At 53.3% G+C, this 101,485-nt stretch overlaps 5 protein-coding genes across 16 annotated transcripts in view; 1 reads left to right on the top strand and 4 right to left on the bottom strand.

The window, feature by feature from the left end:
• Nucleotides 1-4,314, bottom strand: part of LOC123589616 (uroplakin-3b-like protein 1) — an 11,311-nt gene extending 6,997 nt beyond the window's left edge. Inside the window, exons 1-4 of one of the 6 annotated variants that reach the window (XM_045461974.1) lie at nt 4,089-4,314; nt 2,421-2,602; nt 883-1,054; nt 129-262 (exon numbers count right to left, since the gene is read on the bottom strand). The gene's annotated coding sequence lies outside the window, so the exon portion shown is untranslated. Of the gene's footprint in view, nt 263-882; nt 1,498-1,747; nt 2,060-2,420; nt 2,603-4,088 lie in introns of those variants that run through there. The other 5 variants (XM_045461971.1, XM_045461973.1, XM_045461976.1 and 2 more) reach the window with 5 other exon arrangements.
• A 2,601-nt stretch (nt 4,315-6,915) lies between these two features.
• Nucleotides 6,916-15,855, bottom strand: UPK3B (uroplakin 3B). Of its 3 annotated transcripts, none has more exons than XM_045461984.1 (7): nt 15,582-15,855; nt 14,356-14,505; nt 13,899-14,136; nt 12,534-12,613; nt 11,551-11,680; nt 8,750-11,096; nt 6,916-7,858 (listed from the first exon to the last, which is right to left on the bottom strand). In XM_045461984.1, the coding sequence occupies exons 1-6, from the start codon at nt 15,592-15,594 to the stop codon at nt 10,937-10,939; spliced, it is 771 nt and encodes a 256-aa protein (XP_045317940.1). In that variant the 5' UTR covers nt 15,595-15,855; the 3' UTR covers nt 6,916-7,858; nt 8,750-10,936. The 3 variants fall into 3 exon arrangements, with proteins under 3 accessions (XP_045317940.1, XP_045317938.1, XP_045317939.1); XM_045461982.1 differs by lacking the exon at nt 15,582-15,855 and adding an exon at nt 14,623-14,850; XM_045461983.1 differs by lacking the exon at nt 15,582-15,855 and adding an exon at nt 14,623-14,850 and having other exon boundaries at nt 8,746-11,096.
• Nucleotides 15,856-16,750: 895 nt separating this feature from the next.
• On the bottom strand, nt 16,751-52,348 carry DTX2 (deltex E3 ubiquitin ligase 2). Of its 4 annotated transcripts, none has more exons than XM_045461978.1 (11): nt 52,202-52,348; nt 50,845-51,008; nt 39,366-39,722; nt 36,127-36,763; nt 30,187-30,287; nt 25,404-25,544; nt 22,330-22,403; nt 20,828-20,986; nt 19,996-20,157; nt 18,665-18,754; nt 16,751-17,398 (listed from the first exon to the last, which is right to left on the bottom strand). In XM_045461978.1, the coding sequence occupies exons 3-11, from the start codon at nt 39,631-39,633 to the stop codon at nt 17,171-17,173; spliced, it is 1,860 nt and encodes a 619-aa protein (XP_045317934.1). In that variant the 5' UTR covers nt 39,634-39,722; nt 50,845-51,008; nt 52,202-52,348; the 3' UTR covers nt 16,751-17,170. The 4 variants fall into 4 exon arrangements, with proteins under 4 accessions (XP_045317934.1, XP_045317935.1, XP_045317936.1 ...); XM_045461979.1 differs by lacking the exon at nt 52,202-52,348 and adding an exon at nt 51,879-52,000; XM_045461980.1 differs by lacking the exon at nt 25,404-25,544 and having other exon boundaries at nt 52,202-52,347.
• Nucleotides 52,349-61,125: 8,777 nt separating this feature from the next.
• ZP3 (zona pellucida glycoprotein 3) lies at nt 61,126-68,361 on the bottom strand. The gene is made up of 8 exons (XM_045461987.1): nt 67,926-68,361; nt 65,945-66,063; nt 64,107-64,210; nt 63,853-64,030; nt 63,644-63,761; nt 61,945-62,036; nt 61,681-61,817; nt 61,126-61,360 (listed from the first exon to the last, which is right to left on the bottom strand). Exons 1-8 carry the CDS (start codon nt 68,229-68,231, stop codon nt 61,140-61,142), a joined length of 1,275 nt encoding a protein of 424 aa, XP_045317943.1. The 5' UTR covers nt 68,232-68,361; the 3' UTR covers nt 61,126-61,139.
• Nucleotides 68,362-82,149: 13,788 nt separating this feature from the next.
• Nucleotides 82,150-95,620, top strand: SSC4D (scavenger receptor cysteine rich family member with 4 domains). Of its 2 annotated transcripts, none has more exons than XR_006708421.1 (11): nt 82,150-82,461; nt 85,963-86,161; nt 87,715-87,750; nt 88,021-88,326; nt 89,028-89,105; nt 90,489-90,803; nt 91,900-91,977; nt 92,547-92,621; nt 92,737-93,048; nt 93,892-94,077; nt 94,592-94,701. XR_006708421.1 is itself a non-coding variant. In XM_045461985.1 (11 exons), the coding sequence occupies exons 2-11, from the start codon at nt 85,996-85,998 to the stop codon at nt 94,906-94,908; spliced, it is 1,761 nt and encodes a 586-aa protein (XP_045317941.1). In that variant the 5' UTR covers nt 82,150-82,461; nt 85,963-85,995; the 3' UTR covers nt 94,909-95,620. The 2 variants fall into 2 exon arrangements, 1 of the variants encoding a protein (XP_045317941.1); XM_045461985.1 differs by having other exon boundaries at nt 93,892-93,969; nt 94,592-95,620.
• Nucleotides 95,621-101,485: the final 5,865 nt, after the last annotated feature.

Raw genomic sequence — 101,485 nt, forward strand, 5'->3', positions numbered from 1 at the left:
ACTGCTCTGCACAAGGCCCTGAGTTTACTTTTGTATTTTCCCTCTTTGTGCCTGCGTCCCTCTGTCTCCTGCCCCCACCCCCAGGACCCCCGCTGTCCTCGGTTTGCTGTGTGTCCAGGATCACTTACCTGTGTCTGCCGTGAGATATACTGTGGTCCGGTACCCGGCATGAGGCCCCTAAAGGGGTATCTTTGTTCCCTCAAAGTGCTCCACAGTAGTAAAGATGAAAATAGTGTTTTTGTTTTTCATAACAAGCCCCTTTCTTTAAAAAAATAATTTATTTTACTTATTTTGAGAGAGAGAGAGAGAGAGCACAGCAGGGGCAGAGGGAGAGGGAGGGAGAGAATCCCAAGTAGGCTCTGCACTGTCAGCACAGAGCCTGATGTGAGGTTCGAACTCATGAACTGTGAGATCATGACCTAAACCGAAATCAAGAGTAGGACGCTTAACCCACTGAGCTACCCAGGCACCCCAATAACAAGCCCCTTTCCACCTGAGTTTATGTTAATGAGGTGACATTTGGAAGGCCCCTAGATAACCCCAGGATGGGCACTGGTGGCCAAGGACACCAGCACGAAGAGAGGATTGGAATTTTCTGCCCCATCCCCCCTACTTCCCCAGTGGCCAGTGGCTTAATCAATTATTCCTACATCAAGCCTCCATAAAAACCCCAAAACTGAAAAATACTGAAAAAAAATCAGTCCTTTCCCTTTGTTGTCATATACCACAGACATAGGCAATTCTCAGTGTCCCCTCTCAGCTTGACCCAGGACAAGCTCCCATAATGTACCAGCGGTATCTACACCCACAGCCCACTTGGGGTGCCGTTGGCTTAGTTTGTCCTGCCAAGGACAAGGTATGAGGGCTCCTCCCCAGACTCACCGGCCTCCAGGGGTTCTCCCCAGTCCTGCAAGATTCATCATGGGGCTGCTGCAGGTGACAGGCTCAGCCAGGCTGGGGGATGCTCTCTGATGTTGGTCGGTGAGCTGATGGTCGGCCCCCACTCGGGCACAACTGGATATCACCAGGGGAAGCAGCTCCCAGCCGTGTGTCACTATGTGGCAGAAATGATGATAGCGACAAGGAGGACCGGGGCAGATCCAAGGCCAGAGACACCACCTCCACCCACTGCCATTTTTCTAACCTGGGTCAGCCCCGGGACTTTGGCACAAGCTCAACGAGGGAAGGAAAGCCACACAAAGTGATCACTATGGGACCCACAGCCCCAGAGAGTGGACACCAGGAAGCAGAGTTAATATGATTCAGAAAACAAAGAAGTCTGATGCATCCTATATCTCAAAGGTTACAGAGACATTCATGCCTGATTCGTGTGTGTGTGTGTGTGTGTGTGTGTGTGTGTGTGTGTGTGTGTTCAGGTCAGCTCCTGGACTTCCTGATTCATTTCTTGGACCAATCTTCTTTTTTTTTTAATTATTATTTTTTATTAAATTAAAAAAATGTTTATTTATTGAGACAGAGAGACATTGCGTGAGCGTGGCAGGGATTGAGAGAGGAAGACACAGAATCTGAAGGAGATTCTGGGCTCTGAACTGTCAGCACAGAGCCTGATGCAAGGCTTGAACTCGCGAACCGCAGGATCACGACCTGAGCTGAAGTCGGACACTTAACTGAGCCACCCAGGCGCCCCTCTTGGACCAATCTTCTATTTGGGTATCAGTATCAGGCCATTTTAGTCTTTGTAACTTTGCCCTTCGTTCTACTCGACCACGGTACTAACTGGCTGTACCGTTATTTGATGAGTGCTTCTTCTCTTCGTTAACAGTGACTCCTGGAGTGCAGTGACTGGGTCTGTTTGGTTCCCCCACTGTGTCTCCATTGCTGAGCCCAGGGTCCAGCACAATATCTGTGCTCAGTAATTATTTTGACTGCTAATATGGCCACCTCTCTGTTCCATGGATCTGGCCGGGTGGCTTGTAAAACAAATTACCATCTTGTTTTACATCATCAGTCTGACAACTAGAATGTTGTGGCTTCTGGGTAGAGGCCAGCTTCTCTGTTGGATCCCCTCTTCCTGGTCCAGATGTCCCCAGCTCCAGTGAGTCCCCGTGTGAAGGGAAGGGGCCCACGATGCCCAGAGGGGCTGGGTGGGGCCCATGCCAAGCCCCAGGGAACAGTCTATTCCCAAGGACCTACCTTGCCTTGTACCTTTGGGGTGACTCATGTGATGAGGTGTGGCTTCCACCCGCCCCCAAACACAGGGCCACCAGAGAAATGCTCCCAAAGGCCTACCCCAGCCCCATGTCCCCAGACAGGGCCCCAGCTCCATGGCAACCATCACAGCCTGTCCTGAGGAGAGGCTCCGGCGCCTCCAGGGGTAGCCTGGGACTTTGTGCAGGGAGGGGAAGTAAGGGTGACCCAGTCCCTTCCCCCGGCACCAGCTTAGCCTAGGGGCCACTCACCGAATGCTGACAGAGACCCAGCGGTGCTAATCCCAAGGGGGACAGACGCCCACGGCTCATTGAGCCCACCCTGGTCCTTAATCTTTCCATGGCACAGTGATCCAGCCCCTTCCAGTTCTGCTGGTTCATCCCTCGAGACAGGCAGCTCACCACTTCCCTGGTCTAGTGATAGCATCGGACACCTGGAATCATAAAGCAGAAAGCTCTTTCAATAGGGGGGTGCCTCCTTTGAGTGAAATCGCACAACTTTGGGGCCAAGAGGCAAGCAAGCCTGGCTCACTCTTGATCCACTGAAGCCTGGGGTAGGTGGGCTTACATCTCCCCTCACGGGACACAGGGCTGCTGGAGGTCAGGAAACTGAGGCCTTTTTACTTTCTATGTCCAGTGCAGCTGCCACACTGTTTATTGAAGGGCTACTGTGTGCCAGCACCCCTGCGGGCACAGGTTGTGGGCAGAAGCTCTAGAGGAGAAGTGTGGGTTGGGAAAAGAGTGGGTACTTTATTTTTACTTTATTAAAATATTTTTTTAAATGTTTATTTTTGAGAGAGACAGAGACAGAGTGTGAGCAGGGGAGGGGCGGAGGGAGAGAGAAACAGAGAGAGAGAGACAGAGAGAGACAGAGAGAGAGCAGGCTCCAGGCTCTGAGCTGTCAGCACTGAGCCCAACGCAGGGCTCAAACTCACAAACTGTGAGATCGTGACCTGAGCCAGAATCAAGAGCCAGACACTCAACCGACTGAGCCACCCAGGCGCTCCAGGGTGGGTAATTTATTCACTGATCCCCCCAATAGGCCGTCAGAGAGCCCAGCAGCTCTGCCCACAGAGGACCCCACTTGAAGAGGCACCCGGAGATGTCTGATGAGCTGAGCCCCCTCAGCCCCCAAACCCTCCCGCCCACCCCTCCTCACCCCAGCCCATGGCACCCTCTACCCTGGGGGCTCTCCCACTGCCCCAGCCCCATGGAGTTGGGGCTCAGACAAGGACAGGGTTCCAGTCACAGGGATCGGAGGGCAAAGTTGAGCCTGGAGATTCCATTAAAAACATGCAGTGGAGGGGATTTGGGCCACCTCCACTGGGTGGGGAGGGGAGCAGAGGGACCAGGGCTGGGGACCAGGAGGGAGAGGCCAGGATGACTAATGAGGCATTCCTCTCTGTCCCTCCGGGAGAAAAGTCACGGAGAAGAATGGTTGTCAAGGGCAACACATTCTTTTCCTGTGGGTAACTCTAGCTTGTGTCATCCACAGGGAGTGGGGTTTGGGGGAGGCCAGGACTGGAGGGTCTGAGCCGGGAAGCTTGGAGGTCTTCGCTCATTTTACAGAGGGAAACTGAGGCCAGGGGAGGAGGGCGGGGTTGCCTGGTGGGGCAAACGAGGTATAAAGGAGAATGCCAGGCTCCCGTCTCGCTCCTGGGGCTCTCTCTCAGGAGTCAGGGGTGTCCAGGCTAGGACAGGTGCGGGGGATGGTAGGGGAGGACGAGGACACGGCTGTAGTGGCTTCTGGCTTCTGTATGGGGAGGGAAGGGGAAGGCCACCCAGAGAGCTGGGTCGGGGGTTGTGAGCAGATCCTGGCCTACACCCATCCAAGTCCATTGTGAAGGCCTCGGCCTGCCCAGTGCACCCCCCAAGCCCCGTCCTACTTCCGAGCCTCTATGCACAAAAGCCTCTGCTCACCTGTTGGCTGGACGTTAAACGTCTCCCCCTGACCCCTACTCCGTGCGCTCCAGCTCCGTGACTACTCCTGCCCACTCTGCTGTAATGGTGGGTGGATTAGCCCACTCAGCGGCCACAGCAAAAAGCCACAGATTAGGGTGCTTAAACAAGCATCATCAAAAAAAAAAAAACAAAAACAAAACTAACATCATCAGGGCGCCTGGCTGGCCCAGTCGTTAGAACACGAGATTCTTGGGGCTTTGGGTGGCTCAGTCAGTTAAGCGTGTGACTTCGGCTCCGGTCATGATCTCGTGGTCTGTGAGTTCGAGCCCCGCGTCGGGCTCTGTGCTGACAGCTCGGAGCCTGGAGCCTGCTTCAGATTCCGTGTCTCCCTCTCTCTCTCTGCCCCTTCCCTGCTTGCACTCTGTCTCTGTCTCTGTCTCTCTCAAAAATAAATAGACATTAAAAAAGAAAAAAAAAAAGTAACATGTGATTCTTGATCTGGGGGTCGTGATGTCAAGCCGCATAGAGCCTACTTAAAAACAAAAACAAAAACCAAGCATCTATTTTGTCACAGTTCTGGAGGCTGGAAGTCAAGATCAAGTCCACTTGGTTGGTTTCTTCTGAGACCTCTGTCCTTGGCGGGCGGATGGCTGTCCTCTGGTCACGTGGTCTTCCCTCTGCGCTGCATCCCTGGTGACTCCCTGTCCTAATCTTTTATAAAGACACCAGTCAGACTGGATTGCACCCCACCCTAAAGGCCTTACTTGATTACCTCTTTAACTGAATTCCATCTTAGAGACCCCATCTCCAGATACCCTACATTCCAAGGCACTAAGGGTTAGGGCTTCAACATGCGAATTTTGAGAGACACAATTCCGTGCCACCCACAATTCCCCTGTGGGTGGGACACTCTCTAAGGACAGGGACGGGATCTGAGGCCTCTGTAAGGACCGGAGGGTCTCTGGGCCAGGCCAGGCCCCAGGTGTGTTGTCCTACCCCGAAGTGGGTGCCCGGCAACGGCCCCCTCCTCCCGCTCCCCTTGGAGGAGCGCGTGGGGGGAGGCAGGCCGCAGAGTGAGGGGTGAGGGCTGTGTCCCTATGCTTCTGTTTCATGGGGACCCCCACCCAAGAACATGGTGCCTTCCGCCTCAGGCCAGGCAGCTTCCAGGGCTGCTGGGGGCAGGGACAGAGAGGGCTCCAGGGAGCCAGTGGGCTGGGCTGCCGGGGGTCAGCTGCCCAACCGCGTGGCCAGGAGCTGGCTGTGCCCGGTCTGTGCTCCTGGCCTTCCTACGGACAGCGGGGAGGGACGAGCCCCCAAAGCTTTCTTGTGTCCCCATCCTGGGGAGGGGGGAGGGGTCTCTGGGGCAGTGGCAACGAAAGGTCAAAGTGACAGGTCTTCCTCTGGAATAACAAAAGGTATCTCAGAGAAAAATAGAAAAAGTCATTAATTGAACATCTACACGTCAGACCCCTTGAACCATCGCATCTCCCTGCCCCTCACAGCAGCCCTGGGTGACGAGAATGACTGACTCATTGTACAGACGTGAACACTAAGGCTCGCAGGCGAGGTGTAACAAGTCCAAGGGCTCGACCCTGGAGAGGTCCTTGCTCTTCCCCACACTGGCCCTGGGGGTCTTCCTAGAAGGCAGACAGTCACAGAGCCCAGCAAAGCTCTGAATTTAGTGAAACTGGGCCCGGCCACCTTCTGGAGGGATAGATGGCTGCCATTCTGACTGTCTAGCTCCTGCCACACCCTTCTTATGGCTGGGACATTGCCTTCCTGCTACGTGCACTCCCAGAACCAGCACTGGCCACAGGACGTCTTCGTGAGAATCACACAAAGGTGTCCCTTCTCAAGGACGCGGCCCCTCACCCACAGCAGGTACGACACTGCACAGGCCCACTTCTGCTGGGGGCTTGAGTCTGCGCTCCTACTGTAGCTGCAGGAGAGTGTGACTTTCCAGCCTCCCGCGCAGCCAGGGTGCCCACCAGTCATGCACCCACACCAGACAAAGAAGTGACCGCCATGCCCAGCTTCCAGAGGCAACCAGGCCAGAAGCTCTCATGGTGGGACCCAAGGAATGCAGCTTTGTTCTGCACTGGGATTCCTGATGTGGTCTCCAGCCCTGGCTCTCAGAGCTCCAGGGGCTTCCTAAGCTTTTCTAGAACATTCCTTCCCCACCAGGCTCATCAAAGTTGGTTCCTTGTTCCAGTTGCTTCCTAGTCCCAGTGTTCCACTGTTTGCGGCTGAGAGCACACTGGGGTGGGGGTTCCTGGGCCCTGTGGACCCTGAGCCCCACCGCCGACCGTTTCCTGGGTATGTGAGAGAGACTCCACTTCTGGGCAGAATGCAGTTCTGCCCAGTTAAAAACGATTAAGAAGTGATTCAGCCAAATGAGAGGAGCAGTGAGTGACAGAACCCATGACAGACAAACGTCAGGACTCCTGTTTTCTTTTCCCAAAAAAATGACACCAGTCACAAAGGACCATGTTTCTAGGAAATGTTCAGGAAGTAGACAAGCGGTTGCCAGGGACAAAGAGAGGCGACTGCCTCATGGGCACAGGGTGTCTTTTAGGATGATTACAATATTCTGAAGTTGGGAGTACTGATGATGAGTGGACAGGTCTACGAATATGCCAGAATTCAGCAAACTGAACATATCGCATGGTATTTGAATTCTATCTCAATGAAGCTGATTATTTTTTTAAGTTTATTTATGTATTCGGAGAGAGAGAAAGAGAGAGAGAGAGAGAGAGAGCAGGGGAGGGGCAGAGAGGGAATCCCAAGACTCCATGCTGTCAGCACAGAGCCCGACGTGGGGCTCACACTCACAAACTGAGAGATCATGACCTGAGCCGAAATCAAGAATCTGACACTTAACCGACTGAGCCACCCAGGTGCCCCTGAAGCTGATATTTTTTTAAAAAAGAACGTGAACATACATTTGCCTTTTATAAGGCGGTCAGTCAACAAATGTTCATTAAGCACCCACGGGGAGTCAGGCACCGTGTTCGTTCCAGGGGCACCTTGGTGAGCAAATCAGACATGGTCCCTGCCCTCCTGGAGTTCACAGTTTAGTGGGAGAGATGCAAAAGTCACCCTTTTTAATGTCTAACTACAACATGGAAAACTTGCTGAGAAGAGAAAGAAGAGGGCTCCAGGAGAGCTGAAGGGTCAGAAAGGGCTTCCCTGCAGAAGCCACACTGGAGCTGATGAATGATCTAGAGGAGCGAGGTGGAGAAGTGTCTTACACTGAGAGGGGAAAGCAAGTGCAAAGGCCCTGTGGCAGCAGGGCTAACCAGGGATCTGTGCGGCCAGAACACAGGGAATAAGGGATGGATCAACGGGGCCTCAAAACTGAGATGGTGAATCTAGACTCTGGTCTTGCAGCAGGAAGTGACTGCAAGTTGGGAGCAAAGGTGAACACCATCAGGTTCACAATCTGGTCCCTCTGGATACTGAGAGGAGGAGGGCTGTGGGGGTCAGGAACGCTGCTAGAGGCGGGAGGGGGCTGGCTGGGGATTGCAGGGACAACGGGCAGGAATAGGTGGTTCAGAGGCACAGACGAAGTGAACCCAGGGGGTGCGAGGGAGTGCTCAGTGCCCCCCCCCTTGGTTTCCACCTGCTGTCATCCTGATCCTTTCGATTTCTGGTCTGATGAGTCATCTGAGAGTCATCACCCCCACAACTGCTGCTGTTTTTTTCTTTTTAACAATGAACTTGTTTTTTGCCACTGAGCCATTACCTTACACGCCAACGGATTTGGAGGCCCTCCCTCAAATATAGCCCTGGGGAAAATTTTTAAACGCTATTTAATAAAAGATGCACCATCACACGGCTGTCACTACAGGCTCTACTCAAGGCTGTCACGAGCTGGCCCCTGCAGAGCTGGGGTCCGGCTGGTAACCCTCTGGAGCGTGACTCTGGGGCAGAATGCCCCGACATGCTTCCTTAGGGCCCGTGCTGGCCATGACCAATCCTGCCACCCTTTCTCCAAGTGGCTTCTGCGACACCCTGGCGTGCTGGTCACCACAGCCCTGGGCCAGAACACCCCCAGTCTGGCGGAGTCACAGGGTGGCCTCCCCCTGACCCAGGACAGGCTCGTAAAATATTAACGACTTGTTAACGTTCTTCTGAATGCACCCATCTGCTAAGATGGTGTCCCCAGAACCCCCTTTTCCAGAAGTCTGCTCTGAAGCAAGCCGGGGGACGGAACCACTTTCAGAACATAAAGCGCCTCCATTTTCCAGTCACACACCCCACCCCACCCCATCAGAAACCCGAGCATGGCCTCTCCTGGGGCATCTCTCTCATCTACGAAGTCCCCTCCTGAATATTCTGGAATCCACCTCCTCCTCTCCAACTTCCTTTGTCTGCCCTGGTTCAGGCCTGGTTCCATTTGCCTGGAAGACCAGGCCAGTCCCCCTCGCTCTGGCCTCCTGTCTCCTAGTCCCTGCTGCCAGCCCCCCGGGGCACCATTTGTGCCACCGAGGGGGAGACTATTCACACCTGGTCTCCCTGACTCTCTCACTCTCTCTTCCTCCCTCCCTCCCCTCCTACTTGACTCACTTCCATGTGACCCTAAAGACTCCTCTCAGAAGTCACCCTTGGGAAGCCCCCTTGACCTCAGGTGGGGTCACACCACCCCCCCCCCACTCCCGCGGCCACGCTTCACCTACTGTGCTGTAGTGTCTGTTTTGGGCCCGTCTTCACAGTCAAGGGCAAGCACAGCTCCTCACAGGGCTCCGGGGTGCCCTGCACACACAGGGGACATCGCTGGGGCTGTGCCTGGGATCAGCACAGGTGCCGGCACTACGAATAAGCTACAAGAGGGCCCTGGGACACACAGGAGCTCGGGGCAATTCCTGCTGCTGCCTGATCTTCCGGCCCTGAGCTGGTTCGTTCATGTTTTCACTCAGCCAACACCAGTGGAACCCTTTTCCTCCTCGCCATACCCGAGCTGGGTGTCTGGGCCCAGAGGGCCTCTCCATCTGGTGCTGGAGCCAGGCCTGGACAGGACAGCGCGACACAGGCGCTGTGGGACACAGCTGGTGAGGGTGGGAGGCACTTGGAACGGTTAGAGGCCAAGAGGGACCTAGGTTCCACAGCAGCAGCGTTTCAAAAGCAGCTGCCCAAAGCAGCTGGCTCCCATGGCCAGATGTCACCCAGGACACCGGAGCCTGAGCTCCTGACTGCATTTGAATCGGCTTCTGCCTGCACCTGGAGGTATTGCGGCCGAAGGGGCTGCAAGTAGGATGTTGGATAAACCACTAGGGACCAGGGCTTCATGGGTTTTGAAAGCAAAACCTCCCTGAAGTGTTTGCCTGGGAGACAGTACTGCTAAATCCGCGGAAGCTGCATTAGCGGTGGCCTCTTGGCCCTGAAATGCAAGGATGAGTTTCCCTGGGGCCCATTAGGAGATGGGGCACCTCGAAAATGCAGTTAGGGCTGTGCGTCAAAAGGACAGGTTCGGGGCAGACCCCAGGGTGGAAGGGGTGAAACGGGGCTGGGCCCCGGGCGCAGATGCCCCTTTCCCCACACCAGCGCGGGCACCGCTAAGGGGACGGAGACCGCGTTTATTCACCTCTGAGGAGGGCGGGGACACATGGGTCACGGCCGGGCGCCGTGCAGGGGCGGGGGGCCTGCATGCTGGGAGCCGCGGTTCCACCGGATAAGATGGGAGATGCCCGGGGACAAGAGGGGCGTGGTGGTGGGGGGGCGGCGGCAGTGGGCAGAGCGTGGAGGACAAGTCGCCCAGCCTCAGTTTCTCCATCTAGAAAATGGTGGCGGTTGTGTAGACTGGACGGCCCTCAAGCGAGTGCGTGACTGCTCATCCCTCTGGCTTGACCCAGATGACGTCTGGAGCCCTGACCTCCAGAAAGTGGCGATGGCTCCTCAGCATCAGGTCACTGCTGGAACCTGCCAGTCAATTGCTTCAGGCGGGTCTGTGAATACGAGTGCGCGTGCGCGGGGCCGGACGGCTGCGGCGCACCGGCGCCACCGTGTGGCCAAAGCTGGACCCACCGGCCCTGCGAGAAGTCGGACGCTAGGGGGAAGTCTAAAGTGTGTACTGCCTGATGGTGGGGGGCTCCGGGGCCTCAGAGAGCCCATTGGGGTGAGCATCTAAGGAGGGTATGTGACAATCTGACAGCCCTAACAGTAACAGGTCACATCTGGACACGTGGTCATCTCAGGTCCAGAGTGGTGAGTGAGCTCCCCAAGTTCAGGACTGGTTCCTCCTGAGGCGCCATGTCTAACACTGGCAGTGGCATACAGCAGGTGCTTAACAAATGGTGGAGCGAGAATGAGTAAGCCATCTGTGTGTGCAATAGGGTTGGAAGTGGTAGAATCAGACGGCCACAATGTGCCTCTACACTCTGAACTTCTGGCCACCCTCAGAAAGTGCCCCTGCCCGGGGAACAATGGAGGTGCCTCTGAAGGCTTCACTGCAGCCCCAGCCACTGGAAGGTGGGACAGAGAGACAGAGGGAGGCTCGGACTTCATGCACCCGGTGATGGGCCTGGCCCAGTCCCCTGCACAGGGCAAAGCAAGGCCCCCCACTGGGCCCCTCCTGGAGCCTGGAAGCTTCTGGTCAGTGTGGCCTCTCCACATTCCTCTCACAGAGGTAGGGTTGGAAGTGGGGGCTGCATGCTGGCCTGACCATGACCCTCCCCCAGACTTGATGCAACTTCAGTTGCCTGGAGAGGGCAGAATGGAAAAGGCAAAGGCAGGGCTGCAGGTGGTGGGACATCGGGCGGGTAGGGAGGCGCAATGGGGGAGGGGCATGTGGGCACAGGAGCTGGGAATGCGCACTGCGTATGTGGCCCCCAACTTCCCAGGGCCCCGCCCCAGCCCCTTCCACAAGGCTAGGGGCTGAGGCTGGGGAGGGGGTCCAGGCCAGGCTCATAGCCCACGGGCAGGGTGGCGGCCTCAGTGGGTGGGATGTGGTGGGTCAGGTAGCGCTTCCCCTTGAAGGAGCCAATCCGCAGCTGCTCCGGGACTTCCTCCGGCCACCACAGGCTGGAGCTGGATGGGGAGAGGAGACCAGACTGGGTCCCTGCTGTGGGGAGCCATCTGCCAAGTCAGGGCCTCCTCCCGCAGCCTCTCCCTTTCCTTCCTTCCAGAACCTGCTTCTGGCCCACCTCCTCCAGGTGGTTGCCCTGAATACCCTGGTTTCAGTTCACTGAAGCCTCCTTGGAGAGAAAACACGGCCGGGAGGAGTAAGGCCGGGGCCAAGGACACGCTGAAGGACAGGGCAGAGCGAGGTGGCCCCTTCTCTGAACCTGTCATCAGAGGAGCCTCTGGCCCACCTCCCTGCTGTCCAGGCGAGAGATACTCAGGGCGGAAATTTCCCGCACACCCCTGGAAGGGGAACCACCAACTCAGCCACAGTGTTCCTGGAGGGCTTTCAGGTGCTGGGACCAGTGAGAGGGAAGGGGCTCTGGGTGGAAGAGGGGCCCAGGAGGATGTCAGCACTCACAAGCGCACGGTGGACGCAGCCAGGAAGGCCAGGAGCAGGAGGCCGGCCAGAGAGGAGAGGATGGAGGCAATGACAATCATGTCACCGCTTCGCCGCCCTGGCCACGTGTCGATAGAGCCTGGGGCCTTCCCTGCACACAGCGTACGCTCAGAGACTGCCCCTCCAGCCCAGGGCAGTCACTTCCCCCTCCAGACTCACGCTCAAGGCCTGACTGCCTCGAGTCCCAAGACAGCCCCCTGAGCCAACCCCATTTGTCCATCCCAGCGGGGCATCAGTGCCCTCCCAGCCCGGACCACCCACCACCACTCCAGCCTTTTTTCTTAGTCTCACTTTCTAGGCTGTTCTTGCCAACACGCCCACCCCACTGCACTGCCCACAGTGGGCAGAGCTGCGGCCGACCTCAGGACCAACGGGTGGCCACCTCGTTTCCTGGAGCGTGGCATTCAAGGCCTTCAGATGACAAGACCCTCCACCCCCGCCAACACCCAGCCTCTACAGCCGGTCTCCCAGGTGTCCCTCACCCCAGGGCACTGGCCTTCCCACATGCAGTTTCCTTGGCCTGGTCCATCACCAGCCCTTTAGGGCCCCGCTGAGGGAAGTCTCCCAGAACCTGCGGCCCTGACTCTGACCCCAGCCTCTTGGTGCCCTGGCCCTTCTCCACCTGGCAGTGCTTGGCCCAGGGCTAGCTCCCCATTGGAGGGGAAGACTGTTTCTGCCCACACCTGGGCTGGGACCTGGGTACCCGAGGTTGTGTTGATGTGGATGGACACAGCTGGTGTCTCTGCCAGTGAGGCTGACCCAGTGCCTCCTCGCCCCCAGCATGAGGTTCTTTTTGGGGGATGGGCTGGACGTGGAGACTTCCTCCAGGCCCCCAGTCTCATGGCAGCAGGGGGAGGGGCCGGCTGAGCAGGACCACTGGGCAGAGGGTGACTTGTCCACAGGGGCAGACTGGAGCCAGAGCACACCCCGCTCCCCTACGCTACCTTGGTGGAGAGTAATGGGGTCGGACCACCTGGTCTCGGCCTGGGGTGAGCCGCTGGCATCCATCAGGAGGAACTTCACCCTGGGGAGAGGAGAAGGAGTGGGGCTCAGAGCCTGAACTGCCCTGGGCCCGGTGACCAAAGCAGCCAAGCCCCAGGCAGTTCTGGGCCGGGCTCTTGTAGGGCCTGTCAGGGCTAGCCATGGCCTGGTCCTGCTCTGAGAACCCCCCCAAGACCTCTCTGGCCACAGTGACCTCTGCCAGCAGCCCCAGTCCACCTGAGCCGTTGCTCTCCAGACTCCCCATCAGGTTTAGGGGGCCCCCATCACTGTCCCATACAGAGTGCCTCAGGGAGTCAGGTGGGGCTGGGGGCCCCGGGCCTTGTAGAGAACAGCTGGCCAAGTGACATCTAGAAAACCATAGAAGTCTCCCCAGTAGGGTCAGGCACCCTAAGCAAAAGCCCAGGGAGGAGAGGGGTGTTCAAGAGCCTGGGATCACAAGGAGAGGCAGGGTGAGACCCGAGGGCACCAGAGGCCATGCAGAGGAGCTCAGGTTGTATCTTTGTGCCAGGTGGGGGGTTTGGCAGATGTCTGAGCATGGAGGGGCCCAGGCAGGCTGGCGAGGAGGGCAGCCAGCTCTGGTGGCTGCTAGGAATGGGGGCAGGAAGTTAAGATGGGGCTGAGCCAGGAAGTGGGCATGGGGGGAGGTAGGAAAGCGGTTCTGTCAGGGCCGGGCCAGGGAGAGGGCAGAGGGAGGCGGTTAATGGAGGTGCCGGTCCAGCCCACACCAAGCCCCACCTTCCCTGCGCCCCATGCTGGTTCTCTCAGCTGGACTTGGTCTCCCTGAGGACACCTGGTCCTGTCCTGTGGCCCAGGCAGCCCTCATCTGGACACCTGCTCTCTCACTCTGGCTCCCCCCGTGACCCTGACAAGCCCTTGGTGCCCTGTGCCTCGGTTTCTTCACCTGTAAAAGTGAGCAGTAGGCTTATTTCCTGTTCCCCTGTCTTGTACCCACTGATTGGGTCTGGACTCAGCCCTGGGCTCAGATTCCTACCAGATCTACCCCGGGGCTAGTGGCTGCAGCCCGGCAGCTCCCCACCCCTGACCCTGGGCCTGAGACCCCACCCTGCCCCCACAAGCCCTGTGGTGCCCACTTCCTCGTGGGCAGGTCTCCTGGAAAGGCCACATTCTGCCTGCCCCCCAGCTTGGATAAGTGTTGCTCCCTGACCCCCCCCCCAAGGCTTGTGAAGGGGAGGAGCCTGCCGCCAGGATGGGGCCCTGGGGAGAGGCTAGAGAGGGCAGCCCTGTTCCCCCAGACCCCTTCTCCCCCAGTACAGGCCCTGTCCCAGGGTCCAGGCAGAATGACTCACCTGTAAGGTCCAGGGCTGGGGAGGGGGGTGTTGCAGAAGGGTGGCTCACGGAGGTCAGCAAGGCAGCCAGGGTCATTGCCCACCCGAAGCAGGGGGATGCCCCTGCCGCCCCCCACGGGGTCCTCACAGGGCAGCTGGTCCAGGGACAGGGGCAGCGTCATATAGTGGCCATCAGTCAGCAGCCGTGGGAAGGCTGGGATCTCAGCCAGCGTCTGTGGGTTCCGGAAGTCCCTGGAGGCTGCAGGAGAAAGGGACAGACGGATGGGGCTAGAGGGCATAGCCCCAGGCTGGGTCCGAGGCCTCCCACCCTGGCTGTCCATGCCTTCGGGCCCAGAGGCTCCCTCCAGACACAAATCAGGTCACTTTGTTACCCTCCTGGAGCCCCCCAGGATAAAGCCCCACGCCCAGTCCGCCTCCCTGCAGCTCTCCTCAGCCCCAGACCCGCACCATGACGCACCGTTGCTGAAGGCCACCACCAGCCAGATGGTGTTGGCAACAGCGGCATGCCCATCCAGGACACAGCGTGGCTGCTCCAGGGAGAACGTGGTGGCTGTGACCTTCCCTTCCAGGTCCCAGGCTGTTATCTGCGGCGTGTAGGGGATCAGCTCTGTAGTCACACAGATAAGCATGAGGGTCCTGGGGCCTGCCTTCCCTGGGGCTGCCTTTCCCAGTTGGAGGGGTGGGCTCCCAGGGTCTGTGAATTCATCCCAGGATCCCCACTCACCCAGGCTCATACAGGGTGGGGGCCAGACCAGCGCCCCCATGAGGAGGAGAGACAGCAATGGGCCAGGCTGCCCCTGGGAGAGCCCCATGATGGCTGCCCAAGCTGGGGCTTCTTCCACATCCACAGCCCAGGGCGATCTGGCCACCTCCTGCTGCACCCCCTCCCCCAACACCTTGACCCTGGAGGAGCTGGTTAGTCAGGCTTCCAGGCTGGCCGAGGGCTGGAAAGACCTGAAAATGTAAATGCACCCCACTCCTCCCACTGGCCCAGCCTACCATGAGGAGGGAGCTAGGCAGGGCTGCAGGGTGGGGCAGGCCAGTGCCAGGCCCCACTGCCGGGAGGGAGGCGGATGCCACCGGCCCCCCAGATGCCAGCCAGGAGGCCAGAGACTCCCATGTCTGAACAGGGGTCCCACCCAGCCTCCCAGCCCTGGAGAGGACCCAGTCTCTGGAAACATGGGCTCAGGGCCACATGCCTGAGATTCCCACACCCCGGGTGCCAGGAGCCTCCCTCTGGCCTTCCATCCCCACCCAGGGAGTGGGGAACAGAGCAGAGATCCCAACCCGTCCAGCTCCAGCCCCACCACAGCCCCCCTGGTCCTGCTGCCATCTCTGCGCCCTGCCCTCCCTCCACAAGGCCACGTTCTTGTCTGAAGGAAGAATCTGGAGTCAGACGAAGGACCTCTGACAGCTGACAAGCCTCCACTTACTTTACTCCCTTTGGCTCTATTTTTTTTTTTTTAATTAAGACATAATTCAAAAGAAGATAGAATTCACACAGTATAAAATTCATCCTTTTAAAGCATACAGCTCAGTGGGTTTTCACAAGGTTGTGCAAGCATCACCAAGGTCAGCACATTTGCAACACCCCAAGAGGACAGTCTGTACCCATTGAAAGTCACTCCCCATTCCCGGCTCCCCTGGCAACCTCGCACCTGCTCTCTGCCTCTACAGACTTGCCTGTGCCGGACATTTCACAGCAACGGAATCACACACGTGGCATCTTGCGTCTGGTTTCTGTCACCTAGCATCCTGTTGTCCAGGTTCGTCCACGCAATAGCACGAGGCGGGAGTTCGTTCTTCCTCAGGGCTGCGGAACTTTCATCCCACCGGATGGAAACCAGGCATTTTATCCACTGGCTCCTCCGCTGACACCCATTCCCGCTGTTTGGCTTCTGTAAGTAAGGCTGTCATGCGCGCTCATGCCCAAGTTTTGTGTGGACCTGTTTTCCATTCTCGGATACACACCTGGGGTGGAATTGCTGAGTCATAGGGTAACTGCTTTTTTTTTTTTTTTTTTTTTTAATATTTTATTTGTAAGTAATCTCTACACCTGATATGGGGCTCGAACTCGCGACCCCGAGATCTAGAGTTGCATGCTTTGCCAACTGAGCGAGCCAAGTGCCACAAGACACTCAAACTTTTAGATGGAAGAAAATGCTCTAATATATAATACACTCAGCTTTAAACCAACACATCATGAAATAGAACTTAATTTTTTTTCTTACGGAGAAAAGGACCTCAAGGAGGCAAAAGTATCCCTGGCCCACTCAGGATGTGCCACCCTCCCTGCCGGGGCCCTGCAGCCCCAGGCCCCAATCACCGCCCCCAGGCAGACAGCAAGCTGGGGTATTTGATGTTCCTAAGAGGGCTGGGAAGAATTAGGACTTCAAGGATGACGTCAAACCAATCCTGGCCCAATTCCAGCCCCGGCTCTACGCCCTACTATGAGCCTGCGACCTGGGGCGGGTCACTGCATCCATGACCGTTTCCTCATCCGTAACAGGGAAGACAGCAGCACCAGCCACGTGAGTGGCGCTTTACTGCGGGAGTGAACGGGACGGTGGGCCTGGCGGAGCTGCTGGACCGCACACGGCGAGAACTGGAGTCGGGGACGGGGAAGCAGCAAGGTCAGTGCTCGGGCTCTTGGGCCCTCTCTGCGGCCTCAGTTTCGTCACTGGGGAAAATGCGAGTCGGACGGGCAGCGTGTGAGCTCCCTCCTGCCCTGATGCAGCAGGGCACGTATGTGTGTGCTGCCTTCTCACATCAGCGCGCGCACACACACACACACACACACACACACACACACACACAACCTCTCCACCAAAAACACACCAGGGCCTTCTGACTTTGGCTATAGGGCATTTATTGCAAACAGAACATCTGAGGTATGAGAAGCTGACCCAGAACCCACGCCTGCCCTGGCTACGATGGGGGACGGGGCAGTCTCGCCTCACCCCACGCCAGGCCCCCAGCACTACAGCCCCAAAGCAGCCCGCCAGCGGCAGAGGGCCCCACGCACTGAGGTAGCTGCATCTTAAGCCCCCACAAGTACAACTCCCCAGGCCTGCCTGATTCGCCTGTAGATCTGGGCCTGGAGGGGAGGATGGGGGCAGAAGGCGGGCCCCCACAAACCTCGCAGCCTCTGAGGAAAGGCACCTTCCCGCCTGCCCATTCCGGGGCAGCCCAGCCGGCAGCATGGGGAGAGGGCAGCTGACTGCCAGAGGCAGGCGCGGCGGGGCGGGGATGGGGCCGGCCAGGCCCGGGGCTCACTGCTGCTCCAGGCAGTCCTCGGTCACCCCCTGGGCGGCCAGCTCGGCCAGCACATTCTGCAGGTAGTTGGGGTCAGGGTAGCCATGGCCTGTCACATTGCGGTCCATCTCTGTCTTGTGGTGGATCTCGTTCCACACCACTGTGTCGGTCTCTCCCGTGGTGCTGGATGTCCCTACCGTGAAGATCAGTCGCCTTTTCCAGGCCACTTTCAGCAGCTCCAGGACCTGCCCTCGAGGAAAGGGGGGAGGGGAAAGGAGGGAGGGCCTGGTGAACAAGTGCAAACCTGGGCACGGGTTTTTCACTCTGGAGCGGTGGGTGGCCAGGTGACAGGGTGAGAGCATCTGCGGCTCCCCCTCCTTCCCTGGTCTGATCTCCCCAGCAGTGAGGGCCAGGACGGCAGGAGCAGCCACCCACCAAATGCCAGCTGCGGGGTGGGGCACACTGAGGGGCAAGCGAGGCTCTCTGTCCCTTTGGCCTTTACTGCGAGCCACTGGCAGGCTGAGGTTGGGCCACTCTCCCAAGTGATCACATCCGCAGTTCCGGGCCGGGGCCCCATCTGTCGGGATCCTCAGCCTCCAGCCCCAGTCTTGACCACCCCCCCCCACCCCCCGGAACTCCATATGCTGACCTGACCGCCCAGGAGGACCCCCCACCTCAGAGGGCGCCGCCATCCACTGCTCTGCTGCCGCTCAAGCCACACCCGGGGCCAGGCTAACTCTGCCCTACTTCCAAGTCAGCCTCTCCCCAGGCCAGGCTCACAGCAGCCAGAGGGCGCCCGATGCCTCACTGCCACACACACACACACACACACACACACACACACACACACACTCTCTCTCTCTCTCTCTCTCTCTCTCTCTCTCTCTCTCTCTCGGGGATCTGATCCTCCCCAGACGCCACACACACACACACACACACACACACACACACACACACACACACACAAACACACACACACACACACACACACTCTCTCTCTCTCTCTCTCTCTCTCTCTTTCGGGGATCTGATCCTCCCCAGACGCCTCACACCCTCCAGCCCAGCCCACCTCTGCGACTCTCAAAGCTGCCACTCAAGCTGCTGGTCTGACCAGAATGCTCTCCTGGGTTGTAATGCAGAGGTGGCTTGCAGGCCATCACGGTCACCCAGTCCTGTTCCCCTGTCCCCACTCTGCCCAACGCGTCACACTAGCCTGACTCAAGAGCAGGTGACCCGGCCAGAGAGGTTGCTAGAAGTGGCCTCCCCTCCCTGCTGGTCGTCTCTCCCTGCTGGTCGTCTCTCCTGGTCGAGGATGCCTCGCGGATAGCAGGCAGTCCCGGGAAGGAGTGGCCAGCACCCCAGCCAGCCCCAGAAGAAGGTAAACAGGGCAGAGCAGGTATGGCCACCAAGCTGGGCCCTCCCCATCCCACCTGCTCGAACAGCCCACGAGCAGCCAGGCCAAGGCCTGCCAGCAGAGGGCGGGGGGTGCCCCCAGGGTGGTGGGGCCTTACCTTGCGGCCCTGGGCATTGTCCGGAAGGTAGCACTGACGGGGAAAGCCCCTGGCGGTGAATGGCTTCCCGGGATTGGGGTGCTCTGGGCCCTGCAGGAGGAACACAGACACAAGGAGGCGGGGTACCCTGAGAGGGGCCCAGCAGCTGCAGAGGCCCTCGCAGCCCGGCCCGCCCTTCACCTCCCTAGCCGGAGCTTTGTCTGCACTCAAGTGACCAAACAGATCGCTGTCTCAAATCTTGCCCCTCAGAGACCCAACATGACGTGGCCTGCCTCCGGCGACCACCTTCCCTGACCCCATGCCATTCGGCTTGGCATCACACACTCCTGCAAATGTCCTGATGAGACTGGAATTCATCAAAGGCTGGACCTCCCATTCCGCTGGGCACTGGGCTCTTTGGCCTAGAAGGCCAGGCCTCCCTTCCTCATGCCCTCGCTCCTTGCTCGAGATGGTGCCACAGTGGGGCCCGAGACAGTGGCAGCAAACTGGACGGAAGGGTGGGCGGCTGAAACAGTGGGGGATCCTTGCCCATGCCCTCTGCCACTCAGAGACACGCCACATCTACGCCACGTATACTCCACACTCCCCTCCTGCTCTGTGGTTCTGGGGATGTCTGGAATGTTTTTAAAATTCACTACAACCCACTGAGAAGAAATGGAGGGAAACCAGGGAAAAGCATATGGTTAAACGAAAGAGGGACTCTCCATCTGTCACAGACAGGCCACCTGGGTCCTGGCCTCCACAGCCCTGTATCTTCCCCACCCGCCACCAGCTCTGAGGTCAGCCCTGGCCCAAGCAGGAGGCCTAAGGGTCCAGGGCTCCTGTCTGGGTCTCTACTGCGACCTTCTGCTCGGGCTCCTGTCTTGCTCTTGACATCAGACACAGCCCTGCCACAGGCCTGGATCTGGCCACCGAGCTGGTCTCTCAAGGACAGTCCTCAGTGTTGGCACCTCCCTGCCCTCTGGGTTCTTCCACTATCCAGACCTTCAACACAAGTGTTCTTCCTGCTTATACACTTGGCCTCCCGCCCAGCACAAGTCCAGCCAGGATGTCTCCGCCTCCAGGACACCCTCCCTGCGTCAGGAAAGGGCTGGAGGCCATCTCTTTGCTTCCACAGCCCTAAGAGCTTGTTCCACCTCCAGACACCAGTGCCCCTGGTTCCTGGGAGCCTGAACTTGGGAAGCCCGGGCATCCTGAGTGCCTGGGGTGGGGGGCGGGGGGGAAGGCAGACTACAGGGAGAGGGGCAGGGTAGGAAGAAGTGTGCCCCAGAGCGAGAGGGACCGAGTCCAGAACGGTCTGAGGAGGCTCCTCCTGTGCTGGGGCCCCTTACCTGGATGCCGTGAGGAATGTTGTAAACTATAAGTATCGTCCCACAGTCCTCATGGCCAGGGAGGGACACCTGGAACTTGAACACCTCCATCTTTCCCTGGGGCTGGGTCCCGGTTTTCTCTCCGTAGATGGTTTTGCAGGAAGGACACTGCAAACTCCCGTCCTGAGGCAGAGCAGAGCACCTAGTCTCAGCCGGTGCCGAGAGAGCACCCAGGCACGCTGTCTGGCTGTCGAGGTGGGGAAGAGCCCACAGGGGCTCAGCTCGGCCCGCTGTCATACAGCAGGTCCCTCCTTGCACAGAAACCCGATCCTGAGAGCGTCCCTGTGAAGATGTCCTACACCAGAAACTCCTCAAGCCATTTCCATCCAAGGGGTGAGGTACCAGGAGGCGAGCATCAAGTAGGAAAATCAGGTTTATGAGCAAAAGTCTCCATGGTCTAACATGTTTAAAATCAAACAAAAAACCCCGTGACCTCTCAACTGACTGTGCTGGCACCCTGGCTGGTACAGGGGTGGCACAGCGATCTGCAGAGAGGCCAAGCCGGGCCCGAAGGTCTGCCACGTGACTCAGTTCTCTCTGTCCTCCCAACCTGTCCATTCCAGCTGAACTCCACTGAAGGGAAGCAGCCAAGTATCACCTGTCACCCTCGGCACCCCCGGCGGCCAACCCCTATCCTGCTGTGAGGCCAAGGCCTACAGACATCTTAAGGTCGCCTCTGAGTGCCCTGGGGCTCACACGGCACCAGCAGTCACCAGCTCAGATGCGACAGGACTGGGACAGGACTATGGGCAGGTTGCCCCGACCCCCACCCTGGGGTCAGACGTATGGGCACCTTGTTCCCATTGCAGTACATGGCCAGCAGGCAGAGCAGGTGGAAGGCATGGCTGCACTTGACGAGGCGGCCCACGGCTACTGGCCCAATGGTCTTGCTGTCGGTCACATCGCTGTACCCGGACATCACGGACAGTTTCTCCATACAGATGATGCAGTCCTAGAAGGAGACCAACACAGGGCACGCTCACCAATGGCCCACTGTGCCAAAAGGGGAGAAGGGAAAGAAAAAGCCTTTGTCTGCTGAAACGCCAGGATTACGGACAATTCTACAGCTGGGAACACAGCTGGGAACACAGGAGTCCCCAGATTCTGCGCCCTCAGAGGGCTCACCGTAGTACAGAAGACGACAGGCAGCAGTGAGCATGGGGGACACGGGGGCCTTGGCAGTAATGGGGCACGGGCAGGGAGAGGGGACAGAACAGGGCAGGCTCCTTAGAGGTGCCCCCCAAGTTGGGTGTCACAGGGGAAAGGACCTTGTCAGGTAGACAAGCACAGGAACGGGCATTCCAGAGAAAGGGAAGAGGATGTTCTGAGGCAGGAACCAGCACAGAGTTTGGGGAGGGCGGTGGTAACTGCAGGGGCCAAGGGGTGAGTAGGGTGTAAGAGACCGGTGGGACAGGACCAGGTCCCGGAAGGTTCTGATGGCTAAGCTCAGAGCTGGGCTTCGTCTCACACGTCAGGGGACCCTGCTGAGGTGCCCTACAGTGGGGGCACCACCAGGACCACAGCTGCGTGCAGGCTGTACAGGTGGCAGCTTGGAGGGCAGGAGGCTGGCACAGAGCGGCCCAGTGATGCCGGGTGAGCACAAGGGCAAAGACAAGGACACAGACGTATGCTGTCAAGTGGGAGACACGAAGACGGCCTCCAGGTCACTGTCTAAAGCTTTACCAGCCAGAGCTGCAGGGGAGAGGCAGGGCAGAGCCCTCGGTTCCGCACGGGCATGACTGCCCTTTAACCCACTGTCCAGAGTCCCCAGGACGCCCCATTCAAATCACAGACAAGTGGCGCTGCGGCCCCTGAAACAAGGCTCAGCACAGAGGCTCCGGTCCTGCCCAAGCAGCTATGAGGGTTGGCAGGCCCTGTAATTACAGGAAGCCTGGCTAGCTTTCCCAGTAGCCAGAGGGGCAGGACTGCTATGGGGACAAAGCCACTCAGCCCGTGGGGAGTGCGGCAGGCTCTCCCATCCTTGGCCTCCAGGACTCCCAGGCACCAGGACGGCACAGGGACAGGAGCACCCAGAGGCCTGTGTAGGAGCTCTGCTCACTGGCGGCAAAGCTAGGATCAGAATCCAGGCCTCTGAAGTGCAGGCTGCCTCCTCTTGGTAGGGCCAGCCTCCTATGGGAGGCTGGGAGATTAAACCCAAGCACCTGGAGCACGGCCAGCACCCAGAGGCACTGTGGGAAGTACCCCCCGCGGCACAGGAAGGGCTGGTATCCTTCTCTGGCGCTACTCCTGGTCTCCAAACGAAACCAAAGGCAACATGGCTCCCGTGACACATACCTCATCTGGGGCTATCTTCAGCTCTTCGGTATAGTTTTTTATCACCTGTTCTGGCTCTGGCTTTGGAGTCCCTCCTAGAAGAGAGAAGGACAGAAGCAGTGTCCCAAGGAGTACGAACTGGGGACGCTGGATCCAGAGAGGAAGAGGACAAGCCGCCAGGAGGGACATTCAGAGAGGCCAGGGCAGGAGGGTGAGCGTGCAAGAAGAGACGGGGGGGTGGGGGGCCGACTCGGCCACTCAGAGCCCTGCCGGGCAGAGCCCCCTCTGGCCCCACCGGGACGAGGACCAGAGACGGCTGCCGGTCACAGCCCCCAGGAGCTGCGTGCTGGGCCTCCACCACGTCCCTGTGCACGTTCAGTCAGGAAGCTAGACGGACCCAGGCTCCTCAGGAGGACACACAGAAAAGCCAAACAGCAGCTTCTAAAACAAACTACTGTGGGGAGTGTCCCGGCAGCGCTGTTTCACTCAACTGTCATTACTCTGGTGCGAAAGCCAAGGCAGAAGTTTCAGGAGCCGAACGTGCAGCGGGTGCCCACCCCCGCGGCACACAGATGCCCACTGACTGCGGATGACGGCTACGCTGACAGGGTCACAACAAACCCCGGTTTTCTCTCGCCTGTCCCTGGACTGTGGGGTCTCAGTGACACCCCAACTCTGGGAAGGAGCCGAGGAGCAGCAGGAGGGGCACCCTGGCCACCCCACTCCTCTGTGCACATGTGCATGACGCTGCACCTGCACGAGCACCGGCCCCCACGCCCCCAAAACAAGAAACTCCCGCAGCGGGCGAGAGAACCGGCCAGGCCCGGGTCAGGGTGCGGGTGGGGGGTGGGGGGGGCTCTCCAGCCAGAGGCAGCGGCAGAATCACAGAGAATGGCAGCAAAGCCGTGCAGGGGCAGAAAGGAGGGACCAGGGAGACCAATGTGGCCTGGGAAAGCAACCCCGGCAGGGCTCCACATCCTGCCTCCAGGTCACCAGGCAGCTCCTGGTCCTAGCCTCTGAGTCCCGGGGGACCCGTTTTGAACTCAAACTCATAGCCACCAGCCTATGGCCGCAAGGACATACGAGCCTGATGGCTCCACAGCCAAGCGCCCTCAAAACCAGAGAAGGCTAGGGGTCAGCTATGAAGGGAGCAGAGGCTGGGAGCAGGCGACGTCAGGCTTGATTCTGGCTCTTGTGCTGGGACCAAATCACGTCACCTGAATCTCAGTTCCCTCACCTAAAAACAGAAACCTAACCCTGACCGAAACTGTGACTGCTGTGAAGGCATGAACCGCTACTACCTAAAAGGCAGCGACTGGCAAAGGAATATCACCCTCTCTTCCACACACACACACACACACACACACTCCCCACCCCCCTCACACACACACACATACCACCATCCCCACAAACATATCCCACACCCCCTCACACACATACCCCATCCCTCTCCCCCTGCTCCACACACACACATACCCCAGCCCCCACAAACATATCCCATACCCCCTCACACACACACACACTCCCCACACACCCATACACACAAACGCATCTCCCACCCCCTCATACAAATATACCCCCATCCCCTCACACATGTACCCCACATACATCCACACACACACATGCACCCCACACTCTGTCTCACACACACACACACACACACACACACACCCCTCTCCCCCACCCAGTACACATACAGACACATACACAGATTTCTAAGCCACTGACTGGTCACTGGTAAGAAAGTCAGGCCAAAGCACAATGACCACCAGCACCAGTGGCCATCCTCATAGCTGCGACTCTACTTGGACTTAGGGAAGAGGCATTTTAGAAAAGCCTGGTGGCTACAAGTCAGTCTCTAGAAGGATCCCAGGACCCCATCTGCCAGGACCAGCCTTGGGCCCACCTCTGGCTCAGCTCCGCATCCCATTTGCCCACCACTCGCCTTTGCCCGGGCAGCCTTTTAGAACCGAAGGTAGCTTTCCATGAGCCGTGTTTCTCAAAGGGGGCCAGCCAGGTGACCACCAACCCCAAGAAAGGGACACCTGAGCCCAGGAAGGCCAGAGGGTCTGCCAAGAACGTGTGTCCTTCCCGGGGAAACCCAAGTATCTCAGGAAACTCCTGGCCTGCCCTGCCTGCAGACCTGCCTCTACCTCCAAGGCAGAGGAAAAGGGGAGTGGGTCAGGACATCCGAGGCCTGCCTGACTTCGGGGACCCGGGTGAGGCGGGGGACTGGGTATGAAGCCCTGCCGCTCCCTGGGCCTCCGTGCCACCTGCGGGGTCGGGGTTAGACAGATGGTGGGCCAGGGTCAGAGCAGCCCCCATCACTCTGTGCCGGCACCTCACATGTGGATTTCCTATTCCTCCCACGACCAATCTGCTAAGTGGGAGGTACCGGCTCATGAATGGAGACACAGGCGTGAGATCCTAAAGCAGTGAGCACAGAAGCCACGACTGGAACCCAAGACTGGCTGAGCCAGAGCCATGCTCCCTGCTCACCCCACTGTCCTGAAGGTCACTGGGCTTTCAGCAGTCTGTGCATCTCCAGCCCAAAGCTGGAGGCAGAGCCACTATCAGCTTTAGAAATGGCAGCTTTAGAACCTACTACCCACAGGCTCCTTCATGTAAGTCTGCTTAAAACTCACTGCACCTTCCACGGTTCTGAAACCCCTTCCTCCCCAGCCGTGTGATGGGCAGCACGGTGCTCAGTGGGAGACCCCTCGGAAGTAGGCCAGATAGGGCTGGGGGCCTTTCCTGAGACACATGCTGGTCCCGGTGGGAGGGACAGAGTCACCCCCATCCTGAGCCGGCCTCACCCCATATAGAGTCACAGAGTCCTCAAGAACAGGCCCCTCATGCTCCAACTGTGCCAGGAAGATAGGAGCTGAACTCTGGGTCTTGAGTGTTAAGTAGATTCTGGGGGCCACCTCTGTGCTGAGAGCAGGGAGAAGGGCCACTGAGCCTCTCCCCTGGGGGGTAAAGGAAGCAGAGAAGGGCCGTAGGAGTCAAAGAAGAGCAGTCGATGCAGGAGAGTCAGAGGCAGCAAGACTCGGAGGCTTAGCAGAGGCCAGAGAGCATTTGTGAGCAGGAACTACCTTTCATGGACATTTTCCTCAATCTCTTAACTGAGCTGTGACTTTTAGAGGCCAGACAGGAGGCGGGAGGGCTGGCGGGCTGGGGTGCGCGGCTAAGACACACAGGGAGTCCAATGGCTGACATCAGAATACTCGTCATGCCTACACGGGGTGCGAGATCAGACATGCAGAGAGGGGAGAAACGTTAGAAGGAGTCATTCGGCATGTGATGTCCACAAACCCTGGCTGAGTCCAGGTGGCACTGTCAACGGCCAGCAGGACCCACTGATCTCCCTGAGGACTCAGCCGCTCGAGGCTGCCAGGGCCTACTCAGGCACGCTGGGCTAAGCTCCAGGCCAGGAACCAGTGAAACGCCTGGCTCATCGGAGCCCCGGCCCCAAGTTCCACAGCTAACTGTACAAGCAACTACCCAGCCCGCGCTCACAGCATGCGGGGAAGGCGGCGGGGCGAGGCCGCTTGCTTCAGGAGGGCAGAGGGCAGGAAGCCATCCCAGGAAGCCTCCTAAGCAGTTCCGGATGGGGTCTCCCTGTGCTAGGAGCAAGGAGAGCAGGCAGTGACACGGAAGGATGCGGCCAAGCTATGGAGATGTGGACGGGGTCTCGAGCTCCCAGTCCACCTCCTGTGCTCCCCCGGCTGTGCCCTCTTGGCTCCTGGTCACCTTGCCTCCAGTGGGGTGCTGTCTGCCTCCTGTCCCCCATCTGGCCTGTCTAGGTGTTTTCAGCGCCATTGCTAGGGTGGGCGGGCAGGAATGCTGGCCCCGGGACCTGCTCTCCCACCGAGGCACCCCCAAGGCCCTTGCTCCTCTGGAGCAGCAAGGGTCCCGGGCCGTGGCCTCCTCCTCTCGTGCCCTTGGTCAGGGCTCAAACAGCCCCTCTGCCCCGGATGGAGCAGGGTGGGCATACCCACGGGGGAAAGGCCTCACTCCTCAGCCTGGTGCTCCACACACACCCTCGCCGGACTCTCCCCCCTCACCGCTCCCTGAAGACCTGACACATCGTGGAACACGGCCTGTTCTCCTGCTGCAGTCTGTAGTCCTACTACACCCTCAGCCTACTTTGCTGTTCCACAGCACCCCTACCCAGTCCCCCCTGCCTTCTGTCTAGCTCAAAACCACCTCCTCCCCAGGAGAGCTCTGGGTTCCGCTCTGCCACCTTCCCTGCGGGCAGCCTGGGATAGGAAGTGGAGATCCCGCAGCTGGTGCTGCCCAACGCAGATGGATGAGGGGAAACCCGGCCCTAGGACCTGGCCGGGCCAGCCACTGTGGCCTCTACAGAACAAAGACTCAATGTGGCAAACATGCCCAGTCAGGGACAGAAGCAGAGGCCAGCCAGCAGCCTGGGCATGGGCAGCACAGCAGAGGCGGGCAGGGGGTGCCGTGGCAGCCACTTGCAAGAGACACAAAAGTGCACGTCAGAAGACCATGGCTGCACCCCAGGCGCTCGCTTGTCAGGTAATGCAATGCCACCAGCGTCTTAGGGTTGAGTGCTTCTGAGCTCAGATGTGAGTCTGAACCTAACCGTCCAGTGGATGGAATAATGACAAGCAGGCATGGGGACAGAACGATGGAGGGGACGGGAACGATGCCTTAGTAGAGCCCTGGGCCTCTGTGCTGACCATGACCTCCTCCCCCAACACCCACTGCCTCACTTCTACCAGACCTCTCCCCAAGTGTCTCCTAGGAGGCAGCCCTGCCCTGACCACCCCATCTACAAGAGCCACGTCCCCTCCATGTCTGCCTCCTTTACCCGACTTAGTGTTACCTGAAAGGACTCGCATACCTGTTTTGGGGACTGCTGTCTTCCCTGCAATGAACACCCAGGGCAGGGCCCGGTCACAGGAGGTGTTCACAGCACCTGTCTGCTGGGGAACCAAGATATCCCCAAATGCTGCTGGGTGGCTGCTGTGAGGCCAGCATGAACGCTTCTGCTCCAGTCAACGCAGGACCCCCTCCCCTGAATTCAAGTCATGGACACAGAAGTCTCAATTTAAAAGCCTGCGGAGAAGCAGCCCCTGCTCTATGGCCTGCCTTCTTCCAAGAACGTGCGAGAACCACCCCACACCCACACTTCGCGAAAGCAACATCCACTGGACAGTATGAGGTGGGGAGACACCCAGAGGGGGCCATCACATCTTCCCAACAGCAGAGCTCAGAGACAACCCCCCAAACTCCTCACATCCCCAAATAACTGTAGCAGCTTGAACGGCCACAGCTTCTCCACTCTTCTGAGAGGATTCCCGCTTATCTGTCAGAGCCCCTGAGAGAGCAGTCCCTGTTGCAGTCAGATGTACAATCACTTTCTTTCTGACACCAGGGATTGACCCTTCGTCTAGTGACCGGGGCTCAGGTCCAATCCCATCCTGACTCTGGCCTTGCCTGGCCAGCCCCACTCCTCCTGGCTGTCTGGGCTTGGGCAGGCTGTGAAAGCAGAAAACTCCAAGGAGAGGGCTGGGCCATGCTGCAGCCAGGGAAGCTGTCACCTGAGGCACTGAGGCCTGACCTGGAAGTGGCTCCTTGGTGGACCTCCTGTCCCAGTGTAGATGACCACTTGCTTGTAAACCTACCCACAGAGTGCTCAGTGCAGGGAAGACAGCACTCTGTTCTCCAGACCCTACTTCCTGGAGACTCGCTCAGTATCTCTCCTTCCCTGACACTTTAGACTAGGGTCCCACCAACAACTACAAGTCAGAGGCTGTGTTCAGAGGAGGTGGCATCTGACCAGTGGCTTGAGTCTCCACTCCATGCTCACTGGGACCGAGTTCCTAAATCTTTGAGGTTTCCCCAGTGAGTAAAATGGAGGTTAAAAGACCTACCTACCTCCTGCATCGATCTGAGAGCCAAGGTGACAGGGGACATTGGAGACAATCTGGGATACAGACCAGAGAAGGTCCTCAGCCTCAAGAGCAGCGGAAAGGGAGCAAGTGCTACTCAATCCCCAGACCACTTCTGAGACGCGTTTAGAAAAGTTATTACAGGGGCGCCTGGGTGGCTCAGTCGGTTAAGCATCCGACTTTGGCTCAGGTTATGATCTCACAGTTCGTGAGTTCGAGGCCCGCATCCTGCTCTCTGCTGTCTGCATGGAGCCTGCTACGGATCCTCTGTCCCCCTCTCTCTCTGCCCCTCCTCCACTCATTCTCTCTCTCTCTCTCTCTCTCTCAAAATAAATAAACTTAAAAATATTAGAAAAGTTATTATAACATCTGTATTCAAGCCTTAGTGATTACAGTGCTGAATGGAGCTGGGCCATATGCAGGCCAGGCCTATTCACCTACAACCGTTCTCCAATAAGACCACCACCACACACATGCACGCGCGCGCACAAACACACACACACACACAGGTCTGACTCACCTATGGCATCTGATGCCGCAAGAGGACCTAAACTCAGGAGGAACTTTCCAGTCACCACATCTTTGCTCACTGTTCTCTTTGCCCCCGCAGAAGGCTGATGGCTGAGCAGCTGAAGCAGGTTCCAGAGGGGCCCCCTCTCCTGTCTTCTACCACTTTTCTGATTGGTCCCTCCATTTCCTTCAAGGGCTCTTCCCAGAATCCCACTTACAGTCTCTGTGAGCTCATACGATCCCCCCACGGGGGCAGAGGCCACCCCATTCCACCCCAGAATGTTCTTCTGAACTGCACACCCAAACTCCCACAGCCCCCAGGGCAGATGCGCCGGGCCACAACCACAGCCAGCAACCCCCACCTCTCCCCGCACTCCCACCAGACTCCGGATCGGCACAGTGTAATGGCTAAGAACCCAGGTGCTGAGGCCTAGAATGCCTGGGGCTGAGTCCCAGCTCTACCAAGGGCTGACTGGCTCATCTTGGGAAGCGTCTGGAATTCTCTGAGGCTATTTCCCCAAGTATGAAATAGGAATAAAAGTTCATACCTCACAGAGCTGTTACTGGGAAGAAGTGAAGGAAGACACATGCAAAGCCCCTACATGATCCTCAAGAACGATCACGACGTGTTATAGCACCACATCGGCAGCCTCACACCGGGCCTCCTTCTATTCCTTCTCTCTCACGGCGCACCCAGTCACCAAGTCAGACGCTCTTACCTCCACGACTGCCACGGCTCCCCTGAGCCATCATGTCGGGCTCCACACGGGTCTCCCTGCCCCGGGCCTGTCCCCTCGAACTCTCACTGTTTACTACGGTGACTCACCCTAACACACAGACTCGGGTTATCTTATTCCCCTGCTTCAACCTCACTACACTCCTCCCCTCTAGTTTTCCATAACACATTGCATTTCCCATTAGTTAAAAAGCAACTTTCAGTAGCTCCCTAAACTATAAAAGGAATCTAAAAACCAGTTCAAAGATGTATGGTTAACAAATGATCCAGTTGGACACAAAGCCACTTAATTCAAAACGTAACTGCAGCCAAAATAGCTGCAAGTTCCCCCAAAGGGCCCCTTTCGGGAAATGCCTAAAGCATCTCAGGACAGAACAGTGACTCAAACCATAATTGAAGTGACGTGAAAATGTAAAAGGTGGAAAGGTCCACACCATGGTTCCCACTGATATCAAGCAGGACTCCCCTGGAGAGACAAAGGAGGGGCGGCCCCAGGCCCACTCGCTGAGGGTACGTACACTGTCACCCATCACCCAAAAGAGGCACCGCCCCCTAGGGAGTGGCTGCGGCTTTCCGTGAGAAGAAACAAGGTAACAGCACCCCCACCCCACCATCTCCTCCCTCAACCACGCATTCTCCCACCACCTCCGCATCCTGCCCCCTGCCAGGTGGTCTGTTCTGGAACCCGGAACCCAGCAGGGTGCCTACCTGCGAGGGCTTGCTGGACCCGGCTGGGCTTCGGCATTTGCACAGGCACAGCGGCAGGGACGCTCCCAGGGCTGCTGGCAGGACCGCTGGGGAGGGAGGCACTAGGGGAGAGGAGAGAACAAAGCTTAATGTAGGAGCCGATTTAGCAGGAACAAGAGCCAGAGAAAGACCAAGATAGGAATTCGCTGGTGTTGCTGGGGCCACTTCGCAGCTTCACTCTGCATGGCTGCTTCTGTGTGAGTGAGGATTTCTGGGTTTTCTTTTAATTAAAAAGATCCTGATGTCTGGAAAGAGAATCAAAGAAATCTGAATTTCAGCACTCTTAGACCCAAACTAACCTACAGAATCTGACTGCTGAGGATGTGAAGCCCAGAGCCAGCCCCACCACCGCCACAAAAATTAAGCGGGGACGTAAAACTCCAAGCCAGGCATCGAGTGGGGGGAGCATCGGCTGGCAGGGCCAGAGCAGTGATGGGAGAGAACACTGCTGGGGGGAGGGGGAGGTGAGCCTCCGCTTTTTACAAGCGATCAAGAAGGAAGCATAAACTGTCAAAAAAAAAAAAAAAATGTTTTCCTGGGCAATTCAGACTCCGAAGACAATCCTAAAAGAATTCTGAGCTCACTCACTTTGTCAGAATAAGAGCTCTATGGTACCTGAAGAGGGGAAATCTGGCAGCAACCGCTCTAACAAGTACTCAAGACCAGTATCACCAGTAATAGGGCCAATCAACACCAGGAACCCCAGAAATGGTGCTCTGAAAGGGACAGAACACCATTTTTGTGGTTCCTGCCAAAAGTGCATAATCTCAAGCATGAGAAACCAACAGACAAGCCCAAATTAAGGGACATTTGACAAAGTAACTCTTTAAAAGTGTCAAGGTTATAGGAGATAAAGGAGGAACTCCTACTGAAGGGACGAAAGGAAGAAGAAAGCAAAACTGGATGCGAAGTGGGGCCCCCCAGGATCCTGGGACAGAATGGAAACAGTGGTGAAAAACCGGTGAAAATCGAGAAAAGTCCTTAGTTAACAGGAACGCACCACAGCCATTCCCGGGTTCTGAGGACTGCAGCATGGTTATGAAAGATGTTTATGAGAGGAGTCAAGGAAGGGAGATATGGTAACTCTCTGCACTATTTCTTAACTTTTCTATAAACCTAAAACCAGTTCAAAATAAAAGAATTTCTTTTTGGATTTTTTTTTTTTTTTAAATGGGGGTCTTGCTTCCCACAGTAACTATGTTTGAGTCATTCATCTGGTTCTAAGACATTCTATTTCTCAAGTGTTAATAAATCTACACGACTCTGGTTTGGGAAGAGCCCCACACTGGAGACCGGCTGGCGGAGATGGCCCGAAACGCTTGACAATCCACCCCCCCCCAACCCCCACCCCCGCCACCGGCCCAATTCCTGCGTCTTCCAGCCCATCCTGGGGCACCTCGGTATTTGTCTGAGTGAAGAAAGATGTTGTTTTGTTTTCATTTCTTGATTCTTCTCCCCAAAGAGAATAACCCGGGTGGCCACACTACTCACATCGTGGCCCCCGCCTCGGCTACACTCAAGCCTGAGGGAACAAGGGACCTGGCTCCAGAGTGCTCTGATAATGCAGGGGAAGAGCCAGGCATTCAGACCACCTGCGCTAAAGTTTGGTCCCACTAAACTGTTTGATTTGGAGCAACCACCACCCCCTTCCTGGGCCTGTTTCTCCATTTGGGTTTTTTATTTTTTAATTTTAATTTTTTTTTTTTTAATTTTTTTTTTTAACGTTTTATTTATTTTTGAGACAGGGAGAGACAGAGCATGAACAGGGGAGGGTCAGAGAGAGGGAGACACAGAATCCGAAACAGGCTCCAGGCTCCAAGCTGTCAGCATAGAGCCCGACGCGGAGCTCGAACTCACGGACCACGAGATCATGACCTGAGCCGAAGTCAGCTGCTTAACCGACTGAGCCACCCAGGCGCCCCCCATTTGGGTTTTTTAAAGGAAGGTAGATAATCTCTGACGGTCTTTGCAATTCTTAGGTTCTAGAAGTGAAGGAATTCCAGAAGGTAGAGCCCTTCTAGTCATGGACTCAGGCAACCTTCCGGGCCTCCCCTGTTCCTGGGTCTATCTACAAGGCCCAACCTGGCTTTCTTGTCTGGGACTATCCCCAGGAGCTTCCAAATGGAGCTCAGAATGAGACACGAGGATTTCTAGTCTTCTGTGAAGGCGAGATTGGACAGCCCCTGTGCAAAGGGCAAGGCTGGGAGGCTGGACCAAGGAAATGCATAGCCTCCTACCAGCTCCCCACAGGGTGAGCCAGCACTAATCAGCAACCCCGGGCAGCACGTGCAGTATGAGGAATGTGACACGGCTCGGGGCGGGGGGGGGGGGGCTCTGGAGACCCCGCTAACAGCACCCGCTCCAGCTTAAAGCTGTGTGCCCTTGTCCAGGTCGAGTACCCTTTCTGAGCTTCAATTTTTCTATCCGTAAGATGAGAACAATTCTAAAAGGCCCTTGGGGTGGTTGTGAGGCTCAATCCACAGCCCAGTACAAATGTCCACTGTTCCCCTGTTCTCAGAGGAGCAAAGGGGACACAGGAAAGCTGAGGAGCCGCCGGGTATCTTCCTGCAGGGCTCCCCTGAAACCTTGAAAACTGTAATACTGGAGCAAAAGGAAATGTCACACTTCCCAGCCCAACTCCTTAATCTTAAGAGGGGAAAGGAGGGACGTGGAAAGGGAACAGAGCTGACCCAAGGGCCTACAGCCAGTCGGGAGGAAGGTCCCCCTGGGACCCAGGACCCCCGAGCACCCAGGCCAGGCTGAGAGCAGGTGGGAGTGCCTTTAGAGGCTGGGAGAACAGCAGTATCAAGAACAGAGCAGATGAAAGCAAACCGGCAGAGCCATTTCCAAGGGCCATTTAGTGCAAAGGCAAGGCGCCCCAGGGCTCAGCCACACCAAAGCTGCAACACACTGCTGGTCACGATCACTACCGGAAGTCATCGAAACGTTAAGCCATCACACCCCCTATTAAAGACGACAACGACGAGAGTGTGCATGACACATTTTGGAAAGTTTTCCACCCCACATCATTAAAACACAAGTTTTGGTGCTTAAAGGGATAAAGTTCAGCTACTAGGAAATTTTCTTAAACCCAGCAGCTCAGTGACAGACAGACGAAGTCCCTTCTCAATGTATTACTGCCTACTCAGAAAGCCTCCCACAAGGAAGTCAGTCGGCCAAGGTTTTACCCAGGTTGAGCAAGAGGCGATGTGAAACCACACGGGTTCCCAAATAAAAACCACATGGGTTCCATGAATTTTGATTCCACTCATTCACATGTTCTTTCCAGCGGCTACCAGTAAGTACAGCTGGTTCTCAGGCTTCCCCAGCCCATGGTGCCGCCAGCCTGCCACTCCCTGGGGAATTTTCAGTTAATGTAGCTGACAATCATTCACCTTGGAGCACCCGACCACAGCCCCCAAGGAGACCAAGGGGTCGAGTGTTTTCGATCATCCTGGCCCTGCTGGGTCAAGACACCAGGTATTCGTTACACCGCTTCCAGCCAGCTCTACGACACCCACCGGAAGGGGGTGAACTAAAGAGCATCGATACAAATAAGACGTGGGAGAAATCCCGTTTTTCCAAACAAGGATAGGCCCATGCAAGTGAACTGTGCCTCTCCCAGCTCCTGAAAAGCTGGAGGAGATAAAGATGAACACCCACCTCAGGAGGAAGGCTCCTTCGAGGCGGTTTCAACTAACAGAGCTGGCTGGCCTGGTCCCCTTCCTGGCTCACAACCAAGGCAAGCAGGGCAAGTAGCAACACGCAGGCCCAGAAGCAAAGGTAAGACCTTCCCTTCTGTAACTTGCCTGGCCTGTACCAGGGGGCCCCCTTTGGCAGTCTCTCGGGCCCTCAGGCTGGAGAGGGGGGACGCCAGAGAAATATCAGGAGAGACCAATGGGAACCCTGTACCAGGAAAGAGCAACAAAGCCCATCAATCAAATCACTTGGCTCAATCCCAGAATCCCAGTTCTAGAACTATCTAGAAATGTGCCTCAAAATAATCTGTAAGAACTTAAGAAGCCCCAGGAGGCTCAGCAGAACTGACCTGGTAGAAGAGGCTCTGGTCCTGCTGATAACCATTCTGGGCTGGCAGACAGCACACTTTTCCCTGAAAGATTCTGACCCACTTACTATAGGGGGCCTCACAGCACGCTGGGTTGGGCTGGGACAGCCCAGAGCCCCGTTCGCTAACGCCCACGTGAAAATCCGGGGAGAAGGCCAAGTGAAAGCTCCTGTAGCCCCATTCCCAGAAAGAACTCAGGTCCACCTGCTCCCACTCCCTGAAGTAGATGCCCCCAGAAGATGCCCTGACCCATTCTCCTCCTGTCTACGGACTCCCCACGGTCATCGCTCAAGATACCACTGCCTTCCTATTACTCTGCCTTTAAGACAGCTTCAAGAACTCCACGTGTCCCTTACAGCCTGCTGTGGGGCCTGGTTTAACCCCAACTCTACCACTTGCTGGCTATGCTGCCAACCTTGTCAACCTCGGTGTGCTCACCCATAAGCTGAGGACACCACCTACCATATGGTCACTATAAGGATTACTGACATCATTCACACAGCCTGCTCGACAGGGCCTGGCAATGTGTGCTCAGTGAATGGCAGCTGTCACCCTGTCTTACAGAAGCTGGCAGGGTCCTCTGAAACCTAGCTTTAAAAAAATGCTAGGAGTGCCTGGGTGGCTCAGTTGGTTAAGCGTTGGATTTCAACTCAAGTCATGATCTCAAGGTTCGTGGGTTTGAGCCCCACGTCAGGCTCTTTGCTGACAGTTCAGAGCCTAGAGCCTGCTTCAGATTCTGTGTCTCCCTCTCTGCACCCCTGCCCTGTTCGCTCTCTGCCTCTCTAAAAATTAAATAAACATTGGGAAAAAAAATTAGCTAGAGGTCCAGGAAGCCGCTGAGAAAGTGTTGTCCACACTGGGAAGCCCTCACTCACCATGGTCAAAGAGGCAGGGATGCGGCTGGGTGATGAGCAAGGCAGAACCAAGAAGCTGACTGGCCAACGTCAGTCCAAACCAACAAGATGTTGACCCCCTTGGGGGGCAGGGCAGTCACAGGCCCGCTACAGGCCCACACATCCAGTCACTACCCACCCTCTCCGGTCACCATCTCAGAAACCAGCCCCCATCCCAGCTCCCATTTGGAATTCTCTAAATGTTCTCCAAGCCCAACACCCTCAGTAATGATCACTGACAAGGCCCCTTGTCAGTGACAGGTCTCCAAGCACCCAGAGAGCAGCCCCCACTGGCCACTCCAAGAGGTTTCCTGACTTTTAGGTGCCCCCTGGTCCGGAAGGGGCACATTTCATCATCCCCCTCAAGGAGCAGAGAGCTCTAGGAGGCACTGGGCCAGACTACACCAGCATGGAAGCCGTCCTGTCACCTGATGCCACCTGCCACACACCCAGTGTTTTGTTCTCTCCTCAACCGACTGTTAAGCACCAAAACTGGGCTCACAGCCTCCCCCTGGACCACACTGTGGGCTTGTGGGAGAGAATGTCCCATGTCTGTGTCTTCGGTGCCTGGCACAGAGGAGGAATCAACGAAACATTCTCAGGCACACGGCACGAGCGATGTGGCACACAGGCACACCTTTACCTGCTCTACAGAGAACCTGATTCTCCTGGCTGGCTGCAAGCATTACTGTTTTTAACCCATGTGGCAACGATCAGCGCTCAAGCACCAGAGGTCAGGGAGGCTCCATGCATTGCAAGGCTGTGGAAGGCCAGCGCCTGGGCACCAGGTGGCATATGCAAAGGAGACGACGCAGAGACAAGGAGGCAGGGGCCAGGTCTGTAGGTATTTGGGCACATCTTCCCAGCTAAGTAAAAGCAGAAACCCAAGCCTGCTGACAGGGCACAGAGGTAGACAAAATGACCCTCAAAAACACAAGATACCTGGCTCCGCTGGCAGTGGACAATCCTGGGGGCTGGTGCTGCGGTCCCAGGTGGGAGAGGCTGGAGCGGTAGAGGGGCTGGTTCCCCAAGGAGGGCGGTGCCCCACCCCAGGGGTTGGTGGTGTTCAGCCTGGGTGCAGACCTAGCCCCAGAGAGTGAGGGCTTATTGTACGGGGCAAAGGCCTGGTGGGTCCCAAAGACAATGGCGGTCCTGTGGGGGGGCTGGGGGACAGGGTAAGCCGGGAGGTTGGTCATGGAGTGGCGGTAGCGGCCCGACACGGGGCCAGTTCCACCACCACTGAGGCACTGATGGCAAGAGCAGGCAACTCCCGTGTGGCCCGGCGGGGCAATGATGGTGGTCACCGGGTATGGGGGTCCTGCTTGGCGCCGCACACTACGGCAGAAGCTCGAAGTCTTGTTGGTTTGCGTGTGGGTGGCGTAGTTGACGGTATAGTTGTACCCCAAGGGAGCCAAGTCCACAAGATGGTTGCCCCTGGCCACCTGCTGCTCCAGGAAGTCACAGACACTGGCTTCATATGCTGTCCAGGAGCCATCGTCACTCAGCCACTCCCAGACGATGCCCCGGCCCGGGGCTGAATGTTGGGGGAACAGATGCCTCCGCACAGCCCGCATGGTACCTGTTTGAAAAGGAGGAGGACACGTAAATGGCTAATCTGCTAGCCCCCCAAAACAAAAAGGGCTTAAAAATTCTTTTTGGGGGCGCCTGGGTGGCTCAGTCGGTTGAGCGTCCGACTTCGGTTCAGGTCATGATCTCATGTCATGGTTTGTGAGTTCGAGCCCCGTGTCCGGCTCTGTGCTGACAGCTCAGAGCCTGAGCCTGCTTCGATTCTATGTCTCCCCGTCTCTCTGCCCCTCCGCCGCTCATGCTCTCTCAAAAATAAATACACATTGGGGCGCCTGGGTGGCGCAGTCGGTTGAGTGTCCGACTTCAGCCAGGTCACGATCTCGCGGTCCGTGAGTTCGAGCCCCGCGTCGGGCTCTGGGCTGATGGCTCAGAGCCTGGAGCCTGTTTCCGATTCTGTGTCTCCCTCTCTCTCTGCCCCTCCCCTGTTCATGCTCTGTCTCTCTCTGTCCCAAAAATAAATAAACGTTGAAAAAAAAATTTAAAAAAATAAAAAATAAATAAATAAATAAATACACATTAAAAAAAAAAAATTCTTTTTCTACAACCAAAAGAAACCCACATGGTCAGTGTATATAGGGTCATGTTGCTATCTGACCTAAAGGCTGGTACTGGTTATTCCTTCCAAATTTTGGGTGAAGGGTAGAAAGGGTAGAAAGCTCCCTCTCTGTAAAGAAACAATGACCCAAAGGGACCTAATGGCAGAGGGGGATCCGTGCTCCTCGGCAGGAATAGGGGATACCAGGAGCTTAGGTCAAAGAACAGCTATGGCTCAGATTCCAGGCTTTTTCAAAATATTTCTAATGATGAAACGTATGTAGCTTCACTTAAAAAACTGGAAAAAAAAAAAAAAAAAAAAAAGGAAAGTTAAGAAAATTAAACCGTCCATAATCTAACCACACAGCTCATATCACAATGCATTTCTTCCCATTTCATCTTCTAGACACGTCCTTTTAGGAAGCTGACAATCACATTGAAAACTTTTCGGGCTGTTTTCTTCTGTTAGGCCATCAGTTTTCCTTACATCTCTAAAATTTTATACATAACTCAGTATTCATTGTTACGTAAGTCTCTTACGTGGATGTACCATACCCTTTGATTCTTCAAGCAGCAACTACTGGGAAATACCCCGTGGTTAGCTTATATTCTTAATAAACCAAACCTGATGATTACAGAGAAAAATTAATTCGGGCCATGTTTCCAAGAGCACTTGCCAAAAGATGATCACTGCAATTTGCTTCTACTGGTCTCCTGACCCCCACCTCGCCTCCATCCTTGGCAGCCAGAGGGATACTCTTCACCTCCAAATCAGATTACAGCACTCCTCTGCCCAAATCCTCCCACGGCTCCCCCTTTCAGAATAAAAGCCAAGGGGCGCCTGGGTGGCTCAGTCAATTGAGCGTCTGGCTTGATTTCAGCTCAGCTTGATTTCAGCTCAGCTCATGATCTCACAGTTGGTGAGACTGAGGCCTGCATCGGGCCCTGCGCTGACAGTGCGGAGCCTGCTTAGGATTCTCTCTCTCTCTGCCCCTCCCCTGCTTGTACTCTCCCTCTCCCTCTCTGTCTCTCAAAATAAATAAATAAACATGAAAAAATTAAAAAATAAAAAAAAAGAATAAAAGCCAAAGCCAAAGTCCCTTCAAGGGACAACCTGCCCCTCCCTCAGGTCTGTCTTAGACCCCCTTCCTGGTGACCTGGCCACCCTGGCTCAGACCTCCACCTCTCCCAACACCTCCATTCCCTGATTAACGCTTATTGCCATCTAACACAATACACAATTTCCACATTACATATCTTGTTTGCTGCCTTTCTCAGTGGACTCCAAACATCAGGAAGGCAAGGACTTTCTTCTGTATCCAACTGATTGGAAGGCTTAGTCCTCACACACCCAAGGACGCTGCCGTAGGGATCAGAGTAGCGTTTCTCAGTCTCCCCACCAGTGACATCCTGGGCCAAGAATTCTTTGTCGTGGGGCCAGTCCCGTGCATTTAGCAGCATCCCTGGCCTCTACTGACTAGACGTCAGTGGCTCCCTGCCCCACTTGTGACAATTAAAAATGTGTCCAAACATTGTCAAATGTCCCAGGGGACAAAACACCCCCAGTTGAGAACCACTGGGTTAGATGGACGGGGCACAACTCCTAGGGGAACTTGGTGGTCCCATTCTCAGTAATACTGATCAAAACACACAACAAACCCTAATGTGAGCACACAGGAGAATAAAGTAACCTGCTCAGGTCACGCGGACACTGTGCAGCGGAAGCAGAACTCATCACCAGGCCCTCTTAACTAGCACGGCGCTCTTCCTCTGTGCTGGCCTCTCTGCCCACAAGCCCCTCCATTTATGCAGGTGGAAGCAGGCAGTTTGGGTTTAGGAAACAGGGGGGAAGGGGCGGGGCGGGCCTCTGCCCTGCGCTCTCAAGGCACTCCCTACTACTAAGAGGTACATCCCATACTGTGGTACCTGTACCACTCACAGCACCTGTCGGGGACAGGATGAAGGGCCGAGAGTCAATTCTATATATAACTCCACCATCAGCATGGCACCTGGCCCAAAGCGGGTGCTCCAACACGTACTAGAGGCAGGAAGTGTCTTACCAGTGTCCTGGCGGAACTGGGTCCAGCTGGGGAGGTCAATGATGTAAGGGGCCAGCGAGGGGTCAGCTTGGCCTAAGGGGATGCTGTGGGCCAGACTCCCCAGCCCGAAGCGCTGGCCCTTCTGCTGGACAAACTGCTGCTCGATGTAGCTGCACACAGTGGCACTGTAGGGGTGCCAGGTGCCCAGCCCGTCCTGCCATTCCCACACGGCCACTGCCACAGGGCTGGTGTACACCTGAGCCAGGGAAGGGCCTGGGGCCATGGCCATCTTCCCCAGGACTCCCTCTTCCTTCCCAAACGGTTTCAGACCACTCTGGGCTGAAGTCTCGGGTTCATTGCCCAGTGCTTCCAGCAGACCTGTAAACAGGACAAACAGTTATCAACATACACGGTGTCCCTGAGAGTTGGCCTCAATGCAGGGGAAAAAAAAATATTTTCCCACAATCACTTTTTTCCCTAAAAGAAAAGAGCATTGTGAATCAAGTACCTGATCCTGTCTTTTTGTTCAGGCAGCCAGGAAGAATTCAGTCAATCAAGCAACGTACCTGCCTCTGTAAATGTTCAGCAAGATACTGTGGAGTGAATTTTGGGTGCTAATCAACAGCCCAGCTTCTTTTTACCAATCATTTCCCTCTGACCTAACTACTGAGTATATCCTTGTATACTGTTTTCGTGAGTCACCCCAAATCCTTTGTGTACTGAGGCCACAATGACCCCTTACAATTATGTGAACACTCTATGGTTTCCAATGCAGGTTTGGGAGATACCGCTATGCTCCTGATGGGAAAAACCTGTGTCTCAGAAAGGACTGGGGGCTCAAGGACCCTCAAGAGGGTCAATGGCAGAGCTGAGACTGAAAGCCTGGTCCTAGCTCCGCCCAGGTCTCCAGGGTACCCAGGAGACTTCATTAACCATGAAGGGCGCCCCAGATAAACATTAAGATCTCACAGATGCAGAAGGCCGGACTCTCCGCACCCCTGTCTGGGCCTAGCTGACCATCAGTCAGGCCCAGAGAGTTTACACCCAGCTCCTGAGACACTCTTCTCTCAGCCACCCTCACCCATCCTCTTCTCTTGTAAACTCTACTCAGCCTTGAGGCCCAGCCTGTGTGGTTCAGGGAGCCCTTCCCTGGCTCACATGAGCTTCTGCCTTGCAGCACCGGCCAGAATGCTAATGCCTCTATGTATGTATGAGGAGGAGGATGTTCCAGATTTTTCTGCTCCTCCAGACAGCAGCGAGCCGGGAAGTCTGTCTTGTCCAGTCATATCGCCAGCTCCAGCAGAGATCTTGTCATGTGCTAAGTGTTGTATACATACTAGTTGACAACACGGCTGAACGCGAAGCCGTCTGCAGAGGTCTGAGGAAGGGCGCTATACTGTGAACACACCGCGCCAGGCGCCCGGAGCACCAGCACCCGGAGTTCAGTAGGAACAGGACCAGTGTAGTGGCAAACACCAAATATACCTGTCTCGTGTACGCCTAACAGACTGACACAGTGGCATTTCTCCCACTTTACAAGGCTCAGGGAGGTCAAGGTCTTATTGAAGGTCACATGAATACTGTTGAGTGGCGGCAGAGAACAAGCCCAGATCAACCGGCTCTAATGTCCATTTCTGAGAGAGGAAAACTCAGCCTGACTCCACCTTGGGCTCCACCTACACGCCGCGCTGAGAAAGGCAGAAGGAGAGAAGAAGCTGTGTCCCAGGTCCCCCAGCACCCTCAGCGGTTACAGCACGTCCACCCAGGGCCCCAGTGCCAGTACGGTTCCCAGTCACACCATCTGTTCGGATTCCTACACAACCCTCTTAAGTGAACATGCTGAATTTTCTCCCCATTCTGCAGATGAGGAAATCAAGGCCCAGGCAGTTGTGGGGACTTGCTTACACAGTGGGACCCTGGGCTTTTTGCTGCTGTCCCTACGAGTGCACTGCACTGTCAAGGTGTCGAGAAGGCCAAAGACACCCGCCACAAGGAAGGCAGAGCTGGAGCCCTAGGTGAAAGGAACAGGCACAGGCTTACTTACTCCACTCGCTATGTCATCCTGACAGAGGCACCCGAGCTCTCCAAGTTTGCTTTCCCCTACTTGACAATGATGGTAACAACATCCATGTTCCGTGCTTTTCACGGGCATTCAGACAGACAGGTGGTACAGAGCACACAGCACAGCACCTGGCACACAGCAGATATCCGCGGAGCCTGTCCTCCCTCCCTTTCCCTGCCCACCCCTGCCCCCCATCCCCCGGGGCCTCCCTCCCACCCCTCAAGTCCAGGTGAGGAGCGGCAGCCTGAGGCGGCACTGGGCTACACAGCACGAGAACGTGGGCGATGAGTCAGGCCTGCAAGAACGCGGAGCACGCCCGCGGGTGCCAGGGCCGCCAGTGAGCTGCCAGCTGCTCCAACAAGAGCACACATCCCACTCTGGAGGATCAGACCTGGGATGCCCTTGGGTGGCTGGCTTATTAGCTCCGTGACTACAATTAGAAGTCTCTGTAACCACATCCAGGTACAAATCACAGGACCGGTTTCAGAGCCAGCTACTCCCGGGCCCGGACTTTCCTCCTGGCACCTCCTGGCAGGAATCACTCACCCGGCAGGCAGCGGGGGCCTCCCACAGATCAGCACCCGTGGTCCGCTCCAGCATGTCCGCACATCCCCGGATGAATCAACTTGCAGAACTTTGCCAAACAGCCAGAGAAATGCAGGCTAGTGCTGCAGCTCAAGTTTTTCCTGAACATGTTCGGCCTCCACCGACCAAGGGCGTACCCTCCTCAGGCACTGTTGGGGTCCTAAAGACCCAGAGATGAAGAAGATACGGCCACTGGTCCCCCCTCAAACCAAGGCCTCCACCTTACATCCAGCCATAGCAAATTTTAGCAAGTGCCAGAACATTCCAAGCCATTTCCTACCACCTCACAGCTGTAGATCCTGCTGCTACGTGTGTCCAGACTCCAGTCTTCTCTTCACCAAGAACCCAAACATGCCCATCTTTCCAGAATCAGTCACAGCACCCCTCTCCTGAGCCCTCTGACCCACACCACACCAGAAAAGTGCTGACTCCACCCACCTGTGAGTCTTCACTGCGTATCCTACTTATCCAAACACCCACTGGTCTCGGTGTCTGTCTCTCCACCAGAACAGGAACTCTCTGAGGACAGAGCTAGTGCTGGCCCAAAGCTGGGGCTTCAGTTCTTCAAATGCCTAATATCCCAGAGGGTCTAAAACCCCAGCGGACAGAAGAGAGGTGAACCTTCTGCTCCAGGGGCCTGGGGCACATTTGAAGCAATGCCCAAAAATGCCCACTGGCGTGGCACCTGAACAGAGCAATTACACATGTCCAACAGCCACGTCAATGTGCCCATTCTCTGCAACAACCTCAGCCATCACGAAGCTGCAGTCCAAAAACCTAATTTGTCTCGGCTCCTAATGATGGGGGCTATTTAGGGTGTCCCTAATTATGAAAATAATAATTATTATAATTGCCCATAGAAATAGTCCTCGATCTGGAAGTAACCTGAACACCTACAATAATGGAATTCTTAAATAAGTCACAGTACATTCTAATGATGGAATATAAGTCTTGAAAAATGTTTACAAAAGGCTTACAGACCTGGGGCACCTGGGTGGCTCAGTTGGTTGAGCAACTGACTCCTGATTTCGGCTAAGATCATGATCTTGCGGTTCGTGAGTTTGAGCCCCACGTCAGGCTCTGCTCTGACAGAGCAGATTCTCCCTCTCCCTCTGCCCCTCCCCTGCTCCCGCTCTACTTCTGTCTCTCAAAATCAGTAAACATTTAAAAAAAAGAAAGGCTTACAGACCTAAGATAATGTTCACGACAAATGAAAAATACAAGATATGGAACTGCACAGGCCCCGCCGTTAGGCAGGAGGGTGTGCCCTTTATTGAACACCTACTGCGGGGCACACACTCTGCCTGGTGCTCTTGTCATCCAGCCCTCAACCCTCAACTGGAATTATGCCCATTTTATAGACGAGAGAACTGAGGCCAAAAGAAATTAAGAATTGGGGTGCCTGGCTGGCTCGGTCAGAAGAGCATGTGACTTTTGATCTCAGAGTTGTGAGTTTGAGCTCCTCATTGTATATAGAGATTACTTAAAAATAAAATCTTAAAAAAAAAAAAAAAGAAATTAAGAATTTACCAAAATCTATGATGCCATAAAACCTATGTCCTTTCTGCCCTGCATGAACTAATTTTTAAAAGGCTGGAAGGAAGGGGCGCCTGGCTGGCTCAGTTGGAGGAGCCTGACTGAGACTCTTGATCACCATGAGTTCAAGCCCCATGCTGGGTGCAGAGATTACTAAAAATAAATAAACTTAGAAAAAAAAAAAAAAAGGCTGAAAGGAGAAAAAAGACTGGAAGTAAGATCTCTGAAATGTTAATAGGAGTGATGGATCATGGGATTTTTTTTTTTTTTTACCTCTTTCTGTACATACAGATGCTCTACAATGGTCATATTACTTCTTATGAGACCAAAGTAACTTTTTAAAAAATATTAACGGGGCACCTGGGTGGCTCAATCGATTGAGCGTTTGACTCTTGGTTTCAGCTCAGCTCATGATCTCATGGTTTATGGATTCAAGCCCCATGTTGGGCTATGCACTGGCAACTCGGAGCCTGCTTGGGATCCTCTCCCTCTCTCTTTCTGCCCCTCCCCTTCTCGCCTTCTCTCAAAATAAATAAACTTAAAAAATAAATTAAAAATATCAACAACCTTGACCACGAAGAAAACCTTCCTGCTTTCCTTTGCATTTTCTTGTGCAATTTAGCTGCAAATCCTGTCCACAGTACTGTGGCTGTGAAGCACAGAGGAAATTTGCTGTTCTACCAGAGAGGAGTTTTCACACATAAGAAAAAAAGTTACATGTGTCCCAGAGTCTTTCTATCCCCAGAGGATTTAGAAAAGCTTTCGAACAAGATCTGAGCTGGCACAAGAACGTGAGTGAAAACCATCCTGCCAATTGTGGGCCTCCAGGTGGGTGAACCACACGAAGGGATCCCACCACAGCTGCGGCCTCTGGGCAGAAGGCTTCGAGTGTGGTTTTTAAAGCAGTGCTCACACTGAGTGATCACCACCTTGCCAACACGTGAGGACCCCACTTCATCCCTCCAAAGCCCACCTGTGCCGGGCTCAGCAGTTCACCCTGCAGTCCATGCTTGGGACAGTGGCTGTCCCACACTCTCCAATGTCCCGAGAGGAGATGGAAATGGAGAGATCTGTCAGGGCCCCCTCGGCGCGCGCACACATGTGCTCCACACTCGGTGACTTTGGGGCAGTCACTTCCCTGTCTGTAGACTCCACCACTCAGGCAGTCAGATGGGTTTGCCAGCCTGTTACAAGCAGTGGAACCTGTTTCCAAATGTGATCACAGGCCGCCCACTGAATAAAATATAGGAACACAAGGTGTTCTTTTTGACACAGAAATGGTCTTCATTCCTTCTTCTCCAAACGCCCAGGATGCTCTTCTGCAGAAGAGTTCTGAAGGGCATGGATGGGAAATCAGAGAGAGCAGGCAACCAGGAGGCCTATTTTTTTTTTTTTTTAAGTAGGCCCCACACCCAGGCCCGACACAGGGCTTGACCTCACGACCTAGAGATCAAGACACTTAACCGCCGGAGCCACCCAGGTGCCCCGAGGAGGCCTATTTTCTATTCCACCTCTTCTTCAGACCCTTTCCAAGAAGCTCAGCCTGAAACTCCATACCCACCAGTTGACCCAGGGAGTATAACCTTCCCAGACCTCTCACAGTGCAGCCAGCCCCCCGGGTCCCATCAGGAAGCCCTCCCGCAGACCTGGGAAAGTCCAATCCTGCACACAAGCCCAGCAAAGAAATGTTCTACCTGACTAGAAACGTTTTTAATACAAATTAAAAACAACGGAACACTATTTTTTGGCCTATCAAAATAGTAGAAAAAACAACACACACACACACACACACAAACACCCCTTAATTTCAATACTTGGTGCTGGCAGGAGTACAGGGTCCTCATATCACTGGGAAAGATAAACCCTTTCCAGAATACCCTTTCCTATTTGGTAATAGGTATCAAGTGGTTTAGAAATGCTTACTCACTTTGACCCAACAATCTAAGGAGATTATAGAAAACCTTTGACATAAAGGTATTTACTGTAGCACTATTCTGACCAGGTAAAAGAGAAGCAGAGAGAAAACTCAACAGAAACACTAAAATGTTCGGGACAGCTGCGGCCACTGACTAGAGAAACCCCAGGAGGCCTTTTGTTCAACTTCCTTACGCACCTGAACTCTTCACATTTTCTAAAGTGAGAAAGTATTACTTCTGTTAGCAGTAACACGTCTCTTTAATATGCCCAACACCTTTAAAAGATCATAGATAGAAACCAAACCAGCACCACCGTCATGACTTAGCATTGTTACTTTAGATGGCCACTGACTATCCCAGCGGGTTTCACAAACAACAGACCTGGTCAGAGTACCATGGCACCTCTTTGCCAAGAGACATCCCCATCTCTGAGTTGCAAGAAAAGGTGAAACCACCCAGGTGCCTAAACTACTGCAAGAGGTAGGCACTGCAAGACGAGGCTTTTGTCTTGAAGAGAGACGGCTCGAGCCGGTGCCGCCCAGAACTTACTAGGTTTCTGAGTTATGGAAGGATACTAATACATGATCTGTCCCTTGCACGCTGGAAGGGAAGTGATAACTCCTCCTCTAGCTGTGCCTACCTGAGCCCTCCAGGGGCTGGTCAGGGCAGAGCCTTCAAATAGGGCACCGAAAGCCACAGGCGACAGGCACTAGCAGATGGCAGGCACTAGCAATCTTCGATCCCCTGTATCGAAGGATCTCTTTGATCCTTCTCTACCAGGAGCAATGTGACCACTGGTGACCTGTCAGGACAGAGCCCTGGTCCCCAGGCCTACCCAGGGGTCAAAATGGGGGAGCAATGGAAGCAGTGGCAGGAGTAACAGCGATGGCTACCAACCAAGAGCTTACGAGGCACCAGGCGCTAAGAAACTCACGTGAGTCCTGGGGCGAGTCTTCTCCTGACTTTAGAGACGAGAAGAGGAGGCAAAAAAGGATGACCAACCCACCCAAGAATACACGGGTATAAAGAAACTCAAATCTGTTCCCAGGGTCCACTGAGACAGAAGGGGTCCACTGATGCTGGACAAATCGGCCTGCCAGATGTGTTTTTCCTGGCCTATACAGTTTTCAGTTTTTTTTTAAACTGAGTTGATGTTTAAAAATTGGAATATTCACCATTAAAAAAAAAAAATTCCAGATTTCCAGCTTTTAGAAAGCAGAAAAGTTGGCAACATTTGCAGCGCTGACCTAGATTCATTATCCATCCGGCAACAACTCACTAAACCACTGTGGTGGCTGGGACACACTCTTGCCAGGTCACCACGGTTACCGTGATCCCCCCTCTCCCCCCCAGCAGGAGTGAGCAACCTTCTCCTGTAAGGGGCCAGAAAGTACACACATATTTTAGGTTTTGCAGAACACAAGGCATCTGTCGCATCTACGCAACTCTGCCACGACAGTGTGAAAACAGCCACAGACAATGTGCAAACTAACCACAGAGTGATCAGTGTACAGCTTCCCCAACACCCATCGCCGTGCTCACAGTGTCCTATAGTTGAGAAATACTTCTCTGAACCCACGTCTCTATCAGAAAGTAGGAAAGGGCCTCTGCCGACATGCCAGTCTTCCCCCAGTACCTGAGGGCAGCTTGAGACTCTCTACCCTGTGAAATCTTTACTTACACCCACTCCTCCACTCTGGCAGAAGTGGCCACTTCTAACAATCAATGTCCATGTAATATCTGAGTGCAATTATCTACCTGGCCCTCCACTAGGGCATAGGGTCCTTAAGGCAAGGACTAAGGTCAGGAAAAGACTTTTTAAACAAGATACTGAATGCTGAGTACAAAAAAAAAAAAGAAAAAAAAGGGGGGGGGGCGCCTGGGTGGCTTGGTCAGTTAAGCATCTGACTCTTGATTTTGGCTCAGGTCATGATCCCAGAGTCATGGGATCAAACACCACGTCAGGCTCTGTGCTGACAGCACCGAGCCTTCTTGGGATTCTATCACTTCTCTCTGCCCTTCCCCCACTCACACACACTCTCTCTCTCAAAATAAACAAACATGAAAAAAAAAAAAAAAACATTTCACTATGTGAAAATTAAGAATGATTGTTCAACATGGGGCACCTGGGTGGCTCAATCGGTTAAGCGTCCAACTTCAGCTCAGATCATGAACTCATGGTTCATGAGTTCAAGCCCCACGTCGGGCTCTGTGCTGACAGCTTGGAGCTTGGGGCCTGCTTCAGATTCTGTGTTTCCCTCTCTCTCTCTCTGCCCCTCCCCTGCTCGCACTCTGTCTCTCTGTCTCTCTCTCTCTCTCTCTCTCTCTCAAATATAAACATTAAAAAATTTTTTAAAAGAATGGTTGGTCAACAAAAGACGTCTTTAAGTAGAATGACCCATTACAAGCTGGAAGAAAATACTCACAATATGAACAAAGGACCGAAATCAAGAATATATAAAGAACTCTTACAACCAGTAAATAATAAAAAGTTGGCAAAAATCATAAGCAAATACTTCACAGGAAACACACATGCCAATAAGCTCATGAAGAGATATTCAATGTCAGGGCTCAGGAACATAGAAATCAAGATCCCAACGGTCCCATTTTATATCCATTCAATCAGGAAAAGTGAAGTCTGCCTATAGTGAGTGTTGGCAAAAACGTGAAGCAACTGAGTCCCATGCGCTGGTGCAGAGGGAGTGGATACTGGTAGGACCACTTCAGAAAACAGTCTGGCTACATCTATGAAAGTTGAACATGACGGATGACCCAGCAAAATATCACCCCTAAATTCATACCCAAGAAAACCTCTTGCACCTGTACTACAGACGTGTATGGGGATGCTCAGAGCAGCACATTTGCAACAGCAAAAATCTGGAAACAACTAAGTGCCCATCAGTGGAAGATTAGATGCATAAGCTGTGGTGTGTTCACGGATTCTTCAATAGTGAATACGAATGAATTAGAGGACATGCAATAAGATGGGAAATCTTAGCAACGTTTTCTTAATTTTCTCAGAAACACGTAAAACTACATGAGCATGAAAGCGAGGGGAATATGGTTATCTCAGGATGGGGAGAATGATAAAATGACTACAGGTAAACTTTCGTTTCAAGCTTTTGTTCTGGGTGGGTGGAACGCGGTAACTTACTACATTCCTTACAAATCACTTAGGAAATAAGTAAAAGCAAGCCACGCGTGAACAGTGATGAGCATGTATTAATCTAGCTCTGTGTTTACCCAAAGCAGAAATGAAAACCAACACATTTTAACCCAAGTGCCAAGCCCTACCCCTGACACAGGGTTTCTGTGTGGCCCATGGCCCCATTCCTGCTGGCCTCTTGGGTACCTTTAATATGTCTGAACCCAGGGGCGTCTGGGTGGCTCAGACGGTGAAGCAACTGACTTCGGCTCAGGTCATGATCTCATGGTCCGTGGGTTCGAGCCCTGCGTTGGGCTCCGTGCTGACAGCTCAGAGCCTGGAGTTGCTTCGGATTCTCCGTGTCTCCCCCTCTCTCTCTGCCCCTCCCCTGCTTGCACTCTCTCTCAAAAATAAACAAACATTAACAAAAGCTTTTTTTTTTTTTTTTAGTTTAATATGTCTGAACCCAGACTCATCTTCCTTCCTGATTGTCCTTTCCCCCTGGATTCCCTGGCCCCAGGCAGTTACGAGAAAAAGCTGGGTTTCTAGATCCTCACAACCTTTCCCCTCCAGCCCCGCAGCTGCCACGGCTTCCTTTTTCTCCTCCCTCCTCAGGCCCTGTTGCTTGGGACTTATATGCCTCTCACCCTGATAAGTATTCTCTCTGAAGTGGCTTCCCCAAATCTGTCTCTCCTTCTGGTCCACCTGAGAGGCAAGTGCAAGATTGAGCCTCCCGAAGTATACTTCCGAAATAAAGTTCAAGTTCCTTAGGTTGACACTGAAAGCCCATCACAGTCTGGTCCCTTCCTATCAACTGTATTTGCCAGGGAGCTTCCCTTCAATACCTTACTTTTGTCTGTGCCTCCCCTTCCCCCAATCCATACCTGCTACCCCCATATACATCCAGTTTTCCCACCTCCATACCTTGGCTCTGTGCAGAATCCCAACCACGTAGCTACACATCCTCACCTTACCCATATTTTCAAGACCCAATTTATTTATTTTTTATTTTTTTAATGTTTATTTATTTTTGAGAGAGAGAGAGGGGCAGAGAGAAAGCACCACTGGGGGAGGGGCAAAAAGAGTGGGAGACAGAAGATCTGAGGGGTGGGCATCACTCTGACAGCAGAGAGCCCAACGTGGGGCTCGAACTCACAAACTGTGAGATCATGACCAGAGCTGAAGTCAGACGCTTAACAGACTAAGCCACCCAGGCGCCCCCAGGACCCAATTTAAACAGCACCTCCAAGATGCCTCGATGTGCCCGACTGAAAGAAAACACCCGCTTATCAACTTCCACAGCACCTGTCTGCCCTCCACAGTTCTCTACGTCCATTCTATCTCTCCAAGGAGACTATGAGCAAACTGGGGGCCACATCTCATGGCATAAGGAAACAGTCACAAAGACAATAACCCAGTCGAATCCATCCCATACTTTCCAGCCAGTGTGCTCATCTAAAATGCCTCTTCTGCTAAAATCCTGCTCCCTGGAGCCTTGGCAGGGCCCCCAAAACCCTCCGCGCTCAGCCCTCTCCCTACTTCACCAGCCTCCTCTACCCCACACCCATCCCTTGTTGCTTCTGCCACAGGGAGCTCCTTACAGGGGCCCAGGCACACCAGGCAACTTCTGGACTCTGCAGACGTCAACTCCTCTGTGGGGCTTCTTCCCTCCTTTCCAAGTCCTATTCCTCCTCCACGACTCACCTTAGTGTTCCTCTTCCCTCCTACCCCTTCCTGGACAAACGGGGTCGGGGGGTTGGGGTCCTGCCCTGCGACTCCCCCCTCTCCCCCTCCGCCTCAACACATATCGCACCAACAACACCTTGCCACTGCCTGTGGTTCGTCTGTCTCTTCCACCAAACCGTGCGTTCCCGGGTGACAGAAAGAACCGTTGCCCACCAGTGGACCCCAGCACTGGGCATGGGCCTTGACACAAAGGAGGTACCCAGTTTTGTTTGTGCAGGAAAAAAAAAAAAAAAAAAGACATAAACATTTCCAGGTCAGATGCAGAAAACATGACTTGTGTCCTTCATCCCATAAAGCATGCCCTAATGGAAACCACGTGGAAAGTATCCTCTAAGACTGGTTAAACAGGAGAAGCCCTTGGCAAGAAAGCACTTGAATTTATTTGAAGACAGTTGGCAATCAACTATCAACTCCCAAGGCTGACTTTTCATCCGGAGACCTCAAAGTCCAGCCTCCCCTACCGAAAACCAGATTGAGAAGGCAGCAATGTAACGTCCCCGGGGCTCTTACCTTTTCTCTCTGGAGAGCTGGCACAAACTGTCCCTTCTTGATGGAGACAGTAGATCCTTAGGAGGACTGACTTGTTTGAGTTCCCATCTTGATATAAACGCAAACAACAAAAGCCGAGCAAATCCGAAAGGCCTGCTGACTCGGCAACACAAATTCCAAGGCACCTTTGCCAACAAGGAAAAAGATGATCAGGTTTTAAATTGAGAAACAGCAGTCAGTGAAAGCGAATGCACAGATGTTGGGTCTGTGTGCTGCGGCTGGGGACTGGAAACCACCAGGTTTATTTTCCAACAGCCTGGGCAGGGCAGAAGGTACAACAGTCTCCCTCCACCCACTCAGTCATCAAGGGAACGGTGGAAACAAACAAACAAACAAACAAACAAACAAACACCTCAGCAATTTCATGAAAAGGCCTAAACGGACTCCATAAGCCACTCTGCAGTGATAAGTATCCAGAAAATTAACACACCAGAGAGGGTGAAAGTTTGGCCAAGGTCACACAGCAAAAGAACAAGAGGCCTAGTTACAGCTACCCTGATGGTAAAGCCTGATGTTGGCTTCATCAGAAAGTTCACCTTCCAGAACTCCAGAGGAGCTAGGACGGCAGGCAGAAATATTCAGAGTTCATTCTTAAGGGGCCAAGCGCCCGTGCACACACCATTTCCATTGTTACTGGCACTTAGGGAAGTGGAACCAGTGTGGAGGGGAGCAGCTGGCTTGAGGGGAGGGGGGCGGACGGAAGGCCAGCTTCAGAAAAGAAGGTCTTCTAAATCCTCCTCCACATACAGTACGCACCCGTCAAAAGTAACCCAGGGCCCCAGCAAACTCCTGTTTCCTGGAGGGCGACCCCCTACTTGAGGCGAGGGAAGCAGAGTTACGGGGCAAAAACTCTTTCAAAGTACGGCCCCGGGCTCCAGCGAAGTCGTCCACCTGAAGGCAGACCCCGGACCCCGGGAGAATCCACGCCCTCACCGCGTAGCCCGGTGACAAGGCCACCCCCGCCTCCTCCCGGTCCTGTGGGGAGGGGTACCCACCTCGCGACGGCCCCAAACTCCCAGGGTCTGCGCCCCTCCCCCTGCTAGCCCTTCGGCTTCCACCCGGCGTTCACCCTCGCAGCCGGCACCCAGTCCCGTCCTAAGCTGCCCGCGCCTCCGATTTCCCCGACGCGGCGGCCCGTCCTCCCAATCCCCCCCGGACCTCACCCCGGGGCTCTTCCCCGGCCCGGCCCTCCCTCACTCGCACGCCCGCCCCCTTCCGGTCCCAGCTCGGCTCGACCCCCGTCCTCCCCCCCCCCCAACCCCGCGTCCCCGGGACCCCAGCCCTGACGACAAGCAGGTGGCCTGCCCGCCCCTCTCACCGAGGCTGAGGAAGGCGAGGGGGCAGGCTGAGGGCACCGCCGCGCTCGGGCTACAGCTGGGGTTCGGCCTGGGCACCGCTCCCGCTGAAGCTCCGACTCTGAGGAGGCAGCCAGAGTGAAACTCAGCGTCGCAGCTTCCTAGCGCCCCGGTGCGCATGCCCAGGACGCGGGGCCTTCTGGGAAATGTAGTTCCATGGGTTGGGGGCGGGGCGGGGCCCAACCCGTCGCGCACCTGTTCAGGTATATCTATTCCTCCTCAGTCTGTTCACTCACTGACTTCGTTAACTTACTGACTCGTTTTAGGTACTTTTTAACCGATACGTAGGTGATGTCAGGCCCTGTGCTGGGTACCGGGGATTAAAACGTGAGTTATGAACTTGGTTTTTCTCCTGGGAGAGCTTTGTATCTATTTGGGGAGACAGATACTCAAACATAGAATTACAGTACAGTGGGACAAATGGGAGTTTGAACACAGGAGTTGGAGCGCAGAAGGGTGTGCTTAATTTGAGAGGGGGTGTCAGGAAGACATCACAAAGCGGTGTTGCATGAATTGGATTTTGAAGCATATATAGGGGTTTGCCAGATGGAGTACAGAGAAGTTCTTGCAAAGGAGGAGACGTGTGAAAGTGCCTGACACAATCAGGAAGCAGTGAAATGTTCTCTGTGGTCAGGGCAAAGGGTTTATGGAGGGGCTGAGGACAGAGAAAATAGATTAGGGTGTGTCAGGACAGGAGTGTGGGGAGCAGGCTGGGTAAGATTATGATCGTCTTTAAATGCCATGCAAGGAATTTAAGCAGCTGGAACCAATAGAAAGATTCAAAGCAAGGGGATGACAGTCAGCATTGCACTTTAGAAGGATACCGTGTGCGGTAGGTAGAGGATAGGTTAAAGGGACAGAGGAAAGAGCTAGGAGACCAGTTTGGTGGACATTGCTGTAGTCCAGATAGAAGGTGATAAGGCCTGAACCAGGTTGGAGACTGCCCTTCTGGGATCACAGACTTCCCTTTCAAAGCTAAAGAAAGCTATTCCCAAAATATGCTCAGATGTACATGCTCACACATATGTACACACGTTACATGTACAATCTTGCACACAGGTTCAGGGGGTTCAGAGTTCTCTGAATCTTGGACTCTAGTTGAGTAGAGTCCCTCGCACTAATGCCCCTCACACTTCATCAGGGATTTCAGAAAGAGACGCTCCCCTAACTCCCCCATCATTCAGTTCAAAACTTAATTTTTTTTTATTTTTTTAATGTTTATTTATTTTTGAAGGAGAGAGAGACAGTGTGAGTGGGGGAGGCACAGAGAGAGGCACAGAATCCGAAGCAGGCTCCAGACTCCGAGCTGTCAGCACAGAGCCCAATGCGGGGCTAGAACTCACAAACCGTGAGATCATGACCTGAACCGAAGTCGGACACTCAACCGACTGAGCCACCCAGGTGCCCCTCAAAACTTCATTTTATAGAAGAGGAAGCTGAGGCCCAGAGAGGAGGGGAAGGAGTGCCTGTGGCCCCACTTCTGGTACCCTAGGCCAGGACTCTTTATGACCCAGGACCTGACTTACAGGACACAGGCCTTGAATTTGGGGACACACCAAAGTCAGGTTCTCCCGATTACACCCAGAACTAGCCCTCTTTCTAGAACTGAAGGGTAACTTTCTAGTTGTGATTTATGTGACTGCAGTGGCTACAGATTAGGATGCGAACATTTCCCCTCTTCTTTCCGAATCAGTTTTCTCAGCCGTAACCATCTACACCAAACATTTCTTTTTAAAAAAATTTTTTACTGTTTATTTATTTTTGAAAGCGAGAGAGACACAATGCAAGCAAGCAAGGGAAGGGGCAGAGAGAAAAGGAGACACAGAATCCAAAGCAGGGTCCAGGCTCTCAGCTGTCAGCACAGAGCCCAATGTGAGGCTTGAACCCATGAATGGTGAGATCATGACCTGAGCTGAAGTCAGACGCTCAACTGGCTGAGCCACCCAGGCACCCCTACACCAAACATTTCTAAAGCACTTAGTATGTGCCAAACACTTGGCATGCGTCATTTCATTAAAGCCCCTCAATGAGGTAGGTGTTATCATTCTCCCCATGTTATTTATTTTTTAAGTGGGCTCCATGCCATGGAAGGGGTGGGGCTTGAACTCACAAGCCTGAGATCAAGAGTTGCATGCTCTACCAAGTGAGCCAGCCAGATGCCCCCTCGTTATCCCCATTTTAAAGACGGGGTCGCTGAGACACAGTTTAAGCCATGTGTCTAAGGTCACACAGCCAGCAACTGGCAGAGCTGGTCTTAAAATCAAGGTGTCGTCTAACTCCAGATCGAGCACCCCTATATGAGTGGCCTCGCTGGTGGGAGGGTGGTACAAGGTGAAACGGTCTGAAGCATTAGAAAAGCCTTTCAACACTCAAAAGATATTTTCTTAAGTGCTTCCTTTTTCCTCAGTGAAATGCTTGCCTGATATTGTCCAAAAATCCCGCTGCACACACACCTACAGGCTCAAACAGAACTGTGGTGGCAGGCCGGGCTGGAAAGGTTCTGGAACCTAGGCTCTGGAGAGGGGAAGACATCTCAACTCAGAGAGCAGGAGGAGCCAGAGCGCTGAGGAAGGCTCGATGGGGCTGCCCAGGTTGGGGACCAGTGTGGGAACCAGAGGGAAAGCCAGGGTAGAGAAGCTTCACAGAGGACACAACCTGGAAGGCTGGGTGCATGGGGTGGCTTTCCATGAGGTAGAGGACACTAGAAATGTGGCGGGAGGTGTCCGGTCAACAAGGTGAGGGGGAGGTAGGGAGACCGGCAAGAACAGCCAGATGGGAGGTTCTGGAGCTGCCTGGGTAGAGGCAAGGGCTGGGGAGTCACCGGCAATGAGACTGAGATCACGTGGAAAGACCTCAGAAGATAAGCAAGGTTAGTCCGAGGCTAAGGAACACTGACCTTTGAAGGACAGATGAAACATAGAAGTGTCTGAAGGGAGGCTGGACTGGGGCGAGCCTGGTGAATCAGAGAATCAAGGGGAGTGTCCCATAGAGGTGGTACTCAGTGGTGACAGATGCTTCTGAGAGGCCCAACAAGGTGGCCGGCTGGGAGGCAAGACTATACCAGAACCGAGGGCTCCTGTCTCCCAGCTCTGGGCTCTCTCACCTTGCTGGCTCCAGGAAACGCCCCAAACTTCCAGCTTAACTACACAGAGGCCACTGGTGTGTCCCTCGTGGTTTCCGTTGAGAAGCAGAGGCCTGAGCACAGAGATGCACATAGGTGTGTGTGCTTGGGAAGGTTGGGAAGGTTCCAAAAACAGTCTTTGTGTTCCACGCATGGGGGCGGGGGGCGGGGGAGGATAAACCCACACGTGTGGAATGAGGCTACTTACGTAAGGTTGCCCATGGCTGTGTGTGCCTGGAAGGACGCTAGACAACACGGTAAAGTCTGAGAGGCAGGATAGCAGGTGATTTTCACTTTCTTTGTACTTTTCTTGCCCCATTTGAGTGTGTCCCAATGAATGGTTTCCTTTTTTGTAACCTGAAAAGAAAGACTATTTTTATTTGGGGAAAATAAAGAGTTCTGGTAGTGAAAAAGCAAAATAGGGCAGCAGCAAGAGGGAGCATGTGCGGGGGCACGGACTTTTAATTTTTAGGCAGGACAGAGCGAGTGTGCTGTGTTCTGAGACTGCAGCAGGATGGCCCTCAGGAAGCTGGAAATGAGGGGCCCAGGATCGGCCACTTGCAAACTGAACTTGAAACCAATATAGTAGCAAAGGATCCACAGCAACTAGGAGAGGGCAGGTTAAATGACCTTGGAACACTAGTTAAGAAGAATAAGGAAGATGCACAGGTACTAAGGGAACAATGGCCAAGGTCTAGGGTTAATCAAAAAAGACACTTTCACAGCATACGGAACATGCACCTATTTGTGGTTTTGGTTTGGAAAATGTGAACACGCCTCCCTCCCCCTCCACACACACAGTAGGGCAGGTTAGGTATGCCTGGCACAAAGGGCACATAGGGGTGAAAGGGGACGGAAACATTCCTGGCATAGGCTCTTTGTCCTCACAAAATCATCTGCCCCGAAGGGGAGCTTTGTGTGTGTGTTTTAACGTCTCAAATGGAGCTTGCTCACAGGCTTCCGAAGGCTCCCTAGCAACTAAGAATGAATGGCGTGGCCCAAGAAAGAATGTGGCTGTTGGCCACGGAATGGGGAGTGATGGTGGCCAAAGAAACTCTTTTTTTTTTTTTCCCCCAAAAGTTCTTAGACTCCATTCCATGTGCCAGGATTTACTGCTTCCGAAGGTTCCGATCCTGGAACAGCCCCAGCTCACTCAGGGAGCAAGAAAAGATCCATGACATAGGGGCCCAGCATCACCGCTCAGGGACTCAAGCACTTTCTGAGGTTTTGCTTGGAAAGGCAGAATTTTGTTGCTTGGTGCCACTCGGCTAATTGGCCTCCATCTGACGCTCTGGAGGGACCGTCTGATTAGAAGCCACAGCTGCCTGGCTCATTATTTCTGATTAATAGACAGCACCTGGCATCTCTGGGCGACAGTGCCCACTCAGGACCCAGGTGTGACCTACACGGCCAACAAAAGCGTGATGGCTCTGCAGCCCCAGGATGAAGCCCCTAAAAGCGTTCGTCATCTTATGTAAGTCCCAGCCCCTTGGAACACGTTTTGAACTGGCTTGTCCTTTTTGCTGGTTCCTTTGCTGCGAGTCTGAAATAATTGATGTGTACTCACAGTTAACTCATCCGAGAAGTTTGCTTTCACACCAGGCAATCTCACTGGATCTATGCCCTCCACCCCATTGTAAGTTACTTACTCATTGTAAGTTAGTACTCTGGCATCCTGGTTTGAGATCCATAGAAGAGAGGTGTCAGTTGTGCGTGGACAAGGCAGGCCTTTTAGCCTAAAGGCTGAGGGCAAGAGGCGCCCCCAAGAGACAAAGTTGTCTTTCTGGTGGTAGCCAACCTCCCCCGGAAAACTTCCAATAGTCCCTGGTTGCTGCTTAGAATTGATTGCTAAAAATACGTGATAAATCTAACATCCATCAGGAAAAAGCGTGAGTCTCAGATACAGACATGAACAAAGAGATTACGGAATGTCCTCTCGCACCCTTCCAGATACCCTGACTCTGTAAAAATCTGCCTTTCCCGGTCTTTGACAGAAAATATTTTGCAATTCTGTATATTGTGGAAAATCAGTAGTGCAAATTATTGCAAATAAGTCTTGTCTGGGGAGATGCAATTGATTTCTGCCCTTTGTAGGAAGCCAAACTTGCGTCTATCAACAAATTCATTTCTGCATTCCTGATTACTTTATGCAAATCTTCAGATTCTCCTTTGAACCCATTTCGCCTCTGGCAGTTCCCCTCAAGGAAGGAGTTAAAACAAGACCTTTGGGGCGCCCGGGGGGTGATCTCATAGTTTGTGGGTTCCAGCCCGCATCGGGCTCTGCGCTGACCATGTGGAGGGAGCCTGCTTGGGATTTTCTCGCTCTCCCTCTCTCCCTCCCTCTCTCTCTGTGCCCCTCCCCCGCTCACACACACGAGAGCTCGCTCTCAAAATAATCTTAAAAAAAGACCTTGGACATATTTTCATTTTGTATTTGTACAAACATGATTTTACTCCCCGGCTCCCCCCTTTCTCCGCATTGTCCTTTTTTCCCCTGGCCACCAGGAAGCACAAAGGCAAAGTTTTAAACCCACGGAGTGTCGGTCCACTGAGAGTTTCACAGGATGTGATAGGCAGCTGACCCAAACACCAGGGAAACAGGTGGCCGTAGGCAATGGAAATCCAGACCCTCAGCTGCCGGCCACCTCCCTCCCTTTCCCCGCTCTAGCCTCCAGTGGAGACTGGAGGCAGGGCCCTCGGATCTCAGTGCTGGAGGCCGCCTCTCGGTGGCACCCGGAGAGATGAGGCCCATCTGGAACTGGCTGGAGCTGACCTGCTCCTCACACTTCCTCCTCACACCAGCTACAACCACTTCCTGTTCCCAAGGACAGCGGAAGTTGGAGAGGACTTCCCAGGATGTTGCAAGCCCCAGAAACAGGAGGGCAAGTAGCGGATGGACAGTCCCCCCGGGGGTTGTGGAAGCAGCTGGAGCTCAGAGTGTGGTTCTGTCTGAACACCTGCTGGTGTTGGGGAGGGAAAAGCCTCGTCTTCCACAGGTTTTTCTGGCCGGTCTAAGAATTAAGTTGCTCACCAGCTAGACCTCAAGACTCGACAGTTGCTGCCTACCTGCTTGTACCCATTAACCTGTGTCTTACATCTTCCCCTAAACTCTTCTTTCCAGCTTATCTCTAAACTCAGGCAAATGAAATCCGAAACCACCCCTCGGGGGATGGCGAAGTCCCTGACAAGGCCTCCCAGACCACCCAGACCTTTTGAGCTAAACTTGACTTGCACTGGGGCAGATGGACCACAGAGTGGCCTCTGGAATGACCCACCTTTAAGTTTACCTCATTAGAATACTAAAACCCTCCCCCAGGGAGGAGCCTCAGCCTCATTTACATAACATACAAGGTCTCTACAGGCATGTTTCCTTAAGGCACATGCATCACGCCCACCTCTACCTAGGCCTCCCTGTCTAAATAGCCATCCTAACCCTAAACAGAAGGGATCCATTCGCCGTCTCTCTCGGGGAGTCACTGCTTTGGAAGCCATTCCCTAGGATCTCCTTGGCTCTCCGAGGAGCGAACTCACGTTGGTTAGGCTAAAAGTTGACAGGAAACAGATTAACAGAACAGCAGGTTTAATTTTGCTTGTGCGAATCTCTCACAAATATGGGGTTCCCAAAGTTAAAAGGAAGTACATATGCCCTCCTGAACCAAAAGGGATGAGAGCCTGGGGCTTCAAAGGCACAGAAGGCGATTCACAGACCAGGAAGAGTGAATGTGTGCGCCTCCCCACGCCCCCCCCCCCCAGATGGATCACTTAGAGAAGATTTAGCTCTGGTAAGAACCCCATTGTGGGAAAGACGCCCAACTTCAATTCTTCTAGGTAGTTAAGGGGGCAAAAATTTCTCTTGAACTGTTGGGTCTTGATGGGCACAGAGGTGATCGTGAGCTACAGACAAAGCAGCACACTTTGCAGGGGGGGGGGGGGGAGCTTGTTCTGAACCCCTGTACTGGGCCCCAAGTAACACATTACCCCTCCCAGGAATGCTGAAGTTGAGAACTCAAACCTCCTGAAAGGGGTCGATGCCGGGGAGGAGGAAACACGCTCAGTGAGGAGTCAAGCTGCATGGGACGGGACACAGGCCCTCTGGCCCAAGTCCTGCTGCCTGAGCCCAGATGCCACTCCGCTCACGGTGCGTGTTACAGATGAAGTGGCCTGCCAAGGCAGCAGTGGCGGGGAGCCGGGCTGGTCCTTTCTCTGCCTCCAGGCCAGTCTCTGTCCCTATGGGTCTTCCTGACATGACCTTCCATGCAGTGGCTCCTTTTCATTGTTGGCGGCCCTAGGAGGCCTCCCTCTCTACTCCACGGCTCATAGACCATCAAAGCCCTCCCTTCTGCCAGGGAGAAGTGTTCTCCCTTTCTCTCCTCCCTCCACACCCACATCCCATTTTGTCCAGCTAGGGCTTGACCGCTCTTGAAGGATTTGCTCCAGGGTCACCAGCTCCAGGAGGCCCACCCCTCTTACCTCCAGCCTTTTACTTCCTCACACAGCCCACTCTGACCTGCTGGGGGAGGGGGGCGGAGAAGGATTCTTTCAGGATGCAAACCCCCGGCCCGGTGCACTTGAATCACCTGGAGATTTTAAAATGCAGTTTCAGTCTGGCATGGGACCCAAAACTTGGCCTTTCCGCAAATCCCCAGGTGATGCTAATAGTGTTCACAGGCCACACTTAGAGGGGTAAGAGCCAAGGTCAAGGGGCTTCCTGTTCTCAGTAGACCCAGAATCCCAAGACTTTGGCCAACTGCCTCTATGCCTCTATCAACACACTTGAGCCCCTGCCCCCAGCCAGGCCCCAGGCTGCAGAGACACACAGCTCCTTTCGCTTCCAATCAATTTATGTCCAACAGGCCTGCCCAACAGGTACCAGCTCCATTTTGCCCACGAGGACCCTCAGGCTCACAGCAGGTAACTGGCAAGGTGGGGAGTCCTGGTGAAGGTGATTTTCACTCAGGAAAACGAGCCAGGCCTGATGGGGGGGGAGGGAATGGGGGGGAGTGGGGGGGTGGGGAATGGAACCAGCCAACAGCCACAGCTCTCAGACAAGGGGCCACATTCCCTCCTGGACACTCCCAGGGCCTGGGAGAGGAGGGCAGTTCTACCTGGGAGCAAGAGAGGCAGCAAGACAGCTCCCATCAGTGACAAGAAGCTTCAGGCAGTCCCAGCCCTCCTGAGGTGCCCACCCCCAAGCCAGGGACCTGTCCAGAGCTCCCCCTCCCTCTCTCCCTCCCCCCTCCCCCCCCCCCCCCCAACACGACATTCTCCTTTACAGCAGCTTCAGGCCCAAGGGGACCACTGTCCAGACCACTGCCCTGGACCTAGTCACCTCTGGCCTCTGGGCCTCTAGCCTGCTGCCCCTAGAAGACTCAGTCCTTTCCTCCCTGCCCCTGCCCCCACCCCCAATTCAGATGCATGGGATCCAGAGACACAAACCCTTTGCTAGCCCAGGAGGAGGCCTGGCCTCCAACGGCTTACACCCTGGCCTCCTGGGAGGCATGGGATTACTGTCACCAGGGAAGATGAGCCCCTACTCCCCACCCCAACTCCCGCCCCAGGAAGGCCACGTTGCCCAAAGCCAGGAAAATGCAGGCAGGCTTGCCCTCACAAATCAGTCTGCCCTCTCCACTGGTAGATCACCCCCACACTAGAAGTACAACAGTCCTTGTTGGGTTGGGCTCCTTTGAGCCCATGACACTGTTGTACCGTCACCCCCCCCCCTTCCAGCTCACCCCTATCTGACATCACTGTGCTATACCCAAAAAGCTCATTTTTTTCTTTTATTGGGAAGCAGACACAGGGCAGATCATAGGGCGGGAAGCAGTGTGATGCCTCCTGGCGAGACCCAGGACAATGGTAGCCAGAGTCAGGGACAACACCGTGGCCAGGCCTATGCCCACCATCACAGAGGTGTGAGGCGAGGTCGACCCCTCCACACCATGATCGGCAGCCTTTCCCAGGAAGATCAGAGGCCCCACGGTGATATCTGCTTCTTCGGTCACTGAAAGATACAGGACACCTGGGGTCAGATAAAGGGTTTTGCTCTGTTCCAGTAGACTGAACTAGGTTTTATTCTAACAGCTGCATTATCACCCCACAATTGTCATTATGCCCTACTCAGAACCCCCCGGCTGACACTGGTGTGGGGGTTCAGAGCCCCCTATTAACCCCAAGCCTTCTATGTTAGGAAGGCCACGAACAGCATTGCCCCAGAGGTGAGCAGCCTTGAATGGGAGACGGAGGAGGAATGTCCCTCTGCAGTAAGGCAGTTACCCTATACTGAGGAGAGAGCCGTAGCCCCGCAGCAGTCCCAAGCCATACCATGCCTGCGATTTCGGGAAGCCATCTTGTGCTGTGGTCTGTCTAGGTGGGACAGCCTCCAGGAGCGGCCCGGAAGGCCACAGCTACCTTTGTTACAACAGTTACAGATGTCAGCAGGGCCTTCTACTGGGAACCACCTGAGCAGAGGAAGATGAAAAGATCCGGACGGCTAGGTTGCCAGCAGGAAGCAGCTTGCTGATGACCTACACACCAGGGAAGCCGGGCAGGCTTTCTACCCCAGCCACGTCTAACCTGTTGCCTCACCTGTTAGAAGACTTGATGAAGGAACAGGCTTTGTTTAGCTGGTCCGGGACTCGGCTAGCTGGAGTGACTTTCAGATGGCAGGTGATATAGATCTAGAAGTAGGAGCAGCAGTTACAGGGTGGAGGTCTAGGCTCTACCAGTGACTTCAGGAAGCCAATTCTTTAACTCTTAACCCTCAGTTCCATTTCACAGATGGAAGGTCAGAGGTGAACTTGCCCAAGATTTTGGAGGGAGTGGCAGACCAGACCCTAGGACTAAAACCCACCAGCTTTATTCCCTGCCGTCTTTCCCCAACCCTGTCCGATGGCTTACCCTGCCACCTGGGGTAGGGGAAATTTTGACAAAACTGGGGCTCAGGTCAGCCCTGGCCCATTTGGCAGAGGGATCTCCAGGCAGAGGTCCCTTTCGTACTCTAGGTAGTGCACTTCACACCTCCTGCCAACCCCACAAGGGCATAGAAGTTCTACCACCTTCTCTCTGAAGCCTTTCGCAAAGCCACAAGCCTTGGCCACCACCTAGTGGCTGAGTATACCAGCAAGGAAGCCACTCCAGAAACTCCAACAAGCCAGGAGGCACTTCTGGCCACTGGCCTTGTATCTGCCCCAGCAGAGAAGGGCTTCAGAGTCCCTTAGAATCCTTATTTCAGAGAAGTACTGCTTTTATCCTCAGCTCCCTCCCAGGACATTTTTTTTATGTTAACTGGGGCCTGTGACCGTAGAATGGTTCCCTGATCCTCGTAAATAAGGGTTTACACCCGCCCTGTGGCCACAGACAAACCATCCTATCTACCTTTGAGGGGAACGCTCCCAGAACTCAGGCTACCTTTCATTCTTCAGCATTGTCCTCTGGCACCCGCCCTGCCTCCTCCCCCAAGATACAGATCCCAGCTCTGGTGGCTCCTGTGCTGAGAACCACCCCCCATATGAAAACTTCTCCTTCTCCCCTCCACCAGACCACCTCTGAGGTTAACGGCATTCCCAACCCCAACTGGGATCCTCTACCCTAGGACCTACAAGGTCACTGATCTGGGGACCAGGACCCTTTCTCAGTCTGCTCTCCTTTATCCCCCACCCCAGGACCTACCATCAGCTTTAGGACATGTCACCAATAGGACATGTCTTCAATTCATACCCGTCCTGCTACCTGCCAGTCTGTATCAAACTTCCTGTTCAACAGAACTGCGGGGGGTGGGGGCAGGTAGCTTCAGTATCATCTTCTACAAATTCACTGTGCTCACCCCTTAATGCCCCCCCCCCCCAGCCATAGGAGCCTCGGGTTCAGTGGCTTGCAAACCCAGCTGCTTAGAGTCCTCTAAGGAGCTTAAGTAGCTTTTGAGGATTTCCAAGTAAAACCAGATAGTACTTTACTCACATTCACCTACCAGTCTAATAGTAGAGCTCTAGATGGTAGGTGTGTAGGTATTTGCCATACAATTCTTCTATGAAGATTTCCATAACCGTGTTCAAGAAGTAATGCCAGGCCCCCACCCCAATTAAGTGAAAATATATGGTATTAGGTGACCTTTCCAGGGGGTTAATATAGAGTCAGTTGGTAACAGGGATTTTTCATCACTTCCTGACCAGCTGTTCCAAGCTTCAGAATGTGGGGCTTTAACACCCAACCCTAGGATCAGAGTTGCATGCTTTACCAACTGAGCCAGCCAGGTGCCCCAAAGTGATTTTTTTTTAAAGGCTATTACCATGTTTCTGGGGTCATTAGCAAAGTGGAACGTGTCTACTGTGAACTGGAGAGTCTCTGGCCTGGGTCTGGGGGCTTTGAAGGCAGAAGAGGCATCAGAGAGACCATCCACGAGACAGCTTTGAAGAGAAGGAGGAGACAACGGAGTCAGGCGCTAAGGCGGTAAAGGTCATGTTACAAGGACTCCCCCAGAGGTGGCCCAGCCCTCACCCGTGGAAGTCCACGATGGTGTGATGAGGGGAGGCGTTCTGGTCTGGTGTCAGCGTGGCCACACAGTAGTCCACAAACAGTCGCAGTGGTATGTGGCGGCCAGTGTGGACTTCGGCCTGGAGGTGGGCTAGGTCTCCCAACTGGAAAGTGGGGGACTGCTTCTCGGAGCCCCAATCCTCTGAAAGGCACAGCCAGGGGTGAGAGACCACCAGAGCTCTCCCTGCAGCCCCCCTCCGCCATCCCCCTGTGCTCACCCTCCATCAGGCGCAGAGAGAAAGCCAGCTTCTCCTCGGAGAGCATTGTGGTCCTGAAGGGCACCCAGGTGGGCAGGATGGCCTCGCTGCTCACGTTGCTATGCCTACGGAGAAGAGCAGTTGCCCACACCTGTCCCGAGCTCACCCCATCTGGCTTCAGGGGAGTCTTCAGTGGGGGGTGGTGGGGGAGGGTGTGTGTGTGTGTGTGTGTGTGTGTGTGTGTGTATTTCTGCCTCACCAGTCTTCAGCTGTGGCCCAGCCAGGCAGCTGAACCGACACTTGAAGTCTGAGCCTGCCCCTTGACCCTCCCAAACTCGACACCTGCGAGTGGGCCCCACCCTCCAGCCATGACCCAGGTGGAGGCACGAAAATGGGATACACCTGAGTGAGGAGTCTGGCCCTTAGACCCAGCTGGGCTTATCAGGGCTCAGGTTTTGGGTCTGAGGCAGCCCTCCCTCCCTGCACCCCTCAGCGTTCTTGAGCTGAGATCTAGTGCAGTCCTTCAGAGAGAAATACAGCTAGGCCTCCGGTCCTTGAGAAGCCACGGAGACCGTCTGAGCCTAGACCAGGACGGGAAGGTCCTCGGAAGCAGTGGGAGTCACCCCACCGGGACTCACGGAAGAGGCTAGGTCATCTGAGAACCAGGCCTCGGGCATCTGGAAGTCTGAGCACCCCAGCCTGTGGCAGGCCCCCTGCACTGCCCACCCCCCGTGGGGCCAGGCCAGCCAACATTCTCAGGTCTGTCCCAGGCAGAGACCTTCTGGAGCAAGACAGCTGTGGTCCGAGGAGGGCTTTGGCCTCTCTAGCGAGAGAGGGGGCAGCTAGCCTTCCTGCCCTTGGCTCCTCCGTCTCCCCTACCCTACATGGTCAGGCGCTGAGCTCCCTCCAGCCTGCCCCTCCACCCCTGCTGCCACAGGTCAGGACTCCCTCCATCCCATCTCAGCTGGTCTCCCCGACTCCATCTGCCTCCTGTACCAGCGGCCAGAGGACCTTCCGGGTTCAGAGACCATCCTTGCCACTCAGTTAGGTTCACGGTGGCAAGCGGTTGGGGGGGCAGGGGGTGCCTGCTAAGGTGCCATCCTGAGCACCTTCTCTGGATCTGTTGGGCCTTTAGAACCTATCTGTCCCCCTTCCCTTATTGAAGGGGCCCTGGGCCGCAGCCTCTATTAGTGACACGCTGCCCTCCCTGGTGTGCGTGAGTGTGTGGCCCTGCCCAGAGGGTCTCACCCCCACCTGCCCCTTTATGTACCCTCCCAGGATCTTGTTCTGGGAGCTTCTACCTTGACTCCTCCCCAGGCCTATGCCATGGCTCATCTCCCCTGCCCTTGTGGTAGCAGCACAGACCTTCCTGACCTCCTCCCAGATGGAGGGGCAGGATTAAAGCCTATGCACTCTGCACTCGACTCAGCCACATAGGACTCGCCATCGTGGCCTTGTCGTTACGAGCCTAGTCGCCCTCTCCTCATGCCTCAGTGCCCAAGTTCACAGGCACATCCTTAGGGCTAAGGCTTGAGGGGCTCCCGCCACCTGCACTCGGGTACTGGGGGAAGACTTGGGCAAAGGGCAAGCAGGGATCACGGGAGCCTAGAACTTCTCGCTTTACTCAGAGGCTCTCTGAACTCCAAGGCCTGGGCTGGGCAGCCCTGCAGCTTCCACCGAGAGGCAGCTGTGGTCCAGATGCATTCCGGAGGCTCAGAGGAGACTCCACGGGCTCCCCACTCCCAGCTGGGACAGGGAGCAGGGACCACAGCTTAAGTACCTCCGCCTTATTGCAGTCACGCTGCCGGGAGGGCGACATGCTCGCTGAGGGGCCGCGACAGGCCCCAACCCACACTGACCTGGGGTAGCGGCACTCGATGGGAACTTCCGCGCGGTTGGTCCTCAGGATGGACAGGTTTCCCACGGGGCGGGGGTTGTGGAGCAGGAAGGTGCTATACACAAGGGCATCTTCGGTCACCTGCAGGGAGGGGGCGGGGTTGACCCTACCAGCATCACCTGCCCTAGGTTTGCCAACCCATGTGAGGGTACAGGGAGGGGCAGCCCACTGGGGATGGAGGGACCACCGGCCCTGGACCCAAAGTCCACCTACCGCTGACCCATGGGAAAGCCTGAACATGTACCACCTTGGAACCTCCATTTTTTCAGCCTTGACTCCTCACACCCCCGTAGGGGGTCTGGATCAGCTCCATGTCTGGCACTAAGCAGTGCCCAGTGACCAGGGGTGTTAGGCACGGGCTCCCGCTCAGGCTGCCACCCCCATCCCCACACACAGCTTCCTTCGGGGGATGCTGAGGTCTGGGACCAAAAAGCCCCCCGGAAGAAGCCAGAAAGTACCAGGAACTTTAACTTGTTGCCACAGCAGTGGACACTCAAGTTGCCTGTCCTCTTCGGACTTATTCTCACACTCATTTCACAGAAAGGGAAACTGTTCAGGGATTGCCTGAGGCAGGAAGAGCCAGGCAGGTGCTACTGGGGAAATCTGCACCTTCCAGTGGGCCACCCAGAAGGGGACAGTGAGGCTGCCTGGCCCCTAACCGCTCAATCTTCAGGGGAGAGTCCTAGCTTGCTTTTAGTGAGGGCCTCAAATGGACCAGCTGCAGAATTTGTGGGTCCCCTTGTTCAGAAGTTCAGAATTTCAGGGCGTTAAAGCAATCATGGCCCTGGGAGACAGCACAGGTCCTGGCCGTAGGTGATTGTCCGCAAGATTGGGAGACCCTGCCCAGGAGAAAGGTGTGGCCAGATTGTGCTCACCGGCCTCACCTGGGGACCTTAAAGATCCTGATGTCTGGCTCCCACTTCTGGGGTCTGATTTAGCATAGGCGGTGGGAATCAGAATTTTTAAATGCTCCCCAGGTGATTCCAATGCTCAAAGATTGAGGGGTACTCAACTAGAATAATTCCTCAAATAACTCCCGCAGTTCTCTGGGCTCTCTCCCCTCTCCCTGGGGAAGCAAGTGCCAGAAGGCCCTGGGGCAAGCCCTGGTGGGGTGGGGGTGGGGAGGTGCACCTAAGATCAGAGCCCCAGGAGGGCTCTAGGTGCTGAGCTTGTACCCACCCTTGCCAAGCTGAGACCTGGTGGGCGGGAGCAGGGGCCGAGGACAGAGAAGATGGCTCTCAGTGGGGTACCAGGAAGTCAGTCCAGAGAATTGTGGACCAGCTAGGGATCCTGTGTCTAGTCCAGCCCTGCTTTGTTGGAAGCCCTTCCTTGTAGCCTGAATTACTCAGCTCTTCCCTTGTTTGTACCCGACTCCCGCATTAAGCTTCCCTATCCCCCACTTGGGACTGCCCCGTTTGTGCCTGTAAGATCTTCAACACAGAGGGGATTATGATGCCCTTCGCCCCCTCCCTCTTTTAGTTCGAGGCTTCGAGGCATTAAACATGAATGGGGGAGGCCAACATTAGGGGTTTTTTTCCCCCTGTGATGGCTTCGAGCTTTACGTCTTCCCCACAAGTTCCTAGGACTCCTGCAAATGCTGGGCCACACGCAGGTCATGAACAGCCCCCAAATCAGCCACATCTCTCCCGGATGCTCTCCAGGGGTTCACAAATCCTCAGGAATCAGAGTGGGGGATGCCCTATCTGGACCAAAGTTCACTGCCACCTCTGGACTCCACTGCCCCCCGCCCCCCCTCCCCACCCCCCACCTGATTCCAGCCACTAGAGGCAAGAGCTTTCAACCACCCCAGCCTGGTATCACCAATGCCCAGCTTCAGGCCTCAGCCTGCCCCCAGTGAAAGGGATCTGGCCCAGCCCCACCTCCCACCGGACATCCACTCAGCATCCACCCTCCCCAGCGCCGCCCAGAAGGCCAAGTCTCACCTGCACGCTGTTGCCACACTTGTGCAGCTCGACTTCAAACCTGACCATATCATCTGAGTCCCCAGAGATCAGGGGCTCACAGTTCTCCGGACCCAGGGTGAGGTCTGCAGGCCTCACAAGCCTCCCAGTACCAAAAAGGTTTTTGCTGACGTTGACCACCAGCCAGGCATGCCGACACTCTACCACCACAGAGGGGCTTGATGGCAACGAGGGGTGGGTCTTATCCTCGGTGGTGGTTGGGGGATAGCACAGCCCCGTACCTCCCCAAAGCAGGAAGCAGATGAAAAGCCCGTAGCTCAGCCCCATGGCGCCTATGCTCACTCCCGCTGGTAACTACAGCCACCACCCAGTGGTCTTATACCCCGGATGATGCCACTTGCACCTGAGCTCCCACCTGTTTCCCTTCCCCAACCAATCAGTGGGCTAGTCCCCCATCTAGAAACATCAGCACCACCTGGGAGCTTGTTAGAACTGCTGCCGCTCAGCCCCACCCCAGATCTACGGAGTCAGAATCTGGTGTTTTACTCTCTTCCCAAGTGATTTGTATACTAGTTAAATCTGAGAAGCGTGGGCTGGCAGCCTATTCAGTCATGTCTTGCCCCGCCCCTACGCCCACGTGTCTACCTTTTTGCCAGCCCTGGGAGGGAGTTAAGAGCTGCCCCAGGTCGATGGGGGAGACCAGGAGAAAGGCTTTCATGGCTGGAAGGGTCGGGAGAACTGATCAGGGCGTGGCAGGGAGCTTATTCCATGTGAGAGAACAGGAAGCATCATTAAGAGACCAGGAAAAAAAAAAAAAAAAGACCAGGTAATTTTAGGGGCTCTTGCCCAATTTTATGGGTGATAGAAGGGGAGGTCCGTTCCGGCAGAGGCAGCTGGGTGAACAGAGGTGAAGAGAGGGCACAGGGGAGGCTTGGGAGAAAAGCCTAGGAACTCAGAGTTGCCAGAGCCTCGGATCCCTGAGAGGGAGAGTGGCTGCTGGGGGGGCTGGGCAGGTGGGTGGGGCGGAGACATGAAAGTGTCTGGCTGAGATGCCAGACTTTGCTGTGTGGGCAAGGGAGGCCATGGAAGGTGCTGAGGCTCATGCTCTGTCTCTCTCTCTCTCTCTCTCTCTCTCTCAAAAACCAATAAAATTTAAAATAAAACAAAGAGGGAGGGGGTGCCTGGGTGGCTCAGTCGGTTGAGCCATTGACTTCGGCTCAGGTCTTGATCTCACAGTTTTTAGGTTCGAGCCCTGTGTTGGGCTCTGAGCTGGCAGCTCAAAACCCGGATCCTGCTTCGAATTCTGTGTCTCCCTCTCTCTCTGCCCCTTCCCCCCCTCCCCAAAAAAGAAGTAAACATTAAAAATATTTTTTTAAAGAAAATATAATTTAAAAAAATAAAGAGGGAGTGACATAAAGGAAATTATTATGAAAGAATTCATTGTTTTAGTCAAGGTTGCCCTCCTAGGGTGAACGGAAGGTGGTCTTTCAGTAAAGTTCCTAGTACTCAAACTAGTGCAGGAAATTCCTCTGTTGGCTGGTTAAAGGTTACCTTTCTGAGGGGTTGAAACTGCAGGTAGGTTAGGTATAAGTCTTGCCTTAACACAAGTGATGCCATTTTGGGCCTGTAGTTTTCTTTTTAACTTACCTACCCAGTCCCAGAGGGAGGGAGCCAGCTGTAGCCTGAGGCCCCAAGGAACAGCTAGTTGGAGACATTGTGTCTTAGGAGTGGCGGCCCTCAGGGGGAGGGGCCTCTCCATGCTTGTTGCCCACAGCTGTGTTTGTGGATTGTGCTGGAAAATAGGGTGGGGTGGGCTGGGGACTAGAGATCAGGGCCTCCCTGAAGCCTGGGATCTGTCCCCTCTCCCTCTCTGCCCTGGAGCTAACCCCTTTTAGAAAGCTTCAGGATAGAAGGACTAGGGCGCTTGCCTCGGTGGAGCATGTGACTCTTGATTTTGGGGTCATGGGTTGGAGCCCCCCCCACGTTGGGCTTAGAGCTTACAAACAAACAAGACATGAAGAAATTGGTGAGGGTGTGAGGCATGTATTGGGAGGAGAGGGAGGGATAGGTGAGGCTGGAGGAGTGTCTGTATGCACATGAGGTGGTAGTAAGGTTGTGTTTTCCCTTTCCAGAAAGAGGACCAAAAACATTCCCAGCGGGGAGCGTGGCCGGTCCAGATTCTGGGTCTTTCCCATTTTTCTGAGAAGTGCTGCCACCTGGTGGCCAGAATTCACCAAAGGCAAGGCCACCAGCCCAGAGCATTTTCCTTACAATATGGTAGAGGCCAGATATTGGTTTCTTTTCTTTTAAAAAAAAAAAAAAAAAAAAAAAAAAAAAAAAGTGTTTATTTCTTTTGAGAGAGAGAGTGCAGGCATGGGCAAGCAGGGGAGGGGCAGAGAGAGAGAATCCCAAGCAGGCTCCATGATGTCAGAACGGAGCCCAACACAGGGCTCAGATTCGCAAACTGGACACTTCACTAAGCCACCCAGGCACCCTCAGATACTGGTTTCTAAATACAATTCCTCTCTGACAGGGGGACCTAGGGCTCCTTAAAAGATTGGCTGATTGCAGGACTAGAGACAGCAAAGTACAAGGTCAATCTGGAATATCCTGTTTTGGCAAAAACTCACAAAATGATGAGGACCTGTCAAAAGGACACAAGGTGCCTGGGTGGCTCAGTTGGTTGAGCATCCAACTTTGGCTCAGGTCACGATCTTGAGGTTTGTGAGTTCGAGCCCCACATCAGGTTTGCTGCTGTCATCACAGAGCCTGCTTCGTCCTCTGTCCCTCTCTGTCTCCACCCCTCCCCCACTTGTGCGTGCACACGCACACTCTCTCTCAAAAATAAATAAACATTTAAAAATAAATTTAGGGGTGCCTGGGTGGCGCAGTCGGTTAAGCGTCCGACTTCAGCCGGGTCACGATCTCGCGGTCCATGAGTTCGAGCCCTGCGTCGGGCTCTGGGCTGATGGCTCAGGGCCTGGAGCCGGTTTCCGATTCTGTGTCTCCCTCTCTCTCTGACCCTCCCCCGTTCATGCTCTGTCTCTCTCTGTCCCAAAAATAAATAAATGTTGAAAAAAAAAATTAAAAAAAAAATAAATTTAAAAAAATATACAAGCCAAATTGAATGGTGGGGGGAGGGGAATCCCACTGGCCAAATTGGGGACTCCACATCGAATAAAGTAAGAATCCATGAGCATCCAATTCTGATAGTCCATAAATACACATACATGGGAAAATTTTTCCAGAAAAGGGAAGTAACTTCCTTACAGTAGAATGCCAACTAACAATCATAAGAAGAATGATAGTTTAGAAATGACCATCTGTGGGGCGCCTGGGTGGGTCAGGTGACTCTTGATTTCAGCTCAGATCATAATCTCACGGGTTTCATGAGATCGAGCTCTCTGATCGAGTGTGTTGATCGAGCGCTCAACCCACTGAGCCACCCAGGTGCCCCTAGAAAGATTTTATTTTTAAGTAAACTCTATACCCAATGTGGGGCTCGAACTTACAACCCCGAGATCAAGAGTTGCATGCCTCACTGACTGAGCCAGCCAGGTTCCCCCAAATGGTAAATTTTATGTACATTTTGACACAATGAAAACAACACGGGGTGGGGGGGGGGGGAAACAGTGGATGGAAGCTTTGCACAGTCTCAAAATTTTTCCCTTAAGATTCTGTATTAATTACAAAGGAGTAAGTGGTTACTTCATGGTGAATAAATATGGCAGACACCACTTTAGCCACATTGTCAAAGTTAACTAACAATTAGTGGGAAAAAAAATTGTCCCACTAGTGGGATAAACTGACATCGTGTGCCTTCTGATGTGAGGCGATGATGCCCGGTTTTGGGGGAAAAGTATGTATATGTATGCGTGTGCATACACTTGTATGTGTATACATATATGTGCGTGTATACATGCATGTGCATGTGTGTATACACGTCTTTGTACATATATACACATACAAATATAAAGGGATACAGAGAAGTGTACGCAGCAAAATGTTCATATTTGCTAAATCAGGGTAAAGGGTAAACAGGATTTCTTTTTTTTTTTTTTTTTTTTCAACGTTTATTTATTTTTGGGACAGAGAGAGACAGAGCATGAACGGGGGAGGGGCAGAGAGAGAGGGAGACACAGAATCGGAAACAGGCTCCAGGCTCTGAGCCATCAGCCCATAGCCCGACGCGGGGCTCGAACTCACGGACCGCGAGATCGTGACCCGGCTGAAGTCGGACGCTTAACCGACTGCGCCACCCAGGCGCCCCGGGTAAACAGGATTTCAAGATGAAAAGTGAAAAATAAACCCTCTCTAGGTCAGATTCAAGGGAAAGAGAAGTCAATGGAATCCAATTTCAGAAGAAGGCTTTTAACTAGTTCTCAAAAGCAATTGCTGAAATAAAATATGAGGTTACTAGGCATGAAACATACCAACAAAAAATGTGCAAGATCTTTTTTGAAATTTTTTTAAAATTTATTTTGAGAGAGAGAGTGTGTGTGCATGCACACGTGCACCAGTGGGGGAGGGGCAGAGAGAGAGGGAGAGAGAGAGAATCCCAAGCAGGCTCTGCATTGTTAGCACAGAGACCAATGTGGGGCTTGAACTCACAACCTGTGACATCATGACCTGAGCTGAAATCAAGAGTCAGGCGCTTAAATGACCGAGCCACCCAGGCACCCCATTGTGCAAGATCTTTGAGGAATGACTTTATGAGACTTTATTGAAAGTCATCAAAGAATATCAAAATGCACTGAGAGATAGTCCATATTTGTGAATGGGAAACACATTTATCATAAAGATATCAATTCTCCGAAAGTTAATCGATAATCTCTATCAAAATCCCAACAGGTATGTGTGTGTGTATGTGTGTGTGTGTGTGTGTGTGTGGCGCGTGTGTGTGCGCGCGCGCGCGTGTGTGTGTACGGCGTACAGAACTTGACAAACTGATTCTAAAATTTATATGGAAGGGCTAAGGACCAAAGAAATCAAGACGTTTTAAAAAAAATTTTTAACTGTTTTTATTATTTATTTCGAGAGAGAGAGATACAGAGCATGAGCAGGGGAGGAGCAGTGAGAGAAGGAGACAGAATCCAAAACAGGCTCCAGGCTCTGAGCTGTCAGCACAGAACCCGATGCGGGGCTCGAACTCATGGACTGCGAGATCATGACCTGAGCTGAAGTCGGACGCTCAACCAATGGAGCCACCAGGGCACCCTGAAAGAAATCAAGTCTTCTGAAGAAAAAGAACAATATGAAAGACACACTTTTGCAGCTATGAAGACATATTCTAGAACCATGGTAATTTAAATGGGGTGCTGTTAGGACAGAAAAACAACAGCAGTGGAATAGATGAGTGAGCCCAGAAACAGCCACTTGCATATGTGAAATATGACACATGACAGAGGGGACAGATGGACAACTTAATAAAAGGAGCTATGACAGTCATTATCCATATGGGGAAAAAAACTGGATTTCGACTTCACACATAAAAATGAATTCTAGATCAATGGAGGAGCTGAATGTGTAAGAACAAAACTTTAAAATCTGTGGAAGGAACTATAACCTCTCAGGACGGAGTGAGATGGAGGGGTATTTGTTAACCTGACTCCCACTACTCTCCCCTCCCCTCCCCTGCCCTCTCCTAAGAAAAAAGCACACACCATTTAAGAGAAGTGACTTTTGGAGTGCCTGGGTGGCTAAGTCGGTTGAGCGACCGCCTTCGGCTCAGGTCATGATCTCGCGGTTTGTGAGTTCCAGCCCCTCATCGGGCTCTGAGCTGTCAGCCAGCTCAGAGCCTGGAACCTGCTTCGGATTCTGTGTCTCCTCTTCGCTCTGCCCCTCCCATCCTCATGCTCTGTCTCTCTCTGTCTCTCAATAATAAATGAATGTTAAAAAAATTTTTTTTTAAAAAGGAAAAGTGACTTTTTAGGACATTTGCATAAGTGATAAAAATAACTACAATAATCTACCATTTATCACTGACTCACCATACGCCGGGACTAGACTAAGTGCCTTCATCCTCATACCCATCTACAGAAGCATTATTGGCCCCATTTTTACAGATGAGCAAACAAGCAGTTGGAGAAGTTGTGCCCAAGGTCACACAGACAGTCAAGGCCAAACCAAGATTCAATCCCAGCTCTACTGGACTCCAGTTCCTGTTCTTCTGTCTACACCTTACTGTCTCTCTGATACTTTAGAGTTAATAACACCCAGTGTGTATATGGGGGAGATGCGCTCAGATAAACAACTCCAATATGAATGAGTGTTAGGGTTGATGTGCCCATCTCCCCAACTAGTTTATAGTACACATTCAGCAGGTGCTTAAAAAACAGGACTTTCCTGGGGCCCCTGGCTGGCTCAGGAGGTGGAGTGTGTGACTCTTGATCTCGGGGCTGCGGGTTCAGGCCCCATGTTGGCTGTGGAGATTACTTAAAAAAATAAAATAATATCTTTTAAAAAATATAGGACTCTCCGTTCTGCCTGTCACCCTGGGAAGACAAAATAGCTGATACGTAGTAGAGAATAAGAACAGCCATAAATTGTGGGACAGCTGGAATTTGCCAGACACACATATCCGCATGCTGCTGATTCTACTGCTTAATTCTGCAGCCAGACTTTAGTCAGACTCGAGAGATCCTGATGGGCTGGAATTTGGCACATTTTCTGTGCAGGGGGTGAAGTGAATGGGGAATTTTGGTGGTGGGGGGGGGGGGATCTTTTCACTATTTCATTATTAAAGATTTTTTTAAAGTAATCTCTACACCCAACATGGGGCTTGAACTCACAACCCTGAGAAAAGAGTCATATGCTCCACAACGGAGCCAGCCAGGTGCCCCACCCCCACTACTTCATTATTAAATGTCAAATGATATATAAAATTTACAGCCCACTTGAGCCAATAGGTGACCTTGATTACAGTGAAAGAAAATGGATATTTTGTACCATGTTTTGGCTTTTTATTATAGGGTATTAAAAATTACGTTTAAAAAATAAAGAAATGTCTGGGGTGCCTGGGTGGCTCAGTTGAGTCAGCATCTGACTCTTGATTTCAGCTCAGGGCATGATCTTGCAATTTGTGGGACCCAGCCCCGCGTAGGGCTCTGTGTGACAGGGTGGATCCTGCTTGGGATTCTCCCTCTCATTCTCTCTCTCCCTTACAAAAATAAGTATTTGAAGGAAGGAAGGAAGGAAGGAAGGAAGGAAGGAAGGAAGGAAGGAAGGAAGGAAGGAAGGAAGGAAAGAAGGAAGGAAAGAAGAAAGGAAGAAAGGGAAAGAGTCTTAAAGTAAAAATGGAACCCACTCCCTCCCACCCACAATCATTGTTACCAATTTGTGGTGGATCCTTCCAGACATTTTTCCCAGACGTTATATTATATGCATATATAATCATTCAAAAATACACTTACTGGGGGGCCTGGGTGGCTCAGTTGGTTGAGTGTCCGACTTTGGCTCAGGTCATGATCTCATGGTGCATGAGTTGGAGCCCCACATCGGACTCTGCACTGACAGTATGGAGCCTGCTTGGGATTCTCTCTTTCTCTCTCTCTGCCCCTCCCCCACTTGTGCTGTCTCGCCCTCAAAATAAATAAATAAGCTTTAAAAAAATACACTTGCCAAATGCAATGTGAGGTCCTGGATTGGATCCTGGAACAACAACAAAAAAAGGCATGAATGTTAAAACTGGAAGTAACCACATGAAGTCTGGGGTTTGGTTAATACTGATGGATATTACTACTGCCACAGTTCAAGCGAGATAGGAGGGAGGTGTGTATCTGCGTGTGATTTCTCAAGCTCAGCACTATTGACATTTTAGCCCAGATAATTCTTTGTTGCGAAGGCCTGTCCTATGCATCGTAAGTAGCATCTATCCAGTTGTGACAACCCCAAATCTACCCTCTCCAGGTGTGACAACAAAAATGTTTCTAGAACTTGCCAAATGCCAGGGTGCCTGGGTGGCTCAGTCAGTTAAGCACATGACTCTTAATTTCGGTTCATGTCACGATCTCAGGGTTTGTGAGATCGAGCCCTGCATTGGACTCTGTGCTGATAGGGTAGAGCCTACTTGGGGTTCCCTCTCTCCCTCTCTCTCTGCCCTTCCCCCCGCTCACTTGCCCGTGCTCTCTCTTTCTCAAAATAAATAAATAAACACTTAAAAAAAAAGTAGCCAAATGCCCCTTTGGGCAAAATCAGCCCGTTGAGAAATGTATGGCAGTACTGGAGTTGGCATGGAGGAGGTAGGAAGGGGCTGGGTTCTGGATATATTTTGAATGCAAGGTTGAAAAGATTTTCTGATGAAATGGATGCTGACGGCCAGATGCAAGAAAAAGAACAGAAAGAATGACTTCACTGGATAAATAAAATGTAGTCCATCCAGGGGCGCTTGGGTGGCTCAGTCGGTTAAGTGTCCAACTTCAGCTCAGGTCATGATCTCACGGTTAGTGAGTTTGAGCCCCACATCACTTACAGTGCAGAGCCTTCTTGGGATTCTCTGCTCTGTCTCTCTCTGCCTCTCTCTCTGCCTCTCCTCAACTTGTGCTCTCTCAAAATAAAATAAATTAAATAAATAAACTTAAAAAAATGTACTCCATCGTTTTTAAAAAATGATGATATGTGGGGCACCTGGGTGGCTCAGTCAGTTAAGCATCCGACTCTTGGTCTCAGCTTGGGTCTTGATCTCAGGGTTGTGAGTTCAGGTCCCGCATTGGGCTCCACGCTGGGCATGAAACCTACTTAAAAAAGAAAGAAAGAGGGGCGCCTGGGTGGCGCAGTCGGTTAAGCGTCCGACTTCAGCTCAGGTCACGATCTCACGGTCCGTGAGTTCGAGCCCCGCGTCGGGCTCTGGGCTGATGGCTCAGGGCCTGGAGCCTGCTTCTGATTCTGTGTCTCCTTCTCTCTCTGCCCCTCCCCCCTTCATGCTCTGTCTCTCTCTGTCTCAAAAATAAATAAAAACGTTAAAAAAAAAAATTTAAAAAAAAAGAAAGAAAGAGAGGCACCTGGGTGGCTCATAGTCATTAAGCATCTGACTGTGGCTCAGGTCGCTATCTCACAGCTCATGAGTTCAAGCCCTGCGTCGGGCTCTGTGCTGACGGCTCAGAGCCTAGAACCTCTCTTTCTGCCCCTCCCCCGCTCACCCTCTGTGTCTCTAAAATGAATAAACGTTAAAAAAATTTTTTTTTTTTAGGGGCGCCTGGGTGGCTCAGCCGGTTAAGCGTCCGACTTCAGCCAGGTCACGATCTTGCGGTCCGTGAGTTCGAGCCCCGCGTCGGGCTCTGGGCTGATGGCTCAGAGCCTGGAGCCTGCTTCCCATTCTGTGTCTCCCTCTCTCTCTGCCCCTCCCCCGTTCATGCTCTGTCTCTCTCTGTCCCAAAAATAAATAAATATTAAAAAAAAATTAAAAAAAATTTTTTTTAAAAAGAAAAAATGATGATATGCAAATAAATATTTAAATACATATGTACATAACATTTAGAAGGAGAATAAAGTACTGATACGTGCTATAACATGGATGAGCCTTAAAAACTACACTAAGTTAAAGAAGCCAACACAAAAGGCCACCTATTGTAAGCTTGCATTTCTCTGAAATATCCAGAATAGGCAAATCCATGGGGACAGAAAATAAATCAGTGGTTGCTATGGGTTGAAGGGAAAGAGAATTGGGATTGACTGCTTATAGGTACAGGGTTTCTCCTTTGGGGGGTGATGAAAATGTTCTGGAATTAGATTATGGTGATGGTTGTACAGTTGTGTGACTGTACTAAAACCAACGTATTGTACACCTCGAGTTTGTTCAAGGCCTCCTGGAGGGAGTATGGACAGAGCAGTAGGCCGGACACTAGGCCTAGGGCTCCCCTCCACTTGCCAGTCATGTTGCAATGGGCAAGTAGTTGAATCTGGTCAAGGAGACTCAAAGGGATATCTGTTGGGGGTTTTCTGGGAAAGACCTCACAGCTTTTTTTTTTTTTTTTAATTTTTTTTTCAACGTTTATTTATTTTTGGGACAGAGAGAGACAGAGCATGAACGGGGGAGGGGCAGAGAGAGAGGGAGACACAGAATCGGAAACAGGCTCCAGGCTCTGAGCCATCAGCCCAGAGCCCGACGCGGGGCTCGAACTCCCGGACCGCGAGATCGTGACCTGGCTGAAGTCGGACGCTTAACCGACTGCGCCACCCAGGCGCCCCAAGACCTCACAGCTTTTAAAGGAGGACACAGGGGCGCCTGGGTGGCTCAGTCGGTTAAGTATCTGCCTCTTGATTTTGGCTCAGATCATGATCTCATGGCTCATGAATTCACTGGCAGTGTGGAACCTGCTTGGGATTCCCTCTCTCTGCCTCTCTCTGCCTCTCTCTCTCTCTCTCTCTCTCTCTCCCTTTCTCTCACCCTCCCCTGCTCTCCCTCTCTCTCTCAAAATAAACAAATAAACCTAAAAACATAGGATGCAGATAGAGATATTCTAGGTCTCAACATTGTCATATGCAGGAGATACTCAGAACCGAGGCTGCCATCTTGAGTCACCAGGGAAGGCAGCCTCATGACTCAAGAGGGCAGCCAAGAGGAGGACGATGGCAATGTAGACGGATGGGTAGCACCTGGGTCCCTGACGATGTCATTCCATGAATTCACCAATCCTGAAATGGCTCTACCTCTGGACTTCTTGTTCAGTAAAGTCTCGAGCAACTTTGATTTGTGTTTTCTGTTACTTGCCGACAAAAGCACTGTTAACTGATAGAGTATCAAATGCTGCTGACACATCAAGTAATACAAGGACAACGTGCATTGACAGTACAGTGGTGAGCGTAGCTGCCTTCCATGGAGTGAGAGGACGGTGGTGGAAACTTCGCTTGTCCCCTGTATCTGCTCTCCCTTCTTACACAGTAATGGAATCCTTAGCTGGGCTATGGTCAGGAGAAGTTCTGGCCATGAGATACAAGAAGGCTTATGGTCATAGCCTTTAAGGAAGGAGCATGAAAAAGCCCTCCATTTCTCCTTTCTTTCTCCTTTTGTTGCCTGTTACGGACTAAATGTATCCCTCCAAAATTCATGCTGAATCCCTGACCCAAATGTGGCTATTTATGGAAATAGGACCTTTAGGGGGTAATTTAAATTACTTTAGGTCATAAGGGTAGGGCCCTCATCCCATGGGATTAGTGTCCTTATAAGAAGAGACACCGGAGAGTGCTCCCCACCCCGATGTGAGAACACAGAGAGAAGGCAGCCATTCGCGAGCCAGGAGGAGGGTCCTCACTAGGGACCAAACCCTTCCAGAACCTTGATCTTGGACTTCTAGCCTCTCCGAACTGTGAGAGAATAAATTTCTGTGGTTTAAGCCTCGTGGTCTATGGCATTTTGACGTGCAGCTGACTGATGTATCTACCAAAACAAAAGCATAATGGCAGGAGCTGGGGTGGAAGACATCCAGACGGCAAACAGACACATGAAAAGATGTCAACCCAAAATGTGAACCCAATGTGAACCCAAAAAAAACAAACAATCCAGTGAAGAAATGGGCAAAAGACACGAAGAGACACTTTTCCAAAGAAGACATCCAGATGGCCAACAGACACATGATGAGATGTTCAACATCACTCATCAGCAGGGAAACACAAATCAAAACCACAATGAGACACCACCTCACACCTGTCAGAATGGCTAAAATTAACAACTCAGGAAACAACAGATGTTGGCAAGGATGCGGAGAAAGAGGAACCCTTTTGCACTGCTGCCAGGAATGCAAACTGGTGCAGCTGCTCTGGAAAACAGTATGGAGGTTTCTCAAAAAATTAAAAATAGAGCTACCCTGTGACCCAGCAATTGCTCTATTACGTATTTATCCAAAGGATACAAAAATGGGATTTGAAGGGGCACATGCACCCCAATGTTTATAGCAGCATTATCGATAATGGCCAAATAATGGAAAGAGTCCAATGTTCATCGACAGATGAATGGATAAAGAAGATGTTGGTGTGTATATATATATATGTGTATACACACACACACACACACACACACACACACACATATATATGTATAATGGTATATTGTATATTGGTGATCAAAAAGAATGAAATGGTACCATTTGCAACAATATGGATGGAACTAGAGTGTATTATGCTAAGCGAAATAAGTCAGAGAAAGACAAATATCATATGATTTCACTCATATGTAGAATTTAAGAAACAAAACAGATAAACATAGGGGAAATGAAGGAAAAATAAGATAAAAACAGAGAAAGGAAAACCAGAAGAAACTCTTTTTTTTAAATTTTTTTTATTTCATTTTTGAGACAGGGGGAGACAGAGCATGAACAGGGGAGGGTCAGAGAGAGGGAGACACAGAATCTGAAACAGGCTCCAGGCTCTAAGCTGTCAGCACAGAGCCCGACGCGGGGCTTGAACTCACGGACCGTGAGATCATGACCTGAGCCGAAGTCGGCTGCTTAACCGACTGAGCCACCCAGGCGCCCCGGAAGAAACTTTTAAATACAGAGAACAAACAGAGTTGCTGGAGGGGTGTTGGGAGGGGGGATGGGCTAAGTGGGTGGTGGGCACTAAGGAGGGCATTTGTTGGGATGAGCGCTGGGTGTGGTATGTAAGTGATGAATCACTGAATTCTACTCCTGAAATCATTATTACATTATATGTTAACTAACTTGGATTTAAATTAAAAGAAAAAAAAAGCCCAATGTGAAGAATCCAGTTGGGAAAGAGCAGCTGAATATGGGAAAGAGAAGACTCACAGATGGAGAGAGGGAGGTCCTCGACGAGGCAGAAAGACACGGGGTTTGGACAGCGGGGGACATCTCCTCAGGCCAGGGTAGAAAGGAAGCAGCAGGAGGAAAGGAGGGGTGGGCGCAGACCCACGAGGGGATACAGGTTTGGGAGCAGGGTGATGGCAGACCTCCCCTCAGAGGTTTTCCTTCTCTGAGAAATGGAAAGCATGATCAGGCCCAAGAGCCAGGAAGCAAAGTCCTGAGAGGCGCCGGGCTGTGTCTCCCTTTTCCTCTCTTGGCCTCATCTTCCCAACCTGCAGGATAAACAGCTTGGTCTGCACCCCTAGTCCCCAAACTTGTTTGATCCTCAGGAAGTTTTCAAAAATACACTTTTGGGGGGCGCCTGGGTGGCTCAGTCGGTTAAGCGTCCGACTTCTGCTCTGGTCATGATCTCATGGTCCCTGAGTTCAAGCCCCGCGTCGGGCTCTGTGCTGACAGCTCAGAGCCTGGAGCCTGCTTCAGATTCTGTGTCTCCCTCTCTCTCTGACCCTCCCCCGTTCATGCTCTGTCTCTGTCTAAAAAATAAATAAACATTAAAAAAAATTTTTTTTTAAAAATACACTTTTGGGAGGCCCTACCCGTGAATCTCTGGGGTTAGAAGTGGCGGGGGCAGGAATCTGTATGTGTGTATGTGTGTGTGTGTGTGTGTGTGTGTGTGTGTGTGTGTATGCATACATGTATGTATATATGTGCATGTACATGTATACATGCACATACATATATGTATGTGTATATATATATATATATATATATATAACATGTATTTAGTTTTGAGATAGTGCAAGTGGGAATGAAAGATAGGACAGAAGATCCGAAGCGGGCTCTGTGCTGACAGCAGTGAGCCTGATGTGGGGCTCAAATTCATGAACCGCGAGATCATGACCTGAGCGGACGTTGGACAGACGCTCGACCGACTGAGCCACCCAGGTGCCCCCAAGGAATCTGTATATATTTTTAAAGTGGCCCCGGGGCTGATGTGGGTGCACTGCCCTGCGGAGGCGAGAGGCGCTTCAGCTTTGAGAGTTTGTTGTTCCAGGGGGAAGGTGCAGAATTCTAGCACAGCATTTCATGGGAGCTGCAAACTATAGAATAAGCCTCCTGCCACTTCTTGTCACCTATAACTACAACAGCCCCAAAGCTCGAAAGGTAACTCAAGAGGAACAACAGCAAGGCACAATCAGCAGCAAGATCAGGGCCCTGCCTGAACGCGAAGCCCACCGCATACACTCTGGCTCCTGTGACCATGTTTCCAACCCCCCAGTGGGACGTGGGTCAGGGCTTAATCAAGGGGACTCCCCAGGCGGCAACAGTTGGAGCAGGGCTGTTGCAGGAGCTCAGGGATGCTTGGCAGAGCTGCCTTTCTGAAACCTGAGCCCTGGGGGTAGGGGGAAGGGGAAGGAGGGGCTGCCTGGCCCTGGGAATCCACGCCTGCCTCCCCCCCTGCGCCGCCCCCCCCCCCTGCAGCAGGGAGCTCCTCCTCTACCTGGGTGCCCCTTCTCTGGGGCTGCTCCAGACTGTGCGGGTCACCTCCACTCTCCCTTTGCCTCCCTCTGCCCCTGAGGTCTGGTGGGGACAGGCTGGGGCCACGAGTGAGCTCCATGGACGGGGACTTGGCCTCAGCTTATCTTCCAGCTTTGGAAAGGAAAGAAGAAAGGACTGTGCTGATTTGCATTTGGGGGATTCTTCCCCCTCCTAAACTACTGGGGGCAGAAAAAGTGATTTGAGATTTAACCTTGGATTGACCGTGGAAGAAGGGACAGAAAGAGTCCAGAACATTCACCCAGGTATGAATACTTCACTTCTGCTAGTGTGTGTGTGTGTGTGTGTGTGTGTGTGAGAGAGAGAGAGAATGAGAGAGAGAGAGAGAGAGAGAGAGAGGGAGAGAGGGAGGATGACAAGTTTTCTACTGGTCGGATGTGGAATTGCCCTTGATGATATCCCAGGCCCCTCTGACTGCTTCATTCTATGATTCTGCAGCCCTAAACTTCATTCAGTCACTCAACAAACATTTCCTGGGTGTCCACCCTGTGCCAGATGGTGCCATTGAACAAGATCTGGCACTTGCCCCAAAAAAGGTCCACAGATAGTAGTAACAATAGCAGTAGCTCCCACACATACGATGGGTCAGGCACTGGGCTAAACCTTCTATAAACTTTAGCTCTTTAGGGGCACCTGCGTGGCTCAGTAGGTTAAGCGTCCAATTTTGGCTCAGGTCATGATCTCACGATTTGGGAGTTTGAGCCCTGCGTTGGGCACTCTGCTGTCCGCACAGAGTCAGCTTCAGATCCTCTGTCTCCCTCTCTCTCTGCCCCTCCCCTGCTGTGCTGTCTCTCAAAAATAGGTAAACATTTAGGAAAAAAAAAACAAAACAAAACTTTAGCTCCTTTGACTTAGCCACAATCGTCAGAGCTAAGTATATTACTAACCCCATTTTACAGATTACAATAGTGAGGCTTAGTGAGGTGAGATCACAGAGCTGGTTGGTGGTGGAACTGATGCTTCTGACCACTGTGCTGTGCTGCCTGGCCCGCCCTGTAAAGGCAGAAGATGCACTAATAACACACAAAAGGAGGGAGTGTGAGAGCTTCAGAGAGTCACAGTTCCCGGAGGGCAGGGAACAGTTAAGTCTCATTTCCACCAAGGGTCCCAGGGGTGAAGCAGGGGCAGGCCCAGATCACTATGGAGTCCCTCAGCAAAGACAGGCCCGTGACTACGCCTCCTTGGAGTCCTCAGTCCCCATCTCCCAGCTGTCCTGGGTCAAGCAGAGGGAATACAAAAGCTGATTATTCCACTGGGGGCTGTTCTGGGCCCCATGAATGGAGTATTGAAAACCCTGTGTCCACATCCAGATAGGTTTTCAATCTCTCCCCAACCAGACTGTTTGTATACCCGGACAGAGGCCAAGCCAGGGGGAGATGGCAGGGGTCTCCTGCCGGGAGGTATCTCCCTCTCAATGTAGCCCAAACAGACCCATCCTCTAAACCAGGCCCCCATCTCCCCCCAGCCGTCGCATCACTGTCCATGCGCTGTATCGGCCTCTTGCTGGAGGTCTGCCAGGAAAGGGGACATAGGGCCTTACTGGGACGTGCATACATGGTGCAAATGTTCACTGAGTTGCATGCGTAGGATTTACACATGCTGAGGCTTGTATACCTCACTCCAAAATTTGTTTATTTTTAAGGAATCTCTACACCCAACGTGGGACTCAAACTCACAACGCTGAGATTAAATGCCGCATGCTCTTGGGGCACCTGGGAGGCTCAGTCGGTTAAGTGTCCGACTTCAGCTCAGGTCATGATTTCACGGTTTGTGAGTTCGAGCCCGTGGCGGGCTCTGTGCTGACAGCTTGGAGCCTGGAGTTTGCTTCGGATTCTGTGTCTCCCTCTCACTCTGCCCCTCCCTTGCCTCTGCTCACACTCTGTCTCTGTCTCTCTCAAAAATAAATAAACATTAAAAAAAAAAAAAAAAAGAGTCGCATACTCTTCTGACCAAGCCAGCCAGGCACCCCTACTCAATCCAAAATACATGTTTTAGGTTTATTTATTTATTTTGAGAGAGAGAGAGAGAGCAGGGGAGGAGTAGAGGGAGAGGGAGAGAGAGAGAATCCCAAGCAGAATCCGATGCGAGGTTCAAACTCACAAACCGTGAGATCATGACAAGATCAAGACCTAAGCGGAAACCAAGAGCCAGATGCTAACCTGACTGAGCCACCCAGGTGCCTCTCAATCCAAAATTTAAAAAATAATCTTCAAGGCCTTCCCACCCCAGAAGGGCAGAGCCTCTCAAATGTCACCTATTCTCCCAGCCCTTCACCATTTTGGCATATTTGAGAGTCATGGGAACCATAATTCCTTGACTGTTTTTTTTTTTTTCCTTAAATTGATAATTGATTCTTTTCTTCTGATTTATTTATTTTGCGGGGAGTGGAGTGCAAGTGAGTGAAGAACAGAGAGAGAGACAAATCCCAGGAGGGACAGAGAGAGAGAGAGAGAGAGAGAGAGAGAGAGACGGAGAGAAGCGGGGCTCACTCGAAGTGGGCTTGTGCTTACCCAAAGCAGGGATGAGCTAACCTGATGCCGGACTCGAACTCCCCAACTGTGAGATCATGACCTGAGCCAAAGTCAGATGCTTAACGACTGAGCCACCCAAGCTCAGGTGCCCTCATTTCTTCTGATTTGTATTAACGTTTTTTAAAAAAATGTTATTTTATTTATTTTAGACAGAGAGAGGGCACAGGAGCAGGGAAGGGGCAGAGAGAGGAAGAGAGAGAATCCCATGAACTATGAGATCATGACCTGAGCCAAAATCAAGAGTTAGACATTTAACCAACTGAGGCATCCAGGTGCCCCTGATTTAAATCAACTTTAAAAATAAACTTTATAGGAGTGCCTGGGTGGCTCAATTGGTTGAGCGTTGGTCTTTGGCTCAGGTCATGATCTCGGTTTGTGAGTTCGAGCCCCGCGTCGGGCTCTGTGCTGACAGCTCGGAGCCTGGAGCCTGCTTCAGATTCTGTCTCCCTCTCTTTCTGCCCCTCCCCTGCTCATGCTCTGTGTCTATCAAAAATAAATAAAATGTAAAAATAAATAAATAAAAATAAACTTTATAATGCTCCAAATAAATGGAAAACCAGAATCCTTTACTATAAACAGAAAGCATTGTAAAAAAAAAAAAAAAGAAAGAAAGAAAATAGGGGTGCCTGGTGGCTCAGTTGGTTAGGCGTCTGACTCTTGATTTCAGCCCATGTCATGATTTTGGCTCAGAACATGATCTTGGCTCAGATCAGGGTTTCGAGGTTCGTGGGTTCAAGCCCTGCACCAGGCTCCACGCTGACAGTGCAGAGCCTGCTTGGGATTCTCTCTCTCCCTCTCTCTCTACCCCTCCCCTCCCCTCTCTCAATAGAGAAAGAAAGAAGACAATAGTAGACATCCTTTCATCTCCCACTAAAATTATGTGGATTACCACCAGTGGCACCAGCACCAGGCTTTGGGATACAGTGCCCTGGAGGATAAACCCTGAGCCCTCGGCACAGACTCCGGGCCTGTGATGCTTTGGGACCAGGCAGCAGTCCAACTTTGTCTCCTGCCGTGGCTCTCACACACCCTCTGCTCCAGCCAGACCTAAGTCTTGTGCTCTACCCTCAGAGAGCCCAGCTGTTGCCCCCGCCGCCTCCGCCCGCCTCCGCCTCCACTCAGAATGCCGAATCCAAGTGGAAATGTCACATCCCCCTGAGGCTCTCGCTGAGCCCCTTCCAGCTGGAGGAAGTGACTTAGGATCTTTATTTCCAGATGTTCCAGCTGTGACTTCTCCACCACCCCTTGATGGGACCATCTGAACGGCCATCCACTGGCTGGATGCACGAGGAAGCAGAGATGCGAATTGGTCCCCAGCCAGCAGAGAAGAGCAGGGGGCGGGGGCTGGGAGACTGGAGCACTGGCTCTTCACGCCTCCCCCTGGCCCTGTCCTTCCTCCTCCTTTTGCCGCTGGGTGAGTGCCCTCCCCCCTCAACCCCGGACCCTTCCCTTGTCTGGCTCTTGGTTTTCCCAGCTGTAAAATTATGGTTTGTGAATGAGATCGTTTCCGAAGTTCTTTTCAGCTCTGACATTTGTTCAGGGTTGATGAAATCTAAGGGTCTGTCTGAGTTGGGGAAGTGGAGGGCTCGGTGCTGGAGGTGAGGGCTCGGTGTAAACAGGGTCTGGGCGGTTAGGGGACACCGGAAATAGGGAAGGAGGGAAAGGAGTGGGCTCACCAATGGCCGTTGGAAAGGCAGCTGGTGGAATACATAGAACCAAATGACCTGGGGGCCATGCTAACTTGAGAAAGAAGCAACCGAGTCTCAGTTTCTTCATCTGTAAAATGGGCACACCAGTACACACCTCAGAGCATTGTCCTAAGGATTCTATGAGGCGCCTGGAGGCACATGAAGGTGCCTGAGAACCGTCACACCCTGCCCACAAGTGAGGGGCTTTTATGGGCTTGTCAATTTCCCACGCTGGGCCAGTTTCCCTGTTTCTTACCACCTCCCCCCACCCCGCCCCAGGCCATGTGCCCAGAATTGTGTGCTGAAGAAGAGTGTGGCTATTTGGGTTGGAAACTCGGCTCTATTCTTTGTTCTTTGTGTGGCCTTGAGCAAGTGGCCTCACCTCACTAAACCAGAAGTTTCCTCATGCGCGAAATCCTACCTACCTTACACGTCCCACTGGTTAAGTTAGCCAGGCCACATAAAGCAATGGGCACAGTGCCTGACTTACACATAATGAGAGCTGAAGCAGAAGGCCTCGTATAGGTAAATCTTTGGGGGGATATCCTAATAAATCCCAAAGCTAATTGGCACACTTAAGACAAAGCTACTGACCGTCTGCTGAGTAATACCAGGAAACACACAGACAGGCAAGGGCCACATCACCAGGCAGAAGGCCCAAGAAGGCTTGGAGACTGTGTCCAGAGATTGAGAGGAAACCGCATTTCTAGCTGAAGGCTCCAGGAAAGGCCCTCCAGGGGCAGGGACTCCGAGCTATATCTAGAAGGATCTGCAGGCTCTAACGAGCAGAACTGTTCAAGTAGACGAGACTGCAGGGTTAAAGACCCAGAGACAAGACTGATGGGAAATTAAGAAGTAAAGGAAGGCGGGACTCCTGGCTGGCTCAGCGGGTGGAGCGTGCAACTCTTGATTTTGGGGTTGTGAGTTCCAGCCCCACGCTGGCTGTAAAGACTACTTTAAAAAAATTACTTAAAAATAAAATATTTCAAAAAATAAAAAAAGAAGTGAGGGGAAGCTGGCTAAAAGGCTTTGTAGAGAAAGCTCAGGATCTGGGACTCCTGCAGGAAATGGGGAGTCTTTGAGGCACTTCACAGTGGAGGGGGAGAAGCAGACAGACCCGTTTCAGGCAGGGAGAGAGAAGAGAAGCTTGGAAAAGGCAGGGAAAGTGAAGAGGAGGGGGATGATGGTAAGGATCATGGGGGGAAAGGAGACTGTTCCCAGGGCCCTGTGGCCAAGGGAGGGGGCAGAGGGACCAATGCTTTTTCTCATTCTGTTTCAGCCAACGCCCTACTGCCCACCCCACTGCCCTTTCCAGGTAGGTGCCCCTGCCCCTCCTGCCCATACCCTGCCCTGCCCCCAGGTACCCAGATGAGCAGACGGAAGGCCTCAGGGAATGACAACTAACCAGCCCTCCGTAACTCTAGATGCCCCCAAAGAGATTGTGCTAGTCTCCCCATTTTACAGAGAGGGAGAAATAAGGCCCGGAAGGGACTGACCGTAAGGCTCCCACGGCTTCGCAGCAAGGTGGGCGTCCTGCACATCAGGCCCAGCAATCCCCCTGGTGCCAGCCCAACCCTCTCCACAGAGCTGAGGCTGGTGGGGGGCCCGAGCCGCTGCCGGGGGCGCCTGGAGGTCTTGCACGGTGGCTCCTGGGGCAGCGTCTGTGACGATGACTGGGATGTGGTGGATGCCAACGTGGTGTGTCGACAGCTGGGCTGCGGCCTGGCACTGCCCGTGCCGCGGCCCCTCGCCTTCGGCCAAGGCCGAGGCCCCATCCTGCTGGACAACGTGGAGTGTGGCGGGCAGGAAGCTGCGCTGAGCCAGTGCGGCAGCCGAGGCTGGGGCGTCCACAACTGCTTCCACTACGAAGATGTGGCTGTCCTGTGCGATGGTAAGCAGAGACCTGTGACCCGGGAGGGCGGGCAGCAGGGTTGTATGGACGAATGAAGGGACTGGCATGGCAGAAGAACAATCCAGCGGTGGCATTGCACGGTGTGGGGGAGGAGCCCCGGCCTCGTTGTCAGGGTCCCAGCGGCCCTTCTGCCTCATTGTGCGATCCTGGCTGAAGGAAAACCAGCATTATTGCTTCTATGTGGGGCCTTGATGGTTCCAGCCAAGCTCTCTCCCCATTTTGACAATCAAACAATTGGGGTCAACACTGGCAGTGAGGTCCATTTGGTGTGGAGCTGCAGCAGACATCTCTGAGAGGCGTTGACCTTGAGAGTATTGGTTCTAGTTTTCAAGAAAATCGCCTGGTGGGCTCATTAAATAAAACACAGACGGTGGCCCCATCCCAGAGTTTCTGATTCCGCAGGTCTGGGGTGGGGCCTGGGAATTTGCATTTCTAATAAGTTCTCAAGTAACGTAATGTTGCTCTAAGAACACAAAGAACTTGTCTGAAGCTACTGCTTTCTGGACTCAGGGGGCCCCTTCTCCTCTCATACCCCAGGGTTCCTGGCTTTGACCCTTTGTGTGGCCAGAGGCCCTATGGCAGGTACCTTAGGGGTCCATGCCCTGCCGCTCACACATCCGGTGTGAGGATGAAGAACAGAAAGATCCATGTATCCTCCTCCCACCCTGCTTCCTTCCCAGAATTCTTGCCCACGCAGCCCCCAACAAGGAAAGTGTTAACCAGTAGGGCGCCCCCTACAACTCCCCAGAATGGGAAAGGTAAGTAAGGGCAACATGGGGACCACCTGGGTCATAGGAGAAGGACCCCGAGAGGAGTCTGCCACCCTTACCTTTGATGGTGGGAAGAGAGGGATTACCGATGGGTGAGCTGGGACATTCCCTTCCCATCCTGCCCCTTGGCTGCTCACAGTCTGGCTAGGGAAAGAGGAGGCATTCCTGTGGGATAATTAAAAATAGCACAGGGGCTCCGACTGACTTCAGCTCAGGTCATGATCTCACAGTTTGTGAGTTCGAGCCCCACGTCCAGCTGTGCAGACAGCTCAGAGCCTGGAGCCTGCTTGGGGTTCTGTGCCTCCCTCTCTCTTTGCCCCTCCCCCGCTCACACTCTGCCTCTCTTTCTCTCTCTCTTTCAAAAGTAAATATTAAAAAATATATTTAAAAAAAAAGTCAGCACAGGGGCACCTGGGTGGCTCGATCGGTTAAGGGTCCAACTCTTGATTTTGGCTCATGTCATGATCTCATGGTTTGTGGGTTCGAGCCCAGTGTTGGGCTCTGTGCTGACAGTGCAGAGCCTACTTGGGATTCTGTCTCTCCCTCTCTCCTGCTCCTCTCTCTTGCATGCTATTTCTCTCAAAATAAATAAACTTAAAAAAAATAGTCAGCTGAGGGCACCTGGATGACTTGATTATTTACACATAAGACTCTTGGTTTTGGCTCAGGTCATGACCTCACTGTGAGTTTGAGCCCTGTGTCAGGCTCCGTGCTCTTGGTGCAGAACCTGCTTGGGATTTTCTCTCTCTCTCTCTCTCTGCACTCCTCCTGCATACACACACACACACACACACTCTCTCTCTCTCTCTCAAAATAAACTTAAAAAACAGCACAAGTTGCTAAAGAGGTGAGGACTGGAGCTTAATCCAATGAGAGACTCAGATATGTACAGAAATATGGATAATGACGGAGAAGGAGAAAATGAAAAGTGCCCCCAAAGAGGGACAGATTAAATAAGCAAGGAAGCCCAGAGGAGGAAGAGGGTCTCGCCTACTAGAAATATGGGAGGGCTTCCTAGAGGAAGAATTGTTGGCAATGCACCTGGAAAGGTGAGGCTCCTTTCACTGCAGGAGTAAGTGAGGAAACAGCAGAGTGTGGACCGGTACCAGGAAGGTTGGTTTGAGGCAGAAAATGACCCAGTGAAAGCCAGTTTGTCCTGATCCCACAAACCTCCCCCAGTCTGGGACTGTGAGGAGGAAGTGCCTTCGGGTAATTGGGTGAGAAGCTTCTCCTTGGTTTTAGGTGCTGGGGCCCCATGCACTGTGGGTACGTGGAGGGCCTGAGGCATTGGGGAAGCACTGGATTGGGTGCACTGTTGGTGGGGGAGGCACAGCCCTGTGGGAAATGCTCCCGGCCCGCCCCCCCCACCAGGTGAGGGCAGCGTGCGCCTGGTTGGGGGCGTGGGCCCGTGTCAGGGCAGAGTCGAGATCCTTCATGGTGGCCTGTGGGGCACGGTCTGCGACGACGACTGGGGGCTGCCGGATGCTGCTGTGGTCTGCCGCCAACTGGGCTGTGGGGCGGCCCTGGCCGCCACCACCAACGCCTTCTTCGGTTATGGCACGGGGCACATCCTTCTGGACAACGTGCACTGCGAAGGCAGCGAGCCCCGCCTGGCAGCCTGCCTAAGCCTGGGCTGGGGTGTGCACAACTGCGGCCACCACGAGGACGCCGGCGCGCTCTGCGCAGGTGCGGGCTCGGGGGCGGGGCTGGGCGGGGACCGGGGCGGGGCCCCGTCCTGACGCGAGCGGAGGCGGAGGCGGAGCGGGGCCGGGCGGGGCTTGGTGGCTCCTCCCCGCCCCCAACCCGATGCACCCCGGTGCTCTCCGGGAAGGCCCCAAAATTACTTTTAACGTCTCAGTACTGCTCAGTACTGCTCTAGAAGTGCCTCTGAAAGTCCCAGTACTCTTTGTGGTAGGTTTCACGGTATTGTGCCACCAATACTCCAGAATTATTTAGCAGTACCCCAAGAAAGCCTCCGGAATTTTCTAGCAATTTCTAAGTGCTCTTCATGGAATACTCCAGAGTAAAGTAATAGTACTCTAGAATTACCCCAGAGCTACTCCAGAATTCTCTCACTGTAGCCCAGATATGCCCCCAGAATTACCAAGCATAGCCATCTTTAATCCTTTGTAATCTGTAACCACAATAGTGTGTTCACCCACCTCGTCCCTCTCCCATTTTGAGATTTTTCCTGAGGGCCAGTAATGGCACTTCACAGATGGACTCCACTCTATAACATATAAATTGTTTGCTCTGCCTCACGGCACACCAGGGGCCATTACTCCTGGTTTACAGATGGGAAAGCTGAGGCCCAGTGAGGCAGAGCCTTACCCGTGGTCACATAGTGAGTCCTGGCAAAGCCACAGCTAACCTTGCTGCACAGTCTCCAGCATGACTCTTGCCCTTTCTAGTCCCGTTTTATCTGCAAGATGGGGATGAGTCTTGTGCTGTAAGCCCCTCAGGACTGTGCATGGCCCTCCCTGGTGGGTAAGGCCTTCTCTGTCTCTTCATCTTGGACACACACTGGGCTTCTGAAAACACTGGAGAGAAACGAAAGCATGTGTGTCAAAGCCCTTTATAAACTGCAATGTGGACACCTGTGCACCAAAAGTAAATTACAAACACTGTCAAGTAGGGCAGATTCCCCCCCCCCCCCCCCAGCTTGGGAGTAAAATCTGTTGTGCTCTCCACGGAGACCCTCCCATCCTCCCCTGACTGGCACAAGGCTGACCCGGAACCAAAACCTTGGCCTCTGACCCTGCTCCCTTCTCTCCTGCTCTAGTCCTGGGCCCCCCGACTCTCACCGCACTACCACCCTTGGCCACAAGAGAGGACTGGGCCTGGCACACAGAGCCAGAAGGTAAGGAGCCCAGCCTTCTGGGCTGGAATGGTAGGGACAAGGCAGACAGGGCTGGGAAATAGAAAGGCTGTTCTGGATCTACTGGAAGGCGGCCCTGGCTAGCCGACCAGGATTTTCCGCCCGATGGTAAAGAGGTGGGCGAGAGAATCACGAGCAGATGGAGCAAGGATGAAATCCAGAGCTCTGAAAAGTTCAGCAAGGTGGGAGGAGACAGTAAGAGATTTCTTCAAAGCTCTGAGGTACAATTTGGGTGGGTGCTGAGGTTGGAAATCGAGAGACCTTGTGAGAGGGTTGAGCTAAAGGTTGAATGAAGGCTAGAAGCACACTGGGAATCCCGTCTGGAACTATCATTGAGATTCAAATTAGAATAATGCCTGGAAACAGGATTCGGTTCATTCCAATCAAGTTTCCTGAGGACCACACCGGACTACACGGCGACACTAGGATTGAGGCTGAGTGTGGGATGCAGGTGTGGTACAGCTGGGGGCTCGTAGGCATCGCTGTGCCCTGTTGTAGGCCAGAAGGCCTCCTCGTCCCCTTCACATGCTCTAGAGGCCCTGTCTCTGCAGCTACAGGAGTTGGTGCCCTGCCTTCCAGGGAGATGGCACTGTTCACCACAGCCACCTGGGTCGCGGGGAAGAAAAGTAAGTGGCAGAGCCAGGGTTCTGTGGGGGTGGGAGAGGGGTAGGGCCGGGGCTCTGTCCCGGAGCCAGCGGCCCCAGCCCAGCCCCTATGGCCACGGGCCTGTGCGCCCCGCAGGCGGGCGGCTGCGGCTGGTGGGCGGTCCAGGCCCGTGCCGCGGCCGCGTGGAGGTGATGTACGCCGGGGGCTGGGGCACCGTGTGCGACGATGACTGGGACTTCGCGGACGCGCGTGTGGCCTGCCGCGAGGCGGGCTGCGGGCCTGCGTTGGGCGCCACGGGCCTCGGACACTTCGGCTACGGGCGCGGCCCCGTGCTGCTGGACAACGTGGGCTGCGCCGGGACGGAGGCCCACCTGAGCGACTGCTTCCACCTGGGCTGGGGCCAGCACAACTGCGGCCACCACGAAGATGCCGGCGCGCTCTGCTCAGGTGAGGTGGCGGCGGGACCGCGCAGAGGCGCGCAGAGGCGCGCACTGCCGCGCGGGCGGGGCAGCGCAGCACGGCCTCCCGGGAATGGGCGGGGCCGCGCGCAGACGCGCACTGCGGCGCAGGCGGGGTAAGGCTGCCTCTGAGAAATGGGCGGGGCCGTGCGTGAGGGCTCTCTGCGGCACTGCAGCGTGAGAGGGGCTGGAGAGGACGCGCACTCCGCAGAGAGGCGGAGCCCGACCATAGACGCGCTCTGCGGCTGCGCAGCATGGGCGGAGCCGGGAAGGGAGCGCCCTCTGCAGTGAGAGGGGGGTAGGGCTTGGGGCGGGCGCGCCCGCTGCGGCAGTGAGGGGAGGGCGAGAGGCGGAGAGCTAGGGACAAAGTCTGGAAATCTGTGTGAAGGGAGGGGCAGGGTCTCTTTCTATCTGCTGAGTCAAGGCCCCGCAAAGCTCTAGGAAGCAGAGTTGATCAGCTTTCGGGGAGCAAGCGTCTGACCTTTGAGAATCAATGGAAAGGGGTGTTTGGAGAGTCTGACCTATTTTAAAATGCTCCTGTTTATTGATTGGTGTGGGAAATGAGATCTTCACCCTCCTTTGGTGCCCTTGGCCTAGGAGCCTTGACCACAAAGGGGTAGCTACAAAGGGTCCTGCTTTGGTTTCCAGGGTGAAAGAATCACAACCCCATTTCTGATCCAAGTGGCAGAAAGCAGTTCTCCTTCAGGGTCCTGTGAGGCCCTCCCTGTCCCTTAATCAGGCTCCCCTTGGGAGGGTAGAAGGTAACCTGGCCTCAAGGCACATATTCCCTAATGTGACAGCCACCTCTTTTTCTTTGTCCTTGCTGAGCCAGGCCCAGAGGAGCTAGGACTTCAAGTCCAGCAGGATGGTTCTGAGACCACCCGGGCGCCCACTCCTCGGCCCAGGGACGGTAGGTGCCCACAGCCCCAAAGATGGAAGTAGAGGCGTTAGGATCGGAAGGACCAGAACTGGGGGAGATCACAGCCTGAGGTTACACAGCTCAGCAGATTTGTACCAGGTTTGAGAACCTTTGTTTTGTGTTAGTCTCTGTTCTCGTTAATAAGGGTATGGTATCCAGAAGAGGGAAGTGGGTTTTAAGGGAGCAATCTTAGAGATTTCTAGAGATGGGATCAAAATAAGGGGCTCCTTCCTGAAGAGATAAAAGGAAAGAATTCAATTTTAAGCCTGTGGGTGAGGGGAGATGATAACCTCCAGGGGACACAAGCACAGTCTCCAGAGAGTGGCACTGGGGCTGAGGGTCTGGGGTTATGAACAGAGGACTAAGGAAAGAGCAGACATGAAGCACTCAGCAGGGACACAGCACCCCACAAAGGCTCGTACACATTCTTCCAGTCCAGAGACTGAGTCTAGACTGCCACCCAGCTTATTTTAACCTGATTTATCTGCCCTTGTCCATCGGCCCCCAGAGCAATGCTGTGTCTGACATCACTACCCTTTGCCTTTTCTGTCTACCCCTTCCATGGCCTGGCATGGGCCAGCCCCTTCCAGCCCTGGGCCTTGTCTCTCCACAGGGCACCTGCGTCTGGCCAATGGAGCCCACCAATGTGAGGGGCGCGTAGAACTCTTCCTAGGGCAACGGTGGGGCACTGTTTGCGATGACGCTTGGGACCTGCGGGCAGCCACTGTCCTGTGCCACCAGCTGGGCTGTGGCCAGGCCCTGGCAGCCCCCGGCGAGGCCCACTTCGGCCCGGGCCGAGGCCCTATCCTCCTGGACAATGTCAAGTGCCGTGGGGACGAGAGTGCCCTTCTGCTCTGCTCTCACATCCGCTGGGATGCCCACAACTGTGACCACAGTGAAGACGCCAGTGTCCTGTGCCAGCCATTGTGACCCAGCCCATTCTGCAGACCATCTCTTCTGGGAGCCTGCTGTGGCCTGCCCCTCTTCCTCCAGGAAGCCCTCCTCCTCTGACAACCTCAGTTCACTCTGCCCTTCCCTCCTCTTGCCTGGGAGAGAGCCTATTCAGAGAGTGTGGTCCTGCATGGGGGAGCCTGGCTCTACCCATCAACTTCTGGTGTGACATCACCTGTCACCAATTATTGTGGGCCCAATTCAATAAGAGTTCCCACTTGCTGCTCAGCCAGAACATAAAATGGGGGGAAGGGAATGACTCATAACTGTTTTCTTCGGTGGGGCTCCTGTTACAACACCTGACCCTGCCTTCCTGGACCCTGGTCCAGGAGGCTCAGGGGCTCTCTATAAATGGAGTATCCCCCCTCTCCCCAACCCATATTGGGAGCCCCAAGAAGAGGGAAGGCAGGAGAGACCCACAGCTCTGACCTTAGACTGCCTGTGGCTGCAGAAGAATCTGGGTCATTGCCCTGGCCTTCTCCGTGAAGGCCCAGACTCAGATGGTGCTTGGCTGGACAAGGGGACTGGAGGGGCCAAAGCAGGGACAGCGGCCCCTCCCTGCAGCTGGAACCAACATCTCTGATTTATGCTGCCCCCACCACAGAGCCTCCACTTTGCAGTAGCGAAGAACCCTGGGGGCCTGTAGCCACCTGTTTATAGGTGCCAAGTCAATAAAGCATTGTCCCCCCCCCCCCCTCCACCCCTGTCTTTTTACTTGCAGGCACAAGTGTATCATTTGTGGCAGCAGCAAAGACTGGTTAGAACTCTCTGGAGGAAACCGGCTCGGGGATGGAGGGCCTTGCAAGAGCATCATCAGAGAGCTCTCAGCAGGCCCGCACGGTCTTGGAAGTGCTGACTCGCAGTAGGAGGCCTGTATGGCCCCGGAGGGTCCCCAAGCCCACCCCTGCTTTCCTTTTGCATATAGAGAAACTTATGTCCTGCAGAAGGAAAGGGTCTGCTCCAAGACACGTTGCAAGGTGGGAGAGGCACTAGAGCAATACTCAAGAAAAAGCAGGGAGATAAGAGCAAAGCAGCACAGGGGCGTCCCTGGGGGCTGCTCTTGGGGCACCTCACCTGGAGCTCCAGGGGCAGAAAGAAGTGGGCGATCTTGCCAGAGCGCCTCTCAGCCCCAGGGTAGGTGACCTGCCTGTTTAGCAACTGTCCTGGTCAAGCCTCTGCCCTCCACGTCCAGCACACAGGCTCTCTCGTTTCCTATGGCTGCTGTACCAAATTATCACAAACTGAGTGGCTTAAAACAACACAAATTTATTATCCTACAGTTTTGGGGGGTCGCTAGTCTGAAATGGGTCTCCCTGAGCTAAGTTCAAGGTCTCGGCAGGATGCTGTTCTTTCAGGAGAGTCTAAAGAAGAATCCATTTACTTACCTTTCCAGCTTCTAGAGGCTGCCTGCCTCCCATGCCTGCTCGTGACCTCCTCGTAGCCAACAATTATATCACTTGGACCTCTGCTTCCACCGCCTCATCTCCTTTCCTGACATTCCTGCCTCCCTCTTCCATCTGAAACCCCTTGTGATTATATTAGACCCTGGATAATCCAGGGTACTCCCCCCATCTCAAGGTCCTTAACTTAACCACATCTACAAAATCCCTTTAGCCATTTAAAATAACACTGTTCAGGAGCTCCAGGGATTAGGACATAGACATCTTGGTTGGGGGGAGGGCATTATTCTGCCTCCCACAGGCTCCAGACCCGGGTCCTGGCTCCCAGCCAAGGAGTGAGGCAGACACTTGAGCTCCAAAGTCCATCAGCGCTTGGCAATAATGGCTTTGTCTCCATTTGTTAGGGAGCCCCAAGACCCACAGTGTCATTGGAAGGATGAGGATCTGAGCAACGAAAGGAATGAAAATACTTAAGGACTCAGGGAGTCGGGGCAGAGGGACCAGCCAGCCTGTAGCCCCCAGATCTGAGTGCAGCACGCTCAGATCCACTTAGCCACTGCGGCCACGCCCACATTCAAGTGTGCGTCTCCTTCATCCTGAGAAGTGTTACAGCTTCCCATCCCTGGATTCCTCTTTCGCATCTAAACAAAGTGCTTTCATCAGTACCAATGCTCTGCCCATTAACCCTCATAGCAGCCCTGCAAGAGAAGTAACATCGCCCCCTTTTACAGACAGGGAAAACTGAGGCTCAGGGAGGGAAACTGATTTGTCCAAGTTTCTCAGAGTTTCCCATGACAAAACCTAAGATTTCTCTATTTTTTTAAAGTAAGCTCTACACCCAGTGTGGGGCTTGAACTCATGACTCCAAGATCAAGTGTCACATGTTTTACCCACCAAGCCCACCAGGTGTCCCCTTAAAGCCTAAGATTTTGATGCCTCAATACTGGTCACCAACATGTCCAATACTCCCCTTCCTGGCACACAGTGGACTTGTACTTCCCTGCCCTCTTAAAGTGAGGCATGGCCCTGTGACACGCTTTGGCCAATGACATGTGAATGGAAGTACCCCTCATAGAGGAGCCCTCAAGGACCTGAGCACAGTTTGCCACATTCCTTCCTTCAGAGTGACCAGTGATGTTCCAGAGAGTGGAGGCCCCATCAACCTGTGTCCCTGAGTGAGGGCCACCTGGAGCAAAGCCTCTGTTGACTCACGATGGGCTTAGAGTGAGTAAGAAACAAATCTTTGTAAGTGGGGCGCCTGGTGGCTCAGCTGGTTAATCGTCTGACTCTTGGTTTCGGCTCGGGCCATGATCTCATGGATCGTAGGATTGGGCCCCGCGTTACGCTCCACGCTCAGCGTGAAGCCTACTTAAGATTCTCCCTCTCCCTGTGCCCTTTTCCCCAACTTATGTACTCGCGCTCTTTCTCTCTAAAATAAAAGAAAACAACAAGAACGACACAAACCGGGGTTTACCTGTTTGGTAAGTAGCACTACCAACCACTAGCTTAAGCCATGAACCTGGGTGTTATCCCCAACAATCTCCACCCCCCCCCAAAACCAATTAGTCACCGAATGTTACTGATTCTATCTCCCAAACCTTGCTGGAATCTGTTCACTTCTCTCCGTCCCCCCCCCCCATTTCTTACTACGGCTTCTTCACTGTCTCCCTGTCTCTAGCCTGTTCCCCATGCCACAAGAACAGTGAGCTGTTTACAACCCCGATGGTACCACTCCCCTGCTCAAACCCCTCCCATGGCTCCCCAGTGCTCTTCCTCAACTCTTCAGCTCGGTTTGCAAGGTCCTGTCCAGGCTGGCTCTGCCTGCGTTTCCGGCATCATCTCTTGCCACTTGCTGCCAGGATCTCGCCAGGCTGAACTACTTTCAATTCCTCTAATGTCTGGGCTCTCTTCCCACCGGGCCTCTGCACATGCTGTTCTCTCTGCCTGGGATACGCGTCACCCTCTCCCCTCCTTCCCCTGAGTCAACTCTTTTTAGCCTCATGTCTCAGCTTTCATTTTCTCCAGAAGGCCTTCTCTGATACCACCTCCTCTCGGTCTGGACTAGAAGCAGCCAACATCGCACCCTGTACCTCCCCGGGGACAGCACTCACCCTGCTGAGACTGCTGACTTGGCTGTCTCCTCTCCTAGCTCAGGGGGCCTTTGTGGGCTGCGGCTGGGGCTGTTGTGCCCAACTTCGTGCACAGGACTACACGTAGTAGTTGCTCAAATAATATTTGTTGGGTGAATGGAGGACATGAGCAAATATTTCTGGAGCACCTGTGTGCTAGGTCAAGCACAGTGCCGTGCTCTGGGGCTCCAGAGCAAGAAGAAATCTAAAGCAGCTTCCTGTCTGCATGGCACAGGGATTACCTTCAAGAGGAGAAGACCAGTGATAAGCCATTGAACATATAAATCGTTGAGAGAGAGGCGCCTGGGTGGCTCAGTCAGTTAAGTGTCTGACCCTTGATTTCGGCTCAGGTCATGATCTCACAGTTGTGAGATCGAGCCCCACATTGGGCTCAGCGTGGAACACAGAGTCTACTTGGGATTCTCTCTCTCTCTCTCTCTCTCTCTCTCTCTCTCTCTCTCCTTCTCTCTTTGCCCCTCCCCCTTCATGCACAGGTTTGCCTACAGGCACTCACTCTCTCTCTCTCTCAAAATAAATAAATAACTTAAAAAGATAGTCGAAAGAATTTGAGCTAGTGATAAGTGCTCTAAAGAACATAAAGCAGGCTGTCCTGCTAGGGACTGGGTGGTGAGGGAGGGTCTCCAAGGAGGTAAGGCTTGAGTTGGGCCTCAGTAATGAGAGGAAGGTGGCCATGAACCTTTTGGCCACAAAAAGGTTTGGGGAGACACATTCCAAATCCCTCAGTGGGGATTTAGCCTGAGCTGTAGACGGGCCAGAGAGAAGGGCACTCTATGATTGGAGCAAAGAGGAACGTGCTAAGAGAGGAGTCAGGAAAAAGTGGTAGGGGGCGAGATCACTTGGGGCTTTCTAGGCTGTGGGGAGAAGTTTTTTTTCCAAGGGCAATGGGAATCCATTGGAAAATGAGTGATACAGGTGCCCCAGATGTCAGCCTCTTGGATCTCTTCCACGTCTTTCAACTTGCTGAGTGCACCTTGCCTCTCAAAATTTACTTAAAAGGACCCAGCCATGTGTCTCCTGTTATGGTAGGACACCCAGCATCCCTACCAGAAACCTCAGGAATTCTTCAGGAGCTTAGATGCTGCCAAGCACTCCTGACTTTTGCTGATGTCTGAAACTTCCGTCTGCTTTTGCCTCCACCGTGACTCTCCTTTTTCCTGTTCACTAAGCCCTTCGTTCCTGGTTGCACCAATTCCAGGCTGTGCCTGTACCACACTTGGCTGATGCTTTGGAGCAAGGACCGAACAACCAACTGAAAATTGAGAAGCAGATACTTTGTTTTGACAAAGCCCTTCTATATTCATACACGCCACCCCACACATTCACATGCCCAGATAACTTTTACTCATTTCCTCCACTCTAGCCCTACCGGCCTATGTCAGTGCTGAAACCCTCCCTTTCTCCTACTATGCTTCTTTCTTTCTCCTCTCTGTTTTGCAAACCCTCTGACTCCTGCCTTTTGGTCATTGCGCTTTTTTTTTTTTCTCTCTTTTAAATAAGTTTCATCGAGATAAAATTTGCTTATCGTAAAGCTCGCCCTTTTCAAGTACACAGTGCAGTGGTTTTTTGAGTATATCCACAGGGTTGTGCAACCATCACCACCACCTAACTCCAGAACGTTTCATCACCCCTCCCCCCAAAAAACCCTTATGCCCAAGAGCCATCGCTCTTCATTCCCCTTCCCCCAGCTCCTGGCAACCACTAATCTACTTTCTCTGTGGATTAGCCGATTCTAGACATTTCATAGATGCGGAGTCATGCAATAAATAGGTGGCCTTTCTAGTCTGGCTTCTATCACTTAGAATAAATAACGTTTTCAAGGTTCATCTGCGTTATAGCATGTATCAGGACGTCATTCATTTTCTTTTTCTTTTAATTTAATTTTTAATTTTTTAAAATTTACATCCAAATTAGCATATAGTGCAACAATGTTTTCAGGGGTAGATTTCTTAGTGCCCCTTACCCATTTAGCCCACCCCCCCTCCCACAACCCCTCCAGTAACCCTCAGTTTGTTCTCCATATTTATGAGTCTCTTCTGTTTTGTCCCCCGGACGTCATTCATTTTCTGGTGGAATAATATTCCTTTGTGTGGACTCAGCCAATTGTGTTTATCCATTCATCTGTTGATGGATACTCGGGCTGTTTGTACCTTCTGGCAATTATGAATAATGCTCTGTGAATATTGGCGTACAAGTATCCATTTGAGAATTTCTTTTCAATTCTCTTGGGTACGTACCTAGGAAGGGAATTCCTGAGTCATGTGGTAATTCCCTGTTTGACATTTTGAGGCACCACCAAACTTTTCCACACTGGTTGCACCTCTTACATTCCCACCCGCAATGACCTGGGTTCCAACACTCCACATCCTTGCTAACTTGTTATTCCCTCCCTATTAAAAAAAAAAAAAAAATTCTAAGACAAAAACAAATGAAATTCTAGCCAGCCTAGTGGTTGTGAAGCGGTACCTCCTGGTTTTGATTTGCGTCTTTATTTTTTAGACATTTTTGGGGCACCTGGGTGGCTCAGTCAGTTAAGTGTCTGACTCTTGGTTTCAGCTCACGTCATGATCTCACGATTTCGTGGGGCCAAGCCTGGCATCAGTCTCTGGGCTGACAGTGTGGAGCCTGCTTGGGATTCTCTCTCTCCCCCCTCTCTGCTCCTCCTCCACTCATGCTGTCTCTGTCTCTCTCAAAATAAATAAATAAACTTAAAAAAAAAAAAAAAAGTGTCACGTGCTCCACTGACTGAGCCAGCCAGGCACCCTACACCTTTTTAATGACTAATTATGTTGAGTATCTTTCCTTGTTCTTATTGGCTATTTATATATCTTCTTTGGAGAAATGTCTATTCAAGGCCGTTGCCCACTCTTCAATTGGGTTCTTGCTCATTTGTCATGCAGAACTGTCTAGCTATCTTATCCAAAGCCTAGCCTCCAGGGCTAGCTTTCCAAAACTACCCTTTTTGTTTTGCTCATCAAAGCTGGCTGTCCTAATTGGAATTTTGCTGCC

This window comes from Leopardus geoffroyi, chromosome E3 (assembly GCF_018350155.1).
Source record: "Leopardus geoffroyi isolate Oge1 chromosome E3, O.geoffroyi_Oge1_pat1.0, whole genome shotgun sequence".
Taxonomy (NCBI): Eukaryota; Metazoa; Chordata; class Mammalia; order Carnivora; family Felidae; genus Leopardus; species Leopardus geoffroyi.

What these genes read in the sequence shown, in the direction of transcription:
- UPK3B (XM_045461982.1), bottom strand. Translation starts at nt 14,710, where the DNA reads ATGGGGCTCTCCCAGGGGCAGCCTGGCCCATTGCTGTCTCTCCTCCTC. An exon ending in CCCACCCTGTATGAGCCTGG is followed by an intron (nt 14,506 to 14,622) that starts GTGAGTGGGGAT and finishes GTGTGACTACAG; the next exon opens with AGCTGATCCCCTACACGCCG. An exon ending in CCCCATTACTCTCCACCAAG is followed by an intron (nt 11,681 to 12,533) that starts GTAGCGTAGGGG and finishes CGCTGTGTGCAG; the next exon opens with GGAAGGCCCCAGGCTCTATC.
- DTX2 (XM_045461978.1), bottom strand. Translation starts at nt 39,633, where the DNA reads ATGGCCATGGCCCCAGGCCCTTCCCTGGCTCAGGTGTACACCAGCCCT. An exon ending in ACATTCCTCACGGCATCCAG is followed by an intron (nt 18,755 to 19,995) that starts GTAAGGGGCCCC and finishes TTCCTCCTGCAG; the next exon opens with GGCCCAGAGCACCCCAATCC. An exon ending in ACAATGCCCAGGGCCGCAAG is followed by an intron (nt 17,399 to 18,664) that starts GTAAGGCCCCAC and finishes CCTCGAGGGCAG; the next exon opens with GTCCTGGAGCTGCTGAAAGT.
- ZP3 (XM_045461987.1), bottom strand. Translation starts at nt 68,231, where the DNA reads ATGGGGCTGAGCTACGGGCTTTTCATCTGCTTCCTGCTTTGGGGAGGT. An exon ending in ACCATCGTGGACTTCCACGG is followed by an intron (nt 63,762 to 63,852) that starts GTGAGGGCTGGG and finishes TTCTCTTCAAAG; the next exon opens with CTGTCTCGTGGATGGTCTCT. An exon ending in CTAATGACCCCAGAAACATG is followed by an intron (nt 62,037 to 63,643) that starts GTAATAGCCTTT and finishes TCCTACTTCTAG; the next exon opens with ATCTATATCACCTGCCATCT.
- SSC4D (XM_045461985.1), top strand. Translation starts at nt 85,996, where the DNA reads ATGGGACCATCTGAACGGCCATCCACTGGCTGGATGCACGAGGAAGCA. An exon ending in AACTCCCCAGAATGGGAAAG is followed by an intron (nt 89,106 to 90,488) that starts GTAAGTAAGGGC and finishes CCCCCCCACCAG; the next exon opens with GTGAGGGCAGCGTGCGCCTG. An exon ending in CGCCGGCGCGCTCTGCGCAG is followed by an intron (nt 90,804 to 91,899) that starts GTGCGGGCTCGG and finishes CTCCTGCTCTAG; the next exon opens with TCCTGGGCCCCCCGACTCTC.